Consider the following 144,179-nt stretch of genomic DNA (forward strand, 5'->3'; position numbering starts at 1 on the left):
TGCTTTGGGGACTAATATATCATTATGAAGATCAGGAGCCCAATTCTTTGGGGAGGAAGATGGACTTCGAAGGATTCTATGAAAAATTATTGAGCACAAGATGGAAGAAAATTATTTATTTATTTATATATATTTTTTATGAATATTTTTTGATATGATATATATTGGATATTGATATATATTTATACTTATGCTATTTTACTATGGCACATTGCACTATGTTACTGTATTAGGTGATTAAGTTTTTTATTCGATATTATGGCACATAATTATTTATATTTTTATATAGCATTTTATTGTTTATATTATTTTCTATTACATTAGTCTAATTAGTATTTTTACATTATTCACACACGATTTTTTATATATATTCCATATAAATATATTATGCTGTATTATATATTACACTATGATATATACTATATTGGTAATATTTATAGCACTTATACACTTTATCATATATTGCACTTTAATATAATAGTAATATTTATAACATTTAAGTTTCTTTATTTTATTTATTTTTTATAAAATAATTAAAATAATATTTTTCACATACACTGACACTACAATATATAATTATTATGGATCTTGGTATAGTTGTATTGTATATGTTACATATGCATAAGTATAATTTTATATTTTTAGAATAATGTTATTGATTATAGTTGTATTGTATTCACTGTGCCCAATTTATCATGGGTTGGCGAGTTATTATTATAACAACATGTTGGCCTTTAATAGGTTTTGGCTGTTATTACAGGTTTGTCCCTCTATATATATATTAGTTGGTGTTTAAGGGCATTTATTTACTGTTCTGCCCGTGTGCGGCTGTTAACAGTCTTCTTAACCATATATGGTCTGAGTCTTTCCTCTTCTTATATTCATGCAGCCAGTGCGCATGCCCGGATACTTCCGTGCCCGGATCTTCTCAATGCGCTCACGTGATGCGCGAGCGTCCCCCGCTGCTAGGCAGCGGTTGATAGCTTGCGTCTCAGGAGCGCAGGAGGAAGTATCCTTATGTAGGGCGGGATAGTGCCGGCGCATGCGCCGCATATTGGCTGATGTCACTTTCATTGCTCCCATTCTATTGGATAGTCCCCATATATATACGGATATGAGCTCAGTACTTAGCCACGCCTCCTGAAGAAGAGAAGCAAACGAAACGCGCGTCGGGGCGGCAGGTGGAGATACCAGGCTTTATTTATCCAATAAGTAAGTTTTTGCTGACTTAGGTCCTCCAATTTTGGTCTAAATATACTATCTTTGTTTCTGGTAGGACTGTTGGTTATGGCACTTGCCGTTTTGGTCTGAACCCTTATACCGGTCCTAATGACTATACAGGACAAATTGATATACTATATCTGAGCGGTCCCTAGTCAGTGTTGCTTGCTTTTACCTGGAGAGTCTGATACCCTTTTTTATTATATATAGTACTTAGTGGCAAAAATACAATATAATATATGGGTATATATGACATCTACTATGGTAGTCCTTACATTTATATAATTTTGATAATGTTATTTGTAAATATACCTGGTTATATGTCTCCTTGAAACCTGCTTGGTTTGTGGTACTCTAATTTTTATGTAAACAATTGTTTTGTATAAATAAATATTTGGAAGAAAAAACTCTTTACCTCATGTGATTAATATACAAAAGGGGTTGTGGTGTTATGGGTTGGAACCAGGCAACATCCTGTGGCAAAGGGTGTTGCAGGGGAATATTCAGGGGGGTCCCTGTCAGGGGTGGGATCCTGACAGAGGCCTAGGGAACAGAAAGAACGTTACGGGACCGCGCCTGCACTTCATTGCGGCGGTACCCCAAGAAAGGACAAGAAGCGAGGTTTATTGTGCTGAGTGAGAAACGAGATCAACGCAACAAGGAGAAACACCAGTAGGAGTTGTGCTGTAAGACGAGGAAACGCCGAGGAAGTATTGAGCTCCAGGCCTTACTTCAAACCTATGGCAGGACAGTCAGATATAGGCGGGCTGTCTCACCCAACATCACCTAAACAGACACAGGGGGCAACATTTGGAGAGGGGCGACTCTAGGGTCCCGGAAGACCTCCGAGCCTACCCGTCATACGGGTGCGTCCTAGCCATATCATCTGGGGGGACGAAGGAGAACATCATAATCGAGTTGTGAGGGAACTTCAGAAACAGACACAACAGTTGTGAGGACTATCCCGTAAGCACAGCAGGGAAGGACTACAACACACAAGCGCTAGAAGGTAGGCACAGATTTCCACCTGCAAAGGGAACTCTGGAGGTGCCATTGGACCGGCCGGACTCAGGTAGCCCGGTTGACCGAATTCCGGACTGAGGATCCTGAAGCCTTCAGTAAAGAGGTAAAGAGACTGCAACCTGGTGTCCTCGTTATTCACCGCGACCTACACCACACCACAACATCCGCACATTGGCAACTTTCACTGGACGCCCCTCAGCAGGGTCACGGACCGGGCCTAGCCACCGTGACAACCCCAGAACCGAGACACAGAAGCCCGGTACCAGGTGCCCCTCGGCCCTGCGGCAGTGGGGGCGCTCCATACCCACTGGTGCATGTACTATTTGTAGGCCTGCATTGTGTGGGTAGACTGGGTAATTGTCTGCGACTTCTCAGATTCACCATAGGTCTGACAGTTTCACCAATAGGAGAGGGTGGATTCTCTAGTTCCACTACTGGGGTGACGTTTGCTGCTTGAACCTCCTGGCGTAAAGTCTCTTCTGGTTCAGGATGGTTCTGAGTCACTTCTTGCATTTCCGGCTGGGGAAAAGTTAAGACAGGTATCACTATGGCCTGATGTATCTGAGTCCAAGACTGGGGGAAATCTCCAAGAACGGTGTGAATTTTCTCTTCTTCTTCTTCCATGGGTGGAGATGTTCCTAGGTCTTCTTCCTTGTTCCTCAGTTTGTCAGGGCATACTTTGAGATGATCTGTGGATACTGCAGTTGAATTTTCTCCTCCATCTTTAATGATAAGGCATACTTTCGTGTTGTTGAAGTTTGAAGGTAGGATAGTATACGGTTCTGCTTCCCTCTGGTCATCAAGTTTGTGCAGTCTTCTTTTACATTTTAGCACTTGTTCACCTGGTGACAAAGGCATTGCAGGGGCACGTTGGTTATAGTCTCTCTCTTGCTTTTGTCTCGCCTGTGATAGACTTCTTTTGACGCACTCTTGTACTTGGCGGTACTTTTGTTGTCTCTCAGTATCCAAATCTGCATCTGGTGAGGTATTTTCTGGGGTTAGGACTCCCATGTTTAGATCAACTGGTAGTTTACTAGATCTTCCTCTCATCAGGTATGCTGCAGTGCAGTTGATGGAGTTCACTGGGATGTGGTTATACAAGTCTACCAAGTCTGGTACCATCTCTGGCCATAAGTTTCTTTCATGTAAAGGCAAGGTCTTCAGTAAGTCAATCACCACTTGGTTCATCTTTTCGCACATTCCATTGGTTTGCGGGTGATACAGAGTTGTTCTGATCTTTTTGTATCCATACAGGTTGCAGAATTCTTGAAATACTTCCGCTTCAAAGGCTGGTCCTTGATCAGTGAGTACTTTTTCAGGATATCCATGTGGTCTACAGAAGTGCTGTTGGAAGGCTCTGGCTGCTGTCTTTGCTGTCTGATCCTTGACAGGTACAACTACCAGGAATCTGGAGTAGTGATCCACAATAGTCAAAGCGTAGACATAGCCTGACCGGCTTGGAGTTAGCTTCACATGGTCTAAGGCCACCAGTTCAAGTGGCTGTTTGGTGACTATGGGCTGTAGGGGAGCCCTCTGGCTGTCACGGTCCTTTCTGCGCAGGTTACATGGGCCACACTCTAGGTACCACTTTTCGATGGCTTTTCTCATGCCAATCCAGTAAAATCTTCCACGTAACAGGATCTCCAACTTCTTCCATCCGAAGTGTCCTGCTCCATCGTGGTATGCTTCCAGAACCATTGCCGCATCTTGTCTTGGGAACGACAACTTGCAGAAACCACCGTTCAACAAACCACTGCATGACCAGCTCTATCCTCACCTACTGTATCCTCACCCATCCCTTGTAGATTGTGAGCCCTCGCGGGCAGGGTCCTCTCTCCTCTTGTACCAGTTATGACTTGTATTGTTCAAGATTATTGTACTTGTCTTTATTATGTATACCCCTCCTCACATGTAAAGCGCCATGGAATAAATGCCGCTATAATAATAAATAATAATAATAATGAGTGCGCGGATCAATGTTTCTTCGGCACAGCATACCATTGTAGATGAATAGTTTGCCTTTCTCCTTCCACAGTTGTTGCATCTCCTGCGGATCATTTGGACCAGGGTGTGAATCTGCCTGCGTCAGCAGCTCTTTCACCAGATGGACCACGGGGTCACTGTCCTGTGTCTCTGCCCATCCATGGTGGGGCAACGGGTTCAGCGTGGCTTCTTGTTTGCTTTTGTGCCTGTTTCTTACATAATGAGAGTACTGAGTTGCTCCAGGGCGATGGAAAGCTGGCAGCTCTACTTCCTCAAGTTCCTCTGAATCCTCTCCTACATCTGGTAGGTTGGGCATTCTGAATAACGCATTGGCATTGGCATTTTTGTGCCCTCCACGGTACTTGATAGTGAAGTCGTAATTAGACAACCGGACCATCCATCGCTGCTCCAAGGCACCTAGCTTTGCCGTCTCCAGGTGAGTCAGCGGATTGTTATCAGTATAGACTGTAAATTTTGCTGAGGCCAGGTAGTGCTTGAACCTTTCTGTCACTGCCCAGATGATGGCGAGGAACTCCAGCTTAAAGGAACTATAATTTTCAGGGTTCGTTTCTGTGGAGCGCAGCTTCCTGCTGGCGTAAGCAATTACCCTCTCTTTGCCTTTCTGTACCTGGGACAGTACTCCTCCCAATCCCACGTTGCTGGCATCCGTGTACAGCACAAACGGTTGGTCATATTCTGGGTAGGCCAGTACCTCATCTCCGGTGAGAGCCAACTTCAACCGGGCGAAGGATCCTTCCAGCCCATCGTTCCAGTCAAACAGGGAATTCTTACCCTTGGATTTCTTAGATTGGCCCACTAACAGGTCTTGCAGTGGTGCGGCAACCTTGGTGAAGTCTTTAATAAATCTTCTGTAATAGCCTACCAACCCGAGGAACTGTCGGACTTCATGGAGGTTACTGGGTTTTGGCCAGTTCTTGATCACGGTGACCTTGTCAGGGTCTGGGGGCCACTCCTTCAGAGCTCACCACATGGCCCAGGTACTGTACTTTGGATTTCAACAGGTGACATTTAGATGGTTTTACCTTCAAGCCAGTTGGACAGATCTTCAAACACTTCGGCCAGGTGCTTCATGTGGTCCTCATACGTCTTGGAGAAAACAATGACGTCGTCCAGGTAAAACAAGACAGTTTTGAAGTTCTTGTGCCCGAGACAGCACTCCATCATTCTTTGAAATGTCCCTGGGACGTTGCACAGTCCAAACGGCATGTAATTAAATTCAGCGAGACCCATTGGTGTTGTGAAGCCCGTCTTCACCTTGTCCGCCTCTGCTACAGGAACCTACCAGTACCCACTGGTAAGATCCAAGGTAGAAAAGTAATTAGCAGATTTTAACGCAGCCAATGACTCTTCTATTCTAGGCAACGGGTATGCATCCTTGTGCGTAATGCGGTTTATCTGCCTATAATCTACAAACATTTTCATGGTGCCATATTTCTTTCTGACAAGGACTAATGGAGCTGCCCAGGGGCTACAACTATCTCTGATTACCCAACCCTCCTTCATCTCTCGCAACATACCTTTGGCACACTGGTAATGAGCTGGGGGTACAGGCCGCTCCCTCTCCTTGATGGGTGGATGACTTCCCGTGGGGATATGATGTTGTACCCCTTTTACCTGCCCAAAATCTAGTGGGTGTTTACTGAAGACCCGTTCATACTCTTGGACCACCCGGTAAGCCCCTTTTTTCTGGTGTGAAGGTGTAAAATCAGTGCCCACGTGTAGTTTCTGACACCAATCTTCCATTTGACCTGCAGAGCCATTGTCCGCTGCCTGGTTGAACGGGACCAATGGTTCTGTCGCCTGTATCACATTGTTATCAACAGTAAACAGTTTGGCAATCGTGGCATATCTGGTTAAGTGAACCTCCTTCTCCCCACAGTTGAGAACCCATACTGGTACTCTCCCCTTGCGGACTTCAACCAACCCTCTAGCTGTCAGGATTGTAGGCCTACTGTCCAAATACACAGGTTCTACCAGTGCCTGGTAGTCCTTACCTCGGATACCTATTGCCGCCCGACACCATATCAACATTTCACTCCTGGGGAATATTGCAATGGGGATTGGATCACTCACTGTGACTCTGCCAATTTGTACACCAGATAGTTCTAACTGTTGTCTTTGTACCAGGGCTCTGATTTCCTTCTGCAGGACTCTCTGTTCACTGGAAGCAGTTTCTGCCATCTGTTGTAACAAGACAATAACCTCTGCCAGACAATTTTCAATAAAATTTGTACCAATGGTCATCATAGGGTTACATTCACGTCGATCAATATCAACAATCACCATCCCTTGGGCACTTAATTCTACCCGCCCCACTTTAATGGTGACCTCCTTGTATCCCACCTGCGGCAAAGGCTGACCATTACTGGCTACTATCGTTAACTCACTATCTGGACCATGGGTAATGTCTGTATTGGCCCAACAATGCTTATAAAGGATGTAAGGCATGGTTGTAACCTGTGAACCGGTGTCCAACAAAGCATTCATCAGGATGCCGTCGATCACAATGGGGAGAACTGGTCGTCCTCTGACGTATTTAGCTCACCAGTTGTGTGGGCCTGGTCGTCCTATTCCTGGGGGTTGGCCCTCTGCCCCAGGGGTCACTTGTTTAAATGACAGTACCTTGCAATGTGTCCTGCCTGGTTGCAGCGGCAGCAGATGGGTCGTCCATCTTGGTGATAGCGATCGTCTCTATCCTCCTGGTCAGCGGGATCCTCTTCTGTCGTCGCCAGGGGATGTCCTCCGGTCTGGAAGCCAGCTTGATCCTCTCCTTAGGGGATTCCTGTAGAGAATGTACGGTCCGGGCTAATGCAGCAACACTCTTGGTCAGCTCCTGCACCTGGAGGCGTAGTCCTGTGGAAGAATTCTCATCTAGGACCTGTGCATCAGCTTCAACGAGGACCTGAGGATCTGATGCCACCTCCTGGTGGTACGTGAGGGCTGAATGCTTAAGAGGCACTGCACAGCTGGGTGGAGGTTCGTGTAGCACCCGGATGGCTCTGTCCTTAAATTACGCAAAGTCCAGGTCAGGGTTTTGCAAGGCCAGGATGCGTAACTGAGTCCTTTGGGTGCTGACAGGAGCCCCTCAATGAACTGCTCTTTTAAGAGTCTAACTCCATCATGTACACTGTTAGAATCCACTTGATTAACAACCCGGAGCGCCTCCTGCAAATTAAGGGCATAGTCCCGTATACTGTCTTGTGCTTTTTGCTTACACCCGAAGAACTTCATCTTTATCTCTGCAGCAGTGCGGGTGTCAAAGGTAATTTTTAGCTTAGCAAAGATCTGCTGCACTGTCCTTTTATCCACATCTGGCCAGGATTTTACCTCTCTCAGGGCCGCACCAATCAGCTGACCAGTCAAAATGTTAATTTTCTGATGCTCTGTCAAAGGATAAACTTCAAACAGGCTGCAGAGCCTTTCTTTAAAGTAATTTAACGTATGTGACTCTCCGGAATACTGTGGGAGCCAAGCTGCTCCAGGTATATATAGGGCATGGAGAGGGGCATGATGGGCGCCATAGTTGTGGCGGTGTCTGGCCGGCTTACTGGAGCTGCGGGCTCTGCGGGGCCTGGTAGCGGTACGGGGTTTGCGGGTGCGTCCGCTGTGGGGCCTGAGGGTGCTATGGAGCCTGCGGCTGCGTCCGCCACCAATCCTTCCCGAGTCGGACATGGCTCTTGCCCCTCGCTAACCTGGTACAAGCCGGGCCTCCTCTCCGGGTCTGCAGCGGTTCCTCCGATGCGCCGCTCGGCACTTTGCAGCGTCTTCACTTCTGGCGTTGCTGTACAGCGTCTTCACTTCTGGCGTTCCTCTCAGCAGAGCGGCATCCGTTTCTCCTCTTCACGCTCTTTTTAGCTGGCTCCGCCCATGAAGGTATGTCTCCTTCCCCCGCCCTCCACGCGGCGCGGAAATGATGGTTTTGGTGGCAAATTGGCACAGTCACTGGCACACAGTACCTGGCGGTGCCAGGGCATGAAATCCTGTTCGTGACACCAAAGTTGATGCGCCTACAGGGCAGTGGGGTACTCGGTACCGGGTCCGGTCGCAAAGAAGGATGTCACGGTGGCTGCGACCCGGTCCGTGGCCCTGGACATCAACGTTAAAGGGGGTTAAATGTTCAAAGTTTGCCGTGACGCCACTTGTGGAGTTCGGTCAGTGGTAGGACCGACGCTGCATTAAAGGGGTCCCCTGGGGGATGTTGTGGCAGCAAGGATGTTACACTTCCCACAGGTGAAGCGGGGTCCCCAGGGGTCCTATGGTTTAAGGCATGAATGGTATGTGCCGGTGAATGAATAGAGGAGACAAGTTGTAAGTCTATACCTGGTTTACTATAGGTGACCTGCCACAGTCCAGGGCACCGGCAACAGGCGAATTAGGAGTCCAGGCAGTCCAGAGACAAGCGGAATCCCCTTGGCAGGTCAGGTAGAAGCCTTCCACTCTGCGCTTGCTGTAACTGTGGTCCCTGCTGCCACTAAGTGTTCCCAGCAAAGTCCTAATTCGTTCCCCTGTCCTGGGACAGGTACCTGTATGGTAGGCAGCTTGGGCCGTGCTTACTGGGATCTTTTCACAGAGACTCCAGGCTCCAAGGCGCTGCTGTACCACAGGTGAATATGGGCAAAGTCCATGTAATCCTCTGCCCTCCGGTTCTGCTCTGTGTCTTATAGTTCCACAAAATCCTCGGGCTCCCAGTACCCGGATTTTGCGCACTGTCTCCCTGAAGGCCTACTCGTGGCCTCTTGGAGTCCTGTATCTCCTCTCTGCTCCCTTCCTGTCTGTCCTCTCTCACAGACTGTCTGTACAGACTAAACTGACTCCTCCAAACCAGAATTTTTATCCAGGGAAGCTGCCCTATAACAGGGTTTTGAGCTCCCCCTCCTGGCAGGTGTTGTGTGTGTGATAACCTGCCAAAGGGAATCTCACTTGTCTCCAGGCATAGCACTACCCTCCCTGAGAGGAAAGCTGCACTACTGTGGTACCCGAACTCCTGGGGTGCCACACTTTTCTGCCTGCTGCAAGAATGTCCTGGGTTGGTGTACCTACACTTACCTGTGCAATCAAGAGTTCACAAGTAGAAGTGAAGATCCAGCTTCAATTAGACTTTATTAGAGCATTTCAAACAATGGCATTGTCATGACACATCATATAGTTGGAGCTCCGGAAAGTGCAGAAGAATATGAAACACCAAACGCGTTTTGAACACACAGTGTTTCACATTCCTCTGCACTCTCCAAACCTCTAAGAAAGTCTTGAATTTTTACTGGAGCTGGATCTTCACTTCTACTTGTGCACCTTGACTCTACATCTGGCAGAGATGGGATCCTGTGCTCCGTTATATGGAACCTGCTGGGAATCCTTCAAGGGTGAGCTGAATATTATTTTATCACGCATGCTATCAAGAGTTCACCTCATCAGGATAGTCTCATGAAAACACATACTTTTTAGTTGCAGTGCTTCATTGTTTGTCATTCTAACACTTGAAGATATCCTATTAGGGCATAGCAGGTGTGCTGAAATATCTGAGGGTCATAATCAAGGGGCCACCTTCTATCATGTCCATATGTCCTACTAAGCAATATGAATAGAAGTTCTTCTGCAGCCTATCAACTGATTACAAAATGTTGAAACCACTGGAATATATGACTGTGTTTACCTCATATCTTATCAGATATTCTGCCATTTCTGATATGTAATTGAGACATCTTGCATTTCATTAATGAATACAGTTCTTGGCCCTGATTGCCCCCCTGTATGTGTTAATCAGTAAATAATAACTACAAAGTAATTACAACCCAGTACCACGGTGATACTGTATCAGGGGCAGACTGCGGGCCTTCTCAGGAGAATACTTATTTTTAGGAATCCCATAGACTGAATGGAGCAGCCGTTGGCATAGAAGTGTCTGAGCTCCAACTATCTGTATTCCACGGTCCACCAGACTGGCATGCAGGAATAAACTAGGGGGGAAGGTGAAGCAGGACAGATGGTGACAGAGACAGAGTGAGGGATGAAAATAGTTTTGAGCGGATGTGTGACAGAGATTAAATGTGGGACTTCGAAAGCAGCAGGAACCTGTCTGTGATTCCCTGTCATTGAGACACATATGAAGAGAAATGGGCTTGGTGTATTTCAGCTTCCTCAGGATGTTATCAGCCCCTTGCTGAGTTTTGCCCGCTGCTTCCACATGTGTGTGGGCACAAATAAGAGACAGACTGGCATCGTAAGTACAAAGCGCCATAACACAATTAGAGTTCAGGAAGGCAACACCCCAATAACAATTAGCAACATTTAGACGGCAAATAATCTAAAGATACTAAAATTATTAGTGCACAGAAAACTGTCTTGTCAGCAGAAACACATGAGATGAACAGTTTCTTTGTACTACTGAAAGAAAAATAAAATTTACATTTTTTTAGCCTATTGCATTCTGCCTGTGTGTGCCCTCACTGCTTGCTACATGACAATAGAAGAACATTTACACATCAGGTTTTTTTATTCCCATTTCCTCCACGCAAAATGGATGAAAAATTAATTTTTCCCATTTTTTTAAATAATTGTCAAAAATGATCATAGACTTCAATGGTTGATTCTGATTCACGAAAAGCAATGAGAATAAAACATGCGCTGAGTTTAACAGATCCGCTCCATTAAAAGGCAAATGCGCAATTACATCTATTAAATACTGTGGGTCAGTGGGATGTCTGTTTTTAAAAGGAAGAGCAAATGGATGAGAAAAATTGATGTGTGAATATGCACTAAGGAAGCAATAGGAACTATACAGGTGAATTTTTAGTGTCTGATGGCTGCCTTAAAAACTGACCCACTCTGCTTTCCCTCCAGTATCCTCAGGAAAAGGAGGGTGATTCATTAACACTGGCATTGCACGTGCGAGACTTCATTAACAGGGTCAATGGATTACGATACACCTAACTCATTAAGAGGGGCACGCCACTTAATGAATTTGGTACATCTCTTAACTGCATACGCCGCTACCAAAAATGTACTCCACTCAGAGAATGAAGTACAATAATTGGCAAAATTTACACCACTAAAGTGGTCTAAATTACAACTAATTAGAAGGGCCCGCTTAGCTATGCTCCATCCCACCCATGTTCCACCCATTTTTACAAAGCTGGCAGAACTGGCATGAAAATACCAAGTTCAACACATGAAGGTGTTTTATGCCAAATAATTGGCCTAAATACTTTCATGAATTGGGACCAAAATGTTAAACTTTGGAGTCACAATTTGACTGGTGACTGTACTTTTCGATATCTCTTGATCTCCCTTCTGTCTAACTTACCTTTTGTCAATCGAGTAACTGAAGTAGATTACAGCAAGAGTCTGCTGGTCAATGTCTCTCCGCTCCTGTTCTCCTGTCAAACTGCACACAATCATAACAGAGACGTAGACCTCCAGTTTATGGCAGGCGAATAGTGATGAGTGAGTGTGCTCGCTACACGAGTTTTCTGAGAATGCTCGGATGTTCTCTGAGTATCTTGGGTGTGTAATATATTATATTTGAGTCCCCGCAGCTGCATGATTTGCGGCTGCTAGACAGCCTGAATATATGTGGGGATTCCCTAACAAAGAGGCAAAGCCAGCATGTGTTCAAGTTATCTAACAGCCGCAAAATCACGCAGCTGAGGGGACTCAAACATAGTATACGAGCACACCCAAGATACTCGGAGAACACCGGAGCATGCTTGGAAAACTCGAGTAACGAGCACACTCGCTCATCACTACAGGCAAGCCATTAGACAATGACGGAAGTAATGCATACTGGGAAGTGAGAGTAATATGGTTCCTAAGGTGCTAGCTGAATGCTGATGAAGAGGAACTAAGGGCTCAAAAAGAGAGGATGGCTTGTACGAGTAAGAGCTGGAGGAAGAGGGCAAAATCTGCATAAATTAAGTTATCATATTATATGGATGTTTTAGATATTACGTTTAAACTTCTGGCATTAGAAGTTTTTTGCAGCATGATGAATTTAATTTGAAGTGCATATATCAACTTGGATTATATCAACAGTTTTACATTTTCTCTTAATACATCTAAATATTTTATGGCATGGTGTATGAACCACATGTTACAGATGATCAACTCTTTTGAAATTGAAATTTGCCAAGTTCGACAATGTATTTTTAAATTTAATTCATATGAAAAGTTTCCAATGGTCCTTAAAAGACGTTTATAACACTCTGAGGTCTCTTGGGCCTTCATCCAACCCCTTTCAAGCTCTTTAACACAAATAGTCTTATTCATGTCAAAGTAACGTCACCATAGAAACAGATGGTAACCTGCTAGTAACCATCAATCCATTTAATAGCAAGGAGCACTGATAGTCTTTTCATGTTTTTTGTGAAATTAAAAAGTGGTCCAAAAATTATTCCAATTAGTCATTTGTGATCCGGCAGACCATTCTGTGTAGAACACTGACTCACACTGGCAGTGTCCCTGACAAAGGTAACATCACATGTTGTGACTGAGATGGGTGATGTGCCATACTGTATACACTGCTCAAAAAAATAAAGGGAACACTTAAACAACAGAATATAACTCCAAGTAAATCAAACTTCCGTGAAATCAAACTGTCCACTTAGGAAGCAACACTGTTTGATAATCAATTTCACATGCTGTTGTGCAAATGGAATAGACAACAGATTATCAAGACACACTCAATATAGGAGTGGTTCTGCAGGTGGAGACCACAGACCACATCTCAGTACCAATGCTTTCTGGCTGATGTTTTGGTCACTTTTGAATGTTGGTTGTGCTTTCACACTCATGCTAGCATGAAACGGACTCTACAACCCACACAAGTGGCTCAGGTAGTGCAGCTCAATCAGGATGGCACATCAATGCGATCTGTGGCAAGGTTTGCTGTGTCTGTCAGCGTAGTGTCCAGAGGCTGGAGGCGCTACCAGGAGACAGGCCAGTACACCAAGAGAAGTGGAGGGGGCTGTAGGAGGGCAACAACCCAGCAGCAGGACCGCTACCTCAGCCTTTGTGCAAGGAGGAATGGGAGGAGCACTGCCAGGGCCCTGCAAAATTACCTCGAGCAGGCCACAAATGTGCATGTGTCTGCACAAACGGTTAGAAAATGACTCCATTAGGATGGTCTGAGTGCCCCACGTAAACAAATGGGGGTTGTGCTCACAGCCCAACACCATGCAGGACGGTTTGCATTTGCCACAGAACACCAAGATTGGCAAAATCACCACTGGCGCCCTGTGCTCTTCACAGATGAAAGCAGGTTAACACTGATCACATGTGATGTGACAGCATCTGGAGACGCTGTGGAGAGCGATCTGCTGCCTGCAAAATCCTTCAGCATGACCGGTTTGGCAGTGGGTCAGTAATGGTGTGGGGTGGAATTTCTTTGGACGGCCGCACAGCCCTCCATGTGCTCGACAGAGGTAGCCTGACTGCCATTAGGTACCGACATGAGATCCTCAGACCCCTTGTGAGACCATATGCTGGTGCGGTTGGCCCTGGGTTCCTCCTAATGCAGAACAATGCCAGACCTCATATTGGTGGAGTGCATCAGCAGTTCCTGCAAGATGAAGGCATTGAAGCTATGGACTGGCCCGCCCATTCCCCAGACCTGAATTTGATTGAACACATCTGGGACATCATGTCTCGCACCATCCACCAATGTCACATTGCACCACCAACTGTCCAGGAGTAGGCGGATGCTTTAGTCCAGGACTGGGAGGAGATCCCTCAGGAGACCATCCGCCGCCTCATCAGGAGCATGCCCAGGCATTGTAGGGAGGTCATACAGGCATGTGGAGGCCATGCACACTACTGAGCATAATTTCCTTGTCTTGAGGCATTTCCACTGAAGTTGGATCAACCTGTAACTTCATTTTCCACTTTGATTTTGAGCATCATTCCAACTCCAGACCTCCATGGGATATTAGTTGTGATTTACGTTGATCATTTTTAGGTTTTATTGTTCTCAACACATTCCACTATGTAATGAATAAATATTTACAACTGGATTAGTTCATTCAGTGATATCTAGGAGGTGGGATTTTAGTGTTCCCTTTATTTTTTTGAGCAGTGTATTTTAGAATGTCCTTCACTACCTCCCCACTAGTACAGTTGGCAGAGGCAATGCTGGTGCTTCTGCTGCTGCTAGCGCCCACATTCTTATACATGGTATGTTATTTATTTTACACTAACCTGTACATTGCCATTTTTTTGTTTTACTATAAATTTTGAACAACACTGTAATTAACTTTTGACAATCTTTTCAACATCAATTATTCTACCAAATGCCAAAAAGGACATAAGAATGCTAGGTAGGTAGTAACACGTTCAGAAATCAAAATGTGGCAGCAGATCATAGTATAGGTGTGGCATATACAATTCTCAAATTAAACTAATACAACGGGTGTGCAAAACAGACACGCACAGTTAAGCGTCTAGTTTTTCCTTCTACTTTTTGTTTTAACAAAATTCAACCCCTTTCCCAAAAATACCATGCTGGGTAGGTACATGTCCAAAAAGCCAAGGTGCTGTGTTGGTGCGGCATATATGGACTTAAAATGTGACTAGTAAAATAGATGTGCAAAAAAAATGTTTGTGACAAACACTTTGTGTGGAAAAGAGTCACAGTTAAATATTTGAATTTGGGGTAATTTTGTTTAATATCCTTTATGCATTTTTATTTAAAAAAATTCCCCCTTTCACAAAGACTGCACAAGAAGTACTAAAACTCAGTATAGTCTCTTGTGACAAGCAAGCACACCGTCTTTGACTGACATGGATTTCAGATTTTTTTTGTAAAAACTATTGTGCTGCCTTGCTGCCGAATGAGGAAAAAAGATGCTGCAGGACAGATGCCAACTATAACACTGATCAATCACATTGAATCCGTCACTGCTGCTGGCACCTCTCCTATCACTCTCACCTTTTATAAATTGAATTTTTGTATTATCAGCAGACAACTACTCATTTTATACACTGGCAAATATGAGAACCAGGCGATAATTTTACTAAAAAACAGTATAAATCTTTATTAAATATCAAAACGAATAAATAAACCACATTAAATAAAGTAACCCATACTCCACGGAGGTACTGACAGGAAGAGTGGTAACCGCCTCAGCAGTGCAAGGTATCAGGATTATATTATAGTCATGATGCAAAAACAAGACCACGGAAAAAGGATGCCACCATATTAATTAAGTAAACACAAATCACACAGGATAATACCTAAAAAGTGCAAGGGGACAAGCTTACCCAGGTCTTTGAGATAGAGAGGTGGTCACCCCAAGAACGGATGTCAGCCCCATTATACACTGTGGCAGTTACTGTTTGGAGTATTTGTTCAGTGTTTTGCAGGCTTACTCTCCTATTTCTATTGCTGATGCGTAAGCTCTGATGTACTTTATGATAATCAGCCTAAAATGGCTGCTGCATTCCCTGCCTTGACTTTTATACAGATAAAAAAACTGACTAGCACTTCCAAATCAGAGAACTGGTGTGTACATGTGCGAACTAGCAGTAGCCATCTCTATATATAACAAACAAAGTTGCACTCTCTAGTGCTAAAGCATGTAAATATGAAATATGAATAGTATTACTGCTCTACATAATAAAATAAATTGAGGTACTTAGTACATAATTTGGCCAGTTAGGAAACATTCTTTTCAATATGATGACTTGTATAAGGCAAAATTAAAAAGAGAAGTAGAAGTTCATTTTTTTCCTCATTAATGTACACTCTGCACCCCAACTTGACTGAATAAAAAACAGAAATAAAGAAATGTTTGCATATTTATTAAAAAAGAAAAACTGAAATATCACATGATCGTAAGTATTCAGACCCTTTGCTCAGACACTCATATTTAAGTTACATGCTATCCATTTCCTTGTAATCCTCCTTGAGATGGTTCTAGTCCTTCATTGGAGTCCAGCTCTGTTTAATTAAACTGATAGGACTTGCTTTGGAAAGGCACACACCTGTCTATATAAGACCTTACAACTCACTGTGCATGTCAGACCAAATGAGAATCATGAGGTCAAAGGAACTGGCCAAGGAGCTCAGAGACAGAATTGTGGCAAGCCACAGATCTGGCCAAGGTTACAAAAGAATTTCTGCAGTACTCAAGGTTCCTAAGAGCACAGTGGCTTCTATAATCCTTAAATGAAATTTTGGTCCACCAGAAGTCTTCCTAGACCTGGCCTTTCAGCCAAACTGAGCAATCGTGGGAGAAGAGCCTTGGTGAGTGAGGTAAAGAAGAACCCCAAGATCACTATGGCTGAGCTCCAGAGATGCAGTAGGGAGATAGGAGAAAGTTCCACAAAGTCAACTATCACTGCAGTACTCCACGAGTCGGGCCTTTATGGCAGAGTGGCCCAATGGAAGCCTCGCCTCAGTGCAAGACATATGAAAGCCAGCATAGAGTTTGCTAAAAAAACCATGAAGGACTCCTGGATGAAAACCTCATCCAGAGTGCTCTGGACCTCAGACTTGGCCGAAGGTTCACCGTCCAACAAGACACTGACCCTAAGCACACAGCTAAAATAACAAAGGAGTGGCTTCAGAACAACTCTGTCACCATTCTTTACTGGCCCAGCCAGAGCCCTGGCCTAAACCCAATTGAGCATCTCTGGAGAGACCTGAAAATGGCTGTCCACCAGGCTCGGACTGGCCCACAGGGTAACAGGGGAATTTCCCAGTGGTCCCCTGTGTAGATCTGGGCCCCCAACACCACTGTATGGGCAGTACTTGTCAGAATTGACTTCATTCACTCTGTACAGAAAAAAGCAGCATCTCATCATTCATTAACCACACTACCCAGTTTATTATTATATAGAGATACAGGTATACACAACTATATACATCATCCCCTGACCTTACCCCCGCTGTACTACAGAACGCCACTGACTGTCTGTCTGCAGTCTCCAACATCATGTCTGCTCTGTATCTGAAACTCAACCTCTCCAAAACTGAACTTCTGCTCCCGCCATCTACTAACCTCCGTAAATCTGACATTTCCCTCTCCGTGGGTGGCACCATAATAACACCCCGGCAGCAGGCGCGCTGTCTGGGTGTTATGTTTGACTCCGTCTGGGTGTTATGTTTGACTCCGATCTCTCCTTCACATCCCATATACAATCTCTTGCTTGCTCTTGCTGCTTACACCTAAAGAACATCTCTAGAATCCGCCCTTTTCTCACCATGGAAACAACAAAAACCCTCACTGTCGCCCTGATCCACTCCCGCCTGGACTACTGTAACGCTCTATTAATTGGCCTCCCCCTCACTCGACTTTCCCCTCTCCAGTCCATCCTTAATGCAGCAGCCAGGGTTGTCCATCTGGCTAATCATTACTCGGACGCGTCCTCTCTTCGCCAGTCGTTACACTGGCTGCCCATTCATTACAGGATACAATTCAAAGTACTTGTTCTCACCCACAAAGCTCTCCACAGTGCGGCACCCCCTTACATCTCCTCCCTCATTTCTGTCTATCGGCCTAACCGACCGCTGCGCTCTGCAAATGACTTTCGACTAACCTCTGCACTAATCCGTACCTCCCACTCTGACTCCAAGACTTCTCCCGTGCTGCTCCAATTATCTGGAATGCTCTACCCCAAGATATTAGGACCATCCACAATTTGCATAGTTTTAGGTGCTCGCTCAAAACACATTTGTTCAGAGCTGCCTACCACGTTCACTAATCAAAGTCATTTTATGCTTGTGTGTGTGTGTAGCCCATTCACTATCCCCATCCATCTCCCACCCCCTGGCTGGACGATCATTATAAATACATCATTGTAAATACACACCTGTACTTTGTATCTCCCCCACCTCATGGTAGATTGTAAGCTCTCACGAGCAGGGTCGTCTTGTTGGGCTTTAATTATTGTATTGTTAACGTTGTTACTTATGACTGTTGTGCTTGAAACTGTTAAACTGTAAAGTGCTGCAGAATATGCTGGCGCTATATAAATAAAGATTATTATTATTATTACAGGTACATTTGTGAACGAAGGTAGTATAATATTTGCATGCAGGTGAAAAGTGGGCCCCCCCAAAGTCAATGTTACTGGCGGGCACTTGTCACGCCAGTCCGACACTGCCATCCACCAACGTTCATCATCCAACCGGAACTGGAGAGGATCTGCAAGGGGGAATGGCAGAGGATCCCCAAATCCAGGTGTGAAAAACTGAGCAAAGGGTCTGAATACTTATGACCATGTGATATTTCAGTTTTTCTTTCTTATTAAATTTGCAAAAATTTCTACATTTGTTTTTTTCAATCAAGATGGGGTGCAGAGTGTACATTAATGTGAAAAAAATGAACTTTTTTGAATTTACCAAATCGCTGCAATGAAACAAACAGTGAAAAATTTAAAGGGGTCTGAATACTTTCTGTACCCACTGTATCAATATGTCAATTAAACTGAATGATGAAAAGTATTTATAAGTCCCAAATTGTTGTTTCTTTTGTACATTCCATCTCCAAAAATGTGTAATAAAATGTGATAAAAATTGTATGCATCAGAAAATGGTAACACTAAAAATTACATACAACTCAATTGATAGCGATATACAATGATTTTTTTCAAAGAGTATTTATTGTACAAAAATAATAAAATTATATAAATTTAGTCTCGCCATAATCGTGCTGACACATAATAAAGGTCTTTACAAACAAATAAATATACACCTTATTTGTGCAGCATGAACAGTAGAAAATGTAAACATAAAACAAATACTTTTTTCCCCCTATTTCTACCTATAAACTTATAAAAATAAAAAGTTTGAGTTACATGTGCCCCAAAATGCTGTCACTAACAAATACAACTAATGCTGAAAAAAACAAACAAACAAACAAACAAAACCACAACATCTACATACAGCTACATTGACACAAAAATGCTCCTGGAATGTTGGGATGTATCAATGCAAAAAGAAAGAAAAATTGCTTTGTCTTTAAGGTTTAAAATGTCAAACTAAAATGGATGTATTTAGTAGAGGCGGCTGAACGTTACATTTCTGTAAAAGCAGATCATCATGTTTCTTATATCCACGTAATGAATTACTGAAAGTCCCAAAAACAATATTTTAGGAAGTGTATTATTGATTCATTTAACACATTTTAGATGTGTTTTCCAACTCTGGGAGGGTGACAGCAGGTCTGAGTGATGTCACACAGATAAAACAGCAGTTGCCCTGTCACTCTACACTGGCACAGCGACAGCTCTGTTTTAAAAGTGTGTGCCAGGTCAATACCAGGTGAGGACACTCTGCGCCAAGCTTAATCTCCTCTACTGCATCAGCAGTTCTGGCCATCTGTGCGTTTACTGCCGGGTGCCGCGAATAAAAAGAAAGGAAAATATAGACAATAAGTAACGTTGACTGTACACAGGTGCGCTACAGGATGTTAGCGCTCCCTGCAAAATAACTACATAATGGCTAGAAGAATAGAGATCATCATATTTGCTTCCTAACTTCTCATTTGGGTAAATAACCCCACAAATAAGTATAAGTACAGTACAGACCAAAAGTTTGGACACACCTTCTCATTTAATGATTTTACTGTATTTTCATGACTATGAAAATTGTACATTCACACTGAAGGCATCAAAACTATGAATTAACACATGTGGAATTATATACTTAACAAAAAAGTGTGAAACAACTGAAATTATGTCTTATATTCTAGGTTCTTCAAAGTAGCCACTTTTGGCTTTGACTGCTTTGCACACTCTTGGCATTCTCTTGATGAGCTTCAAGAGGTCTATATATATAATTTTCTAAGGGGTACTTCCGTCTGTCTGTCTGCAACTTCCATCCTGGAAATCCCGTGTCGCCGATTGGTCTCGCAAGCTACCTGTCCTGGCTGCCGCGACCAATCAGCGACAGCTCCAGCCCGGCCGAGAATTAGTCCCTCCCTACTCCCGTCTAGTCAGTGTCCGGTGCCCGCTCCATACTCCCCTCCAGTCAGCGCTCACACAGGGTTAACGGACCGCGTTATGCCGCGGGTAACGTACTCCGTTAATGCTGCTATTAACCCTGTGTGACCAACTTTTTACTATTGATGCTGCCTATGCAGCATCAATAGTAAAAAGATCTAATGCTAAAAATAATAAAAAAGCAAAAAACCTGCTATTCTCACCTTCCGTCGTCCGCCGTGGCGCGTGAGACCGCTAAGTCATCTGGGTAATTTCGCAATGCATCCTGGGAACGGAAGCTGCCGGCAGCCGTGCGCGCATCGACACAGCTTCGCTGGACGCCGGAGGGTGATTATATAACTATTTTTTATTTTAATTATTTTTTTTAACAGGGATATGGTGCCCACACTGCTATATACAACGTGAGCTGTGTTATATACTGCATGGCTGCTATATACTACGTGGTCAGTGTTAGATACTGCGTGGGCTGTGTTATATACTACGTGGGCTGTGTTATGTACTATGTGGGCTGTGTTATACACTGCGTGGGCAGTGTTATATACTGCGTGGGCTGTGCTATATACTGCGTGGGCTGTGTTATATACTGCGTGGGCTGTGTTATATACTATGTAGCTGCTATACACTACATGGGCAGTGTTACATATTACGTGGCCAATGTTATATACTGCGTGGGCTGTGTTATATACTGTTTGGTACGTGGCTATGCTATATACTATGTGGCTGCTATATACACACATACATACATACATATTCTAGAATACCCGAAGCGTTAGAATCGGGCCACCATCTAGTAACTATATAATGGCTAGAAGAATAGAGATCATCATATTTACTTCCTAACTTCTCATTTGGGTAAATAACCTGACAAATGTGCCCTGGAGGTGATCTAAGTAAAAGGTATAAGTATATACAAAGCAGGATATTATTTGCTATGTATACGATTCATTCTCATGATGTATGTGTGGACTAAAGGCAGGACCGGACTGGAACCAAAAAACCCTGGCACACAAATCCCACCAGCCCACATACTAACACCCATAACTGCCGGTCAGTTAATTTTGTCATGCCTCTCACCACTTTCAAAGGAGTTATTTGAAGAGCCACATGTGAAAGGCATGACAGTGCGTATGAACAACGACAGCTACATTTATATTGTGCTATTCAAAGCTATGTTTCTCAGAATTGTGGTCAGATCTGCAGTGAACAAAAAGTCATCCCTTCTCCAGAAGATAGGGGATAACTTCCAAATTTGGGATAACTCATTTAAAAGTTTTTTCAAGATTTATTTTTATTTGCCCTTAGGAATCTTTAAAATATTAAACCTATAATGACCGTCACGAAGTGCAATACCACGTGTCTGACAACAAGACAGGAGAAATGGTACTGTGCAGTGTATACCTACAGGAAAGAAGAAATGGTACTGTGCAGCTCGTATATACAGGACAGGAGAAGAGGTACTGTGCAGTGTGTATATGCAGGACAGGAGAAGTGGTACTGTGCAGGGTATATATACAGGACAGGAGAAGAGGTACTGTGCAGTGTGTATATACAGGACAGGAGAAGTGGTACTGTGCAGTGTATATATACAGGACAGGAGAAGTGGTACTGTGCAGTGTATATATACAGGACAGGAGGAGTGGTACTGTGCAGTGTATATATACAGGACAGGAGAAGTGGTACTGTGCAGGGTATATATACAGGACAGGAGGAGTGGTACTGTGCAGCTCGTATATACAGGACAGGAGAAGTGGTACTGTGCAGTGTATATATACAGGACAAGAGGAGTGGTACTGTGCAGTGTATATATACAGGACAGGAGGAGTGGTACTGTGCAGTGTATATATACAGGTGGAGCGGTACTGTGCAGTGTATATATACAGGACAGGAGAAGTGGTACTGTGCAGCTCGTATATACAGGACAGGAGAAGAGGTACTGTGCAGTGTGTATATACAGGACAGGAGGAGTGGTACTGTGCAGTGTATATATACAGGACAAGAGGAGTGGTACTGTGCAGTGTATATATACAGGACAGGAGAAGTGGTACTGTGCAGTGTATATATACAGGTGGAGCGGTACTGTGCAGTGTATATATACAGGACAGGAGAAGTGGTACTGTGCAGCTCGTATATACAGGACAGGAGAAGAGGTACTGTGCAGTGTGTATATGCAGGACAGGAGAACTGGTACTGTGCAGGGTATATATACAGGACAGGAGAAGTGGTACTGTGCAGTGCATATATAGAGGACAGGAGAAGTGGTACTGTGCAGTGTATATATATATATAGAGAGAGAGAGGACAAGAGAAGTGGTACTGTGCAGTGTATATATAGAGGACAGAAGTGGTACTGTGCAGTGTATATATACAGGAGAAGTGGTACTGTGCAGTGTATATATACAGTACAGGAGAAGTGGTACTATGCAGTGTATATATACAGTACAGAAGTGGTACTGTGCAGTGTATATATATATATATATATATATATATACATACAGGAGGAGTGGTACTGTGCAGTGTATATATATATATATATATATATATATATATATACAGTACAGGAAAAGTGGTACTGTGGAGTGTATATATAGAGGACAGGAGGAGTGGTACTGTGCAGTATATATACAGGAGAAGTGGTACTGTGCAGTGTATATATACAGTACAGGAGAAGTGGTACTGTGCAGTGTATATACAGAAGACAGGAGAAGTGGTACTGTGCAGTGTATATACCCAAGAGAAATGGTACTGTGCAGTATATATACAGGAGAAGTGATGCTGTGCAGTGTATATACAGAGGACAGGAGAAGTGGTACTGTGCAGTGTATATATACAGGAGGAGCGGTACTGTGTAGTGTATATATACAGGACAAAATAAATGGTACTGTGCAGTATATATAGAGGACAGGAAAAGTGGTACTGTGCAGTGTATATAAACAGGACAGGAGGAGTGGCACTGGCAGTGTATATATACAGGACAAAAGAAGTGGTACTGTGCAGTGTATATATAGAGGACAGGAGAAGTGGTACTGTGCAGTGTATATATACAGGACAGGAGAAGTGGAACTGTGCAGTGTATATATAGAGGACAGGAGAAGTGGTGCTGTGCAGTGTATATATACAGGACAGGAGAAGTGGAACTGTGCAGTGTATATATAAAGGACAGGAGAAGTGGAACTGTGCACTGTATATATACAGGAGACGTGGTACTGTGCAGTGTATATGTACAGTACAGGAGAAGTGGTACTGGGCAGTGTATATATACAGTACAGGAGAAGTGGCACTGTGCAGTGTATATCTACAGTACAGGAGAATTGGTACTGTGCAGTGTATATATACAGGACAGAAGTGGTACTGTGCAGTGTATATATATACAGCACAGGAGAAGTGGTACTGTGCAGTGCATATATAGAGGACAGGAGAAGTGGTACTGTGCAGTGTATATATAGAGGACAGAAGTGGTACTGTGCAGTGTATATATACAGGAGAAGTGGTACTGTGCAGTGTATATATACAGTACAGGAGAAGTGGTACTATGCAGTGTATATATACAGTACAGAAGTGGTACTGTGCAGTGTATATATATATATATATACAGGAGGAGTGGTACTGTGCAGTGAATATATAGAGGACAGGAGAAGTGGTACTGTGCAGGGTATATATACAGGAGAAGTGGTACTGTGCAGTGTATATATACAGGAGAAGTGGTACTGTGCAGTGTATATATACAGGACAGGAGAAGTGGTACTGTGCAGGGTATATATACAGGACAGGAGGAGTGGTACTGTGCAGCTCGTATATACAGGACAGGAGAAGTGGTACTGTGCAGTGTATATATACAGGACAAGAGGAGTGGTACTGTGCAGTGTATATATACAGGACAGGAGGAGTGGTACTGTGCAGTGTATATATACAGGACAGGAGGAGTGGTACTGTGCAGTGTACAGGTCCTTCTCAAAAAATTAGCATATAGTGTTAAATTTCATTATTTACCATAATGTAATGATTACAATTAAACTTTCATATATTATAGATTCATTATCCACCAACTGAAATTTGTCAGGTCTTTTATTGTTTTAATACTGATGATTTTGGCCTACAACTCCTGATAACCCAAAAAACCTGTCTCAATAAATTAGCATATTTCAACCGTCCAATCAAATAAAAGTGTTTTTTAATAACAAACAAAAAACCATCAAATAATAATGTTCAGTTATGCACTCAATACTTGGTCGGGAATCCTTTGGCAGAAATGACTGCTTCAATGCGGCGTGGCATGGAGGCAATCAGCCTGTGACACTGCTGAGATGTTATGGAGGCCCAGGATGCTTCAATAGCGGCCTTAAGCTCATCCAGAGTGTTGGGTCTTGCGTCTCTCAACTTTCTCTTCACGATATCCCACAGATTCTCTATGGGGTTCAGGTCAGGAGAGTTGGCAGGCCAATTGAGCACAGTAATACCATGGTCAGTAAACCATTTACCAGTGGTTTTGGCACTGTGAGCAGGTGCCAGGAAGCATGAAGTGCTCCAAAATCTCCTGATAGCTAGCTGCATTGACCCTGCCCTTGATGAAACACAGTGGACCAACACCAGCAGCTGACATGGCACCCCACACCACTGACTGTGGGTACTTGACACTGGACTTCAGGCATTTTGGCATTTCCTTCTCCCCAGTCTTCCTCCAGACTCTGGCACCTTGATTTCCGAATGACATGCAAAATTTGCTTTCATCAGAAAAAAGTACTTGGGACCACTTAGCAACAGTCCAGTGCTGCTTCTCTGTAGCCCAGGTCAGGCGCTTCGGCCGCTGTTTATGGTTCAAAAGTGGCTTTACCTGGGGAATGCGGCACCTGTAGCCCATTTCCTGCACACGCCTGTGCACGGTGGCTCTGGATGTTTCCACACCAGACTCAGTCCACTGCTTCCTCAGGTTCCCCAAGGTCTGGAATCGATCCTTCTCCACAATCTTCCTCAGGGTCCGGTCACCTCTTCTCGTTGTACAGGGTTTTCTGCCACATTGTTTCCTTCCAACAGACTTACCATTGAGGTGCCTTGATACAGCACTCTGGGAACAGCCTATTTGTTGAGAAATTTCTTTCTGGGTCTTACCCTCTTGCTTGAGGGTGTCAATGATGGCCTTCTTGACATCTGTCAGGTCGCTAGTCTTACCCATGATGGGGGTTTTGAGTAATGAACCAGGCAGGGAGTTTTTAAAAGCCTCAGGTATCTTTTGCATGTGTTTAGAGTTAATTAGTTGATTCAGAAGATTAGGGTAATAGGTCGTTTAGAGAACCTTTTCTTGATATGCTAATTTATTGAGACAGGTTTTTTGGGTTATCAGGAGTTGTAGGCCAAAATCATCAGTATTAAAACAATAAAAGACCTGACAAATTTCAGTTGGTGGATAATGAATCTATAATATATGAAAGTTTAATTGTAATCATTACATTATGGTAAATAATGAAATTTAACACTATATGCTAATTTTTTGAGAAGGACCTGTATATATACAGGACAAGAGGAGTGGTACTGTGCAGTGTATATATACAGGACAGGAGAAGTGGTACTGTGCAGTGTATATATACAGGTGGAGCGGTACTGTTCAGTGTATATATACAGGACAGGAGAAGTGGTACTGTGCAGCTCGTATATACAGGACAGGAGAAGAGGTACTGTGCAGTGTGTATATGCAGGACAGGAGAACTGGTACTGTGCAGGGTATATATACAGGACAGGAGAAGTGGTACTGTGCAGTGTATATATATATATATATATATATATATATATATATATATATATATATAGAGAGAGAGAGAGAGAGGACAAGAGAAGTGGTACTGTGCAGTGTATATATAGAGGACAGAAGTGGTACTGTGCAGTGTATATATACAGGAGAAGTGGTACTGTGCAGTGTATATATACAGTACAGGAGAAGTGGTACTATGCAGTGTATATATACAGTACAGAAGTGGTACTGTGCAGTGTATATATATATACAGGAGGAGTGGTACTGTGCAGTGTGTATATATATATATATATATATATATATATATATATATACACAGTACAGGAAAAGTGGTACTGTGGAGTGTATATATAGAGGACAGGAGGAGTGGTACTGTGCAGTATATATACAGGAGAAGTGGTACTGTGCAGTGTATATATACAGTACAGGAGAAGTGGTACTGTGCAGTGTATATACAGAAGACAGGAGAAGTGGTACTGTGCAGTGTATATACCCAAGAGAAATGGTACTGTGCAGTATATATACAGGAGAAGTGATGCTGTGCAGTGTATATACAGAGGACAGGAGAAGTGGTACTGTGCAGTGTATATATACAGGAGGAGCGGTACTGTGTAGTGTATATATACAGGACAAAATAAATGGTACTGTGCAGTATATATAGAGGACAGGAGAAGTGGTACTGTGCAGTGTATATAAACAGGACAGGAGGAGTGGCACTGTGCAGTGTATATATACAGGACAAAAGAAGTGGTACTGTACAGTGTATATATAGAGGACAGGAGAAGTGGTACTGTGCAGTGTATATATACAGGACAGGAGAAGTGGAACTGTGCAGTGTATATATTGAGGACAGGAGAAGTGGAACTGTGCAGTGTATATATAAAGGACAGGAGAAGTGGAACTGTGCAGTGTATATATACAGGAGACGTGGTACTGTGCAGTGTATATGTACAGTACAGGAGAAGTGGTACTGGGCAGTGTATATATACAGTACAGGAGAAGTGGCACTGTGCAGTGTATATCTACAGTACAGGAGAATTGGTACTGTGCAGTGTATATATAGAGGACAGGAGAAGTGGTACTGTGCAGTGTATATATAGAGGACAGAAGTGGTACTGTGCAGTGTATATATACAGGAGAAGTGGTACTGTGCAGTGTATATATACAGTACAGGAGAAGTGGTACTATGCAGTGTATATATACAGTACAGAAGTGGTACTGTGCAGTGTATATATATATACAGGAGGAGTGGTACTGTGCAGTGAATATATAGAGGACAGGAGAAGTGGTACTGTGCAGTGTATATATATACAGTACAGGAGAAGTGGCACTGTGCAGTGTATATATACAGCACAGGAGAAGTGGTACTGTGCAGTGCATATATAGAGGACAGGAGAAGTGGTACTGTGCAGTGTATATATAGAGGACAGAAGTGGTACTGTGCAGTGTATATATACAGGAGAAGTGGTACTGTGCAGTGTATATATACAGTACAGGAGAAGTGGTACTATGCAGTGTATATATACAGTACAGAAGTGGTACTGTGCAGTGTATATATATATACAGGAGGAGTGGTACTGTGCAGTGAATATATAGAGGACAGGAGAAGTGGTACTGTGCAGTGTATATATATACAGTACAGGAAAAGTGGTACTGTGGAGTGTATATATAGAGGACAGGAGGAGTGGTACTGTGCAGTATATACAGGTCCTTCTCAAAAAATTAGCATATAGTGTTAAATTTCATTATTTACCATAATGTAATGATTACAATTAAACTTTCATATATTATAGATTCATTATCCACCAACTGAAATTTGTCAGGTCTTTTATTGTTTTAATACTGATGATTTTGGCATACAACTCCTGATAACCCAAAAAAACTGTCTCAATAAATTAGCATATTTCACCCGTCCAATCAAATAAAAGTGTTTTTTAATAACAAACAAAAAAACCATCAAATAATAATGTTCAGTTATGCACTCAATACTTGGTCGGGAATCCTTTGGCAGAAATGACTGCTTCAATGCGGCGTGGCATGGAGGCAATCAGCCTGTGACACTGCTGAGATGTTATGGAGGCCCAGGATGCTTCAATAGCGGCCTTAAGCTCATCCAGAGTGTTGGGTCTTGCGTCTCTCAACTTTCTCTTCACAATATCCCACAGATTCTCTATGGGGTTCAGGTCAGGAGAGTTGGCAGGCCAATTGAGCACAGTAATACCATGGTCAGTAAACCATTTACCAGTGGTTTTGGCACTGTGAGCAGGTGCCAGGTCGTGCTGAAAAATGAAATCTTCATCTCCATAAAGCATTTCAGCCGATGGAAGCATGAAGTGCTCCAAAATCTCCTGATAGCTAGCTGCATTGACCCTGCCCTTGATGAAACACAGTGGACCAACACCAGCAGCTGTCATGACTCCCCACACCATCACTGACTGTGGGTACTTGACACTGGACTTCAGGCATTTTGGCATTTCCTTCTCCCCAGTCTTCCTCCAGACTCTGGCACCTTGATTTCCGAATGACATGCAAAATTTGCTTTCATCAGAAAAAAGTACTTGGGACCACTTAGCAACAGTCCAGTGCTGCTTCTCTGTAGCCCAGGTCAGGCGCTTCGGCCGCTGTTTATGGTTCAAAAGTGGCTTTACCTGGGGAATGCGGCACCTGTAGCCCATTTCCTGCACACGCCTGTGCATGGTGGCTCTGGATGTTTCCACACCAGACTCAGTCCACTGCTTCCTCAGGTTCCCCAAGGTCTGGAATCGGTCCTTCTCCACAATCTTCCTCAGGGTCCGGTCACCTCTTCTCGTTGTACAGCGTTTTCTGCCACATTGTTTCCTTCCAACAGACTTACCATTGAGGTGCCTTGATACAGCACTCTGGGAACAGCCTATTTGTTGAGAAATTTCTTTCTGGGTCTTACCCTCTTGCTTGAGGGTGTCAATGATGGCCTTCTTGACATCTGTCAGGTCGCTAGTCTTACCCATGATGGGGGTTTTGAGTAATGAACCAGGCAGGGAGTTTTTAAAAGCCTCAGGTATCTTTTGCATGTGTTTAGAGTTAATTAGTTGATTCAGAAGATTAGGGTAATAGGTCATTTAGAGAACCTTTTCTTGATATGCTAATTTATTGAGACAGGTTTTTTGGGTTATCAGGAGTTGTATGCCAAAATCATCAGTATTAAAACAATAAAAGACCTGACAAATTTCAGTTGGTGGATAATGAATCTATAATATATGAAAGTTTAATTGTAATCATTACATTATGGTAAATAATGAAATTTAACACTATATGCTAATTTTTTGAGAAGGACCTGTATACAGGAGACGTGGTACTGTGCAGTGTATATATACAGTACAGGAGAAGTGGTACTGTGCAGTGTATATACAGAAGACAGGAGAAGTGGTACTGTGCAGTGTATATACACAGGAGAAGTGGTACTGTGCAGTATATATACACAGGAGAAGTGGTACTGTGCAGTATATATACAGGTATACAGGAGAAGTGATGCTGTGCAGTGTATACATAGAGGACAGCAGAAGAGGACAGGAGTAGTGGTACTGTGCAGTGTATATATACAGAAGAAGTGGCACTGTGCAGTATATATATATATATATATATATATATATATACAGTACAGGAAAAGTGGTACTGTGGAGTGTATATATAGAGGACAGGAGAAGTGGTACTGTGCAGCATACATACAGGAGAAGTGGTACTGTGCAGTGTATATATACAGAAGTGGCACTGTGCAGTGTATATATACAGTACAGGAGAAGTGGTACTGTGGAGCAGGGCCGTATTTAGAGTTTCTGCTGCCCTAGGCACTTTTAGTGCTGCCTCCGCCTTTGGTGAGTATGACACTATCGGCAGTGACTTTGGCAAGAATCGCTGATGTGAAAGTCGCCTTTTGCAGCAGATCCGGCAATTTTTCGGCATGTACCGCGTAACGGATCACTTACGGCAACACTGCGTTCGGCCTCATTCATCCCCTATGGGATTTGCGGCACTTGCCATGATCTGGCAAATGCGGTACCATACCTCCCAACTTTTGAAGAAGGGAAGGAGGTATAAAGTTTGCGGCGCAGCAAATTTTAGGCCACGCCTCTGACCACACCCATTTCACAACTAGTCACACCCATATCCACGTCCCAACCACAGACATTTAGAACTGCTGATCACACTGTTTTATATACAATAATTATAAACAAAAAAAATATGGCCACACAGTGCTCCATACTGTATAATGGCCACACATGATGCTCAATACTGTATAACGGCCACCACACATGATGCTCCATACTGTATGATGGCCACACACAGTTCTCCATACTGTATAATGGTCACACATGATGCTCAATACTGTATAATGGACACACATGATGCTCCATAGTGTATAATGGCCACATATGATGCTCCATAATGTATAATGGCCACACAGTGCTCCATACTGTATAATGGCCACACAGTGCTCCATACTGTATAACGGCAACACATAGTGCTCCATACTGTATAACGGCCACACACAGTTCTCCATACTGTACAATGATCCCACATGATGCTCAATACTGTATAATGACCCCCCCTCCTGTATGCATGGCTCATATTCCCCTCCTGTATGCATGGCTCATAGTCCCCCCCCTGAATGCATGGTTCATATTCCCCCCTGTATGCATGGCTCATATTCCTCCCCTGTATGCATGGCTCATATTCCCCCTCCTGTATGCATGGCTCATATTCCCCCCCTGTATGCATGGCTCATATTCCCCCTCCTGTATGCATGGACCATATTCCCCCTCCTGTATGCATGGCTCATATTACCCCCCGGTATGCATGGCTCATATTCCCCCTCTTGTATGCATGGCTCATATTCCCCCTCTTGTATGCATGGCTCATAGTTCCCCCCCCCCTGAATGCATGGTTCATATTCCCCTCCTGTATGCATGGCTCATATTCCCCGCTCCTGTATGCGTGGCTCATATTCCCCCCCGTATGCGTGGCTCATATTCCTCCCCCCTGTATGCATGGCTCATATTCCTCCCCCTCTGTATGCATGGCTCATATTCCCCCCCTCCTGTATGCATGGCTCATATTCCCCCACTGCATGCTTGGCTCATATTCCCCCCCCCCCCGAATGCATGGCTCATATTTCCCCCTTTATGCATGGCTCATATTCCCCCTCCTGTATGCATGTCTCATATTCCCCCCCTGTATGCATGGCTCATCTCTCCACCCCTCCCCCGCTCCCATCTTGCATGGCGCGGCTTACCATCCTCCTTCATCCCCCCGTCCCTCATACTCACCTGTCCCACATCGTGATCCCTCCTGCTCTGTCCCGACTCCCGGCGCAGAACCTTCTTCCTGCGTGAGCGGTCATGTGATACCGCTCATTAAGGTCATGAATATGCGCATATTCATGACCTTAATGAGCGGTAGCACGTGACCGCTAATTCAGGGCGAGCTGCAGCCGCCGAGACCAGGCATCGCTGGAGCAGGGTGAGTATCGTCTTCAAGGAGGGTGGGTGGGAGGCGGGCGGGGCGTGGGGGACGGTCGGTCGGGAGGTGACCCAGGACTTATAAAAAATTCAAAAAACCCAAACCTTGCTCAGGTGCCGCCCCCTGCTTTGTCCCCGCCCTAGGCACGTGCCCTCAAGTGCCTAGTGGCAAATACGGCCCTGTTGTGGAGTGTATATATACAGAAGAAGGGGCACGTGCAGTGTATATATACAGTACAGGAAAAATGGTACTGTGCAGTGAATGTATAGAAGACAGGAGAAGTGGTATATATAGAGGACAGGAGAAGTGGTACTGTGCAGTGTATATATAGAGGACAGGAGAAGTGGTACTGTGCAGTGTATATATAGAGGACAGGAGAAGTGGTACTGTGCAGTGTATATATAGAGTACAGGAGAAGTGGTACTGTGCAGTGTATATACAGAAGACAGAAGAAGTGGTACTGTGCAGTGTATATATACAGGAGAAGTGGTACTGTGCAGTGTATATATACAGAAGAAGTGGCACTGTGCAGTGTATATATACAGAAGAAGTGGCACTGTGCAGTGTATATATACAGTACAGGAGAAGTGGTACTGTGGAGTGTATATATAGAGGACAAGAGAAGTGGTACTGTGCAGTATTTATACAGGAGAAGTGGTACTGTGCACTGTGTATATATATATATATATATATATAGATATATAGATATATATATATAGAGAGAGAGAGAGAGAGAGAGAGAGAGAGAGAGAGAGAGAGAGAGAGAGAGAGAGAGGACAGGGGAAGTGGTACTGTGCAGTGTATATATACAGGAGAAGTGGTACTGTGCAGTTTATATATATATATATATACACAATACAGGAAAAGTGGTACTGTGGAGTGTATATATAGAGGACAGGAGAAGTGGTACTGTGCAGTATATATACAGGAGAAGTGGTACTGTGCAGTGTATATATACAGAAGAAGTGGCACTGTGCAGTGTATATATACAGGACAGGAGAAGTGGTACTGTGCAGTGTATATATACAGTAATAATAATAATAATTTTATTTATATAGCGCCAACATATTCCGTAGCGCTTTACAAATTATAGAGGGGATTTGTACAGACAATAGACATTACAGCATAACAAAAATCACAGTTCAAAACAGATACCAGGAGGAATGAGGGCCCTGCTCGCAAGCTTACAAACTATGAGGAAAAGGGGAGACACGAGAGGTGGATGGTAACAATTGCTTTCGTTGTTCGGACCAGCCATAGTGTAAGGCTCGGGTGTTCATGTAAAGCTGCATGAACCAGTTCACTGCCTAAGTATGTAACAATACAGACACAGAGGGCTATTAACTGCATGAAATATATGAGAACATGATGTGAGGAACCTGATTAAGGTTAAAGGTTTTTTTTGTTGCTTTTTTTTTTTTTAATTGGCAACACAGGGATAGTTAGGTTAATGCGTTGAGGCGGAAGGCCAGTCTGAACAAATGCGTTTTTAGGGCACGCTTAAAACTGTGGGGATTGGGGATTAATCTTATTAACCTGAGTAGTGCATTCCAAAGAATTGGCGCAGCACGTGTAAAGTCTTGGAGTCGGGAGTGGGAGGTTCTGATTATTGAGGATTTTAACCTCAGATCATTAGCAGAACGGAGAGCACGGGTAGGGTGGTAGACTGAGACCAGGGAGGAGATGTAGGGTGATGCTGAGCCATGTAGTGCTTTGTGGGTGAGAGTAATAAGTTTGTACTGGATTCTGGAGTGGATGGGTAACCAGTGTAATGATTGGCACAGGGTAGAGGCATCGGTGTAACGGTTGGTGAGGTACAGTACAGAAGTGGTACTGTGCAGTGTATATATAGAAGACAGGAGAAGTGGTACTCTACAGTGTATATATACAGTACAGAAGTGATACTGTGCATGGAATATATACAGGATAATACAGACACAGAGATACTGAAGTCCACTTGTGTTATGTAGCAGGACAATGATCCAAAACACACCAGAAAAAACAAAATTAATTTTTAGTGGCCTAGTCAAAGTCCTGACCTTCATCCGACTGAGATATTGTGGCATGACCTGAAAAAGGTGGTTCATGCTGAGAAACCCTTCGGTGTGGCTGAATTACAACAATTCTGCAAAGATGAGTGGGCCAAAATTCCTCCAGAGAGTTGTAAAAGACTCATTGCCAGTTATCAAACACGTGATTGAAGTTGTTGCTACTAAGGGTGGTCCAACCAGTTATTAGGTTTAAGGGGCAATCACTTTTTCACACAGGACACTAAGTTTGGATTTATTTTTTCCTTAAGAATAAAGACTTTCATTTAAAAACTGCATTTTGTGTTTACTTGTTATAGCTTTGTCTAGTATTTAAATTTGTTTGGTGATCTGAAACATTTAAGTGTGACAAACATGCAAAAGAATAGGAAACCAGGAAGGGGGCAAACACTTTTTTGTTTTTTGCACAACTGTCTAAAAAAAAATATATATATATATATATATATATATATAATCACAGACACAGATCAGGCAGTATAATATCATAACTGAGCAACACCAAATCTTGAGCAGCGTGTGAAAAGGTATTGGGACACATACCCATAAGTCCGATGGATTTATTTTAAAAAAATTGAGCAGCGCAGCACATAGATTGAATGTGAAAAAAAGTGAACTCTCTTAGCCCATGTGTCAACATTTCGGTTCCATAACAAATAAATGTTCTGTTTCTGCTGTGTTCAGGCAAAGACGTTTTTGAGACATTGATGGTGGTGAGCTATTTTTTTTCCCTTATCTCATATTGGCTGCTGTATATACAAAATGACAGCAGTCATAGTATCACATAAATTATGTATATACAGCAGTTGTGGTATCACCTATCTGCATCAATAGTGCAATCAGTGTCACCTATATAATGTGGTGTATACAGCAGTCACATTATCACCTACATAATATGTATACAGCAGTTGATATACGGTACATTATACAGATGATACTGCTACTGCTGTATACACAATATATAGGTGACACATAATGTATATACAGCAGTCAACATCACATGTGTATACAGCAGTTGCACCATCACATAATGTATATACTGCAGTTGCAGTATGTGATGCTGCGACTGCTGTATACACATTATGTGATGCTGTGACTGCTGTATACATATTATGCGATGCTGAGACTGCTTTGTACATAATGTACGTCCAGCAGTCGCAGCATAACATACATAATGTGTATACAAAAAACCGCAGCAACTAAGCGATAAAATACCCAGAAAATCACATAATATTTATTGCAAAATTCACTTTATTAGAAAAAATATATCAATCAGGAAGGGAGACATAAGGAAGCAAGGCTTACATCATTCCACACATGTTTGGAAACGCTAGGGTGCACATTGTGGGGATAATGTTAACTATATATAAATACATACAAAAAGTTGCATAGTTTAACAATATTACACTGTCGTCACAGGTAGATAGACTGACATTGAGTCAGCAAGGTAATTAGTAATCAAAATCAAGCATGTGATTTACCTGGACAGACGTATTGGATCCAACCACAACGGGCACCCGCCCCAACGCACGTTTCGGCGGGATGGCCTTTTTCAAGGCCTTGAAAAAGGCCATCCCGCCGAAACGTGCGTTGGGGCGGGTGCCCGTTGTGGTTGGATCCAATACGTCTGTCCAGGTAAATCACATGCTTGATTTTGATTACTAATTACCTTGCTGACTCAATGTCAGTCTATCTACCTGTGACGACAGTGTAATATTGTTAAACTATGCAACTTTTTGTATGTATTTATATATAGTTAACATTATCCCCACAATGTGCACCCTAGCGTTTCCAAACATGTGTGGAATGATGTAAGCCTTGCTTCCTTATGTCTCCCTTCCTGATTGATATATTTTTTCTAATAAAGTGAATTTTGCAATAAATATTATGTGATTTTCTGGGTATTTTATCGCTTAGTTGCTGCGGTTTTTTGGTATATAATACATGCGATTACCCTCTAACATCCTAGTATGTTGCCCACTATATATATAATACATTATCTATGCACTCTTTTTGAATAGTGCAACCATTTTTGTGGGCATGTGTCCTGTGAAGGTATTTTGTTATAATGTGTATACAGCAGTCGTAGTGTCACCTACATAATGTATGTCCAGCGGTTTATATACCTTTGAGGAAGCGAAAGGCAAGTCGGGGCGGTCCCTTGGGAGTACTTAATTGCAGTAGCACCTTAATATGGGTACGTTTCCTTGACTAAGATAATGATATTTATATAGATTGGATTAGGGACTGAATCCCTCTGATTTACCAGCAAATACTAGGTGATAGCAGTGATAGAAACCCTAGAAAATGCATATGCAATTTATTTTTTCCTGTCTACATTAAGTGGTTTCCTATCCTATGCAAGATTAGTGATTCTAACCCCCAGACTTACTGTACCAATTTCCATGATTTTCTGATTCATTCTGCCCATTAATGACTTTGTTGTATAATTAACTGCACCCAAAGTGACATTTTGTTTCCTCTTTCATGTTCACCTCTCTTATCATGTTCATAATTTTGTGATCAATAAATGATTTTTATGTTATTATATTTATGAAGTCCGCACTCCATTTTTTTTTTCTATAGTTGAACATTATGATATTGGAGTTTCATCTAATACAATCCATTAATATTAACTAGATAGGATACTATGATATTTACATAATGAAATCAGTCTCAGCCCAACTTTATAGCGTTTCTGGTATTCTTTTAATAGGTATATATATATATATATATATATATATATATATATATATATATATATATATATATATATATATATATATATATATATATATATATATATATATATTATACAGGCGATACTGCGAATGCTGTATATAAATAAAAAGTTTATTTTGGAACCCGCTCAGATCCCTTAGATGGGGGGAGGATAACCAGCTGAAGCGTGTCCAGTGACAGGCATGCAGAAGAGCAGATCCCTGGGACTGGTGAGCAGAGTACAAACTCCCCCCCCAAAAAAGATGTTCTAACACTGGTACTGGCCAGCGTCAGATAGAAAGAGCCCTGTGAGCGCTGCAGCGGCCCTTGTCAGTGCGACTCACGGGGTTTGACTGTCTGTCGGACATGTGAAATCAAATGCTGCGGCGGTGCTAGGGGATCCACGGTAAAATGTGTTACTGAACTGGGTAGGTGCATACAGATGAAAGTCAGTGACACAGATGATCATGTGGCAATCTTCGGAAAATTAATTGCCCAACCCTGTCTTAAGCAGATTACAGATAACGATGATGCAACACCCAGATGTACGCTTATTACTTCGTACTGATGTGTGCCTAACAATCTGAAAGGATAAACGTGGTATAAGTGGTTACTAGAGAATGTTCATCTTTTGGCTATAGGGCTTTGTATGAGCATTGTGTGTACATGCACTTGGGGCTGTGTTCACATAGGGACAGTGGACAGAGCAAAAATATATTATTTATCCTTAAGGGTTATTTATACTTTTGTAACCATTCATTGTTCCAAGGCGGTAAGACTAAAACTTGAAACAACTTTACTTGTAGTCTTATTTAAAGGGAACCTGTCAGCAAGATTGTGCTCAGTAATCTACAGACAGTGTCAGGTTGGCGCCGTTATGCTGATTAAAATGATACCTTGGTTGATGAGAGATTTTTTTTTCCTCTAGCAATATGGTGCTGCTGGTGACTGTGAAGTATCATCAGCCATTTTGAAACTGATTTTTTTTTTTTACGAATCTATGAATACCATCAAAGAAAAGAATTAAATACACATTATAGATGCAATCAGGCTACAGTGCGCCCCTGCAGGTGATTTTCTTTATACCGTGCTTGTGATCGGGACCTTTAGATATTGCAGTAAATATCTTCTGACATCTAAAATGTGCAATTTCTCTTCCTTAGGTTTTGAACAAAAGGATAGCAGTACAATCTCCTGTGACCTATGAAATTTTGAAACTACCTTAAGGAGATAACCCAGATCTAATTTCAAAATTAGTCTATCCTCCAAAACTTAAGTAAATGTCCCTTCAAGGACAAGAAAACTTCAAGATTAAAAGGGCGAAACCTCGCTCGGCATCAGTTGGTTTAAAAACATGTTACCGGTAAGTAATATCCATATTTTTCAGTCACCCATGACAGCACCACGAGAGAATTACAGAGAATTATTTAGATCTTAGGGAGGGACCACAACTTGTAGAACCCTTCTTCCAAATGTGAGGTCAGGGGAACCAGACAGATCCAGCCTATAGTGTTTATAGAAGGTGGATGGAGAGGACCATGTGGTCGTCTTACAAATCTGGTCAATGGTGACATTCGCCTTCTCCACACAGCATGCCGCCACTGCTCCTTTGGAATGGGCCTTCAGACCTTCGGGGATGGCCCTACCTGCACTGACATAAGCTAGCTCCATGGTTCCGTAACCTCTAAATAATGCAGCAAACATCTTGTAACATCTCGGGTATGTAATTTTTCCTCTTTAGGATTGCTATGGTTAAAATAGAAAGATGATAATATAATCTCCTGTGAAATTTTGTTTCATCTTTAGGGAGATATGCAGGGTCTAACCTCAAAACTACCCTATCCTCCAGAACCTGAGTATAAGGGGGATCTGCTGACAAAGCCTGGGTGTCGCTTATTCTGCGGACTGATGTAAAGGCCACTAGCAGAGATGTCTTTAGTGAGACTATCCTATCTGAGGCAGCATGTAAAGGCTCAAAGGGGCCTTCTGTCAATGCTGTCAAAACTAAATTTAAGTCCCATGGAGGGGCTCTACAGGCAGAAATTGATCTAGCTCTACCACAGGCTTTGATAAACCTGGTGATCCACCTATTACCTACTAGGTCACAACCGTATAGCGCCCCTAGGGCTGAGACCTGCACCTTAAGGGTGCTCCTTTCTGAAAGAATTCTAGGATAGATGTTAAAGGGATCTCCACCCCCAGATCAGCCCCCGAGGAGGATAAGAATTTTTTCCAGGTCCTTCCATAGATCTTTGTGGTGGTAGCTTTCTGCTACTAAGGATAGAAACTAACCTAGCCGAAAACCCCTTTTCCTCTAAAATAGACATCTCAAATTCCAGGCTGTTAAATGCTCCCGAACATCTGGGAATGGAGAAAAGGTCCCTGGGACAGAAGATCCTGGTCCTCAGGGAGAACCCACGGTTTCGAGATTGACATTGCTTTCAGCCAAAAGAACCATGGCCTCTTGCTTCATCTTCCCTGACTTTCTTCAAGACTGACGGGATGAGGAACACCGAGGGAAAAGCATAGAGTAGTCCAAGGGTCCATTTCATCCTGAAGGCATCTACCATGTAAGGGTTCTCTCTCAGGTCCAGAGAGCAGAATTTTCGGACCTTTCTGTTCTTCCTGGAAGCAAAGAGATCTACTTGAGGAAGGCCCCACAATCTGATTGAATACAGTCTTCTTTAGAGACCATTCTCCCTAGCTTAGCGGTTGGCTGCTTAGGAAGTCTGCCTTTAAATTTTCTTTTCCTATGATATGCAGGGCCGATATTGAGAGAAGATGCTGTTCCGCTACTATAAACACCCGTTTTGCCACCAACATTAGTGGACAAGAGCAAGCACCGCCTTGGTGGTTTATATAGGCTACTGTAGCCCGATTGTCGGAGAGCACCATCACATGTTGGCCCTGTAGAAAAGGCAGCAGCTCGTTTAATGCGGTTTCCACTGTGAGGAGCTTCCAGTTGTTTGAAGAGGCTAACTTTTACTCCTTCAACCAATGTTCCCTTTACCCAATGGTCGTCTAGGTGGGCTCCCCACTGCTTGGGACTGGCATCTGTCGTAACCACCCTGGATACATCGTTTACTCAGGGAACTCTCCTTGGTGCTGAATTTATCCCTAGCCAGCATTGGAGAGAATGGATTACTGCTCCAGGAAGGATCAGCCTGCCTTCCAACTGTCCCTGCAAGATCACTTCATTCTCTAGGACACACCACTGTAGATCCCGTGTATGGAACTGTGCCCATTTGACCGTTAGAATACAGGAGGTCAGAGAACCCAGCAAGAACAGGGACATCTCTGGATTCTCTTCTTCTTTCACCGCCGATTTACTGAGGGTTCCCCATCAAGTACAGGAAACCAACTGATGCGGAGAGAGGAGCCACCATTTTTATCCTGAAGGTTTCCTGTCCTTGAAGGGCGGATCTCCTCTCTCGTGGTGCCATCATGGGTGACTAAAAGAATAGATTTTTTTAACATCTAATACATTTTAATACATACACAGTAAAAAAAAAAGAAAAAAGAAAAAATAAGTTTGTTTTTTTTAAGAGAAAAGCCAACAAGCTCCACATCAATGTATACAGTAAAACAGTAAAAAATGTATACAAAAATACAAAACTTTTTTCCAGAAAAGAAAAAACCCCAACAAAACCTTATTCAGTCTCAACAGGAAATTAATTAAAACATTATAGCTGTTGTGGTATTAAAAGGGTTGTTAGGGCAAAAAGAGAACTTCCCCATAGGCTAAGAGCTGTAAAAATGTCATATGATTGTCCACATTGTTACCCTACACCTGTGTAAAGATGAATAATGGGGCTGTCCTTTACTCAACTCGTAACCATTACTTACCTGTTCTATTGTTCTGCCGCTCAGGTGAGCGCCACCAACCTTTACTTCCTAGCAGGGATGAAGTGGTGGAAATGCAACAAATCACTGGCCTAGAGGGCCCCATACACATTAGACTGCCGCCGACATGGGCACGCTCAGCTGACAGTCCAATGTGTATGGGATGCATCACAGAAGTAACAGCCACCAACTGCAACAACGTCCGAACCGTACTGCAACAGAGGACATACAGATAGAGAATGTACCGTATATAAAAGGCTGGCTTTTAAGCCTATATCACACAATGAATATCATTGTCCACCTCCTAACATTGTGCCACAAGCACAAAAAGCACATAGAAAGCAACTAAACACAATATGGATTCTGTAGAAAACAAGCCAAGCTGTTCCACATACAGATTTCATCAGGGCCGGGAGTAATGTACTCATAAATCACCTCTGCTCTTGGAGAGAGATGAGAAAGGGGGATGGAGTGGCGAGGAATCTAATCAGCGCCAGAAGCATCTGTAATCAGTATGCCCTGGGCACGTGCTGTGCCAGCGGAGAGTTTTTTAAAGGAAGTCCTTCAATAAATACACAAATTGAGTCTCCAAGTCTTAATTTTATTTCACTTACAAACAACTGGCTAACCACTGTGCGCGGTCAGTGCCAGTATATAGTCACACAGCAGCGAGGTTGTGCTGGAGTATATAACTCCGCGTGCACCTGACCACCCTATACACGGGACGGCCAGAGGCGCAAGGTGTGCCTGCATTACCTTTATTGATAGAGGCAACAAATGCCCCTTTTAACATGCCGATGCAGTACAGACAATGTCTTTCTGGTAGTGAACCCTTTATTTTCCAGAAAGAAGACAAGGCACTGTTAAAGAGGAGCTGTCACCAGCTCAAAAGTGGCCACTTTTTGCTCATATTGCTCCTGAGTGTCCCGTTTTGTTTTTTTTTTTGTTCATTTTAACAATCCACCACATGGTTCCTTAGATATGGGCCTTTACACTGGGATAACCTGGTGACAGGTTCCATTTAATGCTAATATTTTAGGTGTTTACTAAGGAAGTGGTGCCCTCAAGCTTGCCTTTAGGCTGCTGTGTATTATTACACTACGAGTTATGCCAGCTTGGTAAAAACCATAAGAATTAGCATTTAAAGGCTTACATCTCTGGAAGTGTATGGAAGATTTAAAAAACAAAACATTAACTGATTACTCGGGAGAAATGGGAATAAAAATAAGGGCAAAAACTGGTCATTTTTGACCCGATGAGAGGGCCCTCGTTTTCAGTAAATAATTATGATTTCTACCTAATCATTACAGCATAGGATATGTCCAGGGAGAATGGGGCCAGCCCCAGCGAACTTGTGGCAGTATATAAGACAAAGGCCGCGTGTGTCCAGCACGTAACCGCCTTGCTCAGGCCATGATGCCCACGGTTTGTAATGCTTACAGGTTAACATCAGTCAGGATTATGTTGGCGGTGACATATATAAAGCAGGAGAACGCCCAGAGGAGAACAAACCACACCCAGCCTATTTGTTTAAAAGGAGACCGGTGCTTGTTACTACTATCAGGTCCATACACCAGGGCAGAGTCCTTGCGACTGCAGAAGACGAGAAACGCTGGAATAACATACTGGATGCCATTTCCTGCATAGGCGCCCGTGACGCTCACTAGAATTTCTAGGTGGTTTGTACAAAATGCCACAATGATAGGTGGCACCAGCGTTATGAGCGGAAACACGACACGGTCCACAAGCCAGGGATATGTGCCACCTTCCCGATGAAAGAGAGTCCTCCAGTTGTTTCGCAGCGTGACAGCAATGATGGGGAAATTGGTGCTGATGGTGAAAACTGGGAATAATCCGAGGAAGTAGCCAATCACCGTAGGCACAAAGGGACTACTACATCCGCTGAAGTTAAGAGTGTACATGTCCATCAGGCTCCCGGAGGAGAAGCAGAATATAGCTGTGAAGCAAAGAAGGCTGTAGAAAGACAGGACCAGTATGTAGTCCAAGAGCACGAGTCCGGTCAGGTGTGTCTTCCTGGACACAGGTGTGAGCAGTGAAGGCAGAGAATGCTGGCACATGAATGAATACACGCACACCCCAAAAAGATTTCGGATCCCCGAGACATCTGCCATAGGGGGTTTACCTTCCCCTTTGCCTTCGCCGATCCGGATGAGTGCCAGCACGATCATGATGATGAAAGCTGCAGAGAAATATAAAATAAAAGGGGTTAAGTTATGCGAAAGACCCGAGTGATCTCGCTTTTATGATCGGAGGCCTTTTTGGCATGCGCCCAGAAATTATACTGTGTGCAGGCGGGCAGTCAAGAGTTAAACTGTTGTCTTCAGGATTTATGAGACTGACTCAGATGAGAACAAAGTGGCAGTAAAGCTGTGAAAACTCATTACCCGCTTCATAAATCACTGGGAGAAGGAGGCCCCTGACACTACCACCTCTCCTCCCCATAGTGCTGCAAGGACAGAGCCCCCTCTCTACCAGTGTGAGCAGTAAAGGGTTATGAGCAGGAGTTGTGTTGTTTCTTGAACATGCGTGGACCATGTGGGTGGGTGGGGTGGCTTGTGACTTTTAAACGTGATCTGGTTTATGGATTTGCTTGAGGATTTTAATCTCCATTTGCCTGCAGGCGCTCAGAGCGGGTGGGATGCGAGTAAATGGATTTGTAGAGCATTGAAGAAGGATCGGACAGAGTTTTCATAATATTCCGTTGTCAATCTCAGAATGGGACAGGCAACTGATCATCATGGTATATTTTATTTAAGCTTGGGGGCTTAATTCTGAACTCAATCAAAAAGTGTAATGTCTGGAACGTCATTCTTAAGGCGAGGCCACAAGGCACAGCTAATCGCATGGCAGAAATGGCGGCATAGTTATAGGCCACGTCAAGGTTCTCATATGTAATGGCACTGAATCAGAGAATGCAAATTTATTCAGGATCTTGTCTGGTATTCTAGCTCAATCATACTTATTATTACTCTTGTTGGGTTTCCTAAAATTCAAAGCTAAATACCTTCTTATAGAGAATCAGACAAGCACTAGTTTATCATGTTCCAGGTGATGGAGCAGATTTCCCCTGGATTTTACAAAAAGAAAAAACTGCCAACATTATTAAATAGATCTTAGGCCCTCTTCTCATGTCCATGTTTGCAGTACGTGTGGCATTCGTTTGTTTCATTAGTTCAGGAGTCCTTCATTTAGGGGCTTACACCAGACATCTGGCGTAAAAAACCCCTCAAGTCGCAAAATGTTTTAGCAACTCCGCAAAGTTGAGCAAATATATTGCCACTTTTCCCTTTATCAGGCTTGGCAAAATACGCCAATATGGGCATAGTTTGGACAGAGCATGGCTACACCCGCAAGTCAAATTCATGAAAAGTTCATTTAATCAAGACATTTTTTTACAGCAGCACACGTCAGTTAAGAGATGCCCCTAATTCATTAAATGCATCATTCTCCAGCCTGACTGAAAGCTGCAGCTTGTACTGAGCAATGTGAGATCTCAGCAGCAGGGAAGAAGGACACTGAGGAGCTGTTAATCAGGCTAATTGGGCAGCGACTAGCTTAACTTTCAAGAAGTATTCTACACCGATTCTAACATGGCTGTTCAAAGTAATGACACCAGTCTCATAAGTTCTGACAGATTTATTTAGTAATGTCTGTAGAATGACTTGTGAAATCTGGCAGCAGATCCTGACAGTATCAGATTTGACAAGGTCATTTCAATAGGAAGCTAATTTAAGACTGGATTACCATACTTTATCTATACACAATTGGTGGAGAAAGTTTGACCTTGATGGACCTAGGTCTTTTTTCAACCTATGCAACCAGGGCTGTGGAGACGGTAAGCCAAACCTCCGACTCCTCAATTTCCATGACACTGACTCCACAGCCCTGTATGCAACTATACTATACATATTAATATCAAATGAAACTGAACAGTACGATGGTCCAATAACACTAAACAAGTCTGTGTAAGTATTCCCAGTAATCTGGCATCTATTTAGCCCATAAGCCTTGCCAGTTGCCCTACTAGCCGCTCGGCCTGCCAAGGGCGCTCACACACCACACTGCTTTACTCCACGTGATGGGCCCTTTAACTGTAGGCTTAGCATTCACAACGACAATCTTATTAATAACAGCGGCGATGCAAAGAAATGCCATAAATAATGACCGGTATGTTGTTTGTGTAGACAAGATTTATTTCTCCTGCATAAACGAGGATATAATAATGTCACACATTAATGCTGGTTTCCACCACTTACCTATCCATCTCATAAGTGACGTCAAAATCTGCAGATATTTGGTCTTCTGCACATTAAAGAAAGTAAAAGGGCCGAGGAATAGAGTGAACACCGCCTAGAAAGAAAAGAGGAAAACTGAAATTATATCAATGCATTAAAGAGGAATGGTCACCAGGTCAAAAGTGACTAGTTTCGGATTTTTTTCTCCTGCTGCTCCCCCGATTTCATTTTGTTTTTTAACCCCCATACAGCTCTGGAGATCTAGTCCTTTTTTATTTAGTGGGTCTCCTTACAGGGGTGGTCCTACTCGGATATATGGGTACTCGGTAGCACTTTTTGCTCCGACCCTTTGTGGATAGTCATTTATTTGAATGCATGAAATACAACACAGGGAGACAACCCCAATTCCTGGCTCAGTGATCAAAGCCTCGAATCAGTGATTTGTTATTCCATATGTCTACTTTTCATTAGCTCGGTCTTTCTAAACCATTGTGTAATACACAGTTAAACAGATGAACTCCATTTGTCTGGCACACACAGTCAGAATTGTACTTAATAAATCGTTTATGCAAAATACCTGCATCAAAGCCAATTCTGGATGAGACCCGACTGCCAAGTGACTGCTCCTTTGTACAATTCTCAAACACATATGTAAAGAGAGTCTAATGAGAAAGCGCCAAGCTGGAGAGGTGGGATAGACTTCCAGGGTTTGCACCAGTCCTACAGGCCAAGAACAAAGCAGGGGGAGCATGCAGGACCCTCACTCCATTCAGGTAGGTCACTTTAAAGATTAGAAGTGTTTTTTCCACACAAATGTTTAGGGTAGGTCAACAGGACCAAACATAAAATGGTAATCGGGAGTTATCCAGGCACAGGGACTCCCTCTGATATAAAAAATGGATATTGATCTCTTTTTGCACTTTTCATAAGCCCCACTTACATGTCACGATAAAATCATGGGAAAAACCCAATTAAACGGGTATTCCCATCTCCAAGATATAATAATAATAGCAAATACCACCAATTAGAAATACAGTATAGTTCTTCTGATTAGCTATGTCACATAACCCATAGCTTAGGTATGACCACTAACTGCATGCCACTATATGAGTGATCGTAACCATGGATACAAAAGCTGCTGCAATGCCCTGCACATGGGGTAAGCAACATAGCGAATCAGAAGAACTATACTACATTTCTAATTACATAATTTGTTAATATTATTATTATATCTAATACACATTGGGATAGGATCTTGGAGATGGAAAGTAATTTGTATGAATCAAAACAACTTCACACATGAAGGTCAATTTAGAATCACATATCGCTGAATGTCTCCAGGGATCCTAAAATCTATAATTAGGAAGAATAACTTGCCAGATAGATCCTGTAAGCATCAATCCGCCTGATGTTTCCCCAACAGGGGTCGGTGTCATTTCTTTCTCCCGCTTGAGTTCCACATGATTCATTCCCAGTAAAACTGAATAAGGATAGAAAGTAAGGTGATTAACGCTCTATAGGATGACAGACAATTGCCGACGTCCACATGATGGTATGGTGAGGGCATCAGTTCCGCTAGTCACTGGCATACTAGAAGGCTGGTGAGAGCATGGTGACAAATGGCCCGTACTGCACGACTATGAACTCTACAGCATAGATGTAATATATGGGGCAGAGGTAATGGAGTCAGGACATTAACCGTTCAATAGGACGCAGTTTCATCTATTTTCTGATCGAAAAAAAAAAACCCTAAACACTTCTCACATAAAGGTTTATAAAGGGATTACCAGCTCCTAAGAGGATTTAAGGCCTGTTCAGACATTTACTCCAAGCGAAAATATATGGAAAATAAAATGCTGTAAGCTGGATGTACGGAGCCGGAAGTTTAACCAGTGATATTCTGTATGGAGTTGTCCATATACTGCACCATGAAGGTGGTGGCAAACCCTTATTATTTAACAAAATGTTTATTTATTTATTTATTTTTTTACATTTTCCTTATTTTCCCCTTATATGCCATGATCCATAACTTTTTTTTATTATAACACCATAGCTGTATGAGAACCTGATTCTTATGAGATGAGCTGTAGTTTTGAATCACGCCATTCATTTACCATAAAATGTGCTGAAAAATGGGGAAAAAAAATTCCAAGAGTGGTAAAATGGTTTATTTAAAAAATAGCCCCCCCACATCCCCTTACATTTCTGCCTTTTTTTAATTGTATTATGTGGCAAAGTAATATGACCAGGGAACATGATTAGTCACTACAATTACAGCAATACCAAAAGTATAAGGTTTTCTTTTCAACCAGTAAAATATACATGAAATAATAATGATTTGTATCTCCATTTACTGAGAACCATAACCTTTCTATTGTTTCAGTCCATGGAACTGTGTGAGGGCTTTCTTTTTTGAGCTTTGAAATTAAATTATAAATCATACGAGGGTTGGGGGAAGTGCAGCTGTAAGGAAGTGGAGGTGTTTCTTGACAGGGACAGAGTGTTTCTTGACAGGAGGGCGGAGAGGGCCTAGCCTCTAATGGAAGCAGACCTATGGTCTGACTAATCAGATGAGCCGCATGAAGTGGGTGGAGATCGAGGGAACAGACAGCATAATCCAGAATAGAGGACAAGAAAAGTGATAAAAATTGTGAGTGATTCTCCAGAGATGGGATCTGGGGCAGGAAGCCTAGAGGGATGGCGCCAAGTTGGCAAGTCAGCAGTAACAGAACAGATCAGAACAGGGAATGTGAGATGAAGAGAGTGCCAGATCCAGTGGAACAAAACCAAAACTGATTGCTACTGGATCCTCTTTAACGGATGATTACTGGGCATGTGAACTTAGCCTAAGAATGAGTTCACCGGAGCAGTTAGGATATGTGCACACTTTGCAGATTTGCCTGCGGCTTTTTCTGCACTGAATCTGCATCTCTTGGCAGAAAACGCAGGTGCGTTTTTCATGCGTTTTTTGCGTGTTTTTGAAAGCTAAATAAATATGTATTATTGACCAAAAAAAAGATTTGTGATGTCATTTCTTGTCCAACCCACACTCCATTACACACACAGATAGACAGACAGACAGATAAATATAAATATAGATAGATACTGTAGATGATAGATAGAAAGGAATGAGCTAGATAGATGACAGATAGATCTATAGATAGATAGATAATATCTTTCGATCTATGTATAGATCTATCTATCTATAGATCTATCTGTCTAGCTCATTCCTTCTATCTATCATCTATCTATCTCATTCCTTCTATCAATAGATAGATAGATAGATAGATAGATAGATAGATAGATAGATAGATAGATAGATAGATGGAATGGGATAGACAGATAGATAGAAGGAATGAGCTAGATAGATGACAGATAGATAGATCTATACATAGATCGAAAGATATGATCTATCTATAGATCTATCTGTCATCTATCTATCTAGCTCATTCCTTCTATCATCTATCTCAATCCATAGATAGATAGATAGATAGATAGATAGATAGATAGATAGATAGATAGATAGATAGATAGATAGATAGATATAAGGAATGGGATAGATAGACAGATAGAAGGAATGAGATAGATCTATTCATATATCTATCTATGGATAGATGTAGATAGATATATGGGGAGAGAGAGAGAGAGAGAGAGATAGAGAGAGAGAAAGTAAGAGAGAGCAGAACGGAAAATGTGCATGATTTGAATGGAAAAATGCATGAAAAAACGAATTCGGAGGCCGGATTCATCATTTCACATCTCAGTTTCATACGTTTTTCGCCGGATAAGTCGCTGGGCGTTTTTTCGCCGGAGAGAAAAAAACCTTCCTCTGTACGTTTTCTCTGTCCGCCGGAAACGGCTTTTTTGACGAATTTGGCAAAAAACGGAAGAAACATGTGGCCATCAGGCGTAATCTGGCGCTAATACAACTCTATGAGAAAAAAACAGATCCGGCAGAAAAAAAAAAGGATCCGTTTTTTTCAAAACTCGCCGGATTGTGACTGACGGCAAAAACCTGATGTGTGAAAGTAGCCAGATAGATATATGGATAGATATATTTATGTATCTATAGATATACAGTATCTATAAATATATCTATAGATAGATATATCCATAGTTATATCTATAGATAAATCTATAGATATATCCATAGATATCCATCTATAGATATAGCTATAGATATATCCATAGATATATAATAGCAAGGCCGATGTTGATTAATGAACATGTTTAATTTAAAAAAACAAACAAAAAAAAAAACGGGAAAAAAATGGCGTGGGCTCCCGTGCAATTTTCTGCACCAGAGGGGAAAAGCTGACTGCCGGGGGCCAATATTTGTAGCCTGGGAAGGGGGTAATACCCGTGGCCCCTTCCCAGGCTATGAATATCAGCCCGCAGCTGTCTGCGTAGCCTTTACTGGCTATTAAAATAGGGGGACCCCCCAAAAAAAATTTCGTGGGGTCCCCCTATACTTTATAGCCAGAAAGGCTACGCAGACAGCTGCGGGCTGATGCGCCAATTCCGGCACTTAGCCCCTCTCTTCCCACTCCCCTGTAGCAGTGGGATATGGGGTAATAAGGGGTTAATGTCACCTTGTTATTGTAAGGTGACATTGAGCCCGGTTAATAATGGAGAGGCGTCAATAAGACACCTATCCATTATTAATCCAATAGTAGTAAAGGGTTAAAAAAGACACCGCCAGAAAAAAGTGTTTTAATATTCTTAATTCCGCCATACTCGATCGCCTGCAAAAAATTAAAAATAAACCAACCGTATACTCCCTTTCCGCCGAAGTCCAATTAATAACGAGTGTCCCACGACGATCTCCCCCTATAGAACAGTGACATCAGGTGATGTCACTGCTCTATAGGGCCTCCAGTGACACACTGACAAAAGACAATGGGTCCTGCAGTGCATCACTGAAGAGGTTATCTGAGTTCATTGGTCTCACTTTATGGCAAAGCTGCATGGGAATTTTCCCACACAGCAGTGCCACAAGTGAGAGTAGGAACTATTTCTCACAGCGGCGGATGGATACAGTGCAGAAGGATACCTTCTGTCATTGTTTCCTGGAGAGCGGTCACATCAGCTGATGTGGCTGTCTCCACGGGAGATCATCGTGGGACACTCATATTAATTGGATATCTGCGGATCAGAGAGTATACTGTTTGTTTATTATTTTAATATTTTTTTTACAGGTGACCAATGGCTTCGGGGATCAAGGTGATGGCGAGTACGTACTCGATGTTGTATGTACTGTATTTGTTGTGTATATGTACTGTATGTCTATATGTATGTGTTGTATGTACTGTATGTCATATATTGTATGTTCTGTATGTCATATGTTGTATGTACTGTATGTTATACGTTGTATGTTCTGTTATATGTACTGTGTCATATGTTGTATGTACTGTATGTTCTGTTGTATGCTGTATGTACAGTATGTACTGTATGTTCTGTATATGTGTGTATGTGTTTTTTTTGTACATTCAACACATTAGCCGGCTGATGGGACTACTACTGTCCCATCATTGGCTAATGTGTCAATCACTATCACTGTAAGCAAGCATAGCCCGATGGGACTTGTAGTCCCATCGGACGATGCCTGCACACACACACACCCGGACTGCGCCGCACACACCCGGACAGCCCCGCACACACCCGGACAGCTTGCAGACCCCGCCCGCACACACACAGTCACCGCCCACACACTCCCTCCTCCCGATCTGCAGCATTTCCCCCGCAGTTAAAATGCAGATCTTCTTTACATCTGCGGTTTTGCTGCGGATGTGCCTGACTCAATGCAAGTCTATGGGTGCAGAAACGCTGCAGATCCGCACAAAGAATTGACATGCTGCGGAAAAAACAACGCGCGTTTTTTCCCGCAGCATGTGCACAGCGGATTTGGTTTTCCATAGGTTAACATGCTACTGTTAAATGCATGGAAAACTGCTGCAGATCCGCAGCGTCAAAAACGCTGCGGATCCGCGGGAAAATCCGCAACGTGTGAACATGGCCTCAACATCCGTTTGAAAAGGATACAGTACACAAAAATACTGGATCAGTTTCAGATGGCTGAAAAACTGATCCTTCCACACAGACTTCAATGATTTAACAAATGGATCTAGCTCAATTATTTTAGTCAGATAAAATAGTTGTGTTTGAACAACTTTTGTGTCTGGTTAAAAAAAAAAATATTATTTTTGCTTTCATTGTGCAGAAACAAAAAACTAAAAAATAAAAACACGGTGCTACTGCAGCCCATTCATTTTCATGATCCGCAATGATCTAAAAAGTATTGGTGTATAATAAAGATATGCCATCACTTTATAGGCTACTTTCACACTAGCGTCGTGCACTGCACATCGCTATGCGTCGTTTTGCAGAAAAAACGCATCCTGCAAAAGTGCTTGCAGGATGCGTTTTTTCTCCATAGACTTTTATTAGCGACGCAGTGCGACGCATTGCCACATGTCGCAACCGTCGTGCGAAGGTTGCGTCGGACCGTCGCCACCAAAAAACGTTGCTTGTAACGTTTTTTGGTGCGTCGTCTGCAGCATTTCAGAACGCGCATGCGCGGCTGGAACTCCGCCCCCGCCTCCCCGCACCTCACAATGGGGCAGCGGATGCCTTGTAAAACTGCATCCGCTGCCCCCGTTGTGCGGCGCTTTCACAGCTAGCATCGGTGCGCCGCAACGTCGCATATGCGACGTGCAGTACACAACGCTAGTGTGAAAGTAGCCTTATAATGACAAACACTGTAAAAGGTGTTACATTAGGAGATTCCACTCTGCATTATTTAATATGATTTTTCCTAACTGGTGCTATCCTTGGATGTCAGATATAGCAGTCAGAACAAGGTTTGGGTCGCACGCTGTCTACATAAGTCACTGGGAATAAACCTGTATTATTCATTACTACAGCAGAATGTCTCCTATAATGAAAATATGAGGACAGTTCCACCTATTCTCCTCATTGGTCAATCACATGATTAAATTGCATGGACAGTTCCACAGAGTTTAATCATTCCAGCTCTATACTTATAAAATACATTAGTGCTATAAAAGTATAAAAGCAGTGCAAAGTTTTGAATAGAGGCGGGAAGTGCAATGATGGAAAATTTCTGCTGGAGGTGTAATATTATTTTCCTTCGTCAGACCTAAAAACTAACCTGCTGGGTGTTATGGTTTATGATGAAGAGTCTCTTGATTGTTACTTACCATGTAACCTGAACAAGAGACAGAGGTACAGCGGTTGCATATATAGCCAAATCTCCATACAGATATACAATGATGCACAAATAAAACAGGTTTACACCAACTGTAAGAAAAAGAAACTTTACTTAGCAACATGATTTCCATGGCACGGACCCAATAGATTGATTAGTGCTTGAAGATGCTGTGAGAAACGTACGTCGGAGTGGGGGGTTCTCCCTATTAGATATGTCTGATCATATTTACCATGATGGAGTATTTTGTTTAGATTGATACCGCTACCTAGTAATCACTGGTATCCCTATTTTTGTAGTACTGATATACATTTCCATATAGCACTTTGATTACATTGTACTGTTTATATATTTCAACAATCTCACCATGTACAGCTATACATTTACAATTTTTTACATAGTTCTATAATCGGTGTTTTGCTTCTTGTCGGTCATTACCCTTATAACATGTACTATGTGGCTTCCTACCTGTTTTTATACTTATGTATATAAAAATATTTTATTACGGTACTTTGTTCAATAAAAACTAAAATTGCAGTGGACTCAGGGCCGTATTTGCCACTAGGCACTCGAGGTAACGTGCCTAAGGCGGCGACATTGCAGGGGGGCGGCACCTGAGCAAGGTTTTTTTTTTTAGTCCCGGGTCACAAACGCGACCGACCGTCCCGCCCCCGCCCGCCTCCGAGTCCCACCCACCCTCCTTGAAGACGATACTCACCCTGCTCCAGCGATGCCTGGTCTCAGCGTCTGTAGCGCATCCTGAGTGAGCGGTCACGTGGTACCGCTCATTAAGGTCATGAATATGCACATATTCATGACCTTAATCAGCGGTACCACATGACCGCTCACTCAGGAAGAAGGCGCTGCGGCGGGACAGAGCCAGAGGGAGGATGTCGGCGCAGCCACGTGGTGTGTGGGACAGCTGACAGGTGAGTATGAGGGACGGGGGACGGGGGGGATGAAGGAGGAAGGTAAGCCGCCCGAGCCATGCAAGATGGGAGAAGGAGCGGGGGAGGGGGTGGAGAGATGAGCCATGCATACCGGGGAGTATGAGCCATCAGCCATGCATACAGGGGGGGGAATTATGAGCCATCAGCCATGCATATGGGGGGGGGAATTATGAGCCATGCATACAAGGGAATATGAGCCATCAGCCATGCATACAGGGGGGGGGAATTATGAGCCATTAGCCATGCATACAGGGGGGGGAATTATGAGCCACGCATATGGGGGAATATGAGCCATCAGCCATACATACAGGGGGGGGGGGAATTATGAGCCATGCATACGGGGGGGGGGGGGGGGGAGAGATGAGCCATGCATACAGGGGGGGTGGAGAGAGGAGCCATGCATACAGGGGGGGTGAATATGAGCCATGCATACGGGGGGGGGGGGGGGTATGGGGAGTATGAGCCATGCATACAGGGGGGGAAATATGGGCCATGCATACGGGGGGGAATATGAGCCATGCATACAGGGGGGAATAGGAGCCATGCATACAGGAGGGGGGGGTCATTATACAGTATGGAGAACTGTGTGTGGCCATTATACAGTATGGAGCATCATGTGTGGCCGTTATACAGTATTGAGCATCATGTGTGGCCATTATACAGTATTGAGCATCATGTGTGACCATTATACAGTATGGAGCATCATGTGTGGCCATTATACAGTATTGAGCATCATGTGTGGCCGTTATACAGTATGGAGCATCATGTATGGTCATTATACAGTATGGAGCATCATGTGTGGCCATTATACAGTATGGAGCATCATGTGTGGCCATTATACAGTCTGGAGCATCATGTGTGGTCATTATACAGTATGGAGCATCATGTGTGGCCAATGGCCATTATACAGTATGGAGCATCACGTGTGGCCATTATACAGTATTGAGCATCATTTGTGGCCATTATACAGTATGGAGCATCATGTGTGGCCATTATACAGTATTGAGCATCATGTGTGGCCATTATACAGTATGGAGCACTGTGGCCATATTGTTTCGTTTATAATTATTGTATATAAAACAGTGTGATCAGCAGTGCTAAATGGCTGTGGTTTGGACGTGGATATGGGTGTGACTAGTTGTGAAATGGGTGTGGTTAGAGGCGTGGCCTAAAATTTGCCGCAGCACGCATAGCGCGCCGCACACTTTATACTTCATTCCCTTCTTCAAAAGTTGGGAGGTATGGTACCGCATTTGCCAGATCATGGCAAGTGCCGCAAATCCCATAGGGAATGAATGAGGCCGAACGCAGTGTTGCCGTAAGTGATTCTTTACACGGCAGATGCAGAAAAACTGCCGGATCTGCTGCAAAAGGCGACTTTCACATCAGCGATTCTTGCTAAAGTCACTGCCGATAGTGTCATACTCACCAAAGGGGGAAGCAGCGCTAAAAGTGCCTAGGGCAGCAGAAAACCTAAATACGGCCCTAAGTGGACTTGTCTTTTTATAGGTTAAGCTTTCTTGAGCCACTGATAATATAGGTTCTTATTAGACCTAGGTGTGTAGGTCACAAATAAAACAGGTTAACTCCAACTGTAAGAAAGTAGGAATTAGTCCTTCCAGTAATGGTATTTCCAAGAGTCCATCACGACAGCACCACCAGGAGGTAGTCCTTCTTATCCTTGATAGGGTCAGGAACACAGAAGCGGTTAAATAGCCCCTCCCCATCACCACCCTTCAGTGATTTTTCCGAGTACCATACCAGGACGGATGCAATAAAATTTTTTTTATCAAATTTCCCCTCTACACATGTTCAGATCACATAGCAGACAGAAAATTCAAGGGAGTGCTGTCATGATGGACTCCTGGAAACAGCACTATCGGTAGGACTAATTCCTACTTTCCAGGATGTCCCTCCTGACAGCACAACCAGGAGAAATACCAAATAACTCCTAATAGGCGGGATTACTGCTTGGAGGACTTTCCTCCCAAAGGCCGTCTGTTGGTTTGACAGAACGTCCAACTTATAATGTCTGCAAAAAGTACCGTATTTTCCGGCGTATAAGATGACTTTTTAACCCCTGAAAATCATCTCAAAAGTTGGGGGTCGTCTTATACGCCGGGTACGGCATGTGCAGGGAGCGGTCCTGTATGGTTCCCAGGATCTGGAGGAAAGGAGACTCTCCTTCAGGCCCTGGGATCCATATTCATGCAAAAAAAATAAAATAAAAATATGGGATATACTTACCCTCCGACGGCCTGCGGCTCTCTGCGGTGCAAGCGGCGGCCTCCATTCCTAAGGATGTATTGAGCAAAGGACCTTCGATGACGTCACGGTCACGCGACAGCATCGAAGGTCCTTCGCTCAATGCATCCTTAGGAATGGAGGTCGCTGCTTGCACCGCTGAGAGCCGCGGGCCGGCGGAGGGTAAGTATATCACATATTTTTTATTTTTATTCTTTTTTTTATATGAATATGGATCCCAGGGCCTGAAGGAGAGTCACCTCTCCTCCAGACCCTGGGAACCATCTGCACTGCACACGCCGTATAAGATGACTGGGTGTATAAGATGACCCCTTCTTATACGGCGAGTATATCCCAAACTCCATATTTTATATGGAAAAGTTGGGGGTCGTCTTATACGCCCAATAGTCTTATACACCAGAAAATACGGTATTTAAAATTTGACCAGGTTGCTTCTCTGCATCTCTTAACGAGTGAGCCAAGATGTTTTCTGGTGGAGTTTTTCCCACCGAGACATACACTGTGCTAATTGTTGCCTTTATCCACCTAGCGAGCGTAGATTTTGATGTTTTCGACCCGTTTCTTCCTGCATATTGGACGAACAGGTTTGAGTCCATTCTCCAGCTTTCCGTGAGTTTTAAGCACTGTAGAACTGTCCTCCTCACATCCAGGGAGTGGAGTGAGAGTTCCTTCTCATTACTATAATTTTGGCAGAAAGAAGGCAAGACGATCTCTTAAACTCTGCGGGTCGTAAGTCAGTAACTACTTTAGGAAGGAACGCCGGATCCAGTCTTAAGATGATACTTTGCTCTCGAATCTTTAAGTATGGGTCTTTTGTAGAAAAGGCCTGAATCTTGCCTATACGACTTGCTGACGTTATTGCTACCAGGAAGACTGCTTTGAGTAATACAGATCTTAGGTCGGCCTGATCTAAAGGTTAGTATGGCCTCCTGCACAAGACGTTCAAGACTAGACCGAGATCCCATGGAGCTGCCAAGCTCCGTATCGTAGGTTTAAGACTCTGAATAGATTTAGCAAAATTATCTCACTATCCAGGGAAAAATGGTTAGCGGATAATCAAAGAATGACCCCAGAGCTGATATCTGTACCTTTAAAGTACCGGGTCTTAAACGTTTGTCAAACCCTGATTGTAGGAAGTCTAATATCTGAGGAATATCTGGACCTGAAGTGATGGAGACTGGAATTCTACTTTGAGAACAAACTTTCTTCCAGATCTTGAGATATATAGCCGAAGTTACCGGCTTCCTGCTTTTTTGGATTGTAGAGATGACTGAATCTGACAGTCCTTTTGACCTCAGGATCTCCCTCTCAGGATTCAGGCTGACTGGTGTAGCATTCCTAGGTTCTAATGGTAAAGTGGGCCCTGAATTAGAAGGTCCTGCATTGTTGGCAAGAGTATTGGATCTTCTAACGACGTCCAGTTCAATAAGGAAAACCAGCTTCTTTTGGGCCAGTAGGGAACTATTAGAATCACTGTCACCTGGCTCTCCTGGATTTTCCTCAATACTCTCGGTTTCAATGAGATTGGTGGGAAACCATACGCCAGCTCCATATCCCAGCTTTAGGCCAAGGTGCATTGATGCGGGCCGTGTTCCTTGAAAGTAACGCCCCTTCTATATGGGCTCCCCAACCCCTGTGGCTTGCATCAGTAGTGATGCTTACGCATGGTGAAACTTTCCAGGGACTTTCTTTTTTTCCCCGAGGTTTGCTATCCGGGTCCACCAGGACAGAGACTCCTTTGCCGCCTCGGATAATATTATTTTCTTGTCTAGTGACGTGTCTCCGCCGTCCCAGGCTGAAAGGACTTCCCGCTGCAAATAGAATTGACTCCGTTGAATGCTGCAGATGCATGAGGTCATTAGATCCAGGATCCTCATTGCTTTACTGATCAGAATCCACTTCCATTACTGGATAGCTCACATTTCTTTCCTGATTGCTTGCCATTTGTGCTGTGGCAAACCTGTGGTACTTCTGGTGCGAGGTATGGATGGGTACGTGACAGTAGGCGCTCTTCAGATCTGGTGTGCTCATCACTGAGTCCTTTCCTATCAGAGGTATGACTGATTTCAATGACTCCATCTTGAACTGTTTGTAAAGTACCCACCGATTTAGTGGTTTCAGATTAATGATTGTTTGGAACTCTCCTCCTGGCTTCTTTATGGAGAACAGACTTGAATAGTGTCCCTGATATTGTTGGGACCGTGGTACCCGAACTACGACCTGCGAGTCTATAAGCTCCCTTATGTCTTTTAAGAGTCTCTTTTGGACTGAAGGGGACTGGGCAGAAGTTAAACAGAATCTTCTGGGAGGCAACTAAGTGAACTCTATTCTGTACCCCTGAGCGACTGTCTACAGGATCCACTTATTTTTGGAAATTTCCTGCCAGCCCCCAAGGAAGTATTGAAGCCTCCCCTCCCAACAGTCCTTGCATCATTGTCTGCTGGGTCTCGGTCCTTGGTTCAGAAAGGAGCCTCTCCCTCTACCACCCTTGGGGTAGCTCCACCTGCCCGACTTCCCTTTCCCTCTATAGTCCTGTCTGGGATGAGGGCGAGTTCTCCGAAAGGCAGGCATCCCTTTCGGCTTCTCTTCAGGGAAATCTGATTTTTATCAGACGCCTTCTCTAGTAACTCATCCAGCACTGGCCCGAACACCTGTAGGCCGGAGAAGGGAATTGAACATACCCAGTCAAAAAATAAGTTATCCCCTGACCATGATCTTAGCCATAAAGCTTGCCTCGCTGCATTCGACAGTGCACTATTTCTTACGGAAAACGGAACTGACTCTGCTGAGGCGTCCAAAATGAAGTTGGTTGCCATTTTCAGCAATGGTAGCGATCTCAGCATTTCATCTCTAGGAGTCTTGTTCTTTATATGACCCTCTAACTCCTCAACCCAGAGGCTTATTGACCTGGCTACTGAAGTGGCTGCTATGTTCGCCTTTATAATAGCTGAAGATGATTCCCAGGTCTTTTTAAGGAAATCTTCTGATCTTTTGTCCATCGGATCTTTAAGGCTAGAGGAGTCCTCAAAGGGAATAGCTGTTTTTTTGGAGACCCTCGCTACTGGTATATCAGTCTTTGTGACTGTTTCCCATACCTTGGTCTCGTCTGGATCAAAGAGGAGACAATATTTAAAGTCTCTCAGAACGACCAACTTTTTTCCCACGTCTTCCCACTCTTCCAGTATCATTCCTGTGATGTGATTATTCACTGGGAAGACCGTTTCTATGGGCTCTTAAACCCCCATACATTTCGTCCTCAACCGTCAGCGGTTCAGCGGAGACCTCAATTTTCATGGTACCTCTGACGGCTTGTAAGAGTATATTCGTATTTTCAGAGGAAAATAAGTATTTCCTTTCCTCAGGAAGTAATGCTGTGTAAATTTTGCCTTTGTCAGGATCAGAGTAGAAAGACAATTCTCCTTCCTCTGAACTTGGGTCTTCATCCCACCTGGGTCTTTTAAGTCGAGGGGAATGAGATGGTGTCAGAGCGGAAACTGTACTCTGTACTTCTTCCCTAATCATGGATTTCATGCTGATTAGAAATGAGGCCTGCCCTTCTCTAAGTAACTTAGCAATGCAATCCTCACAAGAGTTTTTTCGCACATCTATTAGCCTTCCTTTTGGCCGCTGAGGTGGACAGCCTAGGCGTCTCCTTGACCAAAAAACAATACATAAAGAACCCTGTAGGCTATTTGGGTAGTGGCAGATAACGTGACTTAACACGCATCACTCACATGATTCAGGGATGGCTATATGGACTGGACATCCGAACGGCTAGCAATTTTCCCTTCCATGGTAAGGTAAGATTGCTGCCAGCTACCCCCTAACCTTAAGTAGTCCGTCTTACCCGGCTTTAGGACATCTGATTTGTCAGGTCCTTCTGAGCCCCATCTGTTGCCAATTCCGAACAGAGATTTCCGCAGGTGTTTCCATCTGTATTGCATGTGCTCCACCAGGAACGCACGATGGAGCGCAGGAAAAGGACGCAGGTATCCGGCAACGATCTCTCCGGCTGCCTGCTGGCCACATGACCCTCGGCCTGTGCAGACATCCCTGGAAGCCGCATCATCGGCGTGCATAGCAATGACGTGGTCTGTGCGCTCCACCGGAATTGCCCGGGAGCAAGTTATCCTGCTGTGCGTTCCTGCCGGCACCCGGCCATCGCAGTGCGCATCCCGGACACGGCAGTACGAGCCCAGAGCGCTTCTGAGGAAGGTCCATCTTGGACCGAAAACGTTCAACAAAACAATTGGTTCTATGTCTGGATGCAAAATGAATTAAATTTTCTTCTCTTCATGATTGAGTGCCGAGTTATTTTGGATATTTGCTATTAAGGGTGGGATACCCTACTTGAGCACTGACACCCACAACCAGCAGAGTGCCGTGTTTTGTTTTATTTTTCCATTCCAAAGAGTATCAGCATGGCTCTTGAGTTCGGGTATGGATCCTGCACAGCCTATTACACCGGGAGAATAAAATCCACATATGTGCTCCTCTGATAGGGACAGGAAAAACACTGAAGGGTGGTGGTTGGGAGGGGCTATTTAACTTCTTCTGTGTTCCTGTCCCTATCAAGGATAAGAAGGACTACCTCCTGGTGGTGCTGTGAGAAGGGAGGTCCTGGAAAAAGAAACTTTATTTAGCAACATGCGTTCCGTGGCATGAACATAATAGAGGTGATAGGCACTAGTCCAAATTCAGGGACAATATAAAGTGCTTCCATCAGCCGGTCCTACAGGGAGTCTTAGGTAGTTTGAAATCCAACATCTATTTGAAGATCAGGCTTTTTGGCCTCTGTCTCCCCATGCTTTACACTGCAGGTTTGCCTGCTGATCATATGCATAAGCTGTGTAGTAAGACTAGTGCATGGAGAGCGGATTTCTACCATGGAAAGGATTTGGTTATTATAGACTACGTACAAATAACCCAGTAGGGTTTATTTAAAAAAAAAAAAAAGTTTAGCAGGCAACAGTCAAGCTAAAAAGTAAACTGAATTTATAATAAAGAAAAGGAAAGGCGGCTCTGATAAATAAGTGTAATATACATCATATAATTCATAGAAGGATGAACCAGACACAGAAAAATCTACTATCCAATTTCACTGTTCAGTAATTCAGCCCATGGTGAAATAACGCATATAACACAGAAAAGTACTGCCACCTTTTGGCATAAAGAAGATTTACAGCAGATAAATTGCCAATAAATTATTTACATTATAATATACTGTAAAGTGGAAAATCGTTATATCTGTACGATGCCAAATTCATACCTTTATTAAAAAACATGGAAGCCATCTGTCCCATTTCCACCCGTTCCATGATTTCATATGGGTCTGACAAGCCACGACGCTCTGGAAGAGAAAAAGAAATGTGAAAAATATTTGTTTAGCCTCCTAAAGAGGTTCATAGATTTTTAGGATAGATACTCACGCACTGAAAGGATAGGCTGGACTTCAGAATTTTCATACCCATCAGGGGACAAAGATTCATTATCAGAGTTTTCAGAGGAGTCAGCTTCCTGAAAGTAACCATTTGTCAAAGACGAGACAAATCTGGGTGGATTCTGAACTCCTATATCATGATCTGATATTACCAGGAAAACTACACACCAACTGTATGTATTATCGTTACATATTCCATGTACATCATATGTACGGTACCTTCTTACATATATATTATAATATAAAAAAAAGCAAGTAAATGGAGTACCAGAGTAACAAAGGAAAAAGGAGACAAGACCCTAGGTCAGAGAAAAAAAACTATTCCATACATTACTTTACAGATATTTTTAGGAGATCACCTTGTATTAATGTTTTTTTTTTTTTTACTTTTAAGCTCTTATGTATAACAGTTTATTGACAGCTTTGCCCTTTTCTTAAAAAAAATTTCACATCCTGTTTGGCTTATGATTATCTTATGATCACTTAGGTTTCCCAAATGGATATTCCAAACTGATTGTCTTTACACTCTGGAAGAAATGAAACAAAAAGGAAGATTGTTAATAATAGCCAATAAAACAGACATAGTATATTTTACAACCAAGTTAGAAAATGTAGATTCACAATATATATCTCTATCTATATATCTATCTATATAAAATATATATATAAAATATATATATATATATATATATATATATATATATAAAATATATATATATATATATATATATATATATATATATATATATATATATATATATATATATATATATATATATATATATATATATATATATATATACATATACACATACACATACACACACACACACACAGTTGTAACCAGAAGTTTACATATATATCCACAAAAAAAAACCAAAAGATAGTCAGCTCACCTGGAGAAGTTTACATACACTATATAAAAATACACATGAACAAGTTTTTCTCACTATCTGACATGAAATCAGAATAAACATTTCCCACTGTAGGCCAATTAGGATTACCATAATTATTAATATTTGCCAAATGCCAGAATAATGAGAGAGAGTGAGTAAGTGAGAGAGAGAGAGAGAGAGAGAGAGAGAGAGAGAGAGAGAATGTTTTAAGGCTGTGTGCACACAGATTTGTCGCGCTTTTTTCGCTATAAAAACGCGAAAAAAACACATACATTATGCATCCCATCATTTAGAATGCATTCCGCAATTTTTGTGCACATGATGCGTTTTTTTCTGCGAAAAAAACACATCATGGTAAAAAACACAACATGTTCATTAATTTTGTGGATTTTTTGCGGATTTCCCACTATATTATTGCATTGGGAACCTCCGGAAAAATTAGCAAAAAAACCGCACCAAAAACGCGGTAAAAACGTGAGAAAAACGCATGCGGATTTCTTGCAGAAAATGTCCTGTTTTGCTCAGGAAATTTCTGCAAAAAATCCTGAACGTGTGCACATAACCTAAGGCTTTTTTAAAGGAAATTTCTCTGTTCTCCTGGTCAATGCGGATCACAATGGATCGATAACTTATCACCTATCTTATGAATAGATGATAACTTGTTTTCACTAGACAATCTCTTTTAAAAGGAATGTCAGCGGGTTTTCACCCCAAAACTATTTATATGCACATGTAGATCTTTCAAAAACAAGTCCAGCAATACCTTTATATGGCCAGTCAAATCCCCCATTACTGAAAAATCAATGTGTGAATTGATATGCAAATGAGGCTGAAGAGCTATGGTAGATCTGAAGCCATTGTCACTCCAGCACCGCCTCCTCCTGATTGGCTGACAGCCTCTATGCTGTGTGACTTCAGACAAAGGAGCAATCAGCTAAGCAGGAGCAGGTGTCGCTGATCAGGAAAGAGAGCTGGAGTGACCGAGGCTTCAGATCCTTAGCCTTGTTTATATATCAATTCAAACACTGATTTCTCAGTAATGGAGGAACAGACTGGCCATGTACAGGTATTGGTAGACTTGTCTTCGACAGAGCCACAGACGCATAGAAGTAGTTTAGAGTACTGCCGATTCCCTTTAAGCAACAAAACATTTGATTATTTTACAGACACTGAACTCACCACCTCTTTCTCCCATCTCTTCCAGCGTAGCTGGGCATTAGCAGCAGCCATAGCTTCAACAACAAAGGTTGTTGTCATATAGCTAGAAGAGAGAAATATCACCAAGTTAGCAAGAAAGGCTAATGTAAATGTGAAATAGGGCCACGCTCACATAAATGGCCATTGTTGTGCAGGATTTTTTTTTTTTTTAAATGGTCTCAAACAGCACCCCACTTGTCCACAGGTCAAGTCTGGTACTGCAGTCCAGCTTGAATGAAACGAATAGGGCCGAGTTACGACAACCTACACACGTGCACAGGTGTGCTGCCATTTTTTAAACAAAAACAGCTATGTTTTTCTAATTCTGGACAACTCCGTAATGCAACAAATGCATACTAAACACCACATATGTGAGAGACAATAGATTTAAAGGGGTTGTCTGGCCTAAATGACACTGTCACTGCAGATTTGTGAATCCTGCCAGAGCACACACACGTCGTAAGGATTTGCCTGTGTCAGCGGCCAGAACGGTGGACACGTGGCCGAGAGTATGTGCTGGGACGATTCACAAGTCTGCAGTCACAGTGACTGCAGACTTGTAATTTTAGACTGGACAGCCCCTTTAACAAAAATATATATTTAGTCCAAAAAACTCATGACAGATAGTCCAAGTGGTAAGAAACTCACAGAACAGTAAGTTATAGCATAGCATACCAATTTTACAATATATTTGTGGGGAAATATGCACGCAGCCATCAATCAGGGTAGCATACTGCGTTCATATATTCATAGATCTCATGATAAGTGTTGCTCAACTGTGAACATTCCCTTTAAAGGAATTGACTTTTAAAAAAAGGATCCATCATGGCAGCAAACCTATTTAGGAATCTGTACCCTACAAACTGGCACACTGACTCCTGTTTATGGTGGCACAAGATCAGCATATAACACAGTATGGCGCTGGTGTACTCACCTCATAAACGCCAAGAAGATGATGAGAATAAGACTTATTAACCAGCCGGCGTTGGCAAATGCCTTGGGCATTGTGAGGGCACCTGTGCCAACAATTAAGTTAAACATGTATATCAGGCCCACCTGCAGGAAAAAAATAGTTGTATTTGTAAAAAGAATTTGAACAGGAAATTAATATTTCAGATGGCTTCACTTTGTAATAAGGTGTGGGACTGCTTAAATACCACTTCCAAAAAAAAAAAAAAGAGATGGCAGGGCAAACAGAGGAAATCTGGATTTTTACAGGCTGCCAGAGAAATTGCAGTTTATGCAGTGACCCATATACAGTGGGGAAGATAAGTATTTGATACATTGACAATTTTGCAAGTTTTCCCACCTACAAAGAATGGAGAGGTCTGGTCACACTACAACCTCTCCACTATGGCCAAGACCAAAGAGCTGTCCAAGGACACTAGGGACTAAATTGTAGACCTGCACAAGGCTGGGATGGGCTACAGGACAATAAGCAAGAAGCCTGGTGAGAAGGTAACCACTACTGGCACAATTATTAGAGAATGGAAGAAACACGAGAGGACTGTCAAGCTTCTTCGGTCTGGGTCTCCATGCAAGATTTCACCTCGTGGGGTAAGGATCATTCTGAGAAAGGTCAGGAATCAGCAAAGAACTACTTGGGAAGACCTGATCAATGACCTGAAGAGAGCTGAGACCACAGTGTCAAACATTATCGTTAATAACACAGTACACCATCATGGATTAAAATCCTGCAGGGCACACAAGGTCCCCATACCAGCACATGTCCAGGCTCATTTGAAATTCACCAATGACCATCTGGATTATCCAGATGAGGCATGGGAGAAGGTCATATGATCAGAGGAGACCAAAATAGAACTTTTTGGTATTAACTCCACTCGCTGTATGTGGAGGAAGAAGAAGGATAAGTACATCCACAAGAACACCATCCCAACCGTGAAGCATGGTGAGGGAAACATCATATTTTGGGGGTGCTTTTCTGCAAAGGGAACAGGACAACCACACCGCATTGAAAGGAGGATGGATGGGGTCATGCAAATTTTGGCCAACAACCTCCTTCCCTCAGTATGAGCATTGAAAATGGGTTGTGGCTAGGTCTTCCAGCATAACAATGACCTGAAACACACAGCCAGGGCAACTAAGGAGTGGCTCCGTAAGAAGCATTTCAAGCTCATAGCATGACCTAGCCAGTCTCCAGACCTAAACCCAATAGAAATCTTTGGACGGAGCTGAAACTCAAATGTTGCCCAGCGACAGCCCCAAAACCTGAAAGATCTAGAGATCTGTATGGAGGAGCAGGCCAAAATCTCTGCTGCAGTGTGTGCAAACTTGGTGAAGAACTACATGAAACGTCTAACTTCTGTAATTGCAAACAAAGGTGTCTGTACCAAATATTAAGTTCTGGTTTTCTATTGTATCAAATACTTATTCTATGCAATAAAATGCTAATTAATTATGTAAAAATCTTACAAAGTGATTTTCTGGATTTTAGTTTTAGATTCTGTCTCTCACAGTTGAAGTGTACCTACGATAAATATTACACACCTCTCCATTCTTTGTAGATGGGAAAACTTGCAAAATCTGTAGTGTATCAAATACTTATTTCCCCACTGTGTCAGTAGATTGCAGCTGGATTTGTGATGGTAATACAGGGTCTTCGGGGTCCATAGTAGCTGGCCATTCATGACGGGTTATTATGGATTGTAGAACATGATTATTTTACATATTTCTTATGTTTCATCACTGTGCCTCTGCCAAGTTCTTGATGTCAGCAAGGCAGATCTTGTACCTCCTTAGTCAGCCGCTTTACTCAACCTCTGGCCTTAGTCATGGAGCTGAGCCAGCAAATGTCTTGACAACAGTCGCTTAATTGGGGAAGTGTACATAACATATTGTCCCTTTGGTTAGTAAGCTCTGCAAAACTGCCAGACACGTGCGTCTTGTAAGTTTCCAAAAAATGCTCTGGCAATGGTGTTCCGGAAAATATCTGAATGAGCTTGTGTCGCCTGATACAGTTTTTTATGTAGGGACAATGGACGTCTGTAGAACTGCACTTAAAAGCTGGCTGACAAATGGACCAATACCCACTAAAACACTCGGATGAAAGATTATCCATGTATAACAAGAATGGGCACGCGAGCCCTCCAAATGGCGCCTTCAGACTCCTAAAAACATGCAGTGATCGGGAGTGACAGGGCCAATCATTTCCTTTGCAAAAGGGTGAAACATTAGCAGTGCAGTATCGGCAAAGTGCAGGAGATTGTACCAAATCCCATTGTTTAAAAAATATATATCAATGTTATGGATCTTCACCTTAGATTCACTGAATAGAATAAAATCCACACTTAGCTCGTGGGTGGTATCCACAAAGTCAGTCTATGCCCCTACTTTATGTAGGCCCATGACGACGGTAAAACCTGAAAATTGCCACTTCAGAGAGGAAAAGGACTTGATTTCTAGTCAAGTCAATACTGACCCTTTATATGGAATCTTGTCATATTTTGCTACCTAATCTGAGAGCGGCATAATGTAGGCAAAGAGGCTGAATCCAGCGATGTAATACTTACCGTACATACTCGTGTATAAGCCGAGGCACCTAATTTTGCTACGAAAAACGTATTGACTCAAGTATAAGCCGGGTATGCATTGTCCCCTCATCCCCATCCTTGTCTGCATGGCTCCTCATCCCCATCCTTGTCTGCATGGCTCCTCATCACCCATCCTTGCTGCATGGCTCCTCATCCCCATCCTTGTCTGCATGGCCCCTCATCCTTATCCTTGTCTGCATGGCTCCTCATCCCCATCCTTGTCTGCATGGCTCCTCATCACCCATCCTTGTCTGCATGGCTCCTCATCCCCATCCTTGTCTGCATGGCCCCTCATCCTTATCCTTGTCTGCATGGCTCCTCATCCCCATCCTTGTCTGCATGGCTCCTCATCCCCATCCTTGTCTGCATGGCTCCTCATCCCCATCCTTGTCTGCATGGCTCCTCATCCCCATCCTTGTCTGCATGGCTCCTCATCCCCATCCTTGTCTGCATGACTCCTCATCCCCATCCTTGTCTGCATGGCTCCTCATCCCCATCCTTGTCTGCATGGCTCCTCATCCCCATCCTTGTCTGCATGGCCCCTCATCCTTATCTGCATGGCTCCTCATCCCCATCCTTGTCTGCATGGCCCCTCATCCTTATCCTTGTCTGCATGGCTCCTTATCCCAATCCTTGTCTGCATGGCTCCTCATCCCCATCCTTGTCTGCATGGCTCCTCATCCCCATCCTTGTCTGCATGGCTCCTCATCCCCATCCTTGTCTGCATGGCTCCTCATCCCCATCCTTGTCTGCATGGCTCCTCATCCCCATCCTTGTCTGCATGGCTCCTCATCCCCATCCTTGTCTGCATGGCTCCTCATCCCCATCCTTGTCTGCATGGCTCCTCATCCCCATCCTTGTCTGCATGGCTCCTCATCCCCATCCTTGTCTGCATGGCTCCTCATCCCCATCCTTGTCTGCATGGCTCCTCATCCCCATCCTTGTCTGCATGGCTCCTCATCCCCATCCTTGTCTGCATGGCTCCTCATCCCCATCCTTGTCTGCATGGCTCCTCATCCCCATCCTTGTCTGCATGGCTCCTCATCCCCATCCTTGTCTGCATGGCTCCTCATCCCCATCCTTGTCTGCATGGCTCCTCATCCCCATCCTTGTCTGCATGGCTCCTCATCCCCATCCTTGTCTGCATGGCTCCTCATCCCCATCCTTGTCTGCATGGCTCCTCATCCCCATCCTTGTCTGCATGGCTCCTCATCCCCATCCTTGTCTGCATGGCTCCTCATCCCCATCCTTGTCTGCATGGCTCCTCATCCCCATCCTTGTCTGCATGGCTCCTCATCCCCATCCTTGTCTGCATGGCCCCTCATCCTTATCCTTGTCTGCATGGCCCCTCATCCTTATCTGCATGGCTCCTCATCCCCATCCTTGTCTGCATGGCTCCTCATCCCCATCCTTGTCTGCATGGCTCCTCATCCCCATCCTTGTCTGCATGGCTCCTCATCCCCATCCTTGTCTACATGGCTCCTCATCCCCATCCTTGTCTACATGGCTCCTCATTCCCATCCTTGTCTGCATAGCTCCTCATCCCCATCCTTGCTGCATGGCTCCTCATCCCCATCCTTGCTGCATGGCTCCTCATCCCCATCCTGGTATGTTTTTTGGGGGTTTACAATATGTATGACACTCAAAGTCAGTTCAAAACTGAACAGGTCCCTAACAAAATAAGTTTTGTAAATTTCCTTGAAAAAATCACTGCTACATTTTTAGACCTTCTAAACGTCTAACAAAATAAAACAAGATTTGGCAAATGGTGCTGATGTAAAGAAGACATGAGAAAACGTTATTTATTAATGTTTTTACGTGATATGACTATCTAGATCAATTGAATAATTAAAAGTTTGAAAAATCGCTACTTTTTTTTTTTTTTTTAACATTTTTGCTAAATTTCTGATATTTTTATGAACGCAGAAAATGTCGACACAAATTTACCATTAACATAAAGTACAATGTGTCATTGAAAAAAAAAAATCTCAGAATCACTAGGATTTGTTTAAGCAGTCCAGAGAGTTATTACCACATAAAGTGACACTGGTCAGATTTTAAAAATTTGGCCCGGCCACTAAGGGGTTAATGATCACTGCGTCCCGTAGGTGGCACTAGAGTTCAAGCCCTCTTCCTCTGGTAGCGGCAGTCTCCACAATCATAACGGTTACCCCTTACACAGCAGTAAAACCTGTGCAAGGTTTATGGTAGTCCTACAGCTACATGTGATAAAATCTCAGTGTGGAGCCCCACCGCTACTTCCTTCTCAAGATCTCTGAAGGTCCAAGGTGGAGCTTCATAAACACTTTAATCTTAGAATTAGTGGGCGTCCCATCGAGACGTCCTAACAAGTCCCTGGTTCTGGTTTTCCATGTAAGACGCACACATATTGAGATACGTACGGTAAGTATAACATGATATGTTGCATAAAAACACCATTTCTCGGGGTGACCAGATGGAAGGACTCTCACTGGCTATATGTTCTATTGTGAATTACACCTTATAGGAACAGACTGCTCATGAAGCCTGTGCTACAAATCACACAGGAAAATCACTGGGGTTCCTAATATTCCTATCACATGGGAGAAATCACATGTGGTTTGTGCGGAATGCAGAGAATACAGACACTGAACAAATTAAAAACCGTTATCATTAGTAACCTACTGAAAAGCGCTGCGGAATATGTTGGGGCTATATAAATAAAGATTATTATTATTTATTACTCCATGTCACACAAGCATGACTGTAATACTTACAAATGGAGAATAGAGCTCCCCCGTGTCTGTGATTTCACCTGCCATGGCTGGGGTGGGGAGGGATAGAGTCGGGGAATAGGGGCAGGGGAACCTAGAAAACAAGTAGAAATAACAGTAGTGAATTTTACATTAAAAGAGAGAAGTGAACCTGCCTTACCCTGTAAACATTACACCGTACACCTTTATTCACAGCCATCCCGGACCGCTCTGAATTATACATTTGCTATAGGTGGAGCTGAAAATGATCGCTGTCAGGTTACCTGACAAATAATGGGGATGACAGGTAACAACCCCACAGACCATCTCACACCCCGTGCTATAGCTACACTGTTTAGGGGCCGTTCTGGATGACTACAACTTCACCGCTACAGACAAAAAACTAAGACAAGAGCAAAGGCGGGCAACCGGTGCTGGACCAGGGAAGATAAGTACCTGGTTTCTTATTTTTGAGCATTTGGGGTTCACTTTCCTGGAAATGGAAACCCCCTTTAACACGCTTGCTCTGGCCACGTTCCAAAAAGGTAACTACATTGCAATCAATCAGCTCAGGCAGATTGGACATGTTGGAAATCCGACATGCCCGATTTATCTTTCCTACAATAACTGAAGTCAGGCAAAAAATGACAATACACATTAGACAGGGGTCTGGCCAGGTGGAAAAAGACTGCTTACGGGTATGTGTCCACGGTCAGGATTGCATCAGGATTTGCTCAGGATTTGACGCAGGTAAAATCTGCACCTGAGGTCACAGGCAGGTCACCTGCGTTTTTCATGCGTTTTTTTAATGCGGATTTGTGTGTGTTTTTGTAAGCTCAATAAAGATATACAAAAAAAAAGAATTGTGATGTAATTTCTTGTCCAACCTCTTCATTTACATACTCCATTGAAGAATATACACACACAGCTACGATAGATAGATAGATAGATAGATAGATAGATAGATAGCGCACAGTCCAGAAAAAAATGGCCGCTTACTCCCCGCACTCACTGCCGGCGCCCGCATACACCGCTCACACAGGGTTAATGCCGGCGGTAACGGACCGCGTTATGCCGCGGGTAACGCACTCCGTTACCGCTGCTATTAACCCTGTGTGTCCCCAACTTTGTACTATTGACGCTGCCTATGCGGCATCAATAGTACAAAATGTAATGTTAAAAATAATAAATAAAAAAAAAAAAACTGCTATACTTACCCTCCGCCGCCTTTCTCGCTCCTTGCCACGCTCCCCGGACCGCTCCATTACAAGCGTCAGCTTGTGGTGCGGTCCCGTCCCAGGGCTGGTGTGCGGCAAGGACCTGCCGTGACGTCACGGTCATGTGACCGCGACGTCTTCATAGGTCCTGCTCCCACCAGCCCTGGCACTTGCAATGGAACTCGGCTTCAGGAAAATGGCCGCCGCGATCTCGATCTGCGCACGCGCAGCATCCAGCGGCCATTTTCCTGAAGCCGACCACTACCATCTGCACAGGATCCCAGGAAGAGGAGACACGGGACGCCGAGGAGCAGCGACAAGAATGGTGAGTATGATACACTACAAGGGGCCCTCGGATCGTTAGGTGAGTATGTTTATTTTTTATTTTTTGGCCCTATACGTGCCTCGGTAATATACTACGTCACTGGGCAATATCCTACGTGGCTCTGCTGTATACTACAAGGCTGGGCAATATACTACGTGGCTGGGCAATATACTACAAGGCTGGGCAATATACTACAAAGCTGTGCAATATACTATGTGGCTCTGTGCAATATACTATGTGGCTCTGTGCAATATACTACGTAGCTGCGCAATATCCTACGTCGCTGTGCTGTATACTATGTAGCTGGGCAATATACTACGTCGCTGGGCAATATACTACGTGACTGGGCAATATACTACGTGACTGGGCAATATACTACGTAAATGGGCAATATAGTACGTGGACATGCATACTCTAGAATACCCGATGCGTTAGAATCGGGCCACCATCTAGTCTATCATATTTATCTATGGTATCTATCGATATATCTATCTATTATCTACCAATATATCTATCTATAAATATATCGATAGATAGATATATTGATAGATAGATAATAGATAAACAGATGATTGATAGATAGATACGATAGATGGATCATACAAGCACGAAACTCGGACAAGTCTCGCATCTTAATACCTGGCACTGCCGCCGGCACTAGGGTGCGGAGCGTGCAGCTGCATGTATTTCTATACAGCTGTACGCTCCACTCCCGAGTGCCAGCGCGTTAGTAATCTGCGTTAGGCTGGGGTCACACTCGCGAGAAACTCACAAGTCTCTCGCTTCAATACCTGGCACTGCCACCGGCACTCGAAAGTGGAGCGTGCGGCTGCATGTATTTCTATGCAGCTGAACGCTCCGGTCCTGAGTGCCCGCGGCCGGGTTTTGACGCCGGCCTTAAACGCAATATGTTTAATTAAAAAAAATAAAAAATTGAAAAAATGTAATGGCGTGGGCTCCTGCGCAATTTTCTGCGCCAGAGGGGGAAAGCCGACGGCTGGGGGCCAATATTTGTAGCCTGGGAAGGGAGCAATACCCATGGCCCCTCTCTAGGCTATGAATATCAGCCCGCAGCTGTCTGCGTAGCCTTTACTGGCTATTAAATTAAGGGGACCCCCCAAAAAAATGATGTGGGGTCCCCCTATATTTTATAGCCAGAAAGGCTACGCAGACAGCTGCGGGCTGATATTCATAGCCTAGAGAGGGGCCATGGATATTGCCCCCCCCCCCCCGGATACAAATAACAGCCCCCAGCCACCCCAGAAATGGCGAGTCTGTAAGACTCCAATTCCGGCACTCAGCCCCTCTCTTCCCACTCCCCTGTAGCAGTAGGATATGGGGTAATAAGGGGTTAATGTCACCTTGCTATTATAAGGTGACATTAAGCCTGGTTAATAATGGAGAGGCGTCAATAAGATGCCTATCCATTATTAATCCTAGAGTAGTGAAAGGGGTAAAAAAAAAATAAAGACACCGCAAAAATACAAAAAGTATTTTAATATTCTTAATTTTACCATACTTACCATACTCGATGGCCTGCATAAAAAATTAAAATAATAAACCAACCGTATACTTACTTTCCGCCGTAGTCCAATTAATAACGAGTGTCCCACGATAATCTCCCCTATAGAATAGTGACATCGGGTGATGTCACTGCTCTATAGACCTCCAGTGACACACTGACAGGAGACAATGGCTCCTGCAGTGCATCACTGAGGTTACCTTAGTTCAGAGTCTCACTTTATGGCATTGCTGCATGGGAACTTTCTCACACAGCAGAGCCACAAGTTAGACTAGGGACTATTTTTTACAGTGGCAGAGGAATACAGTGCGGAAGGATACCTTCCATCATTGTATTCCTGGAGCCCCTGGAGAGCGGTCGCATCAGCTGATGCTGTCCACGGGAGATCGTCGTGGGACACTCGTTTTAATTGGATATCTGCGGATCAGGGAGTATAGTGTTTGTTTATTATTTTATAATTTGTTACAGGTGACAATGGCTTTGGGGATCAAGGTGACAAGGTGATGGTGAGTATGTACTCTATGTTTAATGTACTGTATGTCTATATGTATGTATTGTATGTATGTTATGAATGTTGCATGTTCTGTATGTATGTACAGTATGCTGCATGTCGCATGTTGTCGCATGCTGCATGGTGTATGTTGTGTGTTGTATGTGCACACAGTCTAGACGAGTCCAGCTCTGCTACATCTGGATGCCTGACATCTAGATGTAGCAGAGCCTGTAGATGATCGCCGGAGATAACTCTCCACTCCAGCGATCACCTACACTACAGCGTTCTCACAATCAGCTGATCAGCTGTTTGCGAGAACCAGACTAGTGACCGGAGATAAATCCCGGTCACGTGCACGGCAGTTCTCGCGATAACATAAGTTATCGCGAGAACTGCAGTGGACGAGGGACTTCCGGCGGCGGGACAGGCGAGCCGGCAGACATGCGTAGTAAGCTGCATTTACACAGTTTCTACGCATGTGACTAATCATTAGATGTGATTTTATCGCATCTAATGATAGTCTATGGTAAATTTACGGGGCGGCGATGGAGCGTCGCCGCTTTGTAAACAGACATGCTGCGTTCTGAAAAGACGCGCCGCATGTCCGTTTACGCGGGTCTGCCGCCTGCGTGTTTTACCGCATAGTGGAGACAGGATTTCATGAAATCCCCTCCACTATGCTGTAACATCTGGATGCTGCGTGTTTGATGCTGCGGCTCTACACAGCGTCAAACACGCAGCGTTTCCTGAACGTGGAAACATACCCTTAGGTCACAATCTTGTTTGGCCACCTTGAGAGCACGGACAGAACATACATTAAGGTGGTCATATCCATTAGATGACTGTCCTGCTAACCATCTAATGTGCATATGGGGGTCACCAGTGTCCTCTGATGGCATATGTCTGGAGAATGAATCAAAGACAGGTGTCGACCAGCGACATAAGGCCCCCTATGCATGTTAGAATAATGCTGACTAAACCTGCTGATAGCGACAGGTTCAGCTGACAGTCTAATAGGTTTGGGGGCTCTTGAAAAATTATTGACAGGAGAGATAAGGATCTGGCATGTTTGATTTCCATCTTTTTAATCTGTAAGAGATAGGCCGCCACCAGGGATGTCTGAAACAGTAGGTCCTTCTTACAGAACAAATACCCCAGTGTATGGGAGAGGTGGGTGAAATAGACAGCTATCTAGCGTGTATGGGGGCTTTACTCCCATTCTTATGTTCTCCCCTGACAAGCATTTGTCTCACTATGGCCACCTTTACTCTACAGTTACTGGCACCCCGCTGACAGTACGTGACCGGGAATGAACTTTGTAGTAAGAGATTGGGGTAATAAATGCATAATAAGCACCACAATACACATTAATGGATTTCTGAAAATGAATTGCTAAATATAGAGCGGGCTGCTGCAGGATGGAGGGCTCACCTTTGTATTGCAGATATAGCATTTGTTCAGCTATTAGCAGTGAATTCAGACTCATTGTTGCGCTAACACTGTGAATGTGAATTATGCGGGGCAATAATAACACATTGTGAGTTTCTTATTTTTGCCACTCGCATTCCTTTTACTACGGTGTTATCATAACAATACCATGACTGCCTGGTAATTATCCCACATTAGGACGCATAGTTCTGGCATTATTCATCACCCGAAGCTATATCTGCAACACAACACCCGAGCGGCTAAACGTACTCGTTAGCATTTACATGCTGAACACAAAGGCAGTCCCAGCAACAGTATGGAGGCCCAGATTTTAGGAATGAGGTTGCTGCAGTTCATTATACAAAGAACGCTCCCTTTATTCATGTGGATTGTCACCTATTTACCATATGAAGAACCTATTACCAGGTTACTAGATACCTGGAAATTACAGGTATAAGAGCTCTAGGTCTGAGGATATAGGAGGTGAAAATGGACCCATTCCAAAGAGCAAACTAGCATGCACCCTTTTATTGTAATACATGCCCATTATCACTCACAGCCATGCCATGTACTTCCCCCCCCCGTAATCAGAGCAGTGCCCTGTCATATCTCCACCAACTGGCACAGCAGGCGTCCCCCCACCCCATTAAAATTTTGGTCCCAACAAAATGTTTTCCAGGGCCACCGGCTATCTGACTCCCGAGAGCGATCCTGTCGCGCTTATACTGCACATACTGTACTGGGGAATAATAGGAAGGCACATCCTGATACAAAGGGAGGCTAAAGATTACCTACAGTGAACTTTAGTATATGGACATACAGGCAGAGACGTTTGTGAAGATGTCCGAGAAGATAAGTGCGACAGAATGCAAAGTCTCACCAAATAGCACGAAAAGCCAGACGGCGTCTTATCAGTTCTTACAAATGCTCAGTTGCACAGCTCGGACACTTGTCCCCACACAGCGAGAGAACCCACCGGTCTACTGGAAACCTCCAAGTGCAGGAACATTACCAACAGATATGTCACCATTGCCAATTTGTTCCCAAAGCATAACTCCAGGCCATCACTGAAAATACAGCACTACCAGGGGGACACGGAGGGGTCTGACAAGCCCCATAGACAAAAGACTGTTCGGTTTTTTTTTTAGAAATGGTGGTGTGATATGCGTTTAGACAAGCACCATTTAGTGACACTTGATAACTAGCAGCTGGTAAACAGGTCTCTACAGGTTAATACATTCCTGTCAAAAATGTTATCCCCTAAACCTTCCTAAATTTGTATGCAATGTAGCGTATTTGTATTAAAATACTGTTCGCAGTCTTCCTCGTCTTCACTGGTCATCTTCTGACTTATGTGACATCAACTCAGACTCATCTGATTACTCAGGAACCAGAAGTCACTTAAAGGCCATGTTAACACGTTCCGTATTCAGTCAGTATTTTACCTCAGTATTTGTAAGCCAAAACCAGGAGTGGGTGATAAATGCAGAAGTGAGACGTGTTTCTGTTATACTGTTCCTCTCACTGTTCCACTCCTGGTTTTGGCTTACACATACTGAGGTAAAATACTGGACGTGTAAGGCTACGTTCACATTTGCGGCCAGCGCCGCAGCGTCGGGCGCCGCAGCGGCGCCGCATGCGTCATGCGCCCCTATATTTAACATGGGGGCGCATGGACATGCGGCGCACTTGCGTTTTGCGCCGCATGCGTCGCTGCGGCGCCCGCGTCGGGGCGCAGAGGACGCAGCAAGTTGCATTTTTGCTGCGTCCAAATTCAATGAAAAAAACGACGCATGCGGCGCAAAACGCAGCGTTGTGCATGCGTTTTGCTGCGTTTTTGTTTGCGTTGTGCGCTGCGGCGCCGACGCTGCGGCGCACAACGCAAATGTGAACGTAGCCTAAATGTGGCCTTACAATGAAAGTCTATGGAGCCTGATAGATTTACATTCTGGTCCACACATAAATCCCTGTGTGATTTGGCGAGATGAAGTCACGTGACTCAGCAGAAGACCGGAGCAGCGCTGGAAACTGGGTAACATGGCAGGAAACAGCAGGTGATATTATTTTCACTACTACACTGCATACGTAAATAGGAAGATGTAGGGCATATTATGTGTCTGGAGAGCTTCAATACATGACAGACTGCTCAGGTTAGTGCACAAAGAAAAGACAGACAGCGCGCACATTCAGATATCCTTTGTATAGGTCATACACAGTCACCGGCCAAACAAGTCTTCGTCAGACAGCCCCCCATCCATGTATGCTCGGCCCAGAAGACTGTACGTTTCTAAAGGGAACCTGTCATCAGATTCATGATGTCTGAACTGTGGGCAGCACGACTCAGACACGGACTATGCAAGAGCAGCAGACTACCCAGAGGTCTGAGCCAGCCTGCATCTCCGTGCCCCGTGCCAGCTGACTGACAGGTCTCTATGTGTGTGATCTGTCAGTCAAAGGGAGTGAGGTGAGGAAAAGTCATCCGAGACGAAGAATCCTCAGACGGCTTTTCAAAGTACGGTCACTCTGACACACTGCGGCGTCAGCACAGCCAGGCTCCGGCTACCTGAGCATGCATCTGATGAAAGGTTCCCGGTAACGTGGGGGGCACAGTGGGCTGCTGCCAGACACTGCTGACAGCGTCTCATCTCCACAAGAACAAAGTCATCCCTTCTGATCATCTGTCCCTAAACGGAGCCCAGCGGGGTCAGTATGGTATAATCTGTACGGCCACTATTAAATACTCTGTGCTGCTCCTATCTGCACACAGCTGTAATGGAGCACGGAGATGTATGGTGCCCTCTCGGTATCCCTGGATGGCATGATCCGCTGGCTGCCATACGTACAGAGCGCCACATCTAGGGCAGACGAGCTCTACACACAGCTGTAATGGAGCACGGAGATGTATGGCGCCCTCTCGGTATCCCTGGATGGCATGATCCGCTGGCTGCCATATGTACAGAGCACCACATCTAGGGCAGAAGAGCTCTGCACACAGCTGTAATGGAGCACAGAGATGTATGGCGCCCTCGGTATCCCTGGATGGCATGATCCGCTGGCTGCCATATGTACAGAGCGCCACATCTAGGGCAGACGAGCTCTGCACACAGCTGTAATGGAGCACGGAGATGTATGGTGCCCTCTCGGTATCCCTGGATGGCATGATCCGCTGGCTGCCATATGTACAGAGCACCACATCTAGGGCAGAAGAGCTCTGCACACAGCTGTAATGGAGCACAGAGATGTATGGCGCCCTCGGTATCCCTGGATGGCATGATCCGCTGGCTGCCATATGTACAGAGCGCCACATCTAGGGCAGACGAGCTCTGCACACAGCTGTAATGGAGCACGGAGATGTATGGCGCCCTCGGTATCCCTGGATGGCATGATCCGCTGGCTGCCATATGTACAGAGCGCCACATCTAGGGCAGACGAGCTCTGCACACAGCTGTAATGGAGCACGGAGATGTATGGCGCCCTCGGTATCCCTGGATGGCATGATCCGCTGGCTGCCATATGTACAGAGCGCCACATCTAGGGCAGACGAGCTCTGCACACAGCTGTAATGGAGCACGGAGATGTATGGCGCCCTCGGTATCCCTGGATGGCATGATCCGCTGGCTGCCATATGTACAGAGCGCCACATCTAGGGCAGACGAGCTCTGCACACAGCTGTAATGGAGCACGGAGATGTATGGTGCCCTCGGTATCCCTGGATGGCATGATCCGCTGGCTGCCATATGTACAGAGCGCCACATCTAGGGCAGAAGAGCTCTGCACACAGCTGTAATGGAGCAAGGAGATGTATGGCGCCCTCGGTATCCCTGGATGGCATGATCCGCTGGCTGCCATATGTACAGAGCGCCGCATCTAGGGCAGACGAGCTCTGCACACAGCTGTAATGGAGCACGGAGATGTATGGTGCCCTCGGTATCCCTGGATGGCATGATCCGCTGGCTGCCATATGTACAGAGCGCCACATCTAGGGCAGAAGAGCTCTGCACACATGGCCCCGCTGGGAGGAGTAGTGCAGAGCTCGTCTCCCTGTACATGTCACAGAGGAGCCAGATCCCAGTGATAATGATGGATGCCAAGCTCTGGGAATCAGAAGTATCAGTGATCAGAGGCCTTTCTGCAGTGCTGTCCCTGGGATATCCGGGTGTCATCGAGTAATGACGGCCATACTGATTGTCACCCAACTTTCCCAAAAGCAGATACATGAGATGTGAGGGCAGCCAAGACCTAGTGATGCCATGATCAGAGGGGGAAATGCGAAACATGTAAAATCACACACATCGGTCCAGCTGTTGGAGAACTACATATCCCAGCATGCACTAACAGCCAGGGGGGGAGAAGCAACACTCCCCCAGATCAACCAATCCCCCAGATCCATCAGCGAGCTGCCCCTAGACTGGATCCCCAGTACCACCGTGTGCCATCACAGCCCCCTACTGCTGAACACTAAGATACCCCGCTACCACTCAGCCCCTCTCCTCCAGCACCCCGTCGCCCCTGGTTACCGCTGCTCTCGGAGTGTTCCGGGTGTGTAAATCACATGCGTGGCTTGCCAGCAGATCACGTGAGGAACCAGCCAATCAGATAACCCGCGTCATCACAGAGCCACTTCCGGGCTTGTCTGCCGAGTGGAGGAGACGAAAGTGGGCGGGGCATGAGGGGGAAGGCGGTGACGTTTCAGGTGAGAAGTGCTTACGTAGTGTCTGTTCCTGGCTTCATGTCATGTGACTGACAGCGTTGTGCTTGTGCCTTCCAGACTCGCAATGCGTGTGAACGAGGACACGGTGCTGCGGGGGCAGAGAGTGCTGCTGGTGCCGTATGACCCCCACCACGTGCCCAGGTACCAGGGTGTGGCCAGCTGGGGGTCACGAAGGTCAAACATGGGGTCTTCCCTTGTTCATTAGGCTTTTTCGTATTGCATTCAGAGAGCCCATAATTTTTTTCAGCATTATGAGGCCACGTGCACACGTTCAGTATTTTACCTCAGTATCTGTAAGCCAAAACCAGGAGTGGGTGATAAATACAGAAGTGGTGCATATGTTTCTATTATACTTTTCCTCTGACTGTTCCACTCCTGGTCTTGGCTTACAAATACTGAGGTAAAATACTGACCGAATACTGAATGTGGCCGTAGGCTCAGAGCTGTGGAGTCAGCGTCGGTGTATAAAATGAACCGACTCCTAAAATATATAATAAATTGGGTTTAGTACAATGTAGGATGTGCAGTAAATGTTTCCATAATTATTTGGGAAAGTTCTGAAATGTCCTATAAATGTCTGTTCTGTCCCTGGTGTAAGGATCTGGACTTTTAGTGGAGATAAATCTGCCGCACTTTCTGCACATGCTCAGTAGTGACGAGTGTTGTGGGGTCTAGAGTTTTCTCAGATTAGATAGGGCAGCACAGTGGTCCTGGGTTCAAATCCCTGCAACCCCCTGCAAGGAATTTGTATGTTCTCCCCATGTCCGCGTCGGTTTCCGCCAGGCTCTCTAGTTTCCTCCCATATTGATAGGGAGTTTAGATTGTGAGCCCCAATGGGGACAGTAATGATAATGTCTGTAATTGCTGCAGAATATGACGGCACTACGTCACGTGATCGCAGGTCACCGATTCGTTAGAATGACAATCAGAGGTCTCCTGAAGACCTCTATAGTTGTCACTACTGGCTTGCTGTGAGCGCCGCCCAGTGGTCGGTGCTCATAGCAAGTGAATAATTCAGCTACATGTAGGCGATCTGATCATTGCCTGTATGTAGCAGAGCCGATCGGGTCATGGCAGCTTCTAGTCTCCCATGGAGACTATTGAAGCATGCAAAAAGTAAAAAAAAAAGTTTTCAAAAAATATTAAAATAAAAAAAATATATAAGGCTTTGTGCCCACGTTGCGGATTCGTGTGCGGATTTTTCCGCACCGTTTTTGGAAAATCCACAGGTAAAACACACTGCGTTTTACCTGTGGATTTACCATGGAATTCCTGTGTTTTTTGTGAGGATTTCACCTGCGGTTTCACACCTGCAGATTTCTATTGAGGAGCAGGTGTAAAACTCTGCGGAATCCGCACAAAGAATTGACATGCTGTGGAAAATACAACACAGCGTTTCAGGGCAGTATTTTCCGCACCATGGGCACAGTTTGGTTTTCTATAGGTTTACATGGTACTGTAAACCGCATGAAAAACAGCTGCGAATCCGCAGCAAAATCCACAACGTGTGCACATAGCCATAAAGTTCAAATCTCCCCCCTTTCCCCTCATTCAAAATAAAACAATAAAAAAAAAAAAATCAAACCTACACATATTTGGTATCGCCACGTTCAGAATCGCCCGATCTATCAATAAAAGAAAGGATTAACCTGATTGCTAAATGGCGTAGCGATAAAAAAAAAAAAAGCCAAAACGCCAGAATTATGTTTTTTTTGGGCGCCACGACATTGCATTAAAATGCAATAACGGGAGATAAAAAGATTGTGCCTGCACCAAAATGATATCATCATTAAAAACGTCAGCTCTGCACCCCAAAAGTAAGCCCTCACCCAACCCAAGATCACGAAAAGTGGAGACGCTACAGGTATCAGAAAATGGCGCAATTTTTTTTCACCACTTAAATCAAAAATAACCTAGACATGTTTGGAGTCTATGAACTCGTAATGACCTGGAGAATCATAATGACAGGTCTTTATTAGCATTTAGTGAACCTAGTAAAAAGAGCCAAACAAAAAACAAGTGTGGGATTGCACTTTTTTTGCCATTTCATTGCACTTGGAATTTTTTTACAATTTCTAGTACACGACATGGTAAACCCAATGATGTCGTTCAAAAGTACAACTCGTCCTGCAAAAAACAAGCCCTCACATGGCCATTTTGACCAAAAAAATAAAAAAGTTATGGCTCTTGGAAGAAAGGGAGCATAAAATGAAAATACAAAACCAAAAATACTTTAAGGGGTTAAAAGGGATAAAAATGTACTAAATGGGTTAAAATACTAATAAAGCTGTTACTTTTTTCGGATTCCCTGCCAGCTTCCTACTTCTTATTACAGCAGTGATATCCTGACACTACAACCAGTGACTGGCTGCAGTGGTCACAAGTCACTGCGTAGGACTGGAACATCATTCCTAGAATAGGAAGTAGGGACTGATCAGCAAGGCTCATTGGGCTTCCTTTATCATTTTGATCCATTAAGATCTTTTAATGTAAGTGATGAATTATATAATATCTTAAACATATAATGTGAGTCATTACGATATATTTGTTACGTTTCGTTGGGGTTTTTTGTTACGTTTTCAAAATATAACTACTTTTATGGGTGTCACGGATCCCTACTCCGTGGTGTCACTTATTCATCACGTGCCTGCTCTCACACGTGACTTGGGGTTGTGCCTGCAAGGGTTAATCTATCTCCCTTCTCTGTCCAGCATTCAGCCTCTGTCCTATGCTGTAGTGGGAGCATAAATAACACACCGACCCAGGCCACACACCCGCTCATGCACGTTGCCACCACTCATCGAATACACGGGCGATGAGTCCCGGAAAATAATAATAATACTAATAAAAATATGTCTATCACTCATAAGGCTCACCCACCTTAGGCTATGGATTCTTTTAGAACATTCAAGGTTCAACTTGTTAAAGTTTTATACTTTAATAACAAAAGGTTCAATGCTTACAATAAGAAAAAGGTATACAAATATGATAATAAAAAGACATACGACTTATGCAAAACAGTATCAAAATAAACAGGAGAAACTTACAGAAGTTATCTAACTGGTAGTTGCTTCTGCTCCCTGAGGGTAGGACGATGTAGATTGGATCACATCAGCTTCTCAGGCTGCACTTTGGTCTGGAGGTCAGGTTTCTAGACCGGCCCCTCAGGTTAATATCATAATTGCTGGCTTGTTGATCGGCCACAGCCGCTCTACTAATGAATATAGATTATTTTCCTCTTGAGACACTTGTGACCAGGTTCCCAGGAATAGATCCCCTCAGGCCACAATTAGCATCTCCCCTCCAAGCGCTAGGAGGTGCCAAATGTTACCTTCTTCTTGGCTCTAGCTAGATCTCCTGGTGAGATATGGGGACACAATGTCTACTAGTCCCAAGGAAGTACCTGTTAACACGTAGGTGCGACTTGCCTTCAGGACAGATGTTACATTATTACCAGTCACACATATAACCCCAGACATATGTCACTAACTATATATATATATATATTTCACCACACCTCCCTCCTTATGAACGTGCATGGGGGTTGACTTCCAGGTCAGCTCCTGAGCACGTATCTGATTCTGCCCCATCTTGGCGAGAAAGTACATTTAATTTCCTGTAGTCTACACAGAACCGGGCAGTACGGTCCTTTTTTGGGACAAGAACCACAGGTGAGGCCAGGCACGCTGGGATTTTTGTATCACCTTGAGTTTCAACATCTCCTCTACCTGTTCCCTCGTGTGCCTTCACCTCTGCTGAGTCTGCTGACACACGGTATGCAGACTGCCGTACTGGGGGATTAGTACCAGTGTCCACATGGTGAACTGCTAAGTGTGTCCTCCCAGGCTCCCCTGTGAAGACTTCGGTGAACTCGCTGAGCGCCCCCATCAGCTCAGACCTCTGACTGTGGGATAGCTCAGGGTTAAACTCTGCTGACTCCATGTACTGAGTCCCGGCCCCCACATCCAGTAACAGATCAGCCTCCCCCTCTTCAGGCAGGCTACAGACAGGTAAGACACAGGCCTCCCTGGCATGATGTGCCTTCAACATATTTACATGAAACACTTTCTGACGCTTTGCATGCTCATCTAGTGTCACCACATAATTAACATCATTCAGCCGCTTATGTACAGTATATGGTCCCTCCCATGCGGCCTGCAATTTATTCATTAACATGGGGACCAACACCCAAACCTTCTGCCCTTCCTCGTAGGCCCTCAGGCTGGCATTACGGTCGTACCAGACCTTCTGGTTGATTTGGGCCTGGGTCACGTTCTCATGGGCCAGGTTGCTCAGTTTTTGCATTCTCTCTCTGAGCCGCAGTACATATTCGACCACTGAGACTCCAGTAGTTCTGGGGTCATCCTCCCAACAGTCCTTAATCAAATCAAGTGGCCCCCTGACCCTCCTCCCATAAACCAGTTCAAAGGGGGAGAATCCAGTAGACGCCTGGGGTACCTCTCTGTAGGCAAACAACAGATGGGGGAGGTACCGCTCCCAGTCTCTCCCTTCAGTCTCCACCAGCATTTTGAGCACTTGCTTTAATGTTCCATTAAAACGCTCGCAGAGTCCGTTGGTTTGGGGATGATAGGCGCTGGCCACAAAATGCTGTACTTGTATTCTTTCAGAGAGGCTTTCCATCAGATCAGACATGAACTGGGTTCCCTGATCGGTCAACATTTCCCTGGGGAAACCCACACGAGAGAACACAGTCAGTAAAGCACCGCCACTTTGTCTGCTCGGATGGAGGACAGTGCCACAGCTTCCGGGTGTCGTGTAGCATAGTCCACCACTGTGAGGATGTACTTTTTGCCAGAGCTGCTAGGGATTGCAAGTGGCCCTATGATATCCACAGCCACTCGCTGGAAAGGTTCATCGATCACAGGCAGTGGTATCAATGGAGCTTTCTGTATATTCCCGGACTTCCCAACTCTGACAAACTGCACATGATTGACAGTAATTGGCAATATCTGTCCCCATCTGGGGCCAATAGAAGTTATGTGTCAGGCGAGCTTTAGTCTTTTGTATTCCAAGGTGTCCGGCCAAAGGAATTTCATGGGCAATCCTCAATAATTGTTCCCTAAATGGATAAGGGACGATCAGCCGCCGTTCATAGTCCCAAGATTCTGTAGTATCTGTGGGGATAGTCTCTGTATACAGTCTGCCCTGGTCCCAGTATACTCTCTCTTTGTCAGACGCAGCAGGGGGTCGGTCTGCAAGACATCTGAGCTCCTCCAGACTGACATCTGTCTGCAGGGCCTCCTGGAAGTTCTGACGGTCAGCCTGCAGGCCCTGGCCTAGTGTGACTGCCAGGCCCTGGTCTGAAGCTGAGTTTTCAGTGTCTGTTATCAGGGACCTTGGTGGGTCTGCCATGTATGGAGGCTCCGGGACCACAGTATGGGCCTCCTGTCCTGGCAGTTCTGTCTGAGACTCATCCTCTAATCTCTGGGCCTGAGTCTGAGCCGCAGCCTGACTCCGGGTCACAGCTGCCACATAATTACCGTCCTGTGCATTGGGACATTTTCCCTCCTCGCACGGGATCTCAGGTGGGTCACTTTCTTCCACCTTCTCTGCATCATTTACTTGCAAGGGAGGAACATAGTGGGACACCATCCTCCCCAGGTCTGTGCCTAGCAACACATTGGTGGGAATAGCCTCTGATACTCCCACTTCCCTCAGTCCCTTCCCTGCTCCCCAGTCCAGGTACACACGAGCCATGGGCACGGCGGGGCTGACCCCTCCAATCCCAGTTATAGACATAGTCTTTCCTGGTATGATATCGGCAGGGGTTATCATGGCTGGACGCACCAGGGTCACTTCTGCCCCAGTGTCTCAGACCAATGGTGACTTTATTGCCAACGGTGACAGATTGACAGTTCTCATTCGCCCTCGCATCAGAGCCAGCCACAAAGAGGACAGACGGTGTGGACACAGACGGCTTTGTGGTTGTAGTTGGGCGTTTCTCCCTATCAGGGCAGACAGCGCTAACATGTCCCACTTTGTTGCAGGAGAAGCATCGGCGTGCATCACCTAGAGAATATCTATTCCCTGGGGGCCCCATAGAAGGTGGGCTTGGACAGCACTGGTGATTGGCTGGCAGAGGGAGAAGGGTCTCCGTTTGGCTTGCCTCCCCTCCAGCTGAATCCCGATGGCTTCCGCACCTCCGGCATCCTGTTAGCCACATAGCAGTCCGCAATCCTTGCAGCCTGATCCGCAGTTTGTGGCTCCCGATCACACACAAATTGTCGTACATCCGTGGGGCACATGTGAAGAAATTGATCCTTGACCATAAGATCCGTTAAGTCCTCAAAACTGTTAACAGAAAGTCCCCTAATCCATTGGTGGAACGTGGTCCTCAAGGTGCTCACAACATCCGCAGAGCTGTCAGTTGATCCACGTTGTAGGTTCCGGAACTTTCTACGATGCACTTCTGGTGTCAGGTCAGGTTGTATTTCCTGATCAGGGCCTCTTTTATGGCCTCATAATTCGCATCTAGCTCTGGTGGGAGGCCAGCAAAAACTTCCAGGGCCTTGCCTCTCAACCCTGGGGTTAGATACTGTGCCCACTGCTCACGGGGTAGATGGTACTGCCTGCAAGTTTTTTCAAATCCCCGCAGGAAAGTATCTAAGTCAGTATCCTTCTCCATCACAGGGAAGTTTTCTAGACATGGTCTCCTTAGATTTATGTCCTGGGAGGGGGTTATCTGAGGACTGATACCCCGCTCTATTTGAGCCATCTGAAGCTGGAAAGTTCTGTCCTCCCGGCGTTCTGCAGCCTCTCTCAGCCCGGTCCCGGCGTTCTGCAGCAGCAGCCTGGCGTTCTGCAGCCTCTCTCTCAGCCTGGCGTTCTACAGCCTGTCGGTACTGTGGAATAAGCTGCATGCGCAGATTGGGATCACTTGTTCCCAGCCGTTGTAAGTCCATTTGTAAAGTACAGTCCATAGGCTCCTCAGCACTGGCATTTCCAACAGGTATCTCCGGTGCGAGAGCTAGCATTGCTGGGTCTCTCTGAGGTGGACTCTCTCCTTGGCCAGATGCTTCAGCACTTTGCTCCATGTCATGCTCAATCAAGGAACATATCAGCCGCTCCCTGGATCTGTCGGCTGTCTCTATTCCTGTCTGCTCACAGAGGCCGGTCAGAGCCTCTTTGCTCAGCTTCTTGTACTGGGCTGCCATATCGATGAACAGCCTTTGCCAAATAAAAGATAGAAAAGAAAAATGGGGAGGGGAAACTGTTTGCACGTATGTCTAAGTAAGCACTGAGTTGAACCTTGAAGAACTGGTGCACTCCTCGCAAGGATACCAATTCTTTATTACAGGGAATAATTGCTTAAACCATGCACTAATGCTCTAATAGAAGTAATTCTATCCCACCGCTCTGCCACCAATTGTCACGGATCCCTACTCCGTGGTGTCACTTATTCGTCACGTGCCTGCTCTCACATGTGACTTGGGGTTGTGCCTGCAAGGGTTAATCTATCTCCCCTCTCTCAGTCCAGCATTCAACCTCTGTCCTATGCTGTAGTGGGAGCATAAATCACACACCGACCCAGGCCACACACCCGCTCATGCACGCTGCCACCACTCATCGAACACACGGGCGATGAGTCCCGGAAAATAATAATACTAATAAAAATATGTCTGTCACTCATAAGGCTCACACACCTTAGGCTATGGATTCTTTTAGAACATTCAAGGTTCAACTTGTTAAAGTTTTATACTTTAATAACAAAAGGTTCAATGCTTACAATAAGAAAAAGGTATACAAATATGATAATAAAAAGACATACGACTTATGCAAAACAGTATCAAAATAAACAGGAGAAACTTACAGAAGTTATCTAACTGGTAGTTGCTTCTGCTCCCTGAGGGTAGGACGATGTAGATTGGATCACATCAGCTTCTCAGGCTGCACTTTGGTCTGGAGGTCAGGTTTCTAGACCGGCCCCTCAGGTTAATATCATAATTGCTGGCTTGTTGATCGGCCACAGCCGCTCTACTAATGAATATAGATTATTTTCCTCTTGAGACACTTGTGACCAGGTTCCCAGGAATAGATCCCCTCAGGCCACAATTAGCATCTCCCCTCCAAGCGCTAGGAGGTGCCAAATGTTACCTTCTTCTTGGCCCTAGCTAGACCTCCTGGTGAGATATGGGGACACAATGTCTACTAGTCCCAAGGAAGTACCTGTTAACACCTAGGTGCGACTTGCCTTCAGAACAGATGTTACATTATTACTAGTCACACATATAACCCTAGACATACGTCACTACACACATATAGATATATATATACACATATTTCACCACAATGGGAATATTTTTTTTTTTGCTTTGATTTTCTAGTCATAATGTGATCTTCTGATTGCTTATACATTGCTGTCTTTATACTCTCCAGATTTGGACCAAATCATTATTGCCTGTCAGTAATAAACTGTAAGGCCAGGTGCAGGCGACCGTATAATTGTTCCCAGTGCAATCCGAGAAAACATCAGATCGCACCCGGACCAATGTTATGCTATATGGTCGTGCACGTTAGATTTTTTTTTTTCTCTGCCCAAGTCAGTTCAAGGAAAAAAATCGCTGCAGGCCAAAGTTTGATTCGATATTCAGATTGCACTCAACGATGCAAGTCAACAAGTCAGTGGAAACTGAGTGCAGTCCGGTTTTCACCAACTGATAGAATGGAGAAGATGGAGACTTTTTTTGTCACCATTTATTCCTCATCTGAGAGAATTGGATCACACTATGCTCACTCTGATCAGTCGACCCAATTTTCTCAAATACTTGCACCTGCCCTAAGGCACAGCCTATGAGTAGGGTTACATAACTAAATAAAAAATCGTTCAGTTTCATGTGGAAAAGTGGGATGACTTTTTTTTTCTCACTTGTCATCTGTATACGATCCGTTTTTATGCTCCGCAGCTATTAATCATTTAAAGGGCCACTGTCACCCCCCCCCCAGCCGTTATAAACTAAAAGAGCCACCTTGTGCAGCAGTAATGCTGCAGTCTAACAAGGTGGCTCTTTTAGTTTTTGATTCATTTATTACCTCAATAAAGCGTTTTAAAAATTGGCCACAAATACCAGATATTGTACCGGGAGGCGGTCCGAATCGTCCTCTATCAATCTCCCAACTGCCGTCACTCTTCTCTTCAGGGGCGATGGTCGCCGCCCCCTTCGCGCTGTTGCTTCTTAAATCCGGCGCCTGCGCTTTGCGTGCCTGCCTGGGGCCCGCACTGTGTTATTCATTCTGCACAGTACGGGGCTGGGGTTCCTGGGCATGCGCACTGCGCTTGTCAGACGCTCCCCCGGTCCCCCGCCTTCCAGCATTGCCGGAATATACAGGTTTCATTGCCGACGTTTTGAACAGCCACAAAGAACAACGTTGCGCATGCCCAGAAACCCCAGCCCCGCACTGTGCATAATGAATAACACAGTGCGGGGCGGGGATTCAGGAACAGGGTGGCCGCACTGCCCGCACAGGCGCAGTCAGGCACCCTGCGTCTGAGCTGTGACTGACAATGAAGACTGCGCCTGCCCCAGGCAGGCACGCACAGCGCAGGCGCCGGATTTAAGAAGCAACAGCGCTCAGGGGGCGGCGACCATTGCCCCTGAAGAGAAGAGTGACGGCAGTTGGGAGATTGATAGAGGACGATTCGGACCGCCTCCCGGTACAATATCTGGTATTTGTGGCCAATTTTTAAAACACTTTATTGAGGTAATAAATGAATCAAAAGCTAAAAGAGCCACCTTGTTAGACTGCAGCATTACTGCTGCACAAGGTGGCTCTTTTAGTTTATAACGGCTGGGGGGGTGACAGTGGCCCTTTAAGAACCATTTATAGTTTCCTATGTTACAGAAGTGCATTATATCCCTAAAAATCTTATGCTTAAACTGGCTCCATTTGACATCCAATTTTTTTTCTCACTCCCATGACTTCTCATCTGATTGTCGGAGGAAAATCGTGCATGCTGCAATTGTTTTAACATGCATATGCAGTCAGTGAAAAAAAAAAAATCGTTCATCTGCACTGCTCCACTGCATAGCATTGGTACGAGTGCGATCCGTTTTATCAACGGATAATACTCTGAGCGGAAATATGGTCTTGTACACGAGCCCTAGTGGGCACATATGCATATGAGGGGCTTCCACAGCGCCATCAGCGGCATGTACTACCGATGGATTCAGCGTCACTGAGATTGCAAATGTAGCTGCTGTATCAAAATGTTTCTACTGGAGTAACACACAAAGTTGGTCAGCAGCACACAAGTCATTCAGGGTATGTGCACACGTATTCTGGTCCACTGCGGATTTTTCCGCAGCGGATTTGATAAATCCACAGTGCAAAACCGCTGCGGATTTACCGCGGTTTTTCTGCGGTTTTACAACTGCGGTCTTCCATAGGGGCAGCTGTAAAACCGCTGCGGAATCCGCAGAAAGAAGTGACCTGCTGCCTAATGTAAACCGCTGCGTTTCCTCGCGTTTTTTTCCGCAGCATGTGCACAGCGTTTTGTTTCCCATAGGTTTACATTGAACTGTAAACTCATGGGAAACTGCTGCGGATCCGCAGCGTTTTTTCCATCATACATGACTGCACCACGAGAGAGGGGATCCGCCCATCAAGGACAGGAAACCTTCAAGATAAAAGGGGCGGCTCCTCTCTCCACATCAGTTGGTTTCCTGTCCTTGACTGGGAACCCTCAAGATGAAGGACTTCTGATGACAGATGCCTGGGTCGGGTGGATTTGGGCAGGCGCTGGTCTGCTGCACCCGTCACCAGGTACCGGTAGTCGCCTTGGGGGTCATGTATTCCATACCCTCCCCCCTGAGCGAAGCATGGCCACAACCCGTGAGGATTGCCCGGGTGAAGACTATCCACGGGGGCCGCAGGAGGCGTCCCCCCCCCCCCCCCCGTTGATTTAAAAATCCTGCTGTCCACGGGGGTCACTTTTATGGTGCCCCCCCTGTTGACCAAAGGTGGCCATGCAGCCCGTAAGGCACATCGGTGCCCAGGCTAGGTAAGCTCCTCAGAGGTTTTGGGGCCCTCCCTGTCGAGCATTAAGAGCAGGTCTCCCCCCTCCTCCCTCCTCCCTGGTGGTACCTGAAGCTGCACAGAGCAGTATGGAGCGGTGTCAGGAGCACTGAAGAGAGCATCTGGACGCTGAGAGTAAGTGCTGCGCTGCCTTCCTGAACATCTGTGGCGTGGACACTCCCGGAAGCTCCAGCCGGCGCCAGGTACCCGGGAATGGAGGTACATGCGTGCGCACAGTACCCGGCTCGGAACGTTTGATAGGGGCAGGGGGGCCAGAATCTTCCGCGCTCACCGGAAGCAAAGGCCGGGCGCGCGCCTGGAAGTAAAGCGCGCATAGGCGCTGAAGGGGCGTGCACCGGAGATAATAGCCGTGTGCACGCACAGGACCCGGCGGCAGCACTCGGGGTAGGATCAACCAGGTGAATGGTGGATCTGATAGCGCGCACCGGAAGTGGTTGCCGGGTGCGCGCTCTGGCATAATTATACAGCGCAGGCGTTGTGCTAGCGGCCAGCAGATGCAGGATCAACCAGGTGATTGATTGCATCTATGAGCACCGGAAGTGGTGCAGGCACGATTAGTCAGGTAATCAAATCATGACAGGTGCGCACATGCACCTGACGGCTGAAGCAACCAGTAATGGCAGGATCAACCAAAAAAAAAAAAGAAAGTGAATATATTTAAACGAACCAGAAGTGCTGCCCTGTGTCACTAAACCAGGCCAGGTTGAGGGTGACTACTCTTGTTACGTGGTAGTGTGTATGATGGAGAGCTTTTCACCAGAACATTTGATGCCACAGCAAGAGATGCGGGAGAGGCGGTCTCGCTCAAGTGAGAAGAGCCAGATTCGCCATGGCAGCAGCAGAAGCCGCTCGGACAGCGTACGGACGGATCGCCATACCAAGGAGGGGTCCCTAGTCTCATTGGGAGACACGGAGAAAACCAGCCAACCTCCGGATCCGGTACCCGTACTTTGAAAGCGTCCGAGTGGTGAGTGAACTGCGAGAAAGTCCAGCACGCTAATGTCTGTTCTTTTCTCTTCTCTTATCTCCGTCTCTCCCCTCTTTTCTTACATACATTGGGGGGTGGAGTATAGGAGGTCCCCAAGAAGTGTAAATCAAAGGCTAAAAACAAGGAATGTCCCTTATGCAAAAAAGCGTTAAAACCATCCTGGAATAATAATCTGTCAGGATTGCATTAACAAGACGGTAGCGGAGGAAACACCCTCCTTTACAGAGAGTCTAAGATCACTGATCCAATCAGGTCTGTAGGTCTGTGAAAGCATTGCAGACAGCCGACACAGATATCAGATCTAGGGACAGATCCAGCCCCTCAGTAGCATCCCAAAGAGATTCCTTGGAGTCAGAGGGGGACTCAGATACAGCTCACTGCTCAGATAGTAGCTCAGAAGAGCAAGATGCATTTCCAGCGGAGGCTACGGATAAGCTTATTAAAGCTGTTCGCTCTACCATGGGGCTGGTAGATGAGAAGGCAAAAAAGACAGCCCAAGAACTTATGTTCAGTGGTCTGGAAAAGAGAAAACGGTGGTCATTCCCTATTAATGAACAGCTACAAGAACTGATTAAAAGGGAATGGCAAAAAACGGAAAAAAGGTCCCAGATAACCACCTCCCTAAAGAGAAGATATCCTTTTGAAGAGGAGGCGTCCTCATCTTGGGATAGAGCCCCGAAGATTGATGTGGCAATTTCAAAAGTTGCCAGAAAATCCTCCCTGCCATTCGAAGATCTAGGTTCTCTAAAAGAACCTCTGGATAGGAAGGTGGACAGTTCCCTGAAAACAGCATGGGAAGCCTCGGCAGGAGCACTAAGGCCAGCCATCGCGGCCACTTGTGTGGCCAGATCCCTAAAGATCTGGATAGACAACCTGGAGGATCAGGTGGAACAAAAAGTACCCAGAGAGACTATCCTAGAGGCAATACCGGCCATGAGAGCAGCGGCAGTATTTCTGGCTGAAGCATCAGCAGACTCAGCTAGACTGGCAGGAAAATCAGCTTTAGCCAACACAGGACGCCGTGCCGTATGGCTTAAATGCTGGCCAGGAGATACTCAGGCAAAGATGAAGCTTTGCTCTTTGCCATGTGAGGGGAACTTCCTGTTTGGACCGGCATTAGACGAGGTGTTGGAGAAAGCCGGTGACAAAAAGAAAAATTTTCCAAAACAGCCATTTCAGCCCTTTCGGCGCTCCTTTCGGAGAGGCCGAAAATTCCGAAGGCAGCAGTATAGAGACCGAGACAGGAGCAACTTCGATAAGCGGTCCAGGGGAGGAAAAGGCTTCTATTTTGGCAAATCCCCCAGGGACACCAAGAAACCCTCCCAGTGATGGTCCTTCTCAGGCGGGAGGGAGGCTCTCTCACTTCCAGCCTGGGAGAGGATCTCATCCAGCGTATGGATCCGACAGATTATAGGATCAGGCCTAAAACTAAAATTTCACCACTGGCCTCCAAGAAGATACATGCAGACCCCGGTACAGTCCTCCCAAGAGAAACAAGACAGTCTGGAAGGAGAAATAATATCACTCCTAGACAAACACGTCTTGGAAGAAGTTCCAACAGAGGAAAGGATGGAAGGGTTTTACTCCCCCCTTTTTCTCATAAAAAAAACAGACAATTCTTGGAGGACAATAATAAATTTAAAAGGCCTCAACAAATATCTAATAATTCCATCTTTCAAAATGGAAACTATAAAATCAGCGGTGAAACTTCTATATCCTCAGTGTTACATGTCCGTCCTAGACCTCAAGGACGCTTATTATCACGTCCCAATCAGACAACAAGATCGTCAGTTTCTCAGAGTGGCAGTTCAGGTGGGGTCCCAGTTGCGTCACTTTCGGTACAGGGCTCTGCCCTTTGGGATAGCAACAGCTCCACGAGTGTTTACAAAACTGATTGCAGAGGTCACAGCACATCTCAGAGAAAAAGACACTCTGATAATACCCAACTTAGACGACTTCCTGATAGTGGGGAAAAAATTTTCTCACTGTCAGGAGCAGGTCAGAATAGTGATGGACACTCTACAGACACTAGGATGGCAACTGAACCTCAAGAAATCCAAACTAGAGCCAGCAATGGTCCAGAATTTCCTGGGGATAACGGTAGACTCCGTGGCGCAGGAGTGTCGCCTCCCAGAAGAAAAAGAGGAAAAAATCAAACAAATGATTATGACAACATTAACAAAACCAGAGATGACTTTAAGAAGAGCCATGTCGGTATTGGGGTCCCTAACCTCCTGCATACCGGCAGTAAAATGGGCCCAGTTCCATGCAAGAGAACTGCAATGGTGTGTGCTGCAGAACGACCTGGAACTTCAGGGGCAGCTAGAGCAGAAGCTCATTCTCCCACTCTCTGTACTCCAATCACTCAGATGGTGGTTACAGATAGTCGTCTCCGAGAGGAGTTCCCTGGACATACACAGCCTCCAAAGTAATCACAACGGACGCCAGTCCATTAGGATGGGGAGCTCACTCAGACACACTATGGGTCCAAGACCCCTGGGCTCAAGAGGAGAAAAATCTATCCTTAAACGAGTGGGAAATCCTAGCAATAGAAAGGCGCTAGAGAGATTACTTCCACACTTGACAGGGCATCATGTGAGAGTCCTATCGGACAACCGAACAGCGGTCGCATACGTGAACCATCAGGGGGGCACCCGTTCTCGGTCACTGATGCACATAACCAGAAGACTCATGACTCTATCCGAAAGGCATTTCCTTTCATTATCGGCCCTGCATATTCGAGGTGTGGACAATATAAAGGCAGACTTTTTAAGCAGGAACCACTTGAGGCAAGGGGAATGGTCCCTAAAAAAAAAAAAGTCAATTTTTCAACGGATAGTGCACATGTGGGGAAGACCCAGTGTAGACCTCTTTGCCTCAAAAGCCAACAAAAAAGTTCAAAAGTTCTGCTCCCTGAGCCCAGCAGACAGGCCGTTGACAGTAGACGCCTTCAGCATAGAATGGACGTCAGGTCTCCTGTATGCCTTCCCACCGATATGTCTAATCCCAGCAGTTCTGAAGAAGATCAGGGAGGACAAGGCCAGGGTAATTGTGATAGCTCCCTTCTGGCCGAAAAGACCATGGTTTTACTGGCTGAGAGTGATGTCCGTGACGGACCCGTGGGTTCTCCCGGAAGACCAGGACCTTCTAACACAGGGTCCCTTCAACCACCTGCAGAATTCCGGGCTACATTTGATAGCCTGGCATTTGAACGGTCGTTACTAGAGAAAGAAGGGTTCTCAGCTGGTTTAATATCCACCTTGCGCAGTAGCAGAAAACCAGTAACGACCAAGATCTATGGGAGAATATGGAAGAAATTCCTCTCCAGCTCAGGGCCAAAAAGGGAAGGGGAGGTCCCGATAGTGGCAATACTGGAGTTCCTGCAAAAGGGCTTAGATATGGGGTTAGCTGTTAGTACCCTCAAAGTACACATTTCAGCCTTAGCAGCCCTATTCAACTGTGACCTGGCAAGCAATAGGTGAGTGGTGAGGTTTATCCGAGCCTGTAGCAGAGCTGACTCTGTTCCATTCCCTACTCCTCCACCATGGGATCTAAATTTAGTGTTAACAGCTCTGACAGAAAGCCCCTTTGAGCCGTTAAATACAACATCAGATAAAGTACTGACATTAAAGAGAGCTTTGTTAGTGGCACTTACATCGGCCCGTAGGGTGGGGGATTTACACTCGTTGTCAGCTGACCCCCCTTACACACAAATTATGGACGATAGGGTTATATTAAAATTAGATCCGGCATATCTCCCCAAAGTGGTATCGAGATTCCATAGGGCTCATGATATAACCCTACCCTCTTTCTGTCCCAATCCTAGTAACAAGAAAGAGGAGAGACTCCATTGCCTAGATGTCAGGAGATGTATCCTACAGTATTTAGAGAGTACAAAATCCTGGAGGAAACAGAGGGCTTTATTTGTATTGTTCCAGGGGTCAAGGAAGGGCCTTAAAGCCTCAAAACAAACTATCGCTAGATGGGTGAGAGAGGCCATTATTCTAGCGTATAGTAGTGCAGGCAGGGTTGTTCCACAGGGTCTGAAAGCCCACTCCACGAGGGCCATGGCGACGTCGTGGGCGGAGAGAGCAGATGCTACCATCGACCAAATCTGTAAGGCGGCCACTTGGTCCTCTCCGTCTACATTTTTTAAACGTTATAGGCTAGACCTGACCTATCTGCTACCTCTGATCTCACATTTGGGAGAAGAGTGTTTCAAGCAGTGATCCCTCCCTAAAGAGAATACAAATCTCTGTAACTCTCTCGTGGTGCTGTCATGTATGATGGAAAAACACGGGTATTACATACCTGGTAATGTGTTTTTTCATGAGACATGATGGCACCCTTATATTCCCACCCTTTTGATCACGTCATTAGTTGGGTGCATTATTAGCATTATTTGTATTATACACTCCCTGGGGTATCGGTGAATAGAACCGTATAGGATGTATTATTTATGTGTACACTAACCAGCGGAGTTCCTCTCGTACTCTGTAAAACAACTGACGTGGAGAGAGGAGTCACCCCTTTTATCTTGAAGGTTTCCTGTCCTTGATGGGCGGATCCCCTCTCTCGTGGTGCCGTCATGTCTCATGAAAAAACACATTACCAGGTATGTAATACCTGTGTTTCCGCATCGTATGCACATACCCTAATTAGCCCAGCACATACATTGCTACATTTTGCTTGACTGGCAAGAACTTAGTGTAGGAATAAGGAACTGCCATAAGCATTTGTCTCTAGGAGGGGTCTGTAGGGAAAAAACTAACTATTGTGTTGTGTTTCTTTCCTCTCTGATATTACAACTGTCTGGTGTTTCTACAAATTAAAAAATAAAACACAAGGGTTGGATTACATCGGATAAGCTGCAGATTTTCCAGCTGGATTTTCTGTAGCGAAATGCATAGATTTTGCAGATTTCCTGTGTAAATTGCTTAGCAGATACTTCCCCTGTGGAGATACACCAGGGCTGATTGGCGCACTCTGCACCAGTGGCTTTTCCTTGCACATCATGTGTCTTATTAATCAGGTGGGAACTGAAGTTGTTTTCTACCATCTTTAAAGGGAACCTGTCACCCCCAAAATGGAAGTTGAGCTAACCCCACCGGCATCAGGGGCTTATCTACAGCATTCTGGAATGCTGTAGATAAGCCCCCGATGTATCCTGAAAGATGAGAAAGAGGTGAGATTATACTCACCCAGGGGAGATCCCGGTCCGGTTCTGGTCCAATGGGCGTCGCGGTTCGGGGCCTCCTATCTTCATAGGATGACGTCCTCTTCTTGTCTTCACGCTGCGGCTCCTGTTGAGGGCAGAGCAAAGTACTGCAGTGCGCAGGCGCCTGGAAAGGACAGAGAGGCCCAGCGCCTGCGCCTCAACAGGACAGACAAAGTACGCCTGCGCCGGAGCCACAGCTTGAAGACAAGAAGAAGACGTCATCGTATGAAGATGGGAAGGCCATCGGACCAGACCGCAGCGGGACCTCCCCTGGGTGAGTATAATATAACCTGTTTTTCCCATTCAGGTTACATCAGGGGCTTATCTACAGCATTCCAGAATGCTGTAGATAAGCCCCTGATGACAGTGGGCTTAGCTCAACTTCCATTTTGGGGGATGACAGGTTCCCTTTAATTAAAAACTTGTGATAAAATGTTCAAAAACGAGTCACATTTGGTGGTGATTCTAAAGTCTCGGCTTCTTCCATATTCTTTTTTTTTTTTTTTTTTTTGCAGAAAGAACATGTCGGTCTTTATAAATATGGCATTGACCAGAATCCCATGTTATGGCAGAAAACTCTAGTAAACTCATATAAATGGAAAACTGAAATTTCCATTGCAGTGTTTTATGTAATCATTCAGACCCCCAGCTTAAAAATGATTTGGTCTTACTAAATCTGATCTGTTACATAGAAAATTTGGTCTTTAGGGAGCATATGCTGATCTTCATCAGCTTTAAAAAGTGTTGTATAATATTATGTTACACCTAGTAGTATATTTATTTCTATTGGGATTATACCAGCCTATTGTTACAGCAAGCAACAATATGTCGTAAAGATCTGATTGTTTCAGCTTGAAAGTGGATGATTAGCTTATGCTAACGTAATAATGCACATGGTAAACATGTAAATAGTTAATATGTGAGTTATGTAAAACATGAAGCACAGTTGTCCATTCATATATGCACTAAATGCCTTTAAAGGGCATTTGCACTGCAAGATAATTGTGAACGAACATTGTTAAAAACACTCGTTTCATGATTATCTTGCTGTGTAACCAGGCTGCCGTTCACCTCAAGAACGAGCAAAACACTCCATCTGGTGAAACAATCTTTAGTGCAGCGTAAAAGATCATCTTATGGCAGCCTATGTGCACTGGACGAGCTAGTATAGATCACTCAGAGCAAATCATTTGCTTTGGCCTATCTGGGTAAACAGGCATTCAAATGACTGCCGATTGGTAAAAGTTTACCGATCAGCAGTTGTATCATGCCATCGGTCGGTCTGTGTTCATGTCACTCCTGTCCTGTAGGCTATCATTTTACATCTGGTGCTCCTAGGTATCATGAATGGATGAAGTCAGAGGAGCTGCAGAAACTAACGGCCTCGGAGCCACTGACACTGGACCAGGAACATGACATGCAACGCAGTTGGAGAGAAGACAGTGACAGTAAGTGGCTTGCATATGCCAGGCCGTGTACAATTTCCCATTCATTATTATTAGCCTTGACGTAATACATTAGTGTTTGGTGAGTTACACTCAAGTTGAAGCATCTAACCAGTTTTACCTTTCAGAGTGCACCTTCATCATACTGGATAGAGAACAGTGGGATCAGGGATGTCCAGAAGATCAGTGTATGGTGGGAGATGTCAACCTCTTTCTGCTTGTTCTTATAAACCCTTCATTAGCAGAGATAGAGATCATGATTGCAGGTAATTGTAATGTGTATGTACATACAAACCCTGGCAAAAATTATGGAATCACCGGCCTTGGAGGATGTTCATTTAGTTGTTTAATTTTGTAGATAAAAAGCAGATCACAGACATGGCACAAAACTAAAGTAATTTCAAATGGCAACTTTCTGGCTTTAAAGGGAAGGTGCCATCAAAAAAATTTTTTTTACAGCAATTGTAAAAATGTAAAGAATTAATGTTTACATTTTCTTAAAAAATATTATAATTTGTTTATAATTTAGTAAAATATGAAAAATAATTGGAAAAGTTTTGGAATTTCCACTTTTAAACACTAGGGGGAGCAGCTGCTGAAATTTCAGAAAAACCTAGTGTACAACTAGCTCACATTACAGCACTGCAGTAATTATGGGCGGAGTCTGCTGACGTGTGTGATGTCACTCCTCTCCTTCCCTTCTGGGTGTCTGCTAAGGGATAAGAGGATGATATTCAGGAACCCAGTGAGCAGCCATTTTGTTGGTGACTGCAGAGTAAGGCTGCCATCACACTAGCAGTATTTGGTCACTATTTTACCTCAGTATCTGTAAGCCAAAACCAGGAGTGGAACACTTAGAGAAGTATAATAGAAACATATGCTCCACTTCTGCATTTATCACCCACTCCTGGTTTTGGCTTACAAATACTGAGGTAAAATACTGACCAAATACTGATAGTGTGACCGCAGCCTTAGGCTACTTTCACACTAGCGTTGTTTGCAATACGTCGTAATGCGTCGTTTAGGAGAAAAAACGCATCCTGCAAAGTTGTCTGCAGGATGCGTTTTTTCCCCATAGACTAACATTACCGACGCATTGCGATGTATTGCCACACGTCGCAACCGTCGTGCGACCGCCGCCACAAAAAAAGTTACATGTAACTTTTTTTGTTTGTCGAGTCCCACCATTTTCGACCGCGCATGCACGGACGAAATTCCGCCCCCTCCTGCCCGGACCTTGCAATGGGGCAGCGGAAGCGTTGTAAGACTGCTTCCGCTGCCCACGTCGGGCATTTCTTTCACAGCATGCGTCGGTACGTCGGGCTCCTCAGATCCTGTCTTGGCGATGTGTGAAAGTGAGACGACAGGCGCAGTCTGGGGTGACGCTGGGGGGAAATGTAGCCATATAGTAACGATAAAAATGAGACCCCTCTCTAAAGCTGCCTCACCAGCCCTGACTGCACCTAACTGGAGGTCATGCTGCCCCCTCTATTACCCCAGACCCGCGTGCAGGTGCTCAGCCAGAACCACCGTAGAATGGGTCCGCTTTCTGAAGATAATACTGCCATAGTGTTCTCACATAATACCGCCATATAGATCACACATAATACCGCCATATAGATCACACACAATACTATCAAATAGATCACACAATACTGTCATACAGTTCACATAATACCACCATATAGATCACACATACCGCCAGTGTTCTCGCATACCGCCATATAGATCACACAATACCGCCACATACTTCTCACAATGCCGCCATATAGATCTCACATAATACCGCCATATAATTCTCACAATTCTGATCAAGCATAATACCACCATACAGATCACATAATACCGTCATATAGATCTCACATAATGCCATAATACAGCATGACCCCTGCAGCTCCTGTTATCGCACGCATAGAGTTGTGTGTGCAATGGGGAAAGACATGCAGGGGGGAAAGGAATGCATAGGAGAGGATTAGATACACTGTTCACCAGACAGTATCACACAGGATAGGATTAGATACACAGCTCAGCAGCCAGTATCATGCAGGATAGGATTAGATACACGGCTCAGCATAGTATCACACAGGATAGGATAAGATACACGGCTCAGCAGTCAGTATCACACAGGAGCAGATTAGATACACGGCTCAGCAGTCAGTATTCCACAGGAGGATTAGATACACAGGTCAGCACAGTATAGGATTAGATACACAGGTCAGCATACAGTATCACACAGTATAGGATTAGATACACGGCTCAGCACAGTATCACACAGGAGAGGATTAGATACACAGCTCAGCAGTCAGTATCACACAGGACAGGATTAGATACACGGCTCAGCAAACAGTATCATACAGGATAGGATTAGATACACGGCTCAACATAGTATCACACAGGATAGGATTAGATACACGGCTCAGCAGACAGTATGACACAGGAGAGGATTAGATACACGGCTCAACATAGTATCACACAGGATAGGATTAGATACACGGCTCAGCATAGTATCACAGAGTATAGGATTAGATGCATGGCTCAACACAGTATCACACAGGATTGGATACACGGCGCAGCAGACAGTATCACACAGGATAGGATTAGATACACGGCTCAGCAGACAGTATCACAGTATAGGATTAGATATACAGCTCAACATAGTATCACACAGGATAGGATTAGATACACAGGTCAGCATACAGTATCACACAGTATAGGATTAGATGCATGGCTCAACACACAGTATCACACAGGATAGGATTAGGTACACAGCTCGGCAAAGTATCACACAGTATAGGATTAGATGCATGGCTCAGCATAGTATCACACAGTATAGGATTAGATGCATGGCTCAGCACACAGTAGAGGATTAGGTACACAGCTCAGTTAGTATCACACAGGAGATGATTAGATGCATGGCTAAGCAGACAGTATCACACAGGAGAGGAGTAGATACACAGCTCAGTAACATACATGGGAGGAGATAACTGCTCAGAGTCAGCACCACAAAGGAGAGGATTAGATTCCCTCTCCCCCTCCCCACTGATACTCGCGGCTCCCTGCTGAGTCCTTCTCCCTCCCGTCCATGGTCTCCTCCTCCTCCTATGACTGCAGGGCTCCTGCGATCATCCTGGAAAGCTGGCCTGGAGCCCACAGCTGCAGTGTGAGCTCCAGGAAGATGGCGCTGGTCTCCTGCCTCTGCCGTGCTGTGGACGGCTCAGGGGGCATGGCCAGACACAGCAGAAAGCAGCTTATAATGGTAGGTATAGAGTCGGCTCCCGACTGCAGATCTCTATGCCCTGGGCTGCCGTAAATGCAGAGTGAAAGTGCCGTGCATCTACACTTACACTCCTGCAAAGCAAAATGGCGGCGCCCAGTGGCTGAAAAAAAAATTAATAATAAAAAAAATGTTAAAGTTAAAAAATGTAAATTTGTATTAAAAATAATTGTTTATATAAACAATCATTTTTAATACAAAAAATAAAATGCGGCACCTTTCCTTTAAGAAACACTAAAAGAAATCAATAACAAAAAATGTGGTAGTCAGTAATGGTTACTTTTTTTAACCAAGCATAGGGGAAAAATTATGGAATCACTCAATTATCATCTTGAGAAATGATTTAATCATCCCAAACATCCTTGATGGGATAAGAAAATTGTCCAAAATATCAACATAAACTTGTTCATTTATTGAAGATGTAATGACAGCCATCTCCCCAGTGCCTTTACCTGACATGCAGTCCATATCAATGACTGTGGAAATTTGCATGTTCTTTTCAGGCAGTCATCTTTATAAATCTCATTGGAACGGCACCAAACAAAAGTTCCAGCATCATCACCTTGCCCAATGCAGATTCGTGATTCATCACTGAATATGACTTTCATCCAGTCATCCACAGTCCACGATTGCTTTTCCTTAGCCCATCGTAACCTTGTTTTTTTCTGTTTAGGTGTTAATGATGGCTTTCGATTAGCTTGTCTGTATGTAAATCCCATTTTCTTTAGGCGTTTTCTTACAGTTTCGTCACAGACATTGACTCCAGTTTCCACCCATTCGTTCCTCATTTGTTTTGTTGTGCATTTTCCTGTTTTGGAGACATATTGCTTTAAGTTTCCGGTCTTGACGCTTTGATGTCTTCCTTGGTCTACCAGTATGTTTGCCTTTAACAACCTTCCCATGTTGTTTGTATTTGGTCCAGATTTTAGACACCGCTGACTGTGAACAACCAACATCTTTTGCAACATTGCGTGATGATTTACCCTCTTGTAAGAGTTTGATAATCCTCTCCTTTCTTCAATTGACATCTCTCGTGTTGGAGCCATGATTCATGTCAGTGCACTTGGTGCAACAGCTCTCCAAGGTGTGATCACTCCTTTTTAGATGCAGACTAACAAGCAGATCTAATGTGATGCAGGTGTTAGTTTTGGGTATGAAAATTTACAGGGTGATTCCATAATTTTTTCCTCAGAATTTAGTGATTCTATAATTTTCCCCTATGCTTGGTTAAAAAAAGTAACCATTACTGACAACTATATTTTTTTGTTCTTGATTTCTTTTAGTGTTTCTTAAAGCCGGAAAGTTGCCATTTGAAATTACTTTAGTTTTGTGCCATGTCTGTGATCTGCTTTTTTTCCACAAAATTGAACAACTGAGTGAACATCCTCCAAGGCCGGTGATTACATAATTTTTGCCAGGGGTTGTAGAACCCAATGGTGAGAGGACTAAACTGCCACTAGAGGCAACATTGCGATTTTGTGGCAGCAGTGCAAAAACCTCAGATCACCAATGCCAAGCGCTGATTTACGTTTATAAAGAAACTGTTGTAAAAACCACTTGCACGTATTCTTTGTCTGCATAGATAGTACTTCAAACTTGGGCAAGCTTACAGACTAATTACAGGCAGATGCCTAAAAAATGTTTCTTGCCAAAATACATAAGGCTATAATAGGATGGAACACTCTTCTGGGCTTTTTTTCCCCTCACAATTACAGTTGTATTTCTAAAAGGGAATCTGTCAACCAGGTTTTTGCTATCTAACCTGAGAGGATTATAATGTAGAGCCAGAGATACTAATTTCAGCAATGTGTCACTTACTGGGCTGCTTGCTATAGTTTTGATAAAATCACAGTCTTATGAGCAGCAGATTATCGGTAGAGGACTAGTAAACCTGCTGCCAGGTAGGCATCCACGTCCCCACCACTGATTGGCATCTTTCTGCCTATTTACAGAGTGCGTGGAAAGCTGCCAATCAGTGGCTTGGGTGGGGTTACACAGAGCTCAGCAATCAGAGAACTGCTAGATCTGCAGCAGTTCTTAGGGTACCGTTACACTAAACGATTTACCAACGATCACGACCAGCGATACGACCTGGCCGTGATCGTTGGTAAGTCGTTGTGTGGTCGCTGGAGATCTGTCACACAGACAGCTCTCCAGCGACCAACGATGCCGAAGTCCCCGGGTAACCAGGGTAAACATCGGGTTACTAAGCGCAGGGCCGCGCTTAGTAACCCGATGTTTACCCTGGTTACCATTGTAAATGTAAATAAAAAAAACAGTACATACTCACCTTCTGATGTCCGTCACGTCCCCCGCCGTCTGCTTCCCCCACTGACTGTGTCAGTGCCGGCCGTAAAGCACAGCACAGCGGTGACGTCACCGCTGTGCTCTGCTTTTACTTTACGGCCGGCGCTCACAGTCAGTGCGGGAAGCAGACGGCGAGGGACGTGACAGACATCAGAAGGTGAGTATGTACTGTGTTTTTTTTTTGTTTTTTTTTTTTTTTTTTTGTTTTTTTTTACATTTACAATGGTAACCAGGGTAAACATCGGGTTACTAAGCGCGGCCCTGCGCTTAGTAACCCGATGTTTACCCTGGTTACAAGCGAACACATCGCTGGATCGGTGTCACACACACCGATCCAGCGATGACAGCGGGAGATCCAGCGACGAAAAAGTTTCAAACGATCTGCTACGACGAACGATTCTCAGCGGGGTCCCTGATCGCAGTAGCGTGTCAGACACAGCGAGATCGTATGTATATCGCTGGAACGTCACGGATCGTGCCGTCGTAGCGACCAAAGTGCCACTGTGAGACGGTACCCTTAATCCCAACTGGAGTGTCCAGTAAAATAAGTGATACATCACTGGAATCAGGGTCCTTACATTATACTGCTCTCAGATAAGGTAGTAAAAACCTGGTGACAAGATTCCCTTTAAGGCCCCATTACACGTTAGCTATTGGTCAAAAGATTATAAGGCTGACAGCCGTTTCTACCAACCCACCCAGACAAAGATAACACAGGTAAACACAAAATGCAGTTTTTCCTATCGCCACGACAGCACCCCTACGAGAGAGGGGATCCGCCCACCTTCCGCACAGGAACCTACAGGATTTAAAGGGGCGGTCCCCCTCATCACTCCAGTTTGGGTTCCTGTCCGGACGGCGGGAGCCTGCAGGCAGTCTTACCCGGGCCTCCATGCCTCTGCGCGGTGTCTTTAGGAACGGCAGAATCGGGGGCTCGGAAGCAGCGTCGGGGGTGTTCTGCTTGCAGACCCCCCCTCGTCTGGCCAAGTGGATCGCGTCCCAGGAGTCGGGCAGTGCCGTCCTGGTCCGCAGTTGAGCGCGGTGCACACCGGCGCTGGTGAACCCGGAAGTAGTTCTTACACTTCCGGGGTAAGTCGGGGGAGGAGCGCTGCAGCGTTGTAAAAGAGCGCCGCCTTTGGAATGATGCGTGCAGCTATGTCCTCAGTCGGGGACGCCGAGCACCCTCATGGAGAGGGAACGGAGCAGCGCAGTAAAAACGGTAGCGGCCGGTCAAGGAGAAGCAGCAGCAGCGTGGTACGGGGGCAACGTGCGAGCGCCCCAGCGTCACAATTGAATCCCACTCCTTCAGAATCGGTATTCACAAAGTCAGCCTTATGGTGAGTGTTAACAAAACTCCTGGTGCTGATATGGTCTGTTATTTGTGCTTTGTTTTAGGGGAAAAAAACAACTAAATCTAAGCACAAGCAATGTGCTCTATGCACGACTCCAATGCCTGACAGTTATACCAAAAGGCTTTGTCAGGCTTGCATATGTCAGACCTTAGAAGAGGAAGCTCCCCTCCGGTCATCAGACCTTAGAGCGGTCATCAGGGAGGAAATAAGCTATTCCCTTAAAAGCAGCCGCCAGGGAAGGTCGGGCAGGGACATATCTCCAGGATCTAGTCTGTCCCTGCAAGAAGGTGAATGTTCCCGCTCCTCATCTCCATCCTCCTCAAATGAAGAGGGAAGGCCTTGTTTCTCGGTGGATAACATGGACACGTTAGTTAAAGGAGTCCGAGCTACCATGGGTGTTACAGAGAGCAAGGAACCAAGGTCCGCACAGGACATAATGTTTGCGGGCTTGTGCCAGAGGAGTCGTAAAGCATTCCCGGTTATGGATACAGTTAAGACCCTTATAAAACGGGAATGGGATAAGCAGGATAAGGGTTTCCTGCCGTCATCAGCCAAAAGGAGGTATCCCTTTGAAGACAATGATCTGGCAGAATGGATGAAAGTCCCGAAAGTGGACGCAGCGGTGGCTTCTACGTCTAAAGCCGGTACTTTGCCGCTGGAGGATGTGGGTTTTCTAAAAGATCCGTCGGATAGGAAGGTGGACATGTTTTTGAAAAAAGTATGGGAGTCATCTGCGGGGGCGTTCAAACCTGCCATCTCTAGCACATGTACGGCTAGATCCGTTATGGTGTGGATATCCCAGCTGGAGGAACAGCTGAAATCCAAGGTGCCCAGAGACAAGATGCTGAACTCCCTTTCGCAAATACGGGATGGTGTGGCATATTTAGCGGATGCATCGGTGGATTCCTTAAAATTAGCAGCGAGATCGGCAGGTCTCTCAAATGCTGCTCGCCGAACCCTATGGCTTAAGACCTGGAAAGGGGATGCCCAGGCAAGAGCTAAACTGTGTACAATACCGTGTAGGAGTGAGTACCTGTTTGGCCCGGTATTGGATGACATCCTAGCTAAGGCTGAGGATAGGAAGAAAGGTTTTCCTAAAACTTTCAATCCTACCTTTAGGAATACCTTCAGAAGACGCTTCCAATACCGAAGACCTTACCACAACCGAGACTGGGAACCAACAGACCCAAAAAACAAAGGTTCGGACTTTAATGCCTCATCATCTTCCTCAAGAAGAAGAAGAAATTATCGCTAATAAAAATCTTCCAGTAGGGGGCAGGTTAAAATATTTCTATGCTCAGTGGGCTAAAATAACTGCAAGCAATTGGGTTTTAGGTATAATTAATTCAGGGTTAAAATTAGAGTTCCGGGAAAAACCTTCTGATTTTTATATCTTGACTGCCCCCGATTCCTTACACCAACAAAAGGCCCTTGAGAAAGAGGTCCAAAAGTTAATACGGAAGAAAGTTATAGTGGAGGTTCCTAAACATCAGCAGGGGAAAGGGTTCTATTCCCCTTTATTTTTAATCTCCAAACCAGATGGATCCTTTCGAACCATCATAAATTTACGGAGATTGAACAAACATCTACAATATCATGCCTTTAAAATGGAATCTATTAAAACGGCAACTAAACTTCTTTTTCCCAGATGTTATATGACAGTCCTGGATTTAAAAGATGCGTATTACCATCTGCCCATTCACCAGGATCATCAACAATTCCTCAGAATGGCGGTGCGCTTAAACGACCAGGTCAGACACTTTCAGTTTACTGCAATGCCGTTTGGTCTATCTATGGCACCGAGGGTGTTTACTAAGGTCATGGCGGAAGTAATGGCCTATGTCAGAGAACATGATACGTTAATTGTACCCTACTTGGATGACTTCCTGGTAGAGGGAAATTCGTTTTTCCAGTGTGGTGGTCGCCTAAATCATGTAATATCTTCCTTACAGGACTTGGGTTGGATAGTCAATATGGAAAAATCAAGATTGGAACCATCAACGACTCAGACTTTCCTAGGTATTCTGCTAAATTCGGAAGAGCAACTATGTTTCCTTCCGGAAGAGAAAAAGCAGAGGATTGTGCACAAAGTCAGTACGGTAACAAAAAAAACAGATCTGACTTTGAGAGACGCTATGTCCCTTCTGGGATCCCTAACGTCTTGCATACCAGCCGTTCAGTGGGCTCAATTCCACACTCGGGTGTTGCAGGCCCAGGTCTTGAATGCAGAGAGCAGTCTTCAAGGGCAATTAAGCGGAAGACTCAGGCTGTCCGCCGCCACTCTACACAGTCTGAGATGGTGGTTAAACAAGCGACATTTAGGAAAAGGAGTGCGCTGGAGTATAGTTCCAGACAACGTGGTTACAACCGATGCCAGTCCAATAGGATGGGGAGCTCATATAGGAGATGTTTAGACTCAAGGGCAATGGTCTCTCTTAGAGGCCCAAGAGTCCTCGAATTGGAAAGAGCTGACGGCAGTAAAAAAGGCCCTTCTCAGGTTACTACCATCTCTGCAGGATTCACATGTAAGAGTCCAATCAGACAACACAACAGTAGTAGCGTATCTCAACCATCAAGGAGGTACAAGGTCAAGATCTCTAATGAACACCACCACAGACATAGCCGAAACCCACTTTCGCTCTCTGTCAGCCGTTCGCATTCAAGGAGAGCTCAACAAAGAGGCAGATTACCTCAGCCGTCATTCTCTGCATCAGGGAGAATGGGTTCTAAGTTGACGGGTGTTCAAACGGATAGTAGACCTATGGGGATTGCCCGTTATAGACCTATTTGCAACGAGAAAGAACAGACAGACCAACAGGTTTGCTTCTCTTCGGGTGGCGGACAAGCCCTGTATAATAGACTCCCTTCAAATACACTGGGATTTCCCTCTGGCTTATGCGTTCCCCCCAATGTGTCTGATCCCTATAGTACTCAGGAAGATCAGGGAGGAGAGGGCGAGAGTGATCCTGATTGCCCCCTTTTGGCCCAGGAGGGCATGGTTCTCGTTACTCAGGACAATGTCTGTGACCGATCCCTGGGTATTGCCAGTCAGTCCGGAGCTTCTTTCGCAGGGTCCATTCCGTTACCCCAATGTGAAATCCCTGCATCTGACGGCGTGGAATTTGAGAGCGAGTTATTGAGGAGAAGAGGGTTTTCAGAGGCTCTGATAGCTACCCTTTTAAATAGTCGGAAAGAGATTACTACCAAGATCTATGCTAAGACTTGGAAAAAGTTCCTTGCCTTCTACCAAAAACCCTTTTCAGGCAAGGTTCCAATTCCGGCTATTCTGGAGTTTTTACAGAAGGGCCGAGAATTGGGCTTGGCAGTAAATACCCTTAGAGTCCAAATTTCAGCTTTAGGGGCGTTATATAACAACGATGTGGCGGGAAATAGATGGGTTTCCCGATTTATTAGGGCCACTGAACGCAGTAACCCAGTGTATATTCCTAGATTACCCCCATGGGATTTAAATTTGGTTTTAGACGCCTTAACAGAACCCCCCTTTGAGCCATTAGATTCTGTCTCCATAAAAAATTTAACTTTAAAAACAGCCTTCCTGGTAGCCCTAACCTCTGCTAGGAGAGTGAGTGATTTACAAGCATTGTCAATTGATCCTCCTTATTTAATGGTCTTTCAAGATAGAGTAGTATTAAAACCGGACCCCGCATACCTACCAAAGTAGCTTCTAAATTTCATAGAAGTCAAGAAATAGTTTTACCATCTTTCTGTGACAATCCGAATTCAGCGGATGAGCAGAAATATCACATGTTGGATGTTAGAAGAGCTTTATTAGAATACCTACACAAAACAGAACCATGGAGGCAGAGTAGGGCTCTGTTTGTTTCCTTTCAGAATCCAAGGAAGGGGGCGACTGTAACTAAGACGTCTACAGTAGCTTCTAAATTTCATAGAAGTCAAGAAATAGTTTTACCATCTTTCTGTGACAATCCGAATTCAGCGGATGAGCAGAAATATCACATGTTGGATGTTAGAAGAGCTTTATTAGAATACCTACACAAAACAGAACCATGGAGGCAGAGTAGGGCTCTGTTTGTTTCCTTTCAGAATCCAAGGAAGGGGGCGACTGTAACTAAGACGTCTATCGCCAGATGGATAAGAGATGCCATATATCTTGCTTATACGGCTAGAGGCCAGACACCACCAGATGGCATCAGGACCCACTCCACTCGAGCCATGGCCTCATCCTGGGCGGAAAGAGTGGACGTCTCCATAGACGTAATATGTAAGGCGGCAACGTGGTCATCTCCTTCCACCTTTTATAGACATTACCGTCTTGACCTATCATCAGAGGCCAATTTAGTTTTGGCCGTTCAGTACTTAGTGCTGTAGTCCCTCCCAGGTGATTGATCTTTGAAAATCTCTCGTAGGGGTGCTGTCGTGGCGATAGGAAAACCGGTGTTTACGTACCGGTAATAGGATTTTACGGAGCCACGACAGCACCCGCACATTCCCCCCCGTAGTTGATCACTGGTTTCTGCACCCTTTGGGAAAAGTGTGCCTTTTAAAAAATCACTCTTTAGAAGGTGATGGTATTTAGTAATGTTTAAGTATATGTGTTTATGTACTAACTCAATGGCGGTGTCCCTTATACTCTGAAACACAAACTGGAGTGATGAGGGGGACCGCCCCTTTAAATCCTGTAGGTTCCTGTCCGGAAGGTGGGCGGATCCCCTCTCTCGTAGGGGTGCTGTCGTGGCTCCGTAAAATCCTATTACCGGTACGTAAACACCGGTTTTAAATGAAGGTTTTTATTATTATTATTGGGACCATTTTGCATAACATTTTGGATCACATTTATCCGGCACTCTATGCTGAGCACTTGCATCGGGGTTTCCCTTTAAATCTCAAAGTGATGTAATTCAGATGAAACCCCCAAGGGATCCATTCACTATAATGCGGCAGCAGAGTTACTCTGGGGTCTTTATGGCCTCTTTTCAGCAGTGTCCTTTTTTTTTTTTTTTTTTTTTTCAAGGTGCACAAAACTATGTCCGATGGCTCTTTTATGCCTCATTATGGAGAATCTTCTGCCAGTTGTTCAGTCTGAATCACGTACTTCAGAGATGTACATGGAAACCCCGGTGTAAGCACTCAGCACAGAGCGCAGGATAAATGTGTGCCGAGCCTTACTGCGATCTTTGGGAGGCAGAATTAAAAAATCAACAGCATGTGAAGAATTGGTTTTATTTATTTTTTTACGCCATTCCTCATGCGGTATAAGTGAAACGATGACTTTATTCTTCGGTTCAGTGCAACTACAGCGATACCAGATTTATGTTTGCTATTTTCTGTTCGACTGCTGTCACACACTAAACACTTTTTATTGCAAAAACACATAGCTGTATTTTGAGAGCTATAGTTTTACTGTTTTTCTGCTGACAGTCATGTGACAGCTTGTTTCTTGCGGGACGAGTCGACTTTTTTATTGGTACCATTTTCTTGCTCTTTTTATTGCTTTCTATTCTAATATTTGGTATGCAGAATAAACAAAAAAAAACTAATTCAGTAATTTTTTTTTTTTTTTTTAATATTGACGTTCTATGTATGGTAAAATTGATAAGGCAGGTTTACTCTTTGGGTCAGTAATATTGCAGCGATAACCACAGTTATATATTTTCTTTTCTTTTTTATATTTTGGCGCTTTTACACAATAAAATCAATATTGAAAATTTTTTTATTTTTTTGTCACTAACTTTTTTTTGGAACAAAACAGAGAAAAGAATGGACTATAAGTAGGCCCGCACAACTAAATATGGTAGAAAAGTACAATATCGTTTATTTAAACACCACAACAAAACAGGTTAAAAGCATTTAAAATACAACACCGTATACAAAAAACACCCCAAAACAATAAAAACCTTTAGGTGCCTTATTCATCATATTGGCTATTGTACCAAAATATATGCTTGATCTCAAGCTGTGCCTTTAATCTTCTCTTTGTTCCCCTTGTCCGCCTTCTATCTTATTCTGTGCGCACTCTCGTTCTTGTTCCCAGGCGCTTGCGCAATGTGACTCATTGGTGAGTCGGTTTTGCGCAGCCGCCACCGATCTCCATGGAGATTACTGATACTTCCGGTATGCTTTTCACTTCACTGAACTGATGCACGCCCCTGTACTTCCGTCACCTGCTTCCGAGCGGCCCAGCTGTCTGCACACCGGACGGTAATTGTTAGCGTATATATATGTGGATTAACCACCACTTCTATCACTTTCCCTGATGAAGCCGCTGCGGCGGCGATACGCGTGGGATTCTTTTTACCCACTCCATTCTTTGTCCTGATGCCGGATATTTTGGCACGGACTTTATCTTAGGATCGTTTGGCCGGATTAGGTATGGGTTCTGGCACAGCTGCCCACTTATTTAGCTGAAGGCTTATATTCATGCGTGCAGCCTAGATCTCAATAAGCTATACACTTTATTATTATCTCTTGCTAGGGCTCCATTAGGTGGCTCGTGCTTTATACGGTGTAGCCACTATAGAATATTATAGCTTTAGGAGCCGTGTGTTTCTAGCTGTGCTAGCTTTCGAGGATACATGCCTATGCACTTTCTTTATTGTGCTTATAAGCTATATGGCCATACGAATTTATTTCTATTATTATTGTTTTGGGGTGTTTTTTGTATACGGTGTTGTATTTTAAATGCTTTTAACCTGTTTTGTTGTGGTGTTTAAATAAACGATATTGTACTTTTCTACCATATTTAGTTGTGCGGGCCTACTTATAGTCCATTATTTTCTCTGTTTTGTTCCATATATAAATTATTGGACTTGGCTCTGCACACTCCTGATTCTTATCTTTTAACAGCTAGAGTGCACCCCTACATACAATATTTGACTAACTTTTTTTAAACTTTTTTTATTTTTCGGCTTATGGAGCTGTATGGCGTCATGGTTTTTGTGGGACAAGATGACTTTTTCAGCAATACCATTTTTACGTACAGTCGACTTTTTGATCGCGTTTTATTCCACTTTTTGTTCGGTTGTATGATGATAAAGCATAGTTTTCGGCCTCGTGCTTTTTTTTGTTTGTTTGTTTGTTTTTTTCTAGTGTTTACTAAAGGTGTTAACCAGTGGGATAGGTTTATAGGTCGAGTTGTTTTGGACGCTGGAATACCAAATATGTGTAGTTTTATTGTTTTGTTTTCTTTTTTTATTAGTACAAAATATATATAAAAATTATTATTTTGTGATATAGATAGATATCTATCTCAATCAAATTTCTTTCTATTTTTTCTTTAAACATAATTTTTATTGATTTTTTTTTTTTAACATAACATTGGATAGGATAACATAGGATAGGATATAACATCAGCAATGACACTGTAAATTGTCAAAAGTTCATATACAAATCTTACTTGTCAGACAACAGGTCCGCATAACTTTTAAAATAGTATATCGATACATAAATAGATCTCCGTCAATGCCATGTAACACTAATTTTGGGGAAACAGTATGAGAAAGAAAAGACAGGCTGAATACATAGGGTAATAGGGGAAGGAAGAGAATTTCTTTTGCTGTATTTTGCATAGTCAAGAGTGTCGTTCTATGGTAATATATGTTGTATCTTTAATCGACATTATACATCTGGAATAGTTCCCAAGACCCCCAACGTCCCGCTCGGATCCTCCAGACAGTACCATTCTGTGTGGCAGAAGGGACTAATCATTCTCGATATTTCATGAGCGCTATAATGAAAACCAATGAACGTTTTCCACAGCGGAAATACTTTCCCTGCTGATTTTCCTTCACTCCTTTCCGGTTCTATTCATTCAATTCCCAGTAAGTGTTTCATCTGGGCTATTAGCATCCCCATCGATGGGATGCTTAGTTTAAGCCATTCGCCAAATAAGCCACGTAAGGCTACAACTAAGAGTGGGTGAATGTTTTTAGGGATCTTTGGTTTAACTCCTGTGGGTTGTGTCTCTGGAGTATTTTATTTTTTTTTATATAGAAAAAGTGTGTAATAAATATATAATCTATAACACACACACACACACACACACACACACACACACACACACACACACACACACACACACACACACACGTACACACACACACGTACACACACACACACACACACACGTACACACGTACACTTAGGGCTTGTTTCCACTTGCGAGAAACACGTCCGTGTCTCGCATGTGAAAACCAAGCTCTGGCGCCGGCACTTTGGAGCGGAGCGTGCAGCTCCATGTGTTGCTATGCGGCCGCACGCTCCGCTCTGGAGTGCCAGCACCAGAGCTTGGTTTTCACATGCGAGACACGGACGTGTTTCTCGCAAGTGGAAACAAGCCCTAAGGGTATGTGCACACGTCTGCATTTTTTTTTCCGTTTTTTTCGCGTTTTTTTTAGCATTCTGCAAGCGTAATTAGCTTGCAGAATGCAAAAGTTCTGTAGCATCGCTTGGAAAACTGACTGACAAGTTGGTCACACTTGTCAAACATACTGTTTGACAAGTGTGACCAACTTGTTACTATAAATGCTGCTTATGCAGCATCTATAGTAAAAGATAGAATGTTTAAAAATAATAAAAAAAATGGTTATACTCACCCAGACGATCTCCTCAGCAGCGTCCGTTCCTATAGATGCCGGTGTGGTTCAGGACCTGTGATGACGTCGCGGCTTGTGATTGGTTGCATGCACTGGAGAGGCGGGAACACTTCGGCGGCCATCAGAGGGTGAGTATAGGACTATTTTTTATTTTAATTCTTTTTTTTTTTTTTACCAATTATATGGTGCCCAGTCCGTGGAGGAGTCTCCTCTCCTCCACCCTGGGTACCAACCGCACATAATCTGCTTACTTCCCGCATGGTGTGCACAGCCCCGTGCGGGAAGTAAGCAGATCAATGGACTCCTAGGTGTGCGGAATCCCCGCAATCCGCATTTTTTAATGAACATGCACAAAAAATGCGGAATACCCTCTAAATAATAGGAGGCATATGTAAGCGTTTTTTTCGCGTTTTTATAGCGAAAAAACGCGAAAAAACCGCGAAAAATCCTGAACGTGTGCACATGGCCTTAGTCCCACTATGGGACTTTCACTTTCTGCAGTCTGATCAGTTATAAGATATAGCAGTGTAGGAGCCAGCCAGCAGGTATTCAGAGTTGTTGTAAGGAGGAAGACCGGGCTGCAGGTACCTGCGTCATGAACTTTCGAGGCTGTATCCAGCGTTGTACAAAGACTTCTGCAGCGCTTTGGGTGCACAGATTTATGGACTAGGGGCTTAGCGGGCAGAACCGGTGACTGTCTGTTGCTGCCAGAAGCTGGACCGTGCTGTGTTGGAATTCTTCTGAGGACATCACGCCGGCCGATGCTGGTACTCCAACTCCCATCAGACTGTATGTGGATAAGGACCAGAGACGACTACGATAAGTGCCATTTAGCTATCAGACTGTCGAGTTAACTCTTTAACCCCCTTGTTTATTGTTCACCGCTCATTGTTTATTAACTCCCTGCGAGGAGACCATTGCCATCCCTTTTGTTAACAAATTAAATAATATTGTTATACAGCCTTGTTCTGCAACCCCTGCATCACTGCATTCCCACACCTGCTTCCATTGTCATAAGGATAACAAAACAAAACAAAAAAAAAACGTGCTGAAAGAAAATGAATTTTGGACACCTCTGCTCTTAGACTACATCAACTTGCATGAAGAGGATCAGTTTGAGGATCATAACTGTGAGCCACTGAAGTGGATTTTATAAGGAACTGACTTTATTTTATTTATAGTGATAGATCCTGGCCCTGTCTAGAGTTTCATTTGTTCAGCTGTGGACTTGTCATTTATCATACAAAACACACACCACATCAGTTCACACTCTTATCATGTGTTGTCTCTATGAATCCTTCCTAATTGGCTTTTCCTTCACCTGACCATGCACAGGCACCAACCTTAATAAATGTCACTGCTAGACACTTCTGCTTCACCCATCTATCTCTTGAAGAATAGTTTTACAATGTGCTAATAGGACGCCAAATAGGACACATCATCACTGGAGTCTGTCCACATTTATCTATTTCAAGATCCTACAGGATCAAACATGTTCGTGTGCATCTGAATGGAGAACTGGTGAATGGATCTTCTGTGTACATGGATAAAGTGGAAAGAAAAAAAACTAATTGCACAATTATCAGTTCTAGAAGTCACTGGGGAGAATGTTACACTTTTCTATTTTGAAGCCCAGTGACAACAATTCCTAGCGTGTTCTCCATTCGACCTCTGGGATCCCTACCAATAAATTGAGAATGACGAGGCTGTTGTGTAACGCTGCTTCCCCTTGACTGTGTTTTCTGCACCACAGTGCCATGGCCACTGTAAACTGCAGTAGGACCCCAAGCAAGTCAGTGCAGATTGGCTAATGTATGGAAAGCTGCCCTGCATTTCATTAGAGAAAACAATTAAATCCTGACTTCCGCTTATTATCATTAGAGTTCTGATTTCCTTTGAGTACAGGGAACTCCTGGGATAGGGTTATCACAAACAAAAAACGTTTCCTGATCAGGAGGTATAACGAGGGAATTACTAAATAAAGCAATGGATGGATTGTATTCCATCTCCCATGTTGAGTCACATTCTAATGCAGGTGCTAATGCCTGTACTCATAATTTCACCAAGTCTGGTCCCATCCCTAATTTATTTTTCCTGGTATTCTAGAGCCCAAATTTCGTCGCAGAGGGTTTGGTGAAGAGTCTGTCCGTCTTATGTTGTATTATGGTGAGTACTGCAGTTTTTACTATGTTACCACAACCACAAGCTGGACTTATTGAGCTCAAGTCACATCTCTGTTATAGGTGCCACAACACTGGGAATTTCTACGTTTCAAGCAAAAATTGGAGAAGAGAACGTAACAAGTATTCGTCTGTTTAACAGATTGCACTTCAGTACGGTGGGTGTTTGTCTGAGCACAGTAATATAGGTCTGAATGCGCTTCGGTCACTGTATAACCTGTCCTCTATTACCAGGTGTCCTATAGCTCAATATTTCAGGAGATGACTCTGCAATGGGAGGTGTCAGAGACTGAAAGGCAATGGCTGTTGGATTCACTTCATGTCACTGTGGAGTCTTATAGAGCAATGAAACAGAACCGAGAAACTGATGCTCATCATTAGGTGAGAGCATGAAGTGTACTCAAGTTACTGGTTACTCAAGTTCTTTGTCTTATGTGTGTACAGTTTCTTGGTCAGATATTGACTTTTCTCCTATACTAATTTATAATGTTACGCTACTTGTGAATTTGTCACAATTATTGCAGAAGGATTTTCAGGGACAATGGGGTCCTAGACTGTCCCTCAAGCTAGGGGAACCCTAGGCTATTTGTGTCTCCCAGATTACCCTTGATGGTGGGTATGCCAGGGTCTTGTACACCGCTATACTCGTATATGAACGCCTATCTGTTCCCTCCCCCACCCAGGGAGGAAGGGACAGAAGTGTATGGAATAACACAAACCAGACATACAGGGGAAAACAGACAGGAATAAAGGAAAACCACAATCCTACAAATACACTTGCAAAATGACCAAGTGGGAATTAAGGGAGGAGTAGGTGTGACAAACTAAAGGCGAGGATAAGGAGGAACTCGCACATTCCAAATCCACACAGAAATCTCCTGAAAACTACTCCATCCTGCGTGCTGCGAACTCTGAACTCTCCTTCAACTCCAAACCAGGAAGTGGTAGGCGATCATTGGCAAAGATAGGAGCAAGGAGGGGGGTTCTTAAACCTGTCCAGAGTAACCAACTCCAATACAATAAGACCAAGAACTCCAGGTGTCCCACTGAGTAGTTTAACTCTTGCAGAAACAAACAACGAAAGCCAGAACTGCTAATAGGACAATGAAGCTGTTCTAACTACCACTGGTGTATGTGTCACCATTTGCTGCGATCGTCTGACCCCATTCTGTCACAGTTTCCCCATGAAAATTTAAAGGGACATTCCTATTTCTGTATACAAAGCTCTAATATATTTTGTGTCAATTTCTACATCAATCTATTCTATTGCAGTCATTGAGTGAGAATCCTCATTTTATTTTAACTTTGAAAGGTGAAAATCTGTCCTAGTCAAGTGATTAATCAGTTGTAGGAGTTGTAAAGCTCTGATACTCTTTCTGTACCATATCCAGGGTTAACAAGCCAAAAATCTGTAATTATAGTATAAAGTAATGTCCGTTTTTTTTTTTTAATTAGGGTCTTCTCTTCCTGTCCCGGAATGTATGTGGTAATTCATGAAACGTGAGGTACCAATTGTATTTCCTTATAATATTTAAGAATGCACAAGTTGTGGAACCAAAGAGCTTCTATGTTTGGACGTACCATTTCTGGAATGTGCTCTATATGTCTGAAGATACAAAGAGAAGTCAAGCAGTGGAAAAGCACCATAATCCTTGGGTAAAATACAGTGCGTCGTTAATAACTTGGTTCACATGATGATCCGGTAAAACTGCGCTTCTTATTATGATTGTGGACTGAGGCGTAGATATGTTTGTTGTCAGAGGATTGTGCCCACCAGAAGTTTTCCTGGAACAAGCAATAGACCCCTTGTTTTGCAGTTTTGATAAAAAGGTCTTTAAAAGCACAGCTTCAGATGCCTCCAGGTTTTTATTATTTATTTTTTACACCCACTGAATTCCCAGGAAAGATCACTGCACATGTACTAGTGTCTCTGTATCAGGGGCACATAGTTCATATTTCCATAACGTCCATTGGTTATGGACCGGTTTCAAACTACCTGCTCAATGAAGACAAGGACCATCCGAACATGAGGACTTGACAACTAAGAGAAGACTTTTGAAATGTCTTCAGTTCGCACTCCCATAATTACCAGCATGTCCAAAGTCTCCTAGCAAACATGTTGGTGAAGATGAATTTGTAGAGAGGGGGTTGAGCGTGCATGTTGCTGTTTCACAACCACTACAGCTGAGTGATAGCACATTACTGTGAGAAAACTCTTCTGTATTTTTGCAACTCTGGCACTGTGTAGCTGAGGCTCCGTAATTTTACACTGCCAGAATGGTGCAGGTATATGAGACGTGCCTCCAACCTCCTAAGCAAGTGGCAGCTTTATATTCTAGCTGATACTGGTGCAGAAGCCTGGATCAGGCATTTCTCCGATCCTGGCCACTTAACCCCTCAGATGTGTGATCAATAGCGACTGAACCATCTTGGTGGTTACCACACCTGTATCTCCCCAATCGTCATGTAATACTGATGTGTTTCAGTGACAGCTGGGGCCTATGTAACAGGTGTCCCAAAAATAATCCATCGTATGGTAACATTTCAAAGAAGGACAGTAATGGGAAGAAACACTGTGGATGTTTTTGCACTACAATCAGAAAAGATGTTGCTAAGAAATCGTTGCATGTTATAGTACAAAGACAGGGGAGGCCCAGCATTTCCAAAGCCCCCTGAAGCATCTCCCTAATGACTAGATAGACTGTTACTAAGGTGCTCTGCCCGGCGTATAGTCCCACAAGATCCAGCACCAACTTTACGCCATATTATTATGCCGGGTGCAGAGCGGTCTACCTCACTAGACTTCCCCACTGTCCTATAGCTCAAAAACTATACATGGTAATGTTACTGGGGGGGGCAACGGGCCCACCAGAGTTGATGTGCAAGGTTGGATTAGAGGTGTTGTGATGATCAGCAAGAGATTCTGCTTTAATGAGATGCGAGTGGGGTTTATATACACCTCTGACTGTAAGGGCTTTATGCCAAAAAGCAAGCAACTGTTTTTTGGGATTATGTCTGGTTTTATTCAGTTTCTCAGGCACTTGGAATGTGTAAGGGGTTTACTGTGTAAAAGGTGCTACGTGATAGATTTAGGGCATATAATGGGGACTGAGATGACAAAATGGATCCTGATTTCTAACATTACTACTAAGCTGTTCTATAAGCCAGTTTGTTACAGCAGCACAATAAGCAGATTAAACGTGTATACCAACTTCTCGCTGCTTCTTAAAATGTTTTCCCCTGGTTTTGTTTTTTTTTCTTTAGCAGGAAGGCCATTATTTGCAGTTAGAGACAAGCAATTAAATTTGAAGGAGTCTGGGTCAGCGGCCACATCTGTAGTCTGTAGCCGCCAATTGGGAGCCCTACAAACTCCCTCCTACCTGGAGATATTCCTCATGATTAGTAAGCCTGTTATGACATCATGTTTGTGTTACACCACAATAATGACAAAACTCCGGATCGACTTGAAACTCAAAAGAGCTGCTTGGGATACAAGCAGGAATGAGGCAGTTTGTTGGGCTCCCTTCTCGAGTCCCTGGCCACTGACGTGGCTGCTGGTGAATTAATTCACCTCTACTGGTAGTCCGGTCCATGTTGATTGGTAATATATGATTGGTTTTGGGTTCCTGTTTAAAAGCTGGATACCTCCTATCACTGTGGTGTGTAAGTTCATGACTTACAAAGTGATAAAATGAAAAGTAAAAGGCCCTCTTCGGAGGTCCGGCAGGGATAGGCAGGTGCGTCACCCTTGACTTCTTCTTGGGCCTTTTACAGATGTCAGTATGTCCGGTACATGTGGTGACACTTTTCACACATACCGGGGACACTTACACATGTAGACCCATTCAAGTGAATGGGTCTGTGCATCTCAGTGTGTTTCCCCGGACTGTGTGTCCGTGAACAAATTATGCTGACATGTCTGTTTTGGGTTTTTTTTCTTTTTTTTTTTCTTTTTACAGCAGCATGGGATGCAAAATGTCCTGTACACACTGATGACATCCATGTGTCATCAGTGTGACCCATATCGGTGGTTGAGAAGCTGCAGTACTGTTAGCGCTGTTCCCTGGTGCCGTGTGCTGAAGTCCCCTCTTATCATTCTCCATTGCTCTGCCAGCAATCAGCATGATCAGGGGAGAATGTTGAGAGTTGTATTCGACTGATAACAGCGAGAGAAAGCAGCGGCTGATGGGAGTATTCATCAGCCGCTTACACTATAAATAAATGAAAAATCCGACTTGGGTTCCCCTGTATTTTTGATAACCAGCCTGGCAAAACGGACAACTGAGGGCTGCAACCCTCAGCTGTCAGCGTTGGCAAGGCCGGTTATCAAGAATAGAGGAGTCAGGGGCGTGGCTATGTAGCAGAGGAGAGAGGACGCACCCTGTGAGAGCTCCTGGAATCCCGAACTTATCCTGCCATTAAAGACCCCTTTTTAACAAGTTATACCTGCCGGTATCAGAACCCCTGGACCTTGGGAGGCTTGTGACCTCTGCGGAAGGGTGCTGTGAGGATCCGGGACGTCGGGAGCCGAGGAGACCTGGATGGACAGAGGGATCTACGTGTAGTGGTGGCCATTTTCTAAGTGCGCGCTCCGACGGGACGCGGCGCCAACCTCCATCAGCGGCGGGACTCTTCCCCCCCCCCCCCCCCCTTGGGCTCCGGGAGTGTCCCGACATCTGCGGGTGAGTGCTGTGGAACTCTGGTGCACCGGGAGTCGGAGGACCTGGGCGGGCGGCGGTGCCTGCATGGGACAGCGGCCATTTCGAAAGCGCGCACCCTGACAGGAGGGGAAGCGACGCTACTTGCCATCCTTGCGGTGCTGCTCAGGAGGAGAGCATACATCCTGAGACAATAAGGGGATGTGCGGTGTGTGCTCTGGAAGATTGGGCCCTGCACTCCCCGATTAGGCTACGTTCACATTCGCGGCGCCGCATGCGTCATGCGCCCCTATATTTAACATTGGGGCGCATGGACATGCGTCGCACTTGCGTTTTGCGCCGCATGCGTCGCTGCGGCGCCCGCGTCCAGCCGCAGAGGACGCAGCAAGTTGCATTTTTGCTGCGTCCAACTTTCGGCCAAAAAGGACGCATGCGGCGCAAAACGCAGCGTTTTAGCGTGCGTTTTGCCGCGTTTTTGTTTGTGTTGTGCGCTGCGGCGCCGACGCTGCGGCGCACAACGCAAATGTGAACGTAGCCTTAGATAGACACTCAACCTGCCAGCGCCATTAACCCCCTCCCTGCTGCTGCCCTGTGGAGATTGTGAGCCCGCTCTGGTGCACAGAAGATTTAAAGCTGCTACATTTACAATTTTTAATATCCCATCTGTCTATCCAGAGTCACTTTAGGATATAAACTCTGCATTCAACCCTGCTGTGTCCGCGACTGGAACTTGGATTCTCCATAAATACAATTGTAATCATTTTGTGGAACCTTGTTGCTGTTAGCCATGCACCATTCCAAGGGAGCAGGAGCTGCTGACAAATTAAAAAGGTATGCCAGGGATGATCCCCCTGATAGTGTACGAACTCTTAGAAACAACCCCTCACAGGCCCAGCGTAAAAACCGCCTCTCTGATGGTAATGAGGAGGGTGAACAAGACTAATTGACTCTTAAACAGGCATCTGAGCAATTAATGCAGGCTATATCCCTAACTAGATATCTCTTACTGAAAAAATAGAGGATGTGCATACTGAGGTGGGTCGTCTGCGGCATGATATGCAGGCCATGAGGGGGCGCATTACAGAGGTGGAAACGAGTGTCCCACGTAGAAGATACCATCACCCCTATGGTGGCTAAACTGACGAAAGTGGCTGGCTCTATAAACGCCTGGAAACAAAAGGCAGACGATTTGGAGAACAGACTACGCCGAAATAATATCCGAATTATTGGCCTGCCGGAACGTTCGGAGGGTCAGCAACCTAAGCAATTTCTGGAAGACTGGCTCAGGGCCTCTCTGGGGGATGAATTTTCCTCAACATTCTCAGTGGAGAGGGCCCACAGGGTCCCTACAAGACCTCTCCCCCCTGGAACTCCACCTCGACCTTTTCTGGCGCATCTCCTTAACTGTAGGGATAGGGATGCTATTCTTCTTTTGACACGGCAAAAAGGCCCTATCAAATTCAACAATGCTACAATTTCGATTTTTCAGGACTTTTCAATGGAGCTCCAAAAACAGCGGGCACGGTTTATGGAAGTCAAGAAGCAACTTACATTTTTGTCTCTATCTACTCTATGCTCTATCCAGCTTGACTCCGAATGTCCATGAAGGTTCTTCCATATACTTTACAGACCCAGCGGATGTAACTGAATGGTTACGGTCCCACAAGGTGTCTAATGCAAAAGAATCCTAATATACCCATAATCCAACAAAATCTTTGTCTAATGGCTATACAAGCGGAGCTCTCTATACGGGCGCCGAGTTCATCAGCAATACCGGACGCTGGATTCAGTGAGGGTATCCCCTTTTCTATCTGATTGTAGAAGTACAGGACTTCACTCCTATACTGTTCTGTATTTGCTCTGTTTTGTTCTTTATATTAGTTTTGTCTGTTATGTGTGTAAAGTCGCCGCCAACAGCATTTTTGTGCTCTGTGTGATGTCTCTGAACTTTGCCCAAGTAATAATGCACATTATTCTTTCTTTTAAATATAAGTATGGGATCTGAGATTATATGTATGACCTGGAATATACGGGGTATTAAAACTCCCCGGAAGAAAATGTAAGGTATTTTCACAGATTAAACGTTATCATCCTCACGTTGTAGCACTGGTGGAGAAACACCTGACTAGGGATACAGCCCGATGTGTACAAAATCCATGGGTCCAGTGGTTTATACACGCATTCCACACTAGCTATTCGAGAGGGGTTTCTCTGTTAATACATAGAGATGTCAGATGGGAAGCCAGGGAGGCTCGGAGGGATCCTGAGGGTCGCTTTGTCTTTGTGCATGCATTAATCATCTCTCGTGAATATGTGATATTATGTGTCTATAACCCCCCCCCCCCCCCCCCCCCCCCTCGGCTAACACATCGGTTCTTCGTATGGCAATGAGTTTCTCCTTAAATTATCCAGATGCAAGTGTTATTTGTATGGGAGATTTTAATTTAGTCATGGACAATCATCTTGATAGACTGAGATTGGACAACGCGATATCTGGGGAACCCCTGTCTCAAGCTCCGTCCCAACTGGCACTATTTATGGGAGGTAGCGGATTGGCTGGATTTATGGAGAATACGTCACCCTGAGACTAGGGGATATACTTGCCACTCATCCACTAGGCGATCTCTGTCTCGTCTAGACTATATATTTGGATCCAGTGGGTTGGCATTGTGGGTGGACAGTGTTAAGCATGGCAATAGGGGGATCTCAGACCATAGTCCAGTTATTCTTTAAACTTAAATATGGGAAATCAAATAATGGTATGTTTTGGAAATTGAATCCATTCTGGCTGAATCTAATAGATTCTAATGATAGGATGGTTGATGAGTTGAATTGTTTCACCTCAGCTCACCCAGAACCCCAGAATATTATTAGTCTATTTTGGGACACCCTAAAGGCATACTTAAGGGGTTGCTTGTCTTCTACAATTTCTTATATCAAAAGGGTGACCGCGAGAGAGGACGATGAGATAGAACAACGGTTGAAAGACTCGGAGGCCGCATATATATCTAATCAAACTAATGGTAATACGGTTGAGTGGCTATCTTCTTAAAGGTTATATACTCAGCATGCAGACACTAAGTCTAAACGCAAATTATTCTTTACTCGTCAATCCTATTTTGAACTGGGAAATCAAGCTAGTAAATTCTTGGCTTTCTTAGGCTGGTTTCACATTTGCGGTTGTGTCCGCAGAGTTTCTTCCGCAAATATCCGCATGTGTTGTGTTTTCCTATATTTTAACATTAGGGACGCATGTGTCTGTGATCGGTTGCGTTTTGGCGCGTTTGACGACGCATGCGTCGTTTCGTCGTCTGCGGTTTGGTGCGGTAAACGCAACATGTAGTAATTTTAGAGGCGTCAATTTGCTGCCTAGAAACATATGCGGTTGTTAGCGCAAGGAATGCGGCAAAAAACCGCATTAGTATCTATGGGAACGCATGCGTACACATGTCTTTGCGTACGCATGTTTGATTCGCTTGCGTACTTCGGACTGCGCATGCCCATTAAAGACACACCCTCCTGGAAATATCAAACGCATGCGCATAAAAAGCGCAAACACATGTAAAAACGCATGCAAACGCTTCGTTTTTTTTACCATCATGCGTAAGCTGATGCGGATAAAAAACGCTGCGTTAACAGACGTTTGCATGCGTTTTTGCATGCGGTTGCGGATGATAAGCTGCGGACTTAACCGCAAATGTGGAAGTAGCCTTAGTGCGTCAACTTAATACTTCTAACACAATACTGCAGATTCGTGCACCGGATGGCTCATTAGTATCTTCAACTGATGAAATACTCCATTGTTTTTATGATTACTATAAGTCGTTATATAAATCTAGTAGCAGCCTTGATATTTTGGAATGTTTAGATTATCTATCAGATGTAACATTTCCCACATTGAGCTCAGCCCAACGAGCCTTTATGGATGCTGAGTTTACCCTGGAGGAGATAGAATATGCTATAGCGGACATGGCTTCTGGGAAGGCCCCTGAACCAGATGGGTTTCCCATTGAGCTATATAGGAAATATCGAGAGAGGCTAGCACCACTCCTATTGAAGGTGTTTCGGGGGGTTTATAAGGAAGGATTTATGCCTGAAACATTTTATGAAGCAAACATTATTATGCTCAGGAAAGAGGGGAAGGACCCTTTGGAATGTGGATCTTATCGCCCCATGTCACTAGTAAATGTAGATTATAACATTTTCACTAAAATCTTGGCCACCAGACTGAACACGATCATATTAGATCTTGTACACCCAGACCAAACTGGTTTTATGCCTGGTAAAAGTACTTCTATCAATATTAGGTGGGTTCAGTCAGTGATTCAATATAGCTATCTGGTATCGGATAATAACTGGGCACTAGCATCACTCGACGCGGCCAAGGCTTTTGACTCTCTTGAGTGGCCCGTTCTGTCTGCATGTTTGCAAAAATATGGTTTTGGGGACAAATTCTTCAGAGGGATTGGTACACTATATGAAACCTAAGGCACGTATAATTGTAAATAATTCAATTTCTGAGCCGTTTTCATTACACAGGGGAACTTGTCAGGGGTGTCCTCTGTCCCCGCCTCTTTTTGCCCTGGCGATAGAGGCATTGGCAATACGCATAAGGTCTTCCACTGATGTTATGGGGATAGATATAACGGGTCGTGTAGACACCATTGGTCTTTATGCTGATGACATGGTGATATTTATGGATAAAGCGGAGGAAACATTACCACAAGTAATAGTCACTATAGATAAATTTAGTAAATTTTCCAGCCTATATATAAACTGGGACAAATCTACTGTTACCTCTTTCTCATACCCCAATGCCCCATCTTGAAACTCTTTCATTGTTGCCTATTGTCTCTAATTTAAAATATCTAGGCATCCACATGTCTCAACATAGTCAATTTGATTTACAACTTAATATCTACCCATTACTATATTTGGTCAAATCTAAATTTGCAACCTGGAATAAACTCCCGCTCTTTGTTGCTGGTCGTATTAATCTAATTAAAATTATTATTACTCCCCAAACTCAGCTACTGCTTTCAACACAGTGCTGTGCCAATACCTAAATCCTTTTTTGCGAATCTAAACTCCCAAATTACATCCTTTATATGGGGGAAGGCTAGGCCCAAACTCAAGCTATCTGCTCTACAAAGACCAAAGCAGGGGGGTGGAGCGGCTCTACCAGATTTTTATTTATATTACTTGGCTGGGCAGGCTAAGGCAATAAATAAATGGATGCCCAATAATTCTCTACCTAATTCTGAGAGCCATCTGCTCCATTCTGCACAGATTGATTGCCCATTAGGTTTTTTGGAGCTGGAGAAAGTTAGTGTTCCTCGTCTGTTGCCCTTACTCCGGCTGGCACGATCAATCTGGAGGCAAATTAAAAAAGTCATTAGATTTGTAGATATTGTAGCTGAAAATGCCCTTGTGGAACAATTAATTATTTTTCAGTACTGTTGAACCACCCGTCCACTGACTTTTGGATCTTGCATGGTGTCTTCTCGGTAGGCGATCTACATAACCAGGGGACCTTTATGTCTTTTGAACAATTACAGAATAAATACGATATCCCAAGATCTCAATTCTTTCGTTATTTACAGCTAAGATCAGCCTTTCAATCATACATGAGGAATATGGATACAGGTCGAGCTATTTCATCTCTACCTTTAATAGGAACTCTCAGTTTGCATGGTCCTCAAGTCCTTATTTCCTCTTTATATACCCATCTGCTGTCTGTGGGAGTTGGGTCTACTATACAATCCATTAAGGGGAAATGGGACGGACTTCTTCCTGACGTACTAGGAGAAGAATGAGAAGATATCCTGGAATCTCCAACTAAGGTCTCCCCATCAATCAACAATAGGATGACCCAGTTGTATATAATATATCAGTCCTATTTGACACCGACGCGACTTTTTAAAATGGGCCAATTTATGCGCTAAACGCTCTAATTTTTTCATATTTCTAGTGCAGTAATGCAGTTCAATTTTCATGTTTGCATGTTTTAGCACCGCAGTGTGCTGCCTTATTTATTTGACTATACAGGTCCTTCTCAAAAAATTAGCATATAGTGTTAAATTTCATTATTTACCATAATGTAATGATTACAATTAAACTTTCATATATTATAGATTCATTATCCACCAACTGAAATTTGTCAGGTCTTTTATTGTTTTAATACTGATGATTTTGGCATACAACTCCTGATAACCCAAAAAACCTGTCTCAATAAATTAGCATATCAAGAAAAGGTTCTCTAAATGACCTATTACCCTAATCTTCTGAATCAACTAATTAACTCTAAACACATGCAAAAGATACCTGAGGCTTTTAAAAACTCCCTGCCTGGTTCATTACTCAAAACCCCCATCATGGGTAAGACTAGCGACCTGACAGATGTCAAGAAGGCCATCATTGACACCCTCAAGCAAGAGGGTAAGACCCAGAAAGAAATTTCTCAACAAATAGGCTGTTCCCAGAGTGCTGTATCAAGGCACCTCAATGGTAAGTCTGTTGGAAGGAAACAATGTGGCAGAAAACGCTGTACAACGAGAAGAGGTGACCGGACCCTGAGGAAGATTGTGGACTGAGTCTGGTGTGGAAACATCCAGAGCCACCGTGCACAGGCGTGTGCAGGAAATGGGCTACAGGTGCCGCATTCCCCAGGTAAAGCCACTTTTGAACCATAAACATAGGCAGAAGCGCCTGACCTGGGCTACAGAGAAGCAGCACTGGACTGTTGCTAAGTGGTCCCAAGTACTTTTTTCTGATGAAAGCAAATTTTGCATGTCATTCGGAAATCAAGGTGCCAGAGTCTGGAGGAAGACTGGGGAGAAGAAAATGCCTGAAGTCCAGTGTCAAGTACCCACAGTCAGTGATGGTGTGGGGTGCCATGTCAGCTGCTGGTGTTGGTCCACTGTGTTTCATCAAGGGCGCAGGGTCAATGCAGCTAGCTATCAGGAGATTTTGGAGCACTTCATGCTTCCATCGGCTGAAATGCTTTATGGAGATGAAGATTTCATTTTTCAGCACGACCTGGCACCTGCTCACAGTGCCAAAACCACTGGTAAATGGTTTACTGACCATGGTATTACTGTGCTCAATTGGCCTGCTAATTCTCCTGACCTGAACCCCATAGAGAATCTGTGGGATATTGTGAAGAGAAAGTTGAGAGACGCAAGACCCAACACTCTGGATGAGCTTAAGGCCGCTATTGAAGCATCCTGGGCCTCCATAACATCTCAGCAGTGTCACAGGCTGATTGCCTCCATGCCACGCCGCATTGAAGCAGTCATTTCTGCCAAAGGATTCCCGACCAAGTATTGAGTGCATAACTGAACATTATTATTTGATGGTTTTTTTGTTTGTTATTCAAAAACACTTTTATTTGATTGGACGGGTGAAATATGCTAATTTATTGAGACAGGTTTTTTGGGTTATCAGGAGTTGTATGCCAAAATCATCAGTATTAAAACAATAAAAGACCTGACAAATTTCAGTTGGTGGATAATGAATCTATAATATATGAAAGTTTAATTGTAATCATTACATTATGGTAAATAATGAAATTTAACACTATATGCTAATTTTTTGAGAAGGACCTGTATATGAGTTGGTGACTCTAGGTTCAGCACCTGTTCACACTTATTGTAGGTTTGGATGTGACCGTCAGTTTTTTGAAATTTGTATTTTTTAGCTTTCTGACTGAGCACTCCGCCTTTTAGCTGCAGGTGTTTTAATCGCAACAGGTCCATTACCCCTCCACAGAGAGAGAATTTTAGTCTAAGAAGAGGTTTTACAGGTACCCATTCAGATGAAGACGTTTATTCTCCGTGAGGAAAGGAAAGTTTTAGGACCTGGTATACGAGAGATGCCCTAATGTGGCTACCAGGTACACATGAATTGGCCATTTTATGCGCTAAACGCTCTAATTTTTTCATATTTCTAGTGCAGTAATGCAGTTCAATTTTCATGTTTGCATGTTTTAGCGCCGCAGTGTGCTGCCTTATTTATTTGTCTGTTTAAAATGGGTCGTCTCCACTCGCCAGAATGTTTGCGATGTCACTCATTAGATGCAGATTTTATCCATATGATATGGAAATGCCCTATTATTCTTCATTACTGGAAAGAGGTGACGACATTATTAACATCTCTGTTGTTAATCCCTGTCCCTCTTGAGCCACTGACCTGCTTATTTGGGGTGTGGGATGTGGAGACCTGGGACCATTATACTGGGATTTTTCTACGAGAGACACACTTTATGGCACGGAAGGTATTGGCGCTACGGTGGATGGGTGGTTCTTGCCCATCTCCTAGAGCTTGGGTTGAATTGGTGAATTCAGTTATCCCATATGAATGTACATTGTATCAAAATAGAGGAAAGCCAGGCAAATTTGAGAAGATCTGGGGTAGATGGAACTCCTCTTATCATACTCTATAGATCCATACTAATTTGATATTAGTACAGGAAGCTGGGTTTATGGTTTACGGGGCATCGCATGACGGACAAGGTAATGCGCAGTTCTCTTTTAAGCGGCGCACTAGTAGTTATTGTAGTTGATGTTATATAGTAGGTGATTTATAGGAACCCTGCCTCAGTGACCAGCGATAACCTTGATGACCTCATCGCTGCTCACTGATGCTGCACTTGCAGCAGCTCATTCCCCAGTGATTCTCCGCCTGAACAGTCGCATCTTGACACCTTACAGGTTGAAAACTATTCCCTGAAATGGATTGCGGCATGGGAAAATGTAAGTGTGTTTTGTTTTTTTTATTTCAAATAAAAGACTTTATACTTGCTGTGTGTTTATTTATCATTCAACTAACTACAGGATTAGTAAGGGAGAGGCGTCTAACCGATGGGCTTGATGTCACCAGACAATACAAAGGTGACATCAACCCTACAAATATTAATTACCCTGCCTTGGCTGCGGGCTGCTATCTTTAGGCTAGTGGGGTCAATATCCATGGCCACTTGCCAGCCTGAGAATACCAGCCCCCAGTTGTCTGCTTTAGCAAGGCTGGTTGTTAAAAATGGGGGGGCCCCACACAGTTTTTATTTTTTAAATAATTAAAAAAAAAAAAAAAAACAGAGTGAGGACCCCTCTCTTCTTGATAGCCAGCCTTGCTGAGGGTTGCAGCCTGCAGCTGTCAGTTTTGACAGGCTGACTATCAAAAATACAGGGGACCCCATACCAGTTTTTTCATTTTTTAGCACAGGCAGTGGTTGATGAATACTCCCGTCAGCCGGCAGCTGCTCACTGTTAGCGGTAGCAGGTGTAGGCTGTTGGGAGTAATAGTCCTATCAGCCGCTGCCTGCTCTCGCTCTTATCAGTTGAATATAACTCAACATTCTCCCCTGATCACTGGCAGAGCAGGGGAGAATGATGTGAGCTTTCTTCAGCACCAGGGAACAGCGTTGACAGTACCGCTGTACAGCACACGAGCTGCACAGGTATATCACAAGAACTACACACACGAGCACTGATATCTCCTATACTGTTTTTTTCCGGTTCCGGAAATATCAGGACTTATGAAACAGGCCTTATACTACTTAGCTGGCCAACTTTGCTTTCTACATCACTGGATAGCAGATTTTGTTTTGCCTAAACCACCTTGTGCACTGGTTGAGTCTTCAGAGTCTTTGGGGGTCTTGTAGACAATTTTCATGCTCCTTCTTGCCGATTCACAGACTTACAGTTCAAGTGTGGAGAGCCACCAAAAGGATTTTTCAATTTGAAAACACATTAGCGGAGTCTCCCTTATGGCATAACGGTGCTTGTCCTGAAATTCTACATTCCCAAGATGCTTAATTTTGGTCAAATTTAGTGGTCAAGACACTGACATGTACAGGTGCATCTCACAAAATTAGAATATCATCAAAAAGTTAATTTATTTCAGTTCTTCAATACAAAAAGTGAAACCCATATATTAGATAGTCATTACAAACAGAGTGATGTATTTCAAGTGTTTATTTCTGTTCATGTTGATGATACTGAGATAATCACTTTTGGGTTTTCTTTGGCTGTAGCCAATGAAAACCCAAAAGTCATTATCTCAGTAAATTAGAAAACTTTATAACACCAGCTTGAAAAAATGATTTTAACATCTGAAATGTATGTTCAATAAATGCACTCAATACCTGGTTGGGGCTCCTTTTGCATCAATTACTGCATGCGTGGCATGGAGGCGATCAGCCTGTGGCACTGCTGAGGTGTTATGGAAGCCCAGGTTGCTTTGATAGCAGCCTTCAGCTCATCTGCATTGTGGGGTCTGGTGTCTCTCATCTTCCTCTTGACAATACCCCATAGTCTATGGGGCTAAGGTCAGACGAGTTTGCTGGCCAATCAAGCACAGTGATACTGTTGTTTTTAAACCAGGTATTGGTACTTTTGGCAGTGTGGACAGGTGCCAAGTCCTGCTGGAGAATGAAATTTCCATCTCCAAAAAGCTTGATGGCAGACTTTGGTCTTGATAACGCACAGTGGACCTACACCAGCAGATGACATGGCTCCCGAAACCATCATTGACTGTGGAAACTTTGCGATAGACCTTGGAAATGAAGGTCCCAGAGTCTGGAGGAAGAGTGGAGAGGCACACAAATCAAGCTGCTTGAGGTCTAGTGTGAAGTTTCCACAATCATTGATGATTTGGGGAGTCATGTCTTTCATGATTAAAGTATGTGATATTTGATTCCTGATGTGGGTGTCATGATTTTGGTTAACATATTAGACCCATTGTATGCTAAGGGTAAGGTTAACTAATTCTAATGAGAATAAGCTTTTTGTTCTCCGATGTAACCTTATGTTATATAAACTTTAACCCCTTTCTGACATTGGACGTACTATCCCGTCGAGGTGGGGTGGGCCCGTATGACCACCGACGGGATAATACATCCAGCGCGATCGGTGGCGCTCACGGGGGGAGCGCGGCCGGGTGTCAGCTGACTATCGCAGCTGACATCCGGCACTATGTGCCAGAAGCGGTCACGGACCGCCCCCAGCACATTAACCCCCGGCACACCGCGATCAAATATGATCGCGGTGTGCCGGCGGTACAGGGAAGCATCGCGCAGGGAGGGGGCTCCCTGCGTGCTTCCCTGAGACCCCCGGAGCAACGCGATGTGATCACATTGCTGCGAAGGTCTCTTACCTCCTCCTCGCTGCAGGTGCCCGGATCCAAAATGGCCACATGTGTAAAAAAAAAAAAAATCCTAAATAAAGAAAAAAATATATATATTATTCCCATAAATACATTTCTTTAACCCCTTCCCGACCTGTGACACAGCGTATGCGTCATGAAAGTCGGTGCCTTCCCGACCTGTGACGCATATGCTGTGTCACAGAATGATCACGTCCCTGCAGATCGGGTGAAGGGGTTAACTCCGATTTCACCCGATCTGCAGAGACAGGGGGAGTGGTGCTTCAGCCCAGGGGGGGTGGCTTCACCCCCCCGTGGCTACGATCGCTCTGATTGGCTGTTGAAAGTGAAACTGCCAATCAGAGCGATTTGTAATATTTCACCCAAAAAAACGGTGAAATATTACAATCCAGCCATGGCCGATGCTGCAATATCATCGGCCATGGCTGGAAAACCTAATCTGCCCCCACCCCACCCCACCGATCGCCCCCCCAGTGCTCCGGTGCGCGGTCCGCCCCCCTAATAAGTTCTGTCCGCTCCTCCGTCCTCCTGTACGCTCCCCCCGTGCTCCGGTGCCCCCTCCCTGTGCTCCGGTCCCCCCCCCCCTGTGCTCCGGTCCCCCCCCCGTGATCCGATCACCCCCCCTTCATACTTACCGGGCCTCCCGATGTCCGTCCGGCTTCTCCATGGGCGCCGCCATCTTCCAATATGGCGGGCGCCTGCGCACTGCGCCCGCAGAGTCTACCGGCTGGCAGATTCATTTCAGAAGTATTTTGATCACTGCGATATAGCCTATCGCAGTGATCAAAATGAAAAAAAAGTAAATGACCCCCATTTATCACCCCCATAGGGACAATAATAAAAATAAATAAAATATTTTTTTTTTTTTTTCTGCTAGGGTTAGGGTTAGAATTAGGGTTAGAATTAGGGGTAGGGTTAGGGGTAGGGTTAGGGCATGTGCACACAGTGCGGATTTGGCTGCGAATCCGCAGCGGATTGCCGCGGATCCGCAGCGGATCGGCCGCGGATCCGCAGCGGATCGGCCGCGGATCTGCAGCGGATCGCCGCGGATCCGCAGCGGATTGGCCGCGGATCCGCAGCGGATTGGCCGCTGAGAATTCGTAGCAGTTTTCCATCAGGTTTACAGTACCATGTACACCTATGGAAAACCAAATCTGCTGTGCCCATGGTGCGGAAAATACAGTGCGGAAACGCTGTGTATTTTCCGCAGCATGTCAATTTTGTGCGGATTCCGCAGCGTTTTACACCTGTTCCTCAATAGGAATCCGCAGGTGAAATCCGCACAAAAAAACACTGGAAATCCGCTGTAAATCCGTAGGTAAAACGCAGTGCCTTTTACCTGCGGATTTTTCAAAAATGGTGCGGAAAAATCTCACACGAATCCGCAAAGTGGGCACATAGCCTTAGGGTTAGGGTTGGAATTAGAGTTAGGGTACTGTCACACAGTGGCACTTTGATCGCTACGACGGTACGATCCATGACGTTCCAGGGATATCCATACGATATCGCTGTGTCTGACACGCAGCAGCGATCAGGGACCCTGCTGAGAATCGTACGTCGTAGCAGATCGTTTGGAACTTTCTTTCGTCGCTGGATCTCCCGCTGTCATCGCTGGATCGTTGTGTGTGACAGCGATCCAGCGATGTGTTCGCTTGTAACCAGGGTAAACATCGGGTTACTAAGCGCAGGGCCGCGCTTAGTAACTCGATGTTTACCGTGGTTACCAGCGTAAAAGTAAAAAAAAAAAAAAAACGTACATACTCACATTTCGGTGTCCTTCAGGTCCCTTGCCGTCTGCTTCCCGCTCTGACTGTCTGCCGGCCGGAAAGTGAGAGCACAGCAGTGACGTCACCGCTGCGCTCTGCTCTCACTGTACGGCGGCACTCAGTCAGAGTGGGAAGCAGACGGCAAGAGACCTGAAGGACACCAAAATGTGAGTATGTACGTTTTTTTTTTTACTTTTACGCTGGTAACCACGGTAAACATCGGGTTACTAAGCGCGGCCCTGCGCTTAGTAACCCGATGTTTACCCTGGTTACCCGGGACCTTGGCATCGTTGGTCGCTGGAGAGCGGTCTGTGTGACAGCTCCCCAGCGACCACACAATGACTTTCCAACGATCACGGCCAGGTCGTATCGCTGGTCGTGATCGTTGGTAAATCGTTATGTGAGACGGTACCCTTAGGGTTGGAATTAGGGCTAGGGTTGGAAATAGGGTTAAGATTAGGCTTGTGGTTAGGGTTAAGGATAGGGTTAGGGTTGTGTTGGGGTTACAGTTGTGGGTAGGGTTGGGATTAGGGTTAGGATTAGGGTTGGATTTAGGGTTACGGGTGTGTTGGGGTTAGGGTTGTGGTTAGGGGTGTGTTGGGGTTATGGCTACAGTTGGGATTAGGGTTAGGGGTGTGTTGGGGTTAGTGTTGAAGTTAGAATTGAGGGGTTTCCACTGTTTAGGCACATCAGGGGTCTCCAAACGCAACATGGCGCCACCAATGATTCCAGCCAATCTTGCGTTCAAAAAGTCAAATGGTGCGCCCTCCCTTCCAAGCCCCGACGTGCGCCCAAACAGTGGTTTACCCCCACATATGGGATACCAGCGTACTCAGGACAAACTGGGCAACAACTATTGGGGTCCAATTTCTCCTGTTACCCTTGCAAAAATAAAAAAATACTTGCTAAAACATAATTTTGAGGAAAGAACAATTATTTTTTATTTTCACGGCTCTACGTTATAAACTTATGTGAAACACTTGGGGGTTGAAAGTGCTCACCACACATCTAGATAAGATCCTTTTGGGGTCTAGTTTCCAAAATGGGGTCACTTGTGGGGTGTTTCTACTGTTTAGGCACATCAGGGGCTCTGCAAATGCAACGTGACGCCCGCAGACCATTCCATCAAAGTCTGCATTTCAAATGTCACTACTTCCCTTCCGAGCCCTGACGTGCGCCCAAACAGTGGTTTACCCCCACATATGGGGTACCAGCGTACTCACAACAAACTGGGCAACAAATATTGGGGTCCAATTTCTCCTGTTACCCTTGTGAAAATAAACAATTGCTTGCTAAAACATCTTTTTTGAGGAAAGAAAAATGATTTTTTATTTTCACGGCTCTGCGTTGTAAACTTCTGTGAAGCACTTGGGGGTTGAACGTGCTCACCACACATCTAGATAAGTTCCTTGGGGGGTCTAGTTTCCAAAATGGGGTCAATTGTGGGGGGTTTCTACTGTTTAGGCATATCAAGGGCTCTGCACACGTAACATGAATCCCGCAGACCATTCCATCAAAGTCTGCATTCCAAACCGTCACTACTTCCCTTCCGAGCCCCGCCATGTGCCCAAACAGTGGTTTACCCCCACATATGGGGTATCAGCGTACTCAGGAGAAACTGGACAACAACTTTTGGGGTCAAATTTTTCCTGTTACCCTTGGGAAAATTAAAAAATTCTGGGCTAAAAAAATATTTTTGAGGAAAGAAAACACATTTTTTATTTTCACGTCTCTGCGTTATAAACTTCTGTGAAGCACTTGGGGGTTCAAAGTGCTCACCACACATCTAGATAAGTTCCCTTGGGGGTCTAGTTTCCAAAGTGGGGTCAATTGTGGGGAGTTCCTACTGTTTAGGCACATCAGGGGCTCTGCAAACGCAACGTGACGCCCGCAGAGCATTCCATTAAAGTCTGCATTTCAAAACGTCACTACTTCCCTTCCGCTCCCCGATGTGTGCCAAAACAGTGGTTTACCCCCACATATGGGGTATCAGCGTACTCAGGAGAAACTGCACAACAACTTTTGGGGTCCAATTTCTCCTGTTAACCTTGGGAAAATAAAAAATTGTGGGTTAAAAAATCACTTTTGAGGAAAGAAAAATAATTTTATATTTTCATGGCTCTGCGTTATAAACTTCTGTGAAGCACTTGAGGGTTCAAAGTGCTCACCACACATCTAGATTAGTTCCTTGGGAGGTCTAGTTTCCAAAATGGGGTCACTTGTGTGGGAGCTCCAATGTTTAGGCACACAGGGGCTCTCCAAACGCGACATGGTGTCCGCTAATGATTGGAGCTAATTTTCCATTCAAAAAGCCAAATGGCGTGCCTTCCCTTCCGAGCCCTGCCGTGCGCCCAAACAGTGGTTTACCCCCACATATGGGGTATCATCGTACTCAGGACAAACTGGACAACAACATTTGGGGTCCAATTTCTCTTATTATCCTTGGGAAAATAAAAAACTCCGGGCTAAAAATCATTTTTGAGGAAAGAAAAATATTTTTTTATTTTCATGGCTCTGCGTTATAAACTTCTGTGAAGCACCTGGGGGTTTTAAGTGCTCACTATACATCTAGATTAGTTCCTTGGGGGGTCGTTTCCAAAATGGGGTCACTTGTAGGGGAGCTCTAATGTTTAGGCACACAGGGGCTCTCCGAACGCAACATGGTGTCCACTAACGATTGGAGCTAATTTTCCATTGAAAAAGTCAAATGGCGCGCCTTCCCTTCCAAGCCTTGCCGTGCACCCAAACAGTGGTTTACCCCCACATATGAGGTATCGGCGTACTCAAGAGAAATTGCCCAACAAATTTTAGGATCCATTTTATCCTGTTGCCCATGTGAAAATGAAAAAATTGAGGCTAAAAAATTTTTTTTGTGAAAAAAAAGTACTTTTTCATTTTTTACGGATCAATTTGTGAAGCACCTGAGAGTTTAAAGTGCTCACTATGCATCTAGATAAGTTCCTTGGGGCGTCTAGTTTCCAAAATGGGGTCACTTGTGGGGGAGCTCCAATGTTTAGGCACACGGGGGCTCTCCAAACGCGACATGGTGTCCGCTAAAGATTGGAGCCAATTTTTCATTGAAAAAGTCAAATGGCGCTCCTTCGCTTCCGAGCCCTGCCGTGCCCACAAACAGTGGTTTACCCCCACATATGAGGTATCAACGTACTCAGGACAAATTGGACAACAACTTTTGTGGTCCAGTTTCTCCTTTTACCCTTGGGAAAATAAAAAAATTGTTGCTAAAAGATCATTTTTGTGACTAAAAAGTTAAATGTTCACTTTTTCCTTCCATGTTGCTTCTGCTGTTGTGAAACACCTGAAGGGTTAATAAACTTCTTAAATGTGGTTTTGAGCACCTTGAGGGGTGCAGTTTTTAGAATGGTGTCACTTTTGGGTATTTTCAGCCATATAGAACCCTCAAACTGACTTCAAATGTGAGGTGGTCCCTAAAAAAAATGGTTTTGTAAATTTTGTTGTAAAAATGAGAAATCACTGGTCAAATTTTAACCCTTATAACTTCCTAGCAAAAAAAAAATTTCTTTCCAAAATTGTGCTGATGTAAAGTAGACATGTGGGAAATGTTATTTATTAACTATTTTGTGTCACATAACTCTGGTTTAACAGAATAAAAATTCAAAATGTGAAAATTGCGAAATTTTCAAAATTTTTGCCAAATTTCCGTTTTTTTCACAAATAAACTCAGAAATTATCGACCTAAATTTACCACTAACATGAAGCCCAATATGTCACGAAAAAACAATCTCAGAACCGCAAGGATCCGTTGAAGCGTTCCTGAGTTATTACCTCATAAAGGGACACTGGTCAGAATTGCAAAAAACGGCAAGGTCATTAAGGCCAAAATAGGCTGGGTCATGAAGGGGTTAAAAAAAAAAAAAAAAAAAAAGTACACATTTAGTATCGCCGCGTCCGTAACGACCCCACCTATAAAACTGTATCACTAGTTAACCCCTTCAGTGAACACCGTAGGGGAAAAAAAAAACGAGGCAAAAAACAACGCTTTATTATCATACCGCCGAACAAAAAGTGGAATAACACGCGATCAAAAAGACGGATATAAATAACCATGGTACCGCTGAAAACGTCATCTTGTCTCACAAAAAACGAGCTGCCATACAGCATCATCAAAGAAAAAAGTTAGTCCTCAGAATAAAGCGATGCCAAAATAATTATTCTATAAAATAGTTTTTATCGTATAAAAGCGCCAAAGCATAAAATAATGATATAAATGAGGTATCGCTGTAATCGTACTGACCCGAAGAATAAAACTGCTTTATCAATTTTACCAAACGTAGAACGGTATAAACGTCTCCCCCAAAAGAAATTCATGAATAGCTGTTTTTTTGTCATTCTGCCTCACAAAAATCGGAATAAAAAGCGATCAAAAACTGTCACGTGTCCGAAAATGTTACCAATAAAAACATCAACTCGTCCCGCAAAAAACAAGACCTCACATGACTCTGGACCAAAATATGGAAAAATTATAGGTCTCAATGTGGAGACGCAAAAACTTTTTTGCTATAAAAAGAGTCTTTTAGTGTGTGACGGCTGCCAATCATAAAAATCCGCTATAAAAACGCTATAAAAGTAAATCAAACCCCTCTTCATCACCCCCTTAGTTAGGGAAAAATAATAAAATAAAAAAAATATATTTATTTCCATTTTCCCGTTAGGGTTAGGGCTAGGGTTGGGGCTAGGGTTGGAGCTAAAGTTAGGGTTAGGGTTGGGGCTAAAGTTAGGGTGAGGGTTTGGATTACATTTACGGTTGGGATTAGAGTTAGGGGTGTGGTTAGGGTTACCGTTGGGATTAGGGGTATGTTTGGATTAGGGTTTCAGTTAGAATTGGGGAGTTTCCACTGTTTAGGCACATCAGGGGCTCTCCAAACGCGACATGGCGTCCGATCTCAATTCCAGCCAATTCTGCATTGAAAAAGTAAAACAGTGCTCCTTCCCTTCCGAGCTTTCCCGTGCGCCCAAACAGGAGTTTACCCCAACATATGGGGCATCAGCGTACTCGGGACAAATTGGACAACAACTTTTGGGGTCCAAGTTCTCTTGTTACCCTTGGAAAAATATAAATTTGGGGGGCTAAAAATCATTTTTTGTGGGAAAAAAAGGATTTTTTTATTTTCACGGCTCTGCGTTATAAACTGTAGTGAAACACTTGGAGGATCAAAGCTCTCAATACACATCTAGATAAGTTCTTTAGGGGGTCTACTTTCCAAAATGGTGTCACTTGTGGGGGGGTTTAATGTTTAGGCACATCAGGGGCTCTCCAAACGCGACATGGCGTCCCATCTTAATTCCAGTCAATTTTGCATTGAAAAGTCAAATGGCGCTCCTTCCCTTCCGAGCTCTGCCATGCGCCCAAACAGTCGTTTACCCCCACATATGGGGTATCGGCGTACTCAGGACAAATTCTACAACAACTTTTGTGGTCTAATTTCTTCTCTTACCCTTGGGAAAATAAAAAACTGGGGGCGAAAAGATAATTTTTGTGAAAAAATTATTTATTTTTACGGCTCTGCATTATAAACTTCTGTGAAGCACTTGGTGGGTCAAAGTGCTCACCACACATCTAGATAAGTTCTTTAGGGGGTCTACTTTCCAAAATGGTGTCACTTGTGGGGGGTTTCAATGTTTAGGCACATCAGGGGCTCTCCAAAAGCAACATGGCGTTCCATCTCAATTCCAGTCAATTTTGCATTGAAAAGTCAAATGGCGCTCCTTCCCTGCCGAGCTCTGCGGTGCGCCCAAACAGTGGTTTACCCCCACATATGGGGTATCGGCGTACTCAGCACAAATTGTACAACAACTTTTGGGGTCCATTTTCTCCTGTTATCCTTGGTAAAATAAAACAAATTGGAGCTGAAATAAATTGTGTAAAAAAAATAAAAATAAAAATTAAATGTTAATTTTTATTTAAACATTCCAAAAATTCCTGTGAAACACCTGAAGGGTTAATAAATTTCTTGAATGTGGTTTTAAGCACCTTGAGGGGTGCAGTTTTTAGAATGGTGTCACACTTGGGTATTTTCTATCATATAGACCCCTCAAAATGACTTCAAATGAGATGTGGTCCCTAAAAAAAAAAATGGTGTTGTAAAAATGAGAAATTGCTGGTCAGCTTTTAACCCTTAACTCCCTAACCCAAAAAAATTTTGGTTCCTAAATTGTGCTGATGTAAAGTAGACATGTGGGAAATGTTACCTATTAAGTATTTTGTGTGACATATCGCTGTGATTTAAGGGCATAAAAATTCAAAGTAGGAAAATTGCGAAATTTTCAAAATTTTCGCCAAATTTCCGTTTTTTTCACAAATAAACGCAAGTTATATCGAAGAAATTTTACCACTATCATGAAGTACAATATGTCATGAGAAAACAGTGTCAGAATCGCTGAGATCCGTTGAAGCGTTCCAGAGTTATAACCTCATAAAGGGACAGTGGTCAGAATTGTAAAAATTGGCCCGGTCATTAACGTGCAAACCACCCTTGGGGGTAAAGGGGTTAATATAACGAGTTACAAAGAAACAAAAATGTACAAGACCAACAGATATTTTTGGAAACCATTCATGGAAGTCTCTCCATGAGGTCATTTATGGACAATATCTTAAGACACAATAATAGATGACATAAAGCATCAACAGGGTTGGTTGTAGGATTCCTGCTGCAAACTCTTAGGACCTTTTATGTCGTTATTGGTGATGAGCGAACGTGCTTGGATAATGTCACTTAATACAAGTGAATATGAAACTTAATATATACTTTAAAAGATAAATTATAAAGTGGAAGTTCAATTGTAATATATAACCTTCATTCAATGTTATTACATGTAAAGTAAATTATTTTATAGATTTGAGCAAAAAGATTTACAGAAAATCCTCTACAAGACACACATGATGTTACAAGAGTCCTACTAATCAAGATGCTGATGGGTAGGAAGAGGTTCGCGGGCCCAACACTATACGCACATGACGTCATTCCATGTTTGCTAATTAAAAAAAAAAAAAAAAAAGGGCAAGGGTTTCCTGCAGAAGGTGTGCACAGTTCTGGTCCTGAAGCTACAGACTGCCACTGGGTTAGGGTCCTGCAAATCTTTTTTTTTTTTTTCTCAGCTTTACAGTTATACACTTACATATATTCAAAGTGCATACAGTGCCTACAAGTAGTATTCAACCCCCTGCAGATTTAGCAGGTTTACACATTTGGAATTAACTTGGCATTGTGACATTTGGACTGTAGATCAGCCTGGAAGTGTGAAATGCACTGCAGCAAAAAAGAATGTTATTTCTTTGTTTATTTTTTTTTTTAAATTGGGAAAAGTTTTTTCAGAGGGTCATTTATTATTCAACCCCTCAACCCACCAGAATTCTGTTTGGTTCCCCTAAAGTATTAAGAAGTAGTTCAGGCACAAAGAACAATGAGCTTCACATGTTTGGATTAATTATCTCTTTTTCCAGCCTTTTCTGACTATTTAAGAACCTCCCCAAACTTGTGAACAGCACTCATACATGGTCAACATGGGAAAGACAAAGGAGCATTCCAAGGCCATCAGAGACAAGATCGTGGAGGGTCACAAGGCTGGCAAGGGGTACAAAACCCTTTCCAAGGAGTTGGGCCTACCTGTCTCCACTGTTGGGAGCATCATCCGGAAGTGGAAGGCTTATGGAACTACTGTTAGCCTTCCACGGCCTGGACAGCCTTTGAAAGTTTCCTCCCGTGCCGAGGCCAGGTTTGTCCGAAGAGTCAAGGCTAACCCAAGGACAACAAGGAAGGAGCTCCGGGAAGATCTCATGGCAGTGGGGACATTGGTTTCAGTCAATACCATAAGTAACGTACTCCACCGCAATGGTCTCCGTTCCAGACGAGCCCGTAAGGTACCTTTACTTTCAAAGCGTCATGTCAAGGCTCGTCTACAGTTTGCTCATGATCACTTGGAGGATTCTGAGACTGACTGGTTCAAGGTTCTCTGGTCTGATGAGACCAAGATCGAGATCTTTGGTGCCAACCACACACGTGACGTTTGGGGACTGGATGGCACTGCATACGTCCCCAAGAATACCATCCCTACAGTCAAGCATGGTGGTGGCAGCATCATGCTGTGGGGCTGTTTCTCAGCCAAGGGGCCTGGCCATCTGGTCCGCATCCATGGGAAGATGGATAGCACGGCCTACCTGGAGATTTTGGCCAAGAACCTCCGCTCCTCCATCAAGGATCTTAAGATGGGTCGTCATTTCATCTTCCAACAAGACAACGACCCAAAGCACACAGCCAAGAAAACCAAGGCCTGGTTCAAGAGGCAAAAAATCAAGGTGTTGCAGTGGCCTAGTCAGTCTCCTGACCTTAACCCAATTGAAAACTTGTGGAAGGAGCTCAAGATTAAAGTCCACATGAGACACCCAAAGAACTTGGATAACTTGGAGAAGATCTGCATGGAGGAGTGGGCCAAGATAACTCCAGAGACCTGTGCCGGCCTGATCAGGTCTTATAAAAGACGATTATTAGCTGTAATTGCAAACAAAGGTTATTCCACAAAATATTAAACCTAGGGGTTGAAGAATAATTGACCCACACTTTTATGTTTAAAATTTATAAAAATTTAACTGAGCAACAAAACTTTTTGGTTTGTAAGATTTATGCATCTGTTAATAAATCCTGCTCTTGTTTGAAGGCTCTAACTTATTTGCATCTTATTAAACCTGCTAAATCTGCAGGGGGTTGAATACTACTTTTAGGCACTGTATATTAATGTTTGTAGTATTCCTTCACATACTATGACTAATACATAGTCTGATGGGTTTGTAGGATTTTGGAAAGTTAGCCTCCAGGATTGTTGATCATGGGGATGGTCCACCAAGTAAAGTGCTCAGCTATCTCTGGCAGTCCTGTAGAAAGGAGAGTTAGTGCATATCCTCGACCACCACTTGATTCAGTTGTAACTATATAGCCAACTTTTTTGTGATTTGGTGGCACAATTTATCACCTATCCAATGGAGAGTTAATAACTTCCTACTTTAGTGAATACACAAAGAATTGACACACTGCCGATCTATTTATGAAGGAAAATCTCACTTAGCTGGTACTGTTTTCAGCTGGTACTGTTTTCTGCTTTTACAAATTCAAGTCCTCTCCGAACTTCTACATTAAATACATACTGCCTGTAATTACCATAAGAAACCAGTGCTCAGATAGTCTATAGAATAAAGTGAAGGAAACTGTTTACGTAAATTTTTGGTGCCGATTTAGTTAGGCTACGTTCACATTAGCATTGTGCGCCGCAGCGTCGGGCGCTGCAGCGTCGCCGCATGCGTCATGCGCCCCTATATTTAACATGGGGACGCATGGACATGCGTTGTTGCGTTTTGTGACACATGCGTCTTTTTGGGCGCACGCGTCAGGGCGCAGAGGACGCAGCAAGTTGCATTTTTTTTGCGTCCAAAATCATGCAAAAAAAGGACGCATGCGTCACAAAACAATGCGTTTTGCATGCGTTGTGCGTTGCGTCGCCGATGCGTCGCCGACGCAACACACAACAACGCAAATGTGAACGTAGCCTTAGCTAGATGTGCCAGAAATCTTTTATGCCTTATCCCACATTTACCATGTGTTATAGAGGGATGTATGGGTAAAGAAGACTGGCTAAAATCACAATATTGTGCACTAAAATTTGGCAGATTTTAAGCCTCCGTACTAGTATAAAGGTTATAGGGCAGCATGGTGGCTCATTTGTCAGCACGGCAGCCTTGCAGCGCTGGAGTCCTGGCTTCAAATCCCACCAAGGACAACATCTGCAAGGAGTTTGCATGTTCTCCCTGTGTTCGGGTGGATTTCCTCCGGGTTCTCCGGTTTCCTCCCACATTCCAAAGACATACTGATAGGGAATTTAGGGCTCATTTCCACTGGCGAGGAAAACGGACGAGTGCAATCCGATAAAAAATCGGATTGCACTCGGACCAATGTTATTCAATAGGTGTCTTTTCATTTGCGATTTTTTTTCTCAGCCGAAATCGGACTGAGAAAAAAATCGCAGCAAGCTGCCTATTGCTGCGATTCTCGGACGAGACTCGCCAATGCAAGTCAATGGGTGCGAGAAAAAAATCGCACAGCACTCGCACCATGCGAGTACTGTCCGATTTTTACGCACCGGTGTCCTTTGAAAAGCCGGTAATTCAGCGCGGTGTACAGTAAAATCACACTGACAGGTTAGAATAGAATAGATATATACACATAGAATAGGTATATATACATATATATGTCAGTGAGACACCTATATATGTATATTTATATTTAATGCAGCGCAAGATAGCATTAAAGCCTCTAATTCAATTACCGGCTTTTTCTTTCTCCTTCCCAAACCCGACAGGATATGAGACATGGTTTACATAAAGTAAACCATCTCATATCCCCCTTTTTTTTGCATATTCCACACTACTAATGTTAGTAGTGTGTGTGTGTGCAAAATTTCGGCGCTGTAGCTATTAAATTTAAGGGTTAAATCGCGGAAAAAATTGGCGTGGGCTCCCGCGCAATTTTCTCCGCCAGAGTAGTAAAGCCAGTGACTGAGGGCAGATATTAATAGCCAGGAGAAGGTCCATGGTTATTGGCCCCCCCGTGGCTAAAAACATCTGCCCCCAGCCACCCCAGAAAAGGCACATCTGGAAGATGCGCCAATTCTGGCACTTGGCCACTCTCTTCCCACTCCCGTGTAGCGGTGGGATATGGGGTAATGAAGGGTTAATGCCACCTTGCTATTGTAAGGTGACATTAAGCCAGATTAATAATGGAGAGGCGTCAATTATGACACCTATCCATTATTAATCCAATTGTATGAAAGGGTTAAAAAAAACACACGATTAAAAAGTATTTTAATGAAAGAAACAAACAGGTTGTTTAGCAATTTTTAAACTTTTAGTTTTTATGCCCTTAAATTAGAGTGTTATATCACATAATATAGTTAATAAACAACATTTCCCACATGTCTGCTTTACATCAGCACAATTTTGGAAGCAAATTTTTTTTTATTAGGGAGTTGTAAGGGTTAAAAGTTGACCAGCGATTTCTCATTTTTACAACAAAATTTGCAAAACCATTTTTTTTTTTTTTTTTAGGGACCACCTCACATTTGAAGTGAATTTGAGGGGCCTGTATGACAGAAAATGCCCAAAAGTGACACCATTCTAAAAACTGCACCCCTCAAGGTGCTCAAAACCACATTCAAGAAGATTATTAACCCTTCAGGTGCTTCACAGAAATTTTTGGAATGTTAAAAAAAAATAAAAATGAACATTTAACTTTTTTTCACAAAAAATTTACATCAGATCTAATTTGTTTTATTTTACCAAGGGTATCAGGTGAAATTGGACCCAAAAAGTTGTGCAATGTGTCCCGAGAACGCTGATACCCCATATGTGGGGGTAAACCACTGTTTGGGTGCATGGCAGAGCTTGGAAGGGAAGGAGCGCCGTTTGCCTTTTCAATGCAAAATTGGCTGGAATTGAGATAGGACGCCATGTCGCGTTTGGAGAGCCCCTGATGTGCCTAAACAGTGGAAACCCCCACAAGTGACACTATTTTGGAAAGTAGACCCCCTAAGGAACTTATCTAGATGTGTGGTGAGCACTTTGAACCCCCAAGTGCTCCACACAAGTTTATAATGTAGAGCCGAAAAAATAAAATCATTTTTTTTCAAAAAAATTATCTTTTCCCCAAAATTTATTTTCCCAAGGGTAACGGGAGAAATTGGACCCCAAAAAGTTGTTGTGCAATTTGTCCTGAGTACGCTGGTACCCCATATGTGGGAGGGAACCACTGTTTGGGTGCACAGCAGAGCTCAGAAGGGAAGGAGCGCCATTTGACTTTTCAATGCAAAATTGGCTGGAATTGAGATAGGACACCATGTGGCGTTTGGAGAGCCCCTGATGTACCTAAAGAGTAGAAACCC

The 144,179-nt window shown here is 44.2% G+C and overlaps 2 protein-coding genes across 4 annotated transcripts; one reads left to right on the forward strand and one right to left on the reverse strand.

Moving 5' to 3' along the window:
* Nucleotides 1–40,957: 40,957 nt before the first annotated feature.
* Nucleotides 40,958–78,182, reverse strand: SLC38A12 (solute carrier family 38 member 12). Of its 2 annotated transcripts, none has more exons than XM_077251497.1 (10): nucleotides 78,046–78,182; nucleotides 68,568–68,658; nucleotides 63,195–63,316; nucleotides 62,246–62,324; nucleotides 60,157–60,244; nucleotides 59,997–60,077; nucleotides 51,505–51,604; nucleotides 45,662–45,764; nucleotides 44,306–44,399; nucleotides 40,958–42,228 (listed from the first exon to the last, which is right to left on the reverse strand). In XM_077251497.1, exons 2-10 carry the CDS (start codon nucleotides 68,610–68,612, stop codon nucleotides 41,465–41,467), a joined length of 1,476 nt encoding a protein of 491 aa, XP_077107612.1. In that variant the 5' UTR covers nucleotides 68,613–68,658; nucleotides 78,046–78,182; the 3' UTR covers nucleotides 40,958–41,464. The 2 variants fall into 2 exon arrangements, with proteins under 2 accessions (XP_077107612.1, XP_077107613.1); XM_077251498.1 differs by lacking the exon at nucleotides 78,046–78,182 and adding an exon at nucleotides 69,761–69,873.
* Nucleotides 78,183–78,228: 46 nt separating this feature from the next.
* Nucleotides 78,229–116,474, forward strand: NAT9 (N-acetyltransferase 9). 2 transcript variants are annotated; one of them, XM_077251499.1, is made up of 7 exons: nucleotides 78,229–78,380; nucleotides 96,839–96,948; nucleotides 97,074–97,211; nucleotides 114,558–114,617; nucleotides 114,695–114,789; nucleotides 114,866–115,012; nucleotides 116,087–116,474. In XM_077251499.1, the coding sequence occupies exons 1-6, from the start codon at nucleotides 78,304–78,306 to the stop codon at nucleotides 115,010–115,012; spliced, it is 627 nt and encodes a 208-aa protein (XP_077107614.1). In that variant the 5' UTR covers nucleotides 78,229–78,303; the 3' UTR covers nucleotides 116,087–116,474. The 2 variants fall into 2 exon arrangements, with proteins under 2 accessions (XP_077107614.1, XP_077107615.1); XM_077251500.1 differs by lacking the exon at nucleotides 97,074–97,211.
* The last annotated feature ends 27,705 nt before the right edge of the window (nucleotides 116,475–144,179 follow it).

This window comes from Ranitomeya variabilis, chromosome 4 (genome assembly GCF_051348905.1).
Source record: "Ranitomeya variabilis isolate aRanVar5 chromosome 4, aRanVar5.hap1, whole genome shotgun sequence".
NCBI classification, from domain to species: Eukaryota; Metazoa; Chordata; class Amphibia; order Anura; family Dendrobatidae; genus Ranitomeya; species Ranitomeya variabilis.

Coding starts and splice junctions, on each gene's coding strand:
- SLC38A12 (XM_077251497.1), bottom strand. CDS start 68,612: ATGGCAGGTGAAATCACAGACACGGGGGAGCTCTATTCTCCATTT. Junction 62,325..63,194: donor ATCTTCTTGGCGTTTATGAG/GTGAGTACACCA, acceptor TCTCTCTTCTAG/CTATATGACAACAACCTTTG. Junction 45,765..51,504: donor TCTCTTGTTCAGGTTACATG/GTAAGTAACAAT, acceptor ATCCTTATTCAG/TTTTACTGGGAATGAATCAT.
- NAT9 (XM_077251499.1), top strand. CDS start 78,304: ATGCGTGTGAACGAGGACACGGTGCTGCGGGGGCAGAGAGTGCTGCTG. Junction 97,212..114,557: donor GATAGAGATCATGATTGCAG/GTAATTGTAATG, acceptor CTGGTATTCTAG/AGCCCAAATTTCGTCGCAGA. Junction 114,790..114,865: donor ACAGATTGCACTTCAGTACG/GTGGGTGTTTGT, acceptor CTCTATTACCAG/GTGTCCTATAGCTCAATATT.